Here is a 144,179-nt window from a genome sequence, read left to right as displayed (position 1 = left end):
CGTTGAGCATTGCATGCTTGATGGACGCACAGCACATGTATGTCTAATAAAAGAGCTTTTATAATGGTGTTTTTGAAGCATCGCTGAAGATCAAAAGCCATTGAAGCCTCTAGCGATGAAGGCCTTTTTACACACAGACACACGCTGAGCATCCATCACGTATACATAATTGATATATAAAGATTCAGGTACAAACAAATTCAGTTGATACTGGCACCAAAAAATCGACCTTGTTTTTTTTATCCCAGGGTTCCACGTTTTGGACCCCCACCTCAGCGATGAGCTTATGAAACTGGGTCGGGTCGGGATTAATCGTTGTGGTTCGGCTTCAGCCGACGCTCTTATACTCCGGGTACAGTTGTGTTTCTGAAAAAGATGGGGGTGGGGGCACATGTTAACATTTTAAGAACACGCCACATGGGTATGGGACAATTGTACATTAAGGCGAGAGATAGAAAAATAGGGCCGACGAATCCGGCGAGGATCTCTTGCGTCAGCATTCGCAATAATCAACGTGGAGATGCCCCCCAACCCCAATTAAGTGGCGGAACCGTCGGTCGGGTCGGGGTCGCACATCGACGTGAGTACCCAACAAAAAAAAAAAAAAAAAGTTAAAGTTGGAAAAAACTACCGCACCGACTCCGAGATTTGGAGCATTAATTCCCCAGACCCAAACCTTGCCGCCACGTGAGCTGTGCTGGACCTGCAGAACCCGTCACGGGCGATCGCCGGTCACCTGTCGGCGACCGACACCGAGCAAAACGAGCCGGTTAATAACCATATTTATTATTTACCTCTCTCCCGCAAAACGACGGGATGAGGTCCAAGTGCGTGCGTGGGAGTTGCCTCATCTATCTAACTCCTCTCTTCCCTCTTGAGCCTCCTCTTATTGTTTGTATCATTCGCTAACCGTGAAGTTAACACGGCACCGGAAAATAGAAGGGAACGCCTTCCTTTTTTCCTCGAGCGCGTTTTTTCTTTTACCGGAGGCCTCATAATTATGTGTATTCTCAATTTCTCATGGACGGTGGTTAAAAGTTAAGGTTCAAATCCGGAGGTTTTGGCGCTTCACAGGCAACCCATAACTGTGAAAGAAAGAAGGAAAAGCGGAATCTCTGGGCAGCACGTGAGCAGGTTGCCAGGACGCTTATTACGAGAGAGGTTGGGTGCGTAAGATGACGTGTCAACTTTGTACCAAAAGGTGTCTCAACGTGCAGAATGTGAAAGCCAGAGAGAGAAAGCGCTTGCCACGTCAGCCTTCGTTTTACATATTATAAATGATAGAGAGAGAGAGAGACTAATAAAAGAAAGACGAGCGATTTTCTTAAGCATGCATATGCCGATGCGGAGCATTGATGAATCCAGTCATTTTGGACTTTTTGAGGGTCCTTTACCGCCAACCTACTTCCGAAACGGTTGCCACATCACATGCCTCCTGTTACAAAGTCCCTTTCTTAAACAACTCCTCCCTCAGGGGTGGTCATCGGGCCCTGCCCGCCACGAACCAGGCTTCGGCTTATAAATTAGGCCCAAGATTGGTCCGACCCAGAATTTTGTCCCAGCCCGCCACTGAACCCAAGCTTGGTCCGAACATAGATTTTGGCCCAGCCCGGCCCCAACCGAAATTTTGGCCCGGCCCAGTTTGAATCAGTCCGCGACAGGCTGGCCTGCAGTCCGCTCGGCCCGTGTATATATATTATATGGGTAACTCAATACAAAGAAATTCGTCTCACTTATCATGTCCATTACACCTGGAAACTCTGTCACTGCCTGCTAAATCTTTTCATAGCCAAACTAAATCCATCATGCAAGGAAACTCTGCCTTGTTGATTTGATCAACTCTTTATGGTATCCATCATGTATGAAAACCTCTCCCTCTGATTCGAGTATTTATACCAATAAGAAGGGCGATGCGATTACGATAGGATCTATGGAGAGTGAATTGGTGTCTAATTAAGCCAAGTTGTTTTTTACAGCTCTGGACCGAAAGCAGATCCAGTGTTCTGGACAGAACACTCATATAAGTGTTCTGCACCCATTAAAGTGGGGTCCCATTGTACTGCCCCACCCCCCCCCTTCCTATAAGTGTTGGGACCCGAACACAGAACCAACCCTCGCCTCCTCCAGTCTCCTCTGCTCCGTAAAAGTATTGATAAGATTTCCTTATTAGCCAGATTCCTTCCTTAATATTCTCCGTGTACTTGTTAGCCCTTCGAGGCTCTCCTTGTACAGGTGGCAGCTTAATTATCAATGCGTGCGTGTTTTTCAAGGTTATATCCTTCGTCAACCTATAGATGCTTACTCACTCATTAGCTAATCAGAAACAAGAAACCCGCTCAATTTCCAGTTGAATCGCTACCATCCGAATCCTCACATCCTATTGGATGGTACGAGTAGAGCTTATTTACTGAAAAATTCCAATATCCAAAACCCAGTCGGTTACTTTTTTTTTTTTTTTTGGAAAGGCAAGCTGGGTTAGGTAGACTTCCCACCAGTTATACATCATACCATTGGGATTTGAAGTTACAACATCCCAACAGAAGGTGACGTGCACTACCAGCAGCTCCTACCAAACAAGCGGAGCCCCTGTTGGTGAGTCGGTCACTTTTCGATACAGAGAGAGATAGAAGTAGGTTACGTGGAAAGAGAAAGAACGAAAAAAATGAGTGTCTGGACGCGAAATGCAAAGGGTGCAACTCAAGGCAGTAGAGAGAGAGAGAGAACAATTTCTGGTTGTGCGGTCACTTTTTATTTCCTTCTTTGAGTTTCTACATGACTCATGATTTTCCAACCCCAAATTGTTACTCGCATGAGTTTACGTGAGAAAAACGTAGTAGATTTCCCTCTGACTGAACTGCCCTTTGACACCCTTTGGAGTAATCGATCGTCCCAATTCTATAGAGAGTTAATCCGAGGTATTTCTTTATTTTTGCAGGATATTCAGTGGGTCGGATTTGACCAAGGCCCGACCCACACCAAACCTATAGGGTCAAAGTTTGGTGATAAAGAAAGAAGTCCTATTAGAACCTGGATCTGACCCAAAGAGTTCAAGTAGTACATGAAGCCGGGTATAGTTTTTGAAATTTCATACCAGACTAACGTCTGACCCAAGTTCTGATTAAGATACACAACTTTTCAATGTGAAGAAATAAAAATTATTATTTTATCGGGTATGGTCTGCGTCTGATTCTTGCAATCCTCATAGGAACAGGGTCTGTTTTTTCTTATGGTGGTTCCTGTTGGACCTGGGTACAAATTAACCTGGTACCAGCACCTCAAAGTAAGATCCCGTGGACACCGCTCTAAAGCTTAAAGTGTCAAAGTTGGATAATGAGTGAGAAGATCATGATCCTATCGGCTGGGATCCAAACGCGACCACCAGTCAAGGCATTGATTTCGAGTGGTAATGCTCCCATGTGATTGGTCGTCATGGTATTGCTTATAACCGGATGTATATGCATGCATGGGAGAGGTCCGAATTGAATGGCGCATTTCATGTTAGGAACTGAAAGAGATTTGGAAAATTCATAAACTAGCTAGCCTGTCTTCAACATTTCCTATTTGTGGTTGTTTCTCCCACGAGCTGTGTGGGCACCCAAGATTTCATCCTCGGGAGTTGGGGCAAAAAATTAAGGACTGGTTTCCAATTTCATACATCGTTGATTTTCTTAGCATTTATTCTTTTAGTTGTATAAGGGAGGTTGAGTTGTTAACGCCAACGTAGTGGTGGATGGAATTTTGTTTTCCCTCGAATGGGAAATAACGGGGATCACACGCCTCGTAATTAACTTTAATGCGTCAGTTGGTCCACTAGAAATCCATGGAATCGCGGCAGAGCTGGTTGGACTTGGACCAACCAATGTGGACTTTGTACACACCGAAACAAAAAGCCCCACGCTAGCTAGCCCGGGTGTCTCTTTGTCAGGCACATTGTTTACCAAAAATCGGGTCAGGACATTTGGACTGATTCCCATAACCAGGGCAGAATTGAAGATGGACAAAATAAGTCTGCGCCCAACCTTTGACGTTTCGATGAGCAGTGAATCCAAAGCATGCAAACCTGTGAGCATTAGAAGGGGTGTTTTCGTCATTCCAAGAAGCGTAATGGTTTGTGACCCACCTTGGGTTGGATCGCTTTGGCCTTTTTTCTGGTTCCATCCTTTCACGCGCTTTGCCCCGCCAAAACCGGAGGTGGAACCCACCTTCCTTTCTCTTCATCCTCCTCCTCTCTTTCCCTTTTTGTTTTTCTTAATAAATAACAGCGTTAATAATAACAATACAAGGGGCAAGGGGCCAAGGGCTGCCTGAAGGTGCCTGGTAAAGAAAGAAGAAAAGTCTGTAAAAGGGTAGAGAGAGAGAGGAACGGTCATCGTCGTACTCGTAAGCCTTAATGTCAAAGACAGATAGGATGAACATGGACAGCTAGCAGCAGCACAAAAGGGGAGCGAGGGAGAGTTTTATTGGGTGTGTGTGGGCCTGTTGGGGGTGTGGTGAGGATTCACCAAACCATCGACCAGAGACAAACTGCCCTCCCCCACCTGTATATGTATATGCCTGTATAATACACTCACTCCCGTTTTCTTCCCTTTTTAGCTTTCATCAAATCTCTTTGCACCTCCTCAACCATCTCTCTCTCTCTCTCTCTCTCTCTCTCTCTCTCTGCTTGAGCTGAGCCCCCTTGGGAGGGGTATAAGAGTTATAGCGTCAGCTTCTTGCCCGTCTTTTCTCTCTTCGGGCTTCACCTCTGCTATTATCGATCCCGAGGTCCGCTAGGCAATCCTCATCCAACGGTAAAGATTGCTTCATTCTCGGTTGCGTTTTTCATGTGCTTCGAACTCCCCATCTTCATACTTCTTTCAAAAAAAACATATTCTTCTTTCTTCTCTTCTTTTTTAATTCCCCCTCTTCTCCAAGTGTTTGGAAGATGTTAAAGGTTAAACTCTCAAACATAGCAAGTTTTTTTTTTTCGTTATTGATTTTTCCTTACTTTTGACAATCCGCTCTGCTTTCAGATATTTCATTATCTGTTGGTTTGTCTATCGATGTGTTTGGGAGGATGAAATTCAAATAATTCTTACTGTTCATGAAGTGAGTTAACGCCACATTTTGGTTCAATTTTTTTTGTCATTCTCCACTTCGAATTGGCCAGTTGCTATGTCTTCCTCGATTTTCCTTTTTTCTTTTTCTTTTTAATTTAGAAGAAATTTGGAGTCTTTTTAAATGAAACGCCTGCTAAATAAAGGATTGAGGTGTTTGTAAGGGAAGAGTAGGTCTTTCCCCGTTTTTTTTTTTTCTGCTTTCCGCGTCTTAGTTTCTTCCTTGAAAAGGTTTGAAGGCCTAAAAAAGAAGGGGGGTAACACCAATTCAAGTCCTCTCTTCGTTTTCTTCTCAATTAATTTCCTTTGGCTTGCTTACAATTGCCGTGAGAGCTTAAGCTGAATCGCTAGCCCGGCATAACAAAGCCAAAAGCTTCCGCATGAGTCCGAAGTAGCGCAAATTTCGGTCAAATTTTCCGAAACTTGCCACTTTTGGTTGGGGGCCAAGGAAGGAAGGGAGGGAATCGGGTACATATCTGTGATGGCGGAAGAAAACCCGTTGTTACGCAACTCATTCAAAGGAGTGTGAATGCAAACGGCTGCCATTTGCTCGTAATTTCTCTGTTTCCATTTGCGACCTTCGATGATGAAAGAACACAGACCTGTCTATTTCTTCGTCTTTTTTCTTTTGATTTCTTCTGCTTGCGAGGAGCTCCCTACTTCTTAATTGTAACTCTTTTTCTCTCTCTCGTTATAACGATAAACATTTGGTTTTTGTACCCGCAGAATTGATGCAATTTTGGTGAAAAGATAGCAACGGAACCAAAGTCAGACAAGGTAGTGCTCTCTCACTCTCTCTCAGCATAACATTTATGTCCTCCAATTAATCTGTTCCTGATCACTGACCACATGGTTACTGAGAGTCAATGCCATTAACTTCCGTCGGTGCTCATTTCGAATGAGCAAAAATGGGCCGTACTGCTCATTTTGAAATACCTAGGGACACTGAAGGAAGTGGATTCCAATTCCACCCAATCTTCTCAAAGGCAAACACGCGCTTTCCCTCTCAGTTGAAGTAAGAAGTGGTCAATTCCTGGTCCCCAGTGTTTTAATTGTTGGTACTTGCGTTCCCTCTCAGACACAACGGGTGAATAAAACCGCCATTCACGGGAATTGCTTGACTCTTGAGGAGTACAATTACAAACTCCCCTTCATTTTTATTCCTAATGTCCAAAACCATGCTTTGTCGTCTTTTGGCGCAATTATGGACTTCACCTTTGTTCCTTCCTCTTCTGTTTCTCGCAGAAGAAAAATGCCAACGTTTCAAATCAAGTCGGCAGTCATGCTTTCTCTAGTGAAATAAATATGCCAATTGCCAAACCCAGGAACGTTATGATTTTGAAGCATTGCATTGCATTGCATGGCCCCCACTTGCACGACTTTCTGCCCTCTTTTTTTCAAATTTTTGCCTGAAAGAAATGGTCACCGACATGATGAATCATATTTAACTTTTCATGGTGAAAGAGGTGCTGCTGTGCACATGCATGTAGCTCCAAGTCAGGTTTTTTTGGGTCCCCAGTTTGGTTTGGACCGTTCACGGTAAGTGTTGGAGGGTAATCCAACACCACAGGGTGTACTTCATGGGCAAAGCCAATATGTGCATCAAGGTCCCTATAAAGACTCCAATCCAAGTCCAGGTGGGGGCTGTTGTGGGGTATATATATGTCCTTGGGGTTTAGGGTTTAATTTGTGGTTCCTCTGGCCGGGTTGTTTGATCCCATTTGTGGCACCACCCTAATTATGGCCGATAATTGCCAACGGTTACTACATGCTTGGAATTTTCCTATTCCTATTGCATGAGACGCTAGCATTAGGTTAAAACTATCCCACGTTTAGCTCTAGGAAAAATTGGGCAAGGACTTTTAATTTTTCTTATGGATTGCAAACCATGCAAAAGAGTGGTGATGGTTGCCTTTGAAGGCAAGATTTAGCTGTTGAGGCCAATTTCGTCACTGTCTTATGGCTCACTGTTTGAAAACCGGGGCGGCAAGGAAATTTTATTACTTAATAGGAAGAGTAACTAACCTGCTGTAGGCGAAATGAATGCCTTCACGTTTGCCTTTTTATCTTCGCCAATCCCCCCAATCAATGAGTGACGTGTGGACTATTGAGGGGTAGTCCTGTCTTGACCACATTATTACCGTCTGGGGTGGGGTGCACAGGCACAGCAGTGCCGTTCATCCAAGCCACGAACGGCATCCAACGATCATGGTATAACGCTTTGCTCTTACCATTATATTTTTTAATGCTCCACCTGCGTCAATCTAAAACTTGTGGTCGGCTCAGTGGTTCCGAGTGACCCCTGAGCTGAGCCCAACTCATCAAATGAAGGGGTGGCCTTGTCCCTGATACTGAACACAGAGTGACTGTGGGTGACCTACTGACCGACATTGGTGGGTGGTGGGGAGGCTACAGCCTCTCTCTCTCTCTCTCTCTGAATTTTCCAATCGGATTGCCAACCAGCACTTGACAACGGCAATGCTTCTCTCCTTTCTGCTTCGTCTCATTAAATTCTCTTGCCTTTCAAAGGAGCTATTGAAACCGAATGCCTTACCGCTCTTTAATATTCGTCTGAACTTAATTTCCTTGCCAATTTGTTGAACACACACGAACATTTTATGACCTTACCCCTTCTGGTACTCTGTTTGCGAGCTCAGATGGAAGAGATCGAAACCGAGTTGAGCGCGGATTTGTTCGATCACATCGACGATCTGCTCGACTTCCCCAACGAGGATATTGATTGCAAGACTGGAGATGGCATAGAGAGTTGGCCGAGCAACGACATGTTCGGCAGCGTTACTGACTGCACCTTCTCTGGGCACACCGGCGATTTCGGTCATCCTGGGGAGTTCTCTGTTCCTGTGAGTCTTCCCCTGAATCCCCAATTTTTTTTCGATTCGTACACAAGAAGCAAAGCCAATTGGCATAATTTTGTTGTTTGATCTCTTTCAACTCATTGTTTCTGTTATGTGTGAAGATGCAGTGCGAAGACATGGCGGAGCTGGAATGGTTGTCCAACTTTGTGGAGGACTCGTTCTCAGCGGGGAGCGCTGCTGCTGCTTACAACAGCAACCCCTTCAAGGACTCCCAGTTTCGCACCTCCAGCCCTGTTTCCGTCCTGGAAAGCAGCTCCTGCTCCAGCAAGACACTCAGCTTCAGCAGCAACGACGCCCTCCTCCTCTCCATCCCTGCCAGGGCCAGGAGCAAACGCCCCCGCCCCCCTGCCTTCTCTCCTCGCTTCACCACCACCAACAACAACAACAACATCCTGATCTCCCCGTCATCATCTGCGACCAATCCTTCCAGCGAGCTCTTCCAATTCCAGGTCGAGTTCGACTCCTTTGCCGAGTCGAAGCCTCCCAAGAAGGCGCCAAAGAGCAGCAAGACGGTGGATCAGTCGGGCGTCACGGTAAGAAAGTGTCTGCACTGCGGGATACAGAAGACACCGCAGTGGAGGATGGGACCGTTGGGTCCGAAGACGCTCTGCAATGCATGCGGCGTCCGCTACAAGTCCGGCAGACTCTTCCCGGAGTACCGGCCGGCGGCGAGCCCGACGTTCGTGGCATCGAAACACTCGAATTCACACAAGAAGGTGATGGAGATGAGGATAAAGAGGAGCGCGTCTGAGACCCGAGGGTTGGAGAAGCAGCAGCAGCAGCAGCTCGTGTTTAAGAGGAATGCGATGGTGGGATACATACATGTGAATGCAGAGGAGTGGTCGTGTTAGAGGCGTTGCTTAATTAGGGAGAGTTTAGTTGAAAGCAGAGAATTGATTTTTTTTACTTTCCCCCTCTCTTTACTTCTGGGCCTGGCTGGCTGTGCATCTTTCATTTTTGGTTTCTTATTTGTATAGTGAGGAAGGGCGGAACAAGGGAATTGTTAAAAACAACTGTAGCTCGTAGGTAGGAAGAAGACTTGAATGGAATGAGACAAGAGGAGCAAAACAACTGAGAGGGAGGAGAATTAGGACTCTTAAGGGAACATGGAGAGAAAGTAGGAAAACGAAATGTTTAGGTTGTTAGGAATTTGTCATATTGTATTCTTTCTGTATTTCATTTGATAATATCCATTCTGGCTTTGGCCTAGTGTTAGATGTCCAACTCTTTATGCTATGTTCTTTGATTTGTTTTTTTTTCTTATGATATATATCTTCATTTATAGCATTTTTCTGCGTGCTTTAGAACATTTCCATCCGATTATTTGGATGTTAAATTGTTGTTGTCTCGTTTCAACATTTTGGTTTACTCTTTAGAACGTTATCTATCTGTTCAACTGGGTGCTCGATGAAACGAGCATTTGCTTGCTTGGTGCCTTGCCGCATCACCTGTGATAGGGCCCGACTAGGATTTTCTACCGCCTTACAAATCTCCAGTGTTTACGGAGGCACAGAATTACAGTTTGATTATCGGCACACGTGATTGCTACTCGGCGCATGCAGGCGCCAGCAGATCCTGTGCTTCGCAAACACTGTGGACGTTACACACGCGAGTGCAGAGGCCTGAGCTTGCTGTAGCAAGCTAGAACAGGCGCGTGCCGATGCCTCCACACTGACTAGACCGCAACGCTTGCAGATGCTTTGGTCGATCTAACCGATCGCGTGATGAGGATCTTCAGCGTGCGCGCTCCTCAGTTATGCTTACTGCGTTGACACTTGATAGATCTGTGATCTGCAAAATTGAAACACGATCTAAAACTATTCTAACGATGAATTAATCTTCCGGTGTGAGTGCACTTAGCTTATTACGAAATTGCGCCTATTTTAGAGCTTAAAAGGCTCTAATGTTCGACGGAATCTTTAGCTCAGCAGTTGCACGCTTGCAGAGTACTTCAATGATCGCTCGGCTTTGCTGTAGCTGGATGCTGTCAAGTATCTGATACGGCAACAAGGAATGAGGTGGATGAATGTGTGAAGTGAATGACGATCCTTAGCTAGACGGTGAAGAAGTCTAGCAAGTCCTTTCCTCGATTGAGGCCATCTCCATAGCTGTATCCAAAACAAAACAAATGGCTGAATCCAAAATGACGGTATGCTTACAAATGAAAGAGACAAAGTATTTATAACTTATCCAGCTAATGGCGCCAAATGCAGTGGGCGGCCTATGCTTCAAAAGTCACTGTTGACATTCTTTTAAGCTTTGCTGAAACCACTAGTTCTCTCAATTTTGCACGTGGTGATTAGCTTGGACTAACTCAACTGTACGCTGCTGACACTTGCTGACCTGGCTGCTTAACCGTCCCATGAGCTAACTGACTTGTCCCTGCTCTATTGACTTTGGCACACTCACATAAGCCGCCATCCCCTGTCCAGCTGCCCTGCTTCTATGGTCTTCACACAGCTGCTATGAACTTTCATTCGCACTTGATCAATTCGCTGGCTGACTTCACTTGCCTGGCCAAGCTGATGCTTCTAGGACTTAATCTAGCCCCAAAACGCAAGTCTTTTTTGTTGTTTACAACCTGGTGTTATCATCACAAAATTTTACTTTTGCAAGTCAAACTAATCTTTGAAAAAGATTTTGAAAATAACTCACTTCTATTTTAAAATGCGAGAAAATTTCGTAGAATGAGACTCGCCTGTTGGTATAAGGTTCAACCGTTCTTGACATCATAACCAGGAGTAATCAAACCAATGATCAATCATGTGCTTTGCTTTAGTCAACTTGTCTAAATCGATGTTTTATTCCTAAATGCATAAAGAATCAGGCATGTACTATAACTTTGTAAAATTTTTGACTGAAAACATGATGTACGCTCAGAATATTTGAAATTTCCTTTAAAAAAGAGGATACTTTGAAAATCATGAATTGCATTGGGAAAGTACTTGTGAAGAAAAGAAAAATCAATTTCTGAAGATAGCCTAATGTTTTGAGAATCAATTTTGAAGAAAACTCAAATGACTCTGAGAAAGTTCTCTGAACTTGAATTCTGAAATTGAGAAGTATTGAAACTTTGGAGAATCATAAATTGAACTTAGAAAGATTGAAAATTTCTTAAAAAACCAAGGGTTTTGAGAAAAATTCAGGTGACTTTGAGAAAATTGATTTTTCTGAGAAAGGATTTTTGAATTGATCAAAAGAATGGGCGTGTGGCTCTATGAAACATTTTCATGATACAATCTAAACCTAGATGATGCATGGATGCAATTTGAGAAAATATTTTATGAAGAATTTGAGAAAAACCATTGATAAAAGAATTTATGTGCCTTATAGAATTTAGATAAAATAAATTCAACACATATTCCTGACTATGGCCATGAATATGTATTGAATATATCTTATCTGATTCTAAAAGGGAAAATTACTTAGAAAACTTTAAAAATATGCAATGGTTTTTTAAGATAGCCTAAGAGTGTAGGTCGTTTGTGGCTTAAAAGAAGATGAGAACTCTGGATATTATCTGTATTCTGACTATGACCACAAATACGAACTCAATCGAGTTTATTAACTTCTTAGAAGCGGGTGTACGTGCCATTCGTGTTGACCATTGTGAATTTGAATATGTATGAATCATCATTTATCACACAATCAACATTATTGAAAATAAACTATATGCAATGCAACCTTAATCTAAGCAGAAAATTAAATTCTTATTTCAATGTTTACATCAATAATTGAATTGAAATAAAGAAAAAGGAAGAAGAAATATAAACTCTTGAGTTTTTCTGCAAAATTAGCAAACTCATTAGTGGACAAATGTCAGCTTTTGGGGATTTATCCAACAACATTAGAAATTGAGGGATTTATCCGGATATAAGCTTTTTTCCATATTTTCTTGAAATAAATATAATAAAGAATGATGCATAATTGAATAAATAATAAAAATAAACAACATTAAATTTTGAAATTTTGAAAAAAATGACCAAATACCCTTGAAAATTGACCTTTATTGCAAAACAGAGTTAAAATCAGGGTTTCTCAGAAAATACTTTTGTAAAAAGCTTAATCCGAGGATCAAACAAATTCAAAACGATGCAAAATTGGGTGGAGGGCACCCTAATATGATTATGAATATGAAAAACTCTAAAAATATAATGTTTTTCATGAAAAATTCAGAATATTATAAGAAAAACAAATTTTGCCCATGTTTCGCTGTTTTCATGATTTAACCAAATAATGCATCAAATGAATTCCAAAATCTGTAAAAATCGACATGGATACTTCTAATAACCCTAAAATTAAAATGAAATTGAAAAAATATATTTTTGTCATTATTTTGATATGAAAATTGAATAAATAAAAAAATATGCGATTTTGCATGTGGGCATGTACTTATCATAGTGTTAGACCCTAATCGGGTATCAAAAAGTAATGAAAAATTATAAAATTTCACATAGAGAAACTAGACATTTGAACAAAAATAATCCTATTTACATATCAGAAAAATCATCTCCAGTTAAGGAGATATCGTTCCAGCAATATATGCTTGATTTCGACGAACCCATAACGATTTCAGAAAAGGCATTTCTAATTTCAATTTAATTAAAAATATCAAACAAAATTCAAAAATTATATAAATCATACTAGTAAAACTAGACATGCAACTGAATCCGTGGCTTTTTATGGATCAGAAAAAAGATCTTTGATTAGTGAGATACAATCTGCGTAAGTTGACCCAGAGCTTAAACGATGTATAACAAGCTCTAAGAAACAGATTCTGATTTTTGATAAAATAAAAATAGCAAACAATCATAGAAAATATGAAATTTTCACAGAATATACTAGACATTCTGACAAACACACATTTTTTTACGGATCATCGATCAGATCTTTTATGAAGGAGATATAACCTCGACAAACCATCTTTGATTCTGTATAGCGTTTTCACAGTGCAGGAATCAGAGTTCGGTTTCTGATTTTTTTAGTAGAGTTACAGAACTCAAAATAATCTGAATTGTTTATTGAAAGTCACTGACACACGCATGATTCAACCATAAAAAAATCAGATTTTATTGATAGAAAAATATATAAAAAATAACATCATTCTCGCATGGCCAGAATCAAGATACATATATTATCGATAAAACACATGAATAGCCCTAATTTAAACATGCAACATCATAAAAAAAAAAATGTGTAAACAGTGCATGGATCATGATTTAATATTTAAATAACTGAAATAAACATGATCATAGTGAAATAAATAAAAAATTAGGGATACACGGATGGAAATTTGATTTAGCCTTTGAAGGAGGGATTCGATCTATAGAGGGATCGAATCTCATCTTTCCTTTGGTATTTAACGTAATAATCACCTTACCAATAGATTCAATGGATAAAAATCATCCAAAACATCATATATGATCGATGGATCAAATTCTTGGCACCTTCACACGATTTCTTAAAGGAAAAGAACAAAAAAATCCAAGCAAGAGGAGCGATAATGGCTATTTTAATGAAATAAGTAATAAAAGAAAGAAGCAAAAAAAAATGGCAAAGGAACTCACCTTGGGAGGTGCTGCTGCAATGGAGGAGGAGAAGGTTTGGTTGAGGGAGAGAGAAAGCTAGAGAGAGGGTGAGAGAGAGTGCATGGGTCGAACCCCCCCTTTGGACCCCTTTTTATAGTTTTTGTAGAGAGCATTAATTAGAGAGAGTTCTAAATTAGAACTCTTAATTGATTAAGATAACTCTAATAGGGGGTGCGGGGTGATTTTTCTTGAGGTATTCTAACCTAACAAGACACTAACTACTAACCCTAATTGAGTCCTAGTTGAATTGAAATAATCTCAAATGTGGTGCCACCCCCTCTGGGCTCACATTTACTTTTTAAAACTTTTAATTAGAACTTAAAAATAAGGTTTAAAATACTAAAGCGAAAATGAACTTTTAAAAATTAATTTTGACTCTTTCAAAATTCTAACCTGAGTAAAACACTGACTAAATCTAAACTAACCGAAACACTTTCAAGTGTGGCGCACCCTAGTGTGAGCCCCACTTGTTTTTCAGAAAATGATTTTAAAAATAAAGGTTTTCAACAGAAGTTAAAAATGAAAGATGAGCTTGAAATTGAAAGTTTTAGATCAACTAGAGTCCTAAACGAGTTGAAACTCTCTCAAATGTGGTGCTGACTATGTCGGTCCCACATTTAAGTTTTTGAAAGGGTTAGAATAAATGTTAAAAAGAGTTTTTAAAACAAATGAAGATAAAGGCAAAGGATAAAATCGAGAAAATTAGAGTCCTAAACCAACTAAAACTCCGGACTAGAGTCCTAAACCGATTAAAACTCTGCAATTTTGGGTTTTGAAAGACAAACGAAGAGGTTTTGAAAGATCTTCTCAATAATTAGTAAAAATAAATAAAAAGACAAAATCAGGGTTAGAGTCCTAATCAACTGAAACTCTAAAATAGAGTCCTAAATCGACTGGAACTCTGAGAATTAGATCTGTTTTTGAAAAAAAAGTAAAATAAAAGTAAAAAAATAAAATCATAGTAGAGTTCTGAATCGACTGAAACTCTGGGGCAGAGTCCTAAAATTTTGAAACTCTAAAATAAAGTCCTAGAATTTTGAAATTTGATTTTTTGAAAGATAAATGAAGAAGTTTTTGAAAGATTTTCTAAAAAATAAAGTTAAGGTTAGAGTCCTAATCCAACTGAAACTTTGGAACAGAGACTTGATCCGACTAAAACTCTAAAATTTTGATTTCTTTTGAAAGATTTTGAAGGGTTCTCTTGAAAATAGATAAAAGTAAAAATGAAAGATAGAGTCCTAATCCGACTGAAACTCCGGAATAGAATCCTAGTCTGACTGAAACTCTAAACTTTTGGCTAAATTGAAAGAAATAGGAAAGGAGTAAGACTACCTCTGATTTAAAACCAATAAAATGAGAGTTTAAAAAGAGTTTAAAACGTAAAATGATAGAGTCCTAATCCGACTAAAACTCTGAAATAACTAAAATTTGAGAAATAAAAAAAAAGTGATCCAGAAGCAACACCACCTAGATGTGTCTCATCTGAAAATTGAGATCAGTTAAAAATTAAGTTTAAAATGAATCCAGATCGCTTTCTAAGGAAAAAATTTGAAATAAAGAAATATAAGATCCTGGGGATTGACAAATGACAAATATCGATCTAAAACCCAGGTTTTTAAAATTGATTTCGAAAGAAAAGTTTTAAAATCGAATCTAGATTGAAGATTTTGAAAACAAGAGTATTGGATCTCAAAAATGATATGCAATGCAATGAAATGATATGAAATGACATGCAATGACGTGCGATGACATGCAATGACGTGCGATGACATGCAATGATATGCAAAATGCCTCAGACCCATGACAGAGATGCAGGATTGAAAATTCTTGTCTGAGGATGAGAATTGATAACTGAAATTGAGCCAAAATAGAGATTGAATTTTGAAATATTTGAATTTGGGGCAAAATTCGGGCTCTGAATAGCCTTGGTTTATATGTCGACCAATTGGTTCCCTGAAGAATTTAGAGAGCGGGCCCCAGTGATAAGAGGAGAGGGTTTGTGAGCGAAGGTAAAAAATTTGGATTGTTTACAGATGCCCCTCTTTGCTACTAAGTCGGTTGAGAGCTGAACTTAGTGGTAAAGAAAAACACACCAAATTTGGGCTATAAAAATGCCTCAGTTAGAAGAATCTGACTGGGTATGAAAGAATTAATCCTAGAAAAATGTGGTGGATATGTAATGAAGAATGAAGAAGAAAATTCACCTTATTAGAATGAGGCTTACGCTTGACCCTTACCTGAACGGGAAGAAGATACCTCACGGAGGAGGCTAGAGTGGAATCCTCGAGAGAATAGATTGAGAAAACTATGAAAAAGACCTCATAAAATGAGGGGCTGCAACGAAGGCAATGAAAATGGGTTCCCTAAAAGCTTTGAAAGGGGAGTTGATCTTGGGCACCTCATGACTAAGACTAAATAGCTTTTGAAAAATGACCTCTTTGCGAAATATGGTTCAGGTTTAACCCTTATCTTGAAAGGAGAAAAAATACCTCATGGAAGAACGAGGTTGAGGCTTGACCCTTAACCTGAACGAAAAAATGATACCTCATGGAAGAACGAGGTTCAGATTTGACCCTTAACCTGAATGGGGAAAAAGAAATCCCCGAAAGAAGAAACCATGATGGAACCTTCAGGTTTCGCACCTTAAATCTGAGAGGGGTTTGCAAAAGTAGAAAATAGGGTTCCCTAAAGCTTTGAAAAGGGATTGATTTTGGGCGCCCCATTGCTGGGACTAAATAGCTTTTGAAATGACCTTTTGCTGAAAAACTATAAATGATGGCTTAGCCTCGAACCGAAAATAAAAAACAAATTGTCTATGGTGGGACAGTAGGGAACACAGAAAAGTGTGCGAATCTGAGAGCCCGAGCGCTCAGATTAAAAAAAGAAGAGAAGGATCTTGAAAACTCCTGTTATCAAGTCTTAAAGAGAGATAACAACAACCCCAGGATATGCCAAAATGGACATCGAGATCTTCGCTTCATGTCAAGATAGCTTGAAAATATTACTAATATGATAAAAATTATAGTTGATTTGCAAATGATTGAAATGTGAGCATGTTTGTTTGAAAGATATTCCCGCTTCTACCTAGAGTATTACCTCCAACTAGGCTAACTTCGCAGAATCCAGAATCAAAATTAAATTATTGTTGTTGAGTTTATTCAAGGAAGTTATCCATTTCATTGATATGAAAAGAAAGAAAATTTGTTCTTAGTATCATAATAGCAATTTATGAAAGGATACTGATAAAAGAATTTCACATGAATAAAGATAATTCTTGGCAGATTTGGCAGTTTGATATCTGGGGTTTACCCATGATGATTTTTTTGCACTCTTTTGAGATGTAGGGGTTGAGCTTTCTTGGGGTTTGGCAAGAATTTCATCAGATAAGCCTTCAACTCGGTGATGTTCTGATTTTCTCTGGAAGAACACGTCACATGCTCCTTCAACTTGGAGATGTTCTGAGTCTTCTTTGGTTGCAAGAATTATATTAATAAAATTGTCTATCTGATTGAAATCTCTTGATAATGTTTTACACTTTTTCGAGACATGAAAAGCAAGCTCTCTTGGGATTTAGCGAGAGTTTCATCACTTCAATCTTCAACTTTGGTGATGTTTTGATTTTCTCTGGAAGAACATGTCACATACTCCTTCAACTTGGAGATGATTTAAGTCTTCTTTAGTCCCAAGAATTAAATTGATAAAATTATCTCATTGGATTGAAAATCTCTTTATGATAACAGTGATCAAATATCTTTTAGGGATTGACGAAAGGTTCATCGCATCAGCCTTCAACTTGGCGATGATTTAAACTTTTCCTGGAAGGACACGTCACATGCTTCTTCAATTTGGAGATGATCCGAGTCTCCTTTGGCCCCGGGAGTCTAACTCGTTCATCGGTCTTCAACTTGATGATGATTGAGAGATCCCTTTTGCAGATAGTTAATTGTAGCTTGAATGATTGAATAAATATTGAGATTGAGTGATTCTTTTTAGCGTGCATAATATTTTCACTACCTTATTACCAGAAGAATAGTCTTTAAAAATGTGCCATAGCTATGATCAGTATCAACTCACTTATGACTTTTCAACATCATTGAATTTTCCTTTATCGGTCATATCGAGAATTTTTCTTCATCCTTTTGGTCGACCAACAAAAAAGCTTGAATTTTGAGTCTTTGTTCGCAAAAGCTTTATCCTTTTAAAAAGAACACTGAAGGTAATTTGAGGTAATTTTTTGTGCAATAAAGACTTTGAGATGAACAATTGTCTTTTATAACAAATTGGCAAAAAGTTCTTAAAATCCTTGGTAAAATAAATCACTTGACATTCGATTGACACAACCGTGGCTAAATTCTCCTCTCCTTTCCCCAAAGGAGAGACTCAGGCTTGACCCTTACCTGAACAGGTAATAAAAAATACTCCTCTCTTCTCCAAAGAGGAGGTGTTTGCAAAACAAACTTTCGAAGATAAATTAAGTTTTCGTTAAAACTCCCTAACTTTAGGCTTCTCTTATGGAAAGGTGGCCGATTGGATAAGATCAATGAATTGTCTTAGAGGAGCGAGTCCATCATACTCTCCTCGAAAAAGGGTCCTCGATGACGGGATGGCCTAACAAAAAATATTGGGGGGTCACAAGGAGAACGAGCTTCCGTCAAAGCTCTCCCTGGAAACAGGGTTTTTGTGTGACAATAAAAAATTATTTTGTAAATTGTTCATAAAGACATGAGTCCCTTCAAACTCTTCCTAAAAAGAGGTTCAACGAACAAAAAATAATTGCATGAGAAAGAAATGAGCTCCATCAAACTCTTCTTGGAAAAAGAGTCCCTCATAAAAAAATGATTGATAATTGATATTGAGCCAATTGGCAGACGAGTTCAACACGAAGGTCGAATCTTGAATGACCATGATTGGTAAAAGCGACCCATAGGTCAGAAAATGATTGACCAAAGTAACCTGAAGGTTTGATTGATTGTTTGAGTTAGGATCTTAATGAAAGACCAGATCATAAGGGATGTTTCAAAAGAAGATTCACATTGGTTCCATAGGAACAACATCCATTCCATAAGAACAACATCGGTTCTGTAAGAACAACATTGGTCCACTAGGAACAACATCGGTTCAACTAAGAATAACATAGGTTCACTAGGAACATCGGTTCACTTAAGAACAACGATCTTGAGAAAAGGAATTAGTACGAGGACTGGATTTTGAAAAGGTACCAGCACGAACACTAAATTTTGAAAAAGTGTCAGCACGAACACTGGATTTTGAAGAAGTAAGTCAGTGCTTTGAAGATATTTAAAGATTGTGATGGGAATTTTCAACTTCTCTTTCACGATTGATTATCATAAATGGCTGTCGGGGTCTCAGGATTTATCCCTTATCCTGAATGGGTATCGATTCGATGCAAAATGATGTAAATTGATGCAAATGGATGTTGATTGATGCAAATGCATGCCGACCAAAGCAAATTGATGTTGATTAATGCTGATGGATGTTGATCAATGTGAATCCATGTCGATCAAAGCAAATTTGTTGATTAATGCTGATGGATGTTGATCAATATGAATGCATGCCACTCAAAGCAAATTGATGTTGATTAATGCGGATGCATGCCGATCAGGTAAATAAATGATAATGCTTGATAAAAGACTTTGCTTGATAATGAAAAGATTTACTTGATCCTGCCTGCATACATGGTATTTGAAATAAAAGACAAGTTTTCATAACAAAAGATGCTCCAGTGTAGTCTGGGAAGAGAATATTAGATGAAAGAATAATTTATCATTGAAGAATACAAAAGATAGAACAAGTGTTCTAAGCATAGAATTTCTTCATATGTCGGGCATTGATAGGATCAGGTAATTCTACCATATATGCATTAATCAGATGATATAAATTACATGGTAATGCTTCCTTAACCACGTAGGGGCCTTCCCAATTTGGTGACCATTTTCCACGTGGGCAGTGCTTGAGATGAGTCGTTGATCTGAGGACCAGATCATTAACTCGAAATCTTCTTTCGATAACTAACTTGGCATATTGTTTGTCTATCCTCTAACGATAAGACTGAGTGTGCTCAGATGCCTTAAGTCTTCTCTCGTCTAGTAGATCAAGTTATATCAACCTCTGTAGCTGATACTGATCAAGTGGTAGCTCTAGAAGCGATGTGAACTTGAGAGTGAGCTTTTGAACATGAAGAGGTAGCACCACCTTGGTTCCATAAACGAGCTTTAAAGGAGTGACATTGGTTGGGGTTTGAATAGTGGTTCGATACAACCAAAGTGCATCATGGATTTTTTCGTGCCAATCACGACCCATTTCAACGGTTTTTTTCAGGATGCGAACCAAGATTTTATTGATGACCTCTGCCTGACCATTCCCTTGAGGATAATAGGGAGCAGAAAAATGATGATGAATCTTGAATCTTGAACAAAAGATATTTATTCTCTTGTTCTTGAAATGAGTGCCATTATCTGAAATGATATCATGTGGTATGCCAAAACGATAGAGGATATTCTTGTGGATGAATGAAACTACATGCTGGCCTTCCACTGTACGTAGAGTAACAACTTCCACCCATTTGGTAAAATATTTCATCGTGATAAGAAAATACTTGTGACCATTGGAGGCAGAAGGAGTAATTGGACCTACAACGTCGAAAGCCCACATAGAAAATGGCCATGGAGATACTATAAATTACAAATATGTAGTTGGCGCATGAATGAAAGGTGCATGCATCTGACATTGGACACACTTCTTCACAAAGCGATAGCAGTCTTATTGCATAGTTTTCCAATAGTATCCTGCTCGAATGATCTGCTTAACAAGAGTCTGATAACCGACATGGCTACCATAATTACCTTCATGCGCGAAGCAGTATTTGTTGACTGATCAACTTGAAAGTAGGATTTATTGACCGATCAGCTCGAAAGCAGGATTTGTTTGACCGACCAGCTCGAAAGCAGGATTTATTGACCGACCAGCTCGAAAGCAGGATTTGTTGACCGCCTAGCTCGAAAGCAGAATTTATCGACCGACCAGCTCGAAAGCAGAATTTGTTGACCGACCAGCTCGAAAGTAGGATTTTGTTTGAGAGATTTAAAAAATGATTGAGTTTGATGAAGTTATAACCCGAAGGCTGAAAATGACTAACATGGGTAGGATTGTAACCCGAAGGCTTGAAATTCATTTGACATTGATAAAGTTATAACCCGAAGGTTTGAACATGATAGACATTGGTAAAGTTGTAACTCGAAGGCAAGAAAATGACTGATATTGGTAAGATTGTAACTCGAAGGGTTTGACAAGATTGGCCGACCTGGAGGTCTGTTTGTAGAAATTTGGCATTAAGCATGAGATTGAACCATTATAGAGAACCACGTTACTTCTATGAATGCTCTCAGGATTATCCCCTATCTTGAACGGGAAACGAATTGAAAATTAAGGAGAATTGACAAAGAAAATGAATAGAAATTGATGAAAGATTGATAGAAATGGAGAAAATTGAGAAAGGGTTGATAAAAGTTCTGAATTTCAATAGGTCATCATAGTTAATTGTATGTGGCCTGGTTTTCAAGATTAAACCCTTATCCTGAATGGGGAGCTTAGGTTTATCCCTTAACCTGAAGGGGAAGTTATGAATTTGATGTAAATGGATGCAAATAAATGCAAATGTATGCAAATGAATACAAAATGATGTAAATGGATGCACATATGTGCAAAATGAGAGATTTGTTTGATCATGCTTACATACAGGACATTTTGAAGTAAAAACAAATTTTCAAAAAAAATGCCCTAGTGTAATAGGGGAAACAAATTTTGGATAAAAGGACGATAATTAACAAAGCAACTGACTTCTTGATTGATTAGAGAGACACCCTGAGAGGGGTCATTCCTTATAAGAGACGTTTTGTAGAGTAGAAGAACAAGCTTATGAGGAAAATTGATAATTTTATTAATGCATTGAAGGAAAATGACAAATCAAGGAAAGATAAATGAGATTGCATTATCCCTTCAAAATAATGAAAGCAAGATGAGAAATGAAAAAATGCTAGCATTGTCAGCTTCTTGAATGATTGAGGAAAAAGGTCAGTCAGGATGACTAGTCCTCCTTTTCATCAACGAGAAGATTCTTATCAATGCAGTCTTGAACGATATTCTTGAAGATGAAACAATGCTCGGTGTCGTGACCCATTGCTCGATGAAACTTGCAGAACTGATCTTTAAACATTTCCATGGTCACAGGAGGATCCGCTATCTTGAAGAGTTTGACCATCCCTTTGGCTATAATGTATTTCAGAACTTGCTCGAGCGGTTGTTCTAAGGGAGTAAATTCGCGGTCATATCCCCAACCGTCATGCTCTGGTCTCCCTTGGGGTTTTAATTCTAGTTGAATGCTCGCGGGAGGACTATCATTCTGCTTACTGATTCTGTCCTTTTGTCATGTATGATCATCTCTACTGGAATTTAGACTCTCTGATCCGTCGGTGTGGTTCTTTCTTTCACCCCTTTTGCTTTTGCCATTGTTGTTCCCGGGGGCATTCGCAGAGAATGTGAAGCATGACTTTTTCTTGGTATATGAATCGCTCTTTGAGAGTGTGAGGCTCTCATATACTCTATTCTCTATTCCCATCTCGAGTCATTCAGCTCGTTCTATCAATTCAATGAAAGATCGTGTCGAGGAAGTAGAGATCAGGCCTCTCAAAGGTTGGGAGAAATTATTCAAGATGACCGACAACGCATGCTCTTCCGATATCGGATCCTTCATTTGATTGCAAGTGGATCTTCATCTGTGAATGAAGTCTCTAGCATTTTCATCCTCTTTTTGCTTCAGATTATAGAGATGATTGGGGGTTGGTAGTGCCTCGGTATTGAACAAGAATCGCTCAATGAAAAGATTAACCAGCTTGTCAAATTCCTTCAACTCAATAGGATTGATGTGCTCTGAATACCATTTTGTGGTGGTGCCCTCAAGACTGTGAGGAAAACATCTAAACAAAGTGTGATTGTCTCTCTTGAATCTATTGCATTATGCAAAGAACATAGCCAAGTGAGCCTTGAGATTGCCAGTCCCATCAAATTTGACAAATTTATAGAGGAGATCTTCTAGGTTGTCATCCTCATCCAGACCATCGTAGAAATCCTCACTTGTGAAGACCTTCTTGCCTTTATCGCGAGCTTGCAGATCCTTGACCATTTTGACCACGTCTCTGAGTTGTGACTGGTCAGAGTCATTAGCAGACTGATCTTTTAGCTTATTGGCTGACCCCTGCCCCTGAGTCATCTTCTGAAAAGCTTGTTGAGCCTCGCACTCTTCGTCAGTATCACCTCCTGATTCTGCTTCATCAGATGTATCCTCATGTTGGATACGCTTCTTAGACATCTTCAGTTGTTTCTTCAATGTTCGGCCCTTGATCTTTTTCTTGGTAGGGATCTTGCCGGAATTGGCCTCTGCTTGCTCTGTCATCATCTTATTCATCATCTTTTGAAACATGGCATACATCTGAGGATCGACATCATCATTGGCTTGTTGATTTTGTTTTCTGTCAGATCGTGGCAAATCCCAATTTGCGTTACATCTGAGGATCGACATCATCTTCACTGCAACTAGTTGATATGCTCAACATTGTCATGAGCAAAATATCAATTTGCGTTAGCCAGCGCATACATTTACTACAATTTATTCAAGATGCATATAACAATGATTACCGATTAGTTAAGCAAGTCAAAGAAATGATTGAATGAATCATAATATCAAAGCAATAAAATAATAGCTTATAATTAGATAATAACAAAAAAAATCATATCTCACAAATCGACACTAGGAAACACATAATATCTTACAAATCAATATACGACAATTCAGCATAATATATTACAAATCGGTATATGACAATTCAGCATAATATCCTATAAATCGATATACGACAATTCAGCATAATATATTATAAATCGATATTAACAACCATTTATCATATCTCACAAATCGACACTACAAAACACATAATATCTTACAAATCGATATACAACAATTCAACATAATATATTACAAATCAATATTAACAAACAAAACAATATCTCACAAATCGACACTGGAAAACACATAACATCTTACAAATCGATATACGAAAATTCAACATAATATATTACAAATCAAGATTAACAACCAAAACAATATATCATAAATCGACACTAGAAAATACATAATATCATACAAATCGATATACGACAATTCAACATAATATATTACAAATCGATATTAACAAACAAAATAATATCTCACAAATCGACACTAGAAAATATATAATTGATATTCGACAATTCAGCATAATATATTACAAATCGATATTAACAAACAAAACAATATCACCAAATCGACACTATAGAACACATAATATCTTATAAATCGATATACGACAATTCAGCATAATATATTACAAATCGATATTAACAAATAAAACAATATCTCACACATCGACACTAGAAAACACATAATATCTTACAAATCGATATACGACAATTCAGCATAATATATTACAAATCGATATTAACAAACAAAACAATATCTCAAAAATCGATATACGTGTTACTACAACCGCGATTTGCGTTACATTGTATATGCTGAGTGAATGGATGATACCGGATGGGGTAGAGGTCCTTGCTCGCATCTGTAACCAAGCATTTTTGTCAACAAGTCTCAGCGTCTTACAAATATCTTCAAGTTTCCAACCATCAAAACAATAAAATCTACCTGCAATAACAAAACGCCTTAATGACACTCACGATGACATACGTTCTTCAACAATAGCATGATGACATGGAAAGGTACTCACCATGCTTTACTGGCACTTGTTGAAATGTTTGTGCGTCATTGCTTTTTTTCATACTGCCTAACAAAAATGAAGAAGAAGAGATGACTGTAAAAAGAGATGGTCGACAAATCTTTCTATGACGCCCACCAATGATTTAACCAGTCGTTCGATTTATAGTTATCTCGATGAGGTAGGAACGAACCCGAGAATGTTTTCTATTTAACACAAGGCAGGAACGAGAAAACGGCCATGTGTTGTAACACAAGCTAAAAACAAAGGCGAAACGTGCAAATTTATTTACGAGGAGCGAGAGGACATTTTTGTCCAACGCATATCTATCTTACAGGAGGATATTTTCGTCAAAAGTATATCTACTTTTTTTATATGTCATTTTATTATAAAAGTCATCGTGGGCAACATTGGCATATGAATTATCGTGGGTCCCAAGATATTCCTCCATACACGGGAACTTGAGAATTTGTGTTCCGGGGATAACCCAGTACACCCCTTCTTGCGGATGCAATCCGTAGTCAAGAGGGGAACAGAAGTAGAGAGATCTAAGATGTCCGAGCAATAAAGGGCATGGAGAGGGAGATTACCGCCGGGAGTGGGACGCAAGGGGGCATGATTACCCCTGTTGTTACGCGTAAATCCCGTGTTATGCTTTTTGGGGCTTTTCCTATCGCTAAAACCTAAACCTCATTTTTTTTTCGCTTCCCTCTCATTTTTCCGTTTGTTGACATCGATTAAGCTCAGTTCTTGCACCAGAGGGTGCCATGTACGGCAGACGGCTTGCCTGCGCTCCCCAGTTATCATCAAGTGGTACTAGCAGGATCCTTTTATCTTCATGGGATTCTCTTTTCTTCATTCAGAGGTTGTTCAAATCATCAGGAAGACGGCCCAAGAAGAAAATTTACCATAGGGAGAACGATCTCGACAGGGTCATGGAGCTCCAGAAGAAGCCGTCACTTATTATACATCTCAAGAACGTCATCCTCAGCCAAAAGAATCGATCCATCCTCCTCAGAGACCTGGAAAAGGAAGTGGGTATTGTCGAGAAATGGAATCTGATGTCTGCCATTGAGAGATATCCATCAATTTTTAAGGTTACCGGAGGAAATAGAAGACCCCACGTTCTACAACTCACGGATAAGGCGCTTTTGATCGCCGAACAGGAAGGAGATGTTATGGAAATGATGGAACCCATTACTGTCACCAGTCTCAGGAAGTTATTGATGATGTCCATGGATTGTAGAATTCCATTGGCGAAGATTGTTTTGATCCAATCCGAGTTGGGTTTGCCCAAAAACTTTATGGAGGATTTTATTCCAAAGTACCCAGACTTCTTCAGAGTACAGGAGTTCAAAGGTCAGGATTACCTTCAACTGGAGAGTTGGGATTCTTCATTAGCAGTCACAGCCCGCGAATCGAATTTGGTTTTGGACTTGGTTGATGGCAAAAAAGCCCAATTCACGAAAGACGGTAACTTTTCCGGTCCTTTTGCTTTCCGAATCAAATTTCCTGCTGGCTTTAGGCCTAATGTGAAATATCTCGAAGAGGTTCATAAATGGCAGAAATTGGCTTTTCCTTCTCCTTACTTGAACGCCAGGCAGATCGATCCGGCCAGTCCCCAAGCACGTAAACGGGCCGTTGCCGTGCTTCACGAGCTCTTAAGCTTGACCATGGAGAAGAGATTAACGTCCGCGCAACTGGATGTGTTTCATGCTGAATATCAACTGCCTTGTAGGTTGCTGCTCTGCTTGGTGAGGAATCATGGGATCTTTTATCTCACAAATAAGGGGGTTAGAAGCACCGTCATTCTCAAAGAAGCCTATGAATGTTCTTGCTTGATTGAGAAACCTCCTTTGGTTAGATTTAATGACAAATTCTTAGCTCTTGCCGGGAGGAGTGATCACTGTTTCAACAGCGGAATGCCTCCGACACGGACACTGCAAGTTGCATGACGTTATATGACTGCTATCTACATTGAGGTGTGCATACAACAGTTGGAGAGCAGATCCAATAGTTGGTCATAGGCAAAACACTTGAAAATACAAGCGTGATCTCTTTGCAAACCGAAGGTTTTCGCAAAATATGATTTTGAAGGACCTCCATTATCCTTTTTTTTCGTATCAAAAAACGAGCTCTTAAAATGGTTGGATGCACCACAAAAGAGGCACCGAATTCAACCTCTGTACATCACCATTTTCATTAATGAGTTTGAGATTTCAATATTTTGTTCATGTAGTTTTATCCAGTGACCAGTAATAGGGCAATGGAAGTGATTCTGATTTGAATGGCCTTGAGACCGTTGGTTTCTCCTACATTGGAGTTCCATGGACAGCTTCCTGCATGCGCGGTGCATCTTGTTGGTGGCATATTCTGCATTTTGTCCAAGTAAATACAAATGTAGGTTTGCTAAACAAATTATAAGGTTCTGCATTTCAAAGGAAACAATGATAAAAACAAGTGGACTATTAGGGGAGGACTCCTTGCAGGTGGTAGTATGGGCATCAAGGGCGTGAGCCTCTTGAAGACACAAGTATGTCTATCGTTTTTTTAATTCATTTTGACCCCAGGAAAACATATGACTAATGATAGATTTCCATAAAATCATGTTTGTTCGGCTGTTTTATACACAAGTATGTCTATCTTTTTTTTAATTCATTTTGACCCCAGGAAAACATATGACCAATGAAAGATTGCAATAAAATCATGTTTGTTCGGCTGTTTTCTGCCGTAGAGATGCAAGCCTCGCCTACTCGGCTTAGTTATTTGGAATAGCCTTGGATGGTGTCAGATGATGCCAGTGCATCCACGAAGGACCTCTTTTTCTCCTCTTTGCATCTATAATTCTATATGACTAAATAGGTAGACCTATAAGTATCTCAAGTTTTCATCTTTCCAGTCCCATGGCCTAGGGGACCTTACCCTTTGTTGCATGAATGTTGAAATGTTATCATCGTCGTCACCGTCCTTTTACTATCCATCAACTTCTTATTTCTTCTTCAACATCACCATGATCATATCTCATATTCTTACCCTATGGGCATGTTTGCATTGCAGGACAAACGCCGCACGGACAGGATATGTGTTTGTCCTGGACTCACCAGTCATACCCTTAGGGGTACGACTGGCATGTCCCATGCGGCAGTGTTGAAAGCACACTACGCAGGACACTGCATCCTGTCCTATGCGAGTTGTCTGCATGTATCAAACGTGAGACAGTGTCTGTCCCCACTCAGGTGTGTCCCGCATATCAAACGCACCCTATACGTGGTTCTACAATGACAATTTTGGACAACCCCGAAGCAACCCTCAGGTTTATGCATTTTTTCACTTGGTCCTGAGTTTGAGACGAGTTTGGTAAGTCTGAATGTACGGTTCAACATGAATGGATTGGTCAATTTGACGCCAAGATTCAATTAGTGGCCGTTTAGCATGGGATATAGCAAAGTGTGACTTGGTAAAGTTCCTCTAAGGTTGCTTTTGAATCCGGTTTGCTTATTTCAGATGAAGCTCGTGAAATCCTGAGTAGCGAGTGGAGATGAAAACGGCCTGAGCCAAGTTTAGATACATGATCGTGTACGAAAATTCCTAAACCTTTAAATTAGCCACCTACTATTAGCCTGCCAAATCTGCTACACTGTTCCCGAGTCTTCCTATGCATTTCGTTAGTGCTAGGTGCAGCAGCACTCGTGCTTCAAGAGCACCTTCCCTGACACGGGCAGGACGTTTTACCCATGGCGTGCTCATTCCCAACGATGCGGTTTATAATGATAATATTACCAACACACAGATTTTCCACGAGAAGATGGGTCATCCAGACACCTTTTTGTCCTCCAAAACCCACCCATGCATGTATCGGGTCTTAACGAGGTTGGGCTACAGCCATCAATATCCATGAAACAATTCCAGTTCGGATTGAAGCTCTGGCCTAATTGCATCCCTACCTAATTCTCATCGAGAAAACACGAATGAAGTTCCGTTGGCACTGCCTCAATCAAAACTTTATTTCAAAGGGGGCTCCGCTTGTCTGGTAGGAGCAGCTATACCCACACCTTCTGTTGGGACGTTGCAAGTTCGAATCCCAATGGTATCGTTGTATAACTGGTAAGGGTCTGCCTAACCCCAGCTTGCCTATAAAAAAACTCATTTCAAGTTGTACTTTTCTTTATTTTTTCCGTAATTTAGTTCTCCTTGCTATTAATCTGACGGTACAGGTCTTTAAACAAACAGGCACGCATCTGCTGAAGAAAAAGATCAAAGAAATAAAAGCAAGGGTGGAAACAAATTTCATACTGAAATTTGTCGTCCCTGCTTTTATGCATGGAAGGTTGAGAGAGAGAGATTATGTTATTATAGAAGATTAGCTCACAATATGTCCTCCGCAGAGCACATTGAGCAGCAAGCTGCCTCAATCCAGCTTAGTCCATGACTTTGTAAAATCAACCTGTAGAGAAAGATAAACTTTCAAAACTAGCACAACAATTTGAGTGGCAGAGCAGCGGCCTTGAAAGGTTAAACCAGATGACTCCAAAAATAAAGCGTAAGCAAACAACAACATTATCAGGGGCATCCCGACCATCTGAACGCACTCCAGGGCTCCCTTTTGTGGAATGTTTCACCTTCATCCTCGGAAAGCGATAGTTGCCTCTGCAGTGACAGAAACAACAAAAATTTTATACCTCAGGAATCAGGATACTTCCTCCTGAATGCGGCAATCCTGATCAACACGCCAGTAATTCATATCATTGAACTCCAAATCTCCAGTACCCTCACGGCCTTCCTCCTCCGGTGACAAAGGCAAGCCACGCTTAAGAGGCCCTGCTTCCCCTACAATCCCTTCTTTGAGAGCCTGAACCATTTCCTTCGCTGTTCCCCCAACTTCCACACCAACAAACTCAACATCATCCTCAAACAAAGACGGCACTGGTCTTTGGCTTGAGTTGCTACCAATCAGTCTCTCCTCACTTGAAAAAGATACATGCTTGGCACTGCTGCTGTTGCACAAGGCTTCCCTTGCTGGAATGGAGTTTGACTCCGGTTGTTCGGCTTCTAGTGAATCTAATGGAGGAATATTATAGTCTGAATTCCTATCAGACACACTTCCCTGAAAATCTGGTGTTTTCCGCCTGCCAACCCAATCCGGCAGTGACTCATCACCAAATAGATTCTTCTCCACCAATTCATTCTGGAAGAAGCTAACATTATCAGAAATAAACACTTTTTCCATATTTGAGGATAGTGACTTCACACAATTCAAGTTATTTGCATCTGCGGAACTATTTCCCGCAATTGCATTCCCAGTAGATCCAAAGGAGGAGGTTGCAGTATCATCTACGTCATCTTCTTCTCCCACAACCACCTCATCATCACTGCTACTGCTACCACCACTGTTTGCCAAACCCTCACCACCATTAAGATTAATGTCAAACATCCTTGATGGTGAAGTGCCAACAGATTCACTTGTAAGTCTATCTTCTTGGAAAGCAAACCAATTGGAATTTGTAAAAAGGCAATCACTGCAACAAGAAGACAGGATCAATTAGTAACAACTAAAATCAAGTGAGCAGATTGACCTCTCGTTTTCAGCATATCCCAAGAGATTACCTATCCGAACTCTTCCCAAACCTGCCTAGAGATGATATAACAACTTGGGCAGATTTATCATCAAAATACACATCCTGTTGACAACCACTGCATCAAGGAGAATATATTGATAATATCAGTGAAGACCAAGAGAACAAATTCATTTTCATTTGCACTACACCCTAAGAGATTACCTTTCCTGCTTGTCCCCAAGCCTGCTCAAGGATGACATAACAGCTTCAGCAGATTCATCATCAAAATATCCATCCTGTTGTTTCCAGAACCAATCTTGGTAAACAGGACCAAAAAAAAAGAAGAAAAATGAAACTACTTTTGAAGCACAATTCAGGACAAATATTAACAGTGCAAACCATCAGTATATATAAATAGCTCACACAAGATAGCAAAATATCCAGAAGTTTTCAAATCGGAAAGCTCAAAAGTGTGAAAAAATATGTGTGCAATATATAGCGTCATAAAATACCTCGTCATCCCGTTCAATTGACCCATGAACCTGTAACAAATTTAGGGCAATGGGCCATCAGTACAATAGCTAATGTCATGTAGCGCAATTAAGAGTATCTAACCGAAGCACTGTCTGATCTGAGATTGAGTTTACAGTTGCTTGGGAAGTATGTTTCAACTTCACATGAACTCAAGCAACTAAAGTCAGTAACTGGACACTGAGGAGCTGGACCCAACCCATATCATACCTGGGGAGCACAGTTCCACTAGGACCACTACCCATGGACTCAGACAGCTAAAGTCAGTGCCTGGATACTGTTGAACTGAATTCAACAAATCTCCTCAGACCATTATCAGGTCCGTGTGCAAGTAAATCAGATTATTTTACTCAGCAATAAAGATATGGTACCTCTTCAGGATCTTCACTCTCATATATGCCGTATCTAAAAGCCTGGCTCAGGTTGTTAGCTATGGCAGCTATATCAAAGTCTCTGTCACGGAGTTCATCATCATCACTATCTCTCGTTCGTTCCTGCAATGCAGTTGGACGGCTGCAATGCAGATTATAGTTAGAACGTATTTAGTTAAGGCAACATTATAAAAGCATCACAGAAACTCAGCTTAAAGCAGCAGATACATGCTTATAGAAGATAACGAATGGCCAAAATTTTAAAATTTAAACTAACAGCACATATCCCAAGAATTCCTCTTAACATTCCTGCTTCAAAAATGTGCAGCAGTATACCAGGTCAAACTAACTACAAAAACAAAAGCATCAGATAAAACTAACTGCTAAATATTGAAGTGAATTATTGATTGAATCTCATGCACCTTAGATCAAGCAATCTGCAATTAACAACCAATTGACAGAAGAAACAATTCCATAAAATTGCTTCCTAAAACTAAATCAAGCAATGATACAAATAACCTCATTGAATTTGCAGAAGTCAGAATAACAGGACTAATATGAAACAGAAAATGCATCAGATATTTTTCATCAAAACTATTAAGACTTAAAAAGATCATCGAGTAAAAATGTACAGGATTCTTGAATGCATGCTATGAGATGACCAAGTTCTATTTCAGCATTTGAAACAATTAGAAATGAGAAGAGCATCATGACAAGAGATTATTCTTCAGTGTAATTACCAAAGCCAAAAGCAGCAAACAAAAAGCTAAAAACATAGGGAACAACAATTTGCAGAAACATAATTCAACAGGCCAATGAAAACCAATTACCCCATGGTTAGGGGTGTAACTGGGTCAGTCAGCTCGGGCCTTATCAGACCTGATTCCAAATCAAGTCTAAAAGACCCAAACCCAACCAAATCTAATTCAGGTTTGGGTACGACTAGAAATTGTGGACCCACGTGGGCTAACGCGTTCAGGTATGTACCGAGTAGGATCTTTAATGGACTCGTTTTGATTCGGGTTGGATTTGGGTCTGGGTATGACAAAAAAAAGTAGACTCATATGGGTTAACGAGTTCGGGCATGATCGGTTCAGGTTTCAGCCCGGGTCTTGATTGTAATGAAACAAGCAGAAATACAAAAGAGATCCCAATAAGGATCAACACAAAAGTGCACAAGCACTAATTCACCAAGAGATAATACAAAGTGAGAACAATCTCAAAAACATAACACACACAATTAACCACTGTGAGCATACACAATAGCCACTATGGGCACACACAACACAATATAAAAAAATATAGAATTTCACTAAGAAATGCCTTAGAAAAGCATTGAGGATACAAGGGGTTTCATCCCCTATTTATTATACAAGAGTGAGGGAAGGGGGCAGCACAACTAGACATTGGGCTAGCCCCCAACGGTCATATTTATGACCGTTGGGAGCAGCCCCATGTCTATTTGGGCTGTCCCAACAGCCATAAAGTACAAAAAGAAAAAAGAAACATAAGCCTCTAATAGCTGACACCTATACATGGGTGAAATGACTGAAATACCCAGTTTACATAAAACAGAAAAACAGAAAATATATAATATGTACATAATTTAACATTGGATAGAAATGAATGGAGGAGAAGGATTCATGTGGAAGACCCATAATGATTTTCTTTGTTGGTTCATATCGCCGACCCCAATTGTTTTGGGATGAAGGCGTAGTTGTTGTTGTTGTTGTGTATAATTTAACATTGATATGATTGGTATTCTAGACCAAATTACCCTCTAATAAAAAATATGTAAATTAATGGAATCAACTATTCATTAAAAAGATTAGATGCTAACAAATGAGAAGTATATTAACTATTCTAAATAATGCCAAAATCTAAATAATAAAAAGAATATTTTCATATCAACCAATCATTTGAAGCAAGGTTGTATGTATCGTATCATTACATGTATCGGTTGGGCCCAAAGTAATATCGTATCGTATCGTAAATTTTTAATAAAAATTCCAAAAAAAAAATTAAAAAGAATAGCATAAATGATAAAAAAATTATCACATAAAACAATGATGAATTGCACAAAATACAATCATAAATTCACATATGAAGGCAACTACATAATTTAAATTAATAACAAACCATGCAACTGATAACTGACAATGTAAATAAAAGACACAACATAATTTAAATTGTAAACACAATTAAAACCTTACATTTAACCAATAAGAATTCATAATAACTAAAAACATTACATTTAACCAATGTCTTACATGTCAATATTCATCTCTAAAGTTCTAAAGTTCTAAACTATGAAGATCCTAAAACTAAACTATCTTCTGGAGCCTATTTGTCAAACATCAGGATAGTATTTCCTCAGTTCTGCATCCAACTACTGCTCAATGATCCTTTTATGTTGGGCTATTTTTTTTTGTGAGTCATCATCATCATCATCTTCAAAATCTGGAACCATGGTTAGAAGTACTTCATCTTGGCATTTTTGCAAAATTCTTCTTCGAATTTCTTATATTTCAACAATAACATCAGAACAAAAAGTTGTAGGGATAGATGGAGAATCACATAGACGTACATTTTGATATTGACCAACAATATGTTGCTTAAATCTATGCAACCAACCTCTAATAATAGCACCACAAAACAAACATCTCAAATTCAATGGTAACCCTAGTCGTGGTATATTATCAATTCTTTTGCAGTATTGCCACGTAGGATCATCTCTAATATGACATGAACGTGAAGACGGCATCGAAGGATCTAAAATAAAATAAAATCAATTAAAAAATACAATAAGCACCAAACACACATTTCCCCAAAAAGACTCAATAAGAAGCAAAGAATAGAGATTTTGTACCTACTTCCTTGAGTGAAAAATGGTGGAAATGCACTTTTGATAAAATCGTAAAAGCTCTCTCTTGCGCACAAATCGGCCCCCAAATCGATCTCGCAAAACTTAGGGTGCATAGTGTAAAACCCGCAATTTTTTGATACTTTACGAAAAATAATAGTAAATTAAGGCTAAAATATTATTCAAAATTAAGTTAAAAATTTAATTATAATTTAAGTATTAATTGGGATTCAGAATAAAGTTCGAGTTGAGAATTTAGTCTGAATCAGGGTTTTGATTTTTATCGGATCTAATCTGAGATTAACTTAACTGGATCTTAATTCGAGTTTTAACATTAGTTAGGATTTGAACTAAGTATATATTTTAATTTGAAGTCTTATTGAATTACGATTTCAGTTTCCAGAGTATATCGAAAATGGACTTTGATTTATGAATTTAAGGCAGATTTGGATTTGAATTTGGATGCAATACCCGAGATTTTCAAGGCTTTTTCTAAAATTCTTGGATTTTAATTTCAATTCCCAAGTTCTAACCAAGAAATTCACTAAAGGGTTTGTAGGATTTAGAAGAAATTAAAAATGTCGAAAAAAAACCCTACACGCCCCAGGGTCTCATCAAACCCATTGAGTTTCAAATTTTTTCAAAAATTATTTCTGAAGAATTTGAATTAACCCTTAAGAAATATTAAAAATAAATAATTTACATAAATGAAAGTTAAAAAAAAGATTTATAGATGAAATCTATTTACACTTAAGTTTAATTCAAATTTATTTAATGTCATTTCATTTAAATTCACATTTGAATTTGTTAAGATTTGAATTTGAATTTGATTGAGATTCAAAGTTAATTTAGGCTTAAATGACATTTAGAATTTAAGGTGAATTTGGAATTTTAAATCACATTTTTGGTAAAATTCAGATTTTTAAATTGAATTAAGAATTCAATATCAAACAAGAACCCGCCCAAGCGTGATATTCATTCTTGTTTTCCTCCTTGTTTCATTTGTTGATCTAATTTTGTATTGGCATCTTGCTATTCTTTAGGACCTACAACATATGACAAGCTAATATAGTTGCACGATAGGTTTGAGTGGTGGGCCCATGGTCAATTAGCTCATTTTGTTAACAGCTATGTAGTTCCTAGAATGACCCTCCATTGCAAAATTTAAATTCACACAAAGTTGTCATGGATGGTCCTGATTTGAACCTACATACATGGGGAAACAATCTCTCTCATTACCATTCACGTTGAAAGAGTTTCCATAATATATATATATATATATATATGAGGTTAGTGCATGATTTTGTCTAAATACAAAGCCGAATTCCTATTTGGAAACTTAAAAATCTTATGGATTTCATGAGGATCTCTATCACACGTTTTATGCCTTGTGTCATTGTAAGATTTGGTAAGGCCATCGGGCTCAACTTTTATTTTCTAGATGCCTTTTCTTTGACCTTGTATTATCTTTTACTAGGTAACTACCTAATCCCTCATTCATGAGTTCCTTCATTGATTTGGCAATTACCTCACTTGACTAAGCAAACTTAGTGTGATGTTTGACCTTACCAAGCATATCTTAAGGCTGACTAAATCGTGAGCTAAGCCAAGTATGCTAAGCAAAGCAGCCTCCTGTAGAGCTTAAACAGGAAAAAGCCATCTATATGATGGCTTGGTTCAGGAGCTTGTTTGGGGCTTGTACATCTGACCTAGCAAGCAAAATTAAATCTGGTTTAGAGCTTGTTATGCTTGACAAGCTGATTTCATACAGAGGGTGGTCAACTCGATTGAGCTCCTGTGAGCTCGTGCATTATGTGTATGCTATAGTTGGTATGCTTCTGATTATCCGAACAACTAGGATAAGTAGTTCAAGTATGCTGCTCTCACCAAACAGGAGGTTATGTGATTCTTTTACTTTTTTATTATTCGGATATTATAAAAAAAATCATTCACCTTACTCAACTCTTGTATAATGGGGCTCACGCTCAAAAAAAAAAGGGGGACTACACTGGTTCAGTGTTGCATACCAGAATTTGTTGGTTTGTAATCAAATATCGATGGTGGTATATATTAGAATATGGATCGGATATGGATCCAATAAAGGATCCATATCATCCATAGCCATTCACGTGTTTTATATTCTAACGTAATATGTATTACTAATACTGGGCACTTTCGTCCATGTAAAAGAATTGTAACCCTATTAAGTCTAATGATGGATTACCGCAGCCATTATGAAAAGAACACACAGAGGCTGCCTATTCCCAGAAAGCTCTATTCTTCCTCCTTACTCTTTCATGATTTTTTCAACCGAGCACGTCAATTCATCTGCAGTTTTATCATGGTATCAGAGCAGCGGAACTTCTGGGCATAAAAGGTCTTGCTCAGTGACGTAAAAAGTCGACTTCTTGCCATCAACAGGTCACGTTCTATTTTTTGTCTTTCAGTTTCCTTCTTCCTGTTTCCTTTCGACCTTTTCTTGTCTTCAACAGGTCGCGATCTGTCTCCTGTCGCCTTCTCCTTCTTCTATCTTCATCTGCTAAAGGTCCACTATTCATATCGCAGATCTGAAATGCATTCAGATCTGCTGTGTGTCTTCAACAGATCTGAAATAAAATTCAGATCAGTTGTCGTTCCCTTCTCTTCAGATCTGCTGCAGTTAAAAATCTGTCGTGACATCCTGTCTTCCTTTTAAACCCTAAAATAAATTTTATGTCTCTGCGTTTGTCCACATCTTCATATATTTCTGTTTTTCTTCTGATTGAGCCCTAAAATCAGCAACTACATCTCTGTTCTCCTTCACCAGCCGACTGGGTCGTGTAGGTTATCTTACATTTTCTTCTTTATTCTGGTCCTATACTCAATCTGAAATCAGTCTTCTTTATTCTGGTCCTATACTCAATCTGAAATCAGTCATGCTGAACTTGCTTCACTGATTCGATTTCAGATTTTTCTTCAAAGTCATTGTTCTTGTTTTTAATTCCTCTTAACTTCAAATATAAAATTTCCAAGGTCTGTAAATGGATACTTCTGCCAACTCTGGTCTTTCTTCCAATTTCCTGAGGCAGCTAGTCTCTGAAAAACTAAATACAAATAACTATCTGACTTGGAAAAGGCAGATTACTCATTTCATTCGAAGTCAAGATCTTTCAGGTCACTTAGATGGCTCAACTTCAGCGCCTCCAGAGTTTATCACACAAGAAGCAAAAGAGAAAAGAGGATTGCCAAACATCGTTCGCAACCCTACATTTGTTGCTTGGATGAAGCGCGATCAAGCCTTTGTCGCATACATCACTTCCACATTGTCACAAGAAGTATTAGTTTTTATTCCTGATGATTGCACAGCTAAAGTATTGTGAAAGACTCTAGCTCAGACCTGCTCTCAGATATCAGAGGCTAAGGTGTTATTTCTCAAGCGTGAATTCCAGCTTTTAAAAAAAGAGTCAATGACCATTATTGAATTTTTAAATCAAGTCAAAAGCATCACAGATCAATTAGCAATTGCCGGATATCCAGTGTCAGATAAAGAAAAAGTGCAGTAGACGTTGAGTGCCCTAGGGTCAGAGTATCATGTTCTTGTCACTTCTTTATTGTGCTTGCCTACGTTGCCCAGTTTTGAGGATTTACGTGCTAAACTGTTCCAGTACGAGATGCTTTGAAAAGCATGTCAGATGCTTCAGCAGGGCAATCATCTACGCATGATGTTTTTGCCACAGGCATAATTCCTGATCGTGCACAAGGAGATCTCACTTATAAAAGGGGGCATGGCAGAGGCAGAGGAGCACAAATCCAGGGTGGACGTGGGTTGCTACCTACGCCAAATTTCACTGTCGGCCTTTCAAAGAGTGTTCCCACATGCTACCAGTGCAACAAACGTGGTCACATCAAAGCTAACTGTTGGTTCAACCCCCAAAATCGTAACAGAATGCAAAACCATAAAAATGTTGCAATATCAGGAACTGTAGGTACCTTTTGGGTCAGTGATGATGCTAAGGATCTTCTCTTGTCTGCAATGGCCAACTTGAACTTGAAACAGAATCATGATGGAATATGGTATGTAGACTTTGGGGCAGCAGCTCATGTCACTGGCAATGCAGGTAAGTTCTCTACTTTGACCCCATATTTTGGTAAATCTAATATTGAAACTGGAGATGAGACTCAGCACCATATTTCGAACGTAGGCAATGTCCTCATTTCTTTGTTTGAGTCTTCATCTATTCCTTTATCTAATGTTGTCCATGCACCAAATATAAAGAAAAATATTATCTCTGTTTCTAAGCTTGTTGATTCTACGAATTCATCTGTGGAATTTACTCCTACTTCTGTCTTTGTTAAGGATCTTCAAACGAAGGAGACGTTCGCTAAAGGACAGTGACGTGAAAACATGTATATTTTCAATGAAGACCCAGTCTCCAGTGTCCTGAAGCCAAAGTCTGATCATGTCTCTAAAAGTGTTCTAAGTATATCCAAATGTAATAAGCCAGATCTTTGGTATTCCCGTCTTGGTCATTGTAGTCGAGTCTTTATTGAAAAATTAGTGTCCAATGGTTTTCTTTCAGAGTTTGTTTCACCTTAATTACTGAAGGACAAAATGTGTCCCAGTTGTCAGGTCTGCAAAAGTCATGTACTTCCTTTTCATCAAATAAATAAAAGAGCTTTCATGCCTTTTGAAATAATATGTTCTGATGTTTGGGGCCCAGACCCAAATCCTTCATCTTCTGGAAGCAAATACTATGTATCCTTTATTGACAGTTGCTCTCGCTTTACCTGGATATTCTTTATGAAACATAAATCATAAGTTTTTCTTATTTTCCGTCAATTTCATGCCTACGTTAAAACTCAATTCTCCCAAAATATTCAAATTCTCCAATGTGATGGAGGTGGTGAGTATTCCTCCAAAGAATTTTTAGATTTCCTCCAAGATAATGGGAGTTTCTTGCCCGTACACTCCACAACAAAATGGAATTGCCGAACGTAAACATAGATATATTGTGGAAAGTGCAATGAGCATGATGCATGGTTGTAACTTGCCTATTAATCTTTGGACAGAAGCCTTTCATACTGCTACTCATGTGATAAATCATCTTCCTATGCCTATTCTTGAAAATTACTCTCCCTATTATGTTCCCTTTGGTGTACATCCTGATTATGATGAGTTACGAGTTTTTGATGCACATGTTATGTACACATTGATAAATTCATGATAACTAAATTTCAGAAGAAAGCCTCTATATGTCAGTTTGTAGGTTATGCTGATGAACACAAGGGTTACAGGTGCTATGATCCCGCCAATAAGAAGATTAGAATCTCCAAAAATGTTGTTTTTGATGAAAATAGTTTTCTGGGAAATAAAGCAGACCACAATCGTAAACATATTGACGTTGTTGCTAATTGGTATGATCCATGGCTCAGTATTGAACTTATTTCACATGCTGCAGAACATACTACTTTGCCCCCTAAAAGCATACATGGTGAAACGGTTTCAGATGATGCATCACAAACAGAATGTCTGAGATACAAAGGTAATGTCTATACCAGGAGACCCAGAGAGCAAACAAATGTACCTGCTGAAGAACACGTGACATTGTCTAATAACAGAGAGGCACCAAGAAGATCAGGCAGGATAAGGCACCCTATTGAGAAATGAGGTAGTTATGATAACTTTGCTATGGATTTTCAGATTTTTCTATCCAAGATTGAAAAACACGAGGAACCACTTGATTTTTGTCAAGCTATTCAATCCAACAAATGGATTAAAGCGATGAATGAGGAAATCGAGGCACTTCATGAGTGTCAAACATGGGAGATAGTTGGTCGTCCTCCAAATAAAAAAATGTTGTTGGTTCAAAATGGGTATATAAGATTAAATATAAATCGGATGGTAGCATTGAACGGTACAAGGCACACCTTGTTGCCAAAGGTTTCACTCAAGCATACGATCAAGATTATGATGAGACATTCAACCCAGTGGTGAAAATGAGAACTATTCGCATTATACTTGGCCTGGCAATTGAACATGGGTGGACCCTTAGTCAGCTTGATGTTAAAAATGCATTCCTTCATGGGGATTTAAAAGAAGAGGTCTACATAGAGCAGCCTCAAGGTTATGCAGAGGGAGACCCAAAAGAATATGTATGCAAATTAACTAGAGCTTTGTATGGTTTGAAGCAAGCCTCCAGGTCATGGTTTGAAAGCTTCTCCTTAGAGATTCAGAACCACGGTTTTTTTCGTTCCCAACTAGATCATTCTCTGTTTATATATAGGGATGGTACTACTATGGTTTTCTTACTTATATATGTTGATGATATCGTGATCACTGTAATGCTCCAGACCACATTCAACGAATTAAAGTTTTATTAAGTATGCGGTTCAAAATGAAAGATCTTGGGAAACTGAGATATTTTCTTGGTGTAGAGGTGGACAAACAAGATGAAAAAATGTCATTAACTCAACACAAATACACTCTTTATCTTCTGGCTAAAGCAAGAATGATAGATTGCAAACCTCTGCCTACACCCCGTGTTGTCAACCAAAAGCTCAGTATTTGTGATGGTGAGTTATATCTTGATGCAAGCAAGTATCGCAGTTTAGTGGGCATGTTATAGTACCTTACTTTTACTAGACCAGACATTGTATATTCTGCTAATCAAGTATCTCAGTTCATGCATGAACCGAAGATTGGTCACATGGATGTCGTCAAACGCATTCTTCGTTATCTAAAAGGCACGGTGGGTGATGGACTCAGATATATACAATCTTCATGGGAAACACCAAAACATAACATATTGGCCTATAAAGATGCAGACTGGGCAAGGGATCTAAATGAGAGGAGGTCTGTTTCAGGATACTGTGTTTTTATTAGGAGAAATCTTGTCTCATGGTGTAGCAGAAAACAGAAGGCTGTGGCAAGATCTAGCACAGAGGCAGAGTATAGATCTATGGCAGCTACCACAGCAGAAGTGACCTGAATTAGGCATCTACTTACAGAGATGGGAGAGGATATCTCAAATTCGACACTTATGTGTGATAATAGAAGTACTATACAAATTGCATTCAATCCTATTCATCACAGTCCGACTAAGCACATTAAGATTGACCAACATTTCATCAGACAAAGAGATTGAACTGGTTTATGTGTCTTCAGAAGACCAAGTTGCTGATATGTTCACAAAAGGTCTCACAAGTCACCATTTCCGGTATCTGAAGAACAAGTTGCACATGGTTCACTCCCATGCACAACTTGAGGGAAGGTATTAGAATCTGGATCGAATATGGATCCAATAAAGGATCTATATCATCCATAGCCATTCACGTGTTTTATATTCTAACGTAATATGTATTACTAATACAGGGCACTTTCGTCTGTGTAAAAGAATTGTAACTCTCTTAAGTCTAATGATGGATTACCGCAGCCATTATGAAAAGAACACACAGGTTGCCGATTCCCAAAAAGCTCTATTCTTCCTCCTTACTCTTTCTTGATTTTTTCAAGAGAGCACGTCAATTCATCAGCAGTTTTATCAGTATATGCATGTTTTAAAGAGTTAAAGTTTAATATAAAAGTTGTTCTTTTTTTTCTAATTAAAAATAATGCATGTTTCAAGGCTGACATCTACCTTGATATTTTTTTTGTTGAAAACCTAGTGTCGTCAATCCTATATAGTTGAATCCTTGAACTCTAATGTATGTGGAACTATGGACGTGGTCTTGAAATCCCTTTTGAATTATAGTAAGTGCAAATAACATAAATAACCTACGTTAAATACCTTGTTATGCAAGCAAGAGTATTGACTTGTTGAAACCTTTTTAGTAAGTAGCCAAACAAAAGGGACGTCCCACTAACATGGACCCCCTTTTGCTTAGCTACAATACACTAATGTACATCATATGAATAACTATACTTAGGCCTAAACCTAAATCTAGCTAAGTAGGAAATAAAATATAATATATATATATATATATATTTTATTTATTTATTTATTTAATGAAATACAGGAACAAAAAAACAGAAAGGAAAGGACTTACCTCATGATATGGTAGCTCCATCAAGATTAGATCAAGGGCTGAGGTTAGCCTCAGCCCTTAAACTAATTCATAACATTATAAATATAGAGGAGGGGCTGACCCCCCCCCCCCCGCCTATTTGCCTCTTTTTAGTTTAGAGCTTCTTCTCCTTTCTCTCTCCCAAATCTCTTCTTTTTTTCTTCTCTCTCATTTCCCTACACCAAATCTATTGGTGTTTTCACCCTTGGATCTACAAGGGAGACCTTCACATGGTTGAAGGAGGCGTAAGGAGGCTACATCCGAGGTCGTGGTACGTGTGAATCGCTTGGTTCGTGCAAAAAGACCCACCGGCATACGTAGGAGCAATTTTTTCGACAAAAAAGGTGGATTTATACTTCTCTTGCGAAACAGAATTCGTATCACGAATTCCACTAATTTTTCATAAGAATAGATCCTAAACAAACCCTCCAATGTGTGTTTGGCTTAGGGCTATCGAAAGATGGAAAAAGAAGGCTTTTCCGATAGAAAACCCCTTTTAAAAACATGTTTTGCTCAAAAACTGGTTTCTTAGAAAATAAATCTACAAATTTTAAAAATACGCAAATTATGCTATGATTTTCTTGAAAGTAGGTTGTTGTAGACATTTTGTAAAAATTTGGTGAATTTCTATAGTCAAAATTTTGAGAAAAGAAGTATATCGGGTATTTTAGAAAAGAAATTGATAAATTTAGGAAAATCCATGAATTTCATAGTTAGATCCATGCTATTTTTAATTGTAGTTGGTAGATTATGTTTATGTACATACTCAGTGATTTTTGTAGATTTTTCTGAATTTTATTTGCATGTAAATTTCATGATTTATTTCATTAATTGTGTATTTTCTCGAATTAATTTCTGAGAAAATAATGCGTGTGAGACGGGTGTATTTTTTCGGCCAAACGGTTAAGGAAAAATATAATGTCTCAGTGATATTAGATTAGACTTGAATGTATAGTTTGATTGTAGTTTTTAATTAAATGATATAAAAAAATCGGGTGTACAGATTCGGGTGACCTGGTTTGGGCCCACCCGAATGGATAGACCCAGAATTACAGTTTTTTGGTCAGACATCCGACCAGTAAAACGCTCATAACTCTCTCGTCTGGAAGAATTTTGATGAGCGGTTTGTTGCATTAGAAATATAGCAAAATTTCTTACCTTCTGTGAAATTTTTAACCTTGTTTATGGTCTGAGCACAATTCTGCAACAGTTGAAACACAGTTTGACATGTCTGTAGTAAAACGTTTGTAACTCCCTCATACGGAGGAATTTTTATGAACGGTTTGCGCTTATGGAAAGCTGACAAAATTTTCTACAAACTTTAAAAGTTTCATCTCTGTTCACCGACTGTAAAATTTTCTATAAACTCTATCACAGTCGGACAGAGTTGAGAGTTTCACATTTTTGTAGTTGGTCTAAGGGTTTAACTCTGATTCATGCGTAGTTGTCTATGTTTCATGAAAATTTTCATATGAATTATATGCATAATGTATTTGCATATACATGTCTGACTTATACAGTGTAAGATGTGCCTACCTTATGTCATGAATGAAAATTGTAATAACTACACATGTTGCGAAAAAGGGAGCTAAGCGTTAATGAATGGACCGAAGGGTCCAACATGCAAAATGTGATGTTAAATCCCAAATGTTAGTTGTGGCTCTATATTTGAACATGTTATGATGATAATGATGATGTTCATAAGGATGATATTGATGTTACAATGATGTGGATGCATGCAAAACATGTTTCTTTATCGTATTATTCATGTACATGCATATGTGTTAGCCAAAGCATGAAATGTATGAAATTTTTATTTATGCATATGTACGTGTTTATATTTAAAATCATAAATGAATTAATGTTTCAATGCTTTGCAAGTGCATCCATTGCCCTATATGATGCCAAATCATTTTTATGGATTCTAAGCATGATTTCATGTAAAACATCAAGTAATCAAGTAAAACAATGCACCATCACAAGTAAAAGATACTTGCTGAGAGAGTGACAAGTAGTACAAAACTTTGTGGGAAGTAAGTTTCGAGCATGGAAAGTTGTTCCTTCCCTCCTACGATTTTATGAAAAAACCTCTACATTAGACTGCAACGTATAAGGCTAAGGTACTCATGAGGAAATCTGATGCATCGGGATTAAAGGTGTTGAGAATCTCTCTCGAATTATCGTCCCTCGCCCTGTCATTGGTGAAAGGTGTCTGGCCAGGTCAAAGCCACCCTTATGTATGAAAATACCTCTGCGCCATGGCCTTGATCCAGTTTTCAAGCTTGTGTCATACCAGCGGGACTAAGAACTAATAACTTGAAGATGTATGTGCATTAGTTAGGCATTGCATTCATCATTTAAGAAAACACTTAATCGAAGATAAAAAAATTTATGCATGCATTCGATGACTTCTGCATTTGGTAAGTTCATACATTTTATTTGTTCATGCATTGTATTTGATTTGAGTTAAAAATGAATAATGCATATTTGTTTAAATTTGCTAGTTTTCGTACTTGTTGCTTAAATTAAAATGCATGATTATCACTTAGATTTAAATTACTATGAAAAACTAGATGAAGTTCTTATTTCATATTTCTGTTTTACAAGTTTAGTATAATCTATCATACTGAAACAAGTTATGCTCGACCCCTCTGATTTTAAAAAATTTCAAGAAGTGAGTAAGCAACTTACATGAGAAGGCGAAAGGTTGCGATGGGGATGGAGCCTACATTTCCTTTGCCTTCACAAGAATTTTGGACTCTGATTTTATTTTAATTCAATTTAAAGACAATTGTAATTAATTTTGGATATTGTGGACATTTGATTTTATTTTATGCATGGTTAATTAGTTGTTAAATTCTGAATTCCGCGATTGTATTTTTGTAAGTGTTCATGTGAAGTAGCACGCCAAATTTCAGACCCGATGTATTTTTTCGTTGTTATTTGTTAAAAGATTTAAAAGCATTTCAAAAAAAATCATCATTTTTCGGGTTATAAAAGTTGGGGTGTTACACATAGGTTCCCTTTTAATGAACTCTAGAAATATGGAGAACTCGACCCTCAAGAGGCCTTTTAAATCCAAAATGAAAAAAATACAACTTTTGGCCTTTTTTAAGTGTGCCAACACGATATTACGATAGAGTACGATACACGGGTGTGCCGTACGATACACCCGATACGAATATGATACACACTCGTATCGTATCGCGATACGAGTGTGTATCGTATCACAAAATACAAAAGTAACTGTACATATTGTACGGTATCGTAGGATACGGTACAATACGTACAACCATGATTTGAAGTTGAAATAAAAAGGCATCAATGATATATCTTATTCAAAATGTATCATAAGTTTGGGTTCGATTCACATATAAAACGGGTTTGGGTACATAATTGATTTGGGTTTGGGTAAGTTCAAGTACGAAGCAGGTTTGGGTTCAGGTCATTTCAAGAATAAAATGGGTTCGGGTACGTCGTTTTGGTTATATGGAAAACCATTTGGACCGGGTCCAAATGGGTTCGGGTCTTCATTTGCAATACCCAAAACCCAACCCTATTCAATATGGGTAGGGGTGTCAATGAGTCAGGTTTACCCAGACTGGACCGGACTCGAACCAAACCTTATAAGGATGGTGATAAATAAGAAAACCCGGATCCAGACTAGAAGGTCTGATTAATACATGGACTCTGGTATAGTTTGTGAAATATTATACCAAACCCAGACCCGAACCGAGTTTCGATTAACACCCGCATTTTTTCAATGTAAAAATGATAAAAAAAAAATATGGTTTTACCGGGTATGGCCCAGGTCTGGTTCATGTAGTTCTTAGCGTATCCAGGAATGGTTTCTCTTATGGTGGGTCCGATTAGACCCGGGTCTGGTCCAGATATCATACCCCAAAATCGGGGCCAAGTCTGGTTCCACCTGGGTCCGAACCAAACCCGACCCGTTGACACCCTTAATTATGGGTCTATATTTTGAACCCAACCCAAACCCATGGGTCACTAAAATCAGGTTGGGTCTGGTATAATCAGATCAGGTCCGGTAGACCCAACCCAGTTACACCCCTACCTATGGTTACAACTTAGTGAAATGATAGGCAGCAATCATAGGTTATTCAGGAACCTCTTCAAGAAGTATAGTAGCAACTTAATTCATTAGCATGTGAAAAGAAAATAGTGTGCAGCAATAGAAAACCATAATCACATTGAATACCGAACAAGATTGTGCCAAACCATATTTTGTAAATAAGATAAGCTTACCCACAAGCCCATTGGTAGATATTTTCTACCCTACTACGCTTGACTAGGGTGTTCGTTTGCCATTCAACCCATTCACTGTTTCCCAGAGAATCCAAAGTAACAACAAAATTAATTGAAATGAAGTACAAAGTCATCTACAATGTGTTTCATTGCACAGGTGCCCGAACGCAATTTTGAATTATTTCATCAACAAATAAAAGCAAAAAAGGATCATCAAGCGACAGCAGCGTGTGAATAGCAACTATACTAGCTGAGGCACTTTAAGCATTAAAGAAGTTGACAGGAATGTTGGGTTCATCAGACACTATTCACACACACACACAGAAATGCCACCAAAAAAATATAAGTTTAAAGAATTGGCTTCATTATAGTTATAACTATAATTTTCTCCAAAAAAATTATAATTAGAACCCATCATTGCAAGCAGAGAGAGAATGAAAGGTTGGTTAAAGTTAATTATCAGTAAGTCTTCAAGGAGGAACATCAGCCTCTAAGGACACATTTGTCAGTGGGAAAATAAAAGAAAACATGAGTGGAAAAGAAAAAGATAAGTTTTTCCTATTATTCCAAATGAGAGAAATTTGCACATGAGAAAGTTTTTAAATATCTAAATTTTTCATATGACGAGCATGTCACATAAACAAAAGAGAATTTTTTATATGAGAACTTCTCATATGTAAGTTTTTCTTTTCATATGAGATTTGTTCTCACTTCCAAGCATGGCCTAAATCTATTTTGAATCAACAGGTTCAGGCACAGGAAAAGGAAGTCCATGGATTTTATTTGCCAGTTTCAGGTGTCCATTTATTCATTTAAGTATAGAAGTTAATAACCCTCATATAAAACATATGCAAAATAGAGTTAGCACATTAAACTAGAAGTACAAATCTAGGTGTGTATAAAAGAGGTGAAATTTGACAGAATTAACCAAAACTTAAGGAGTGTAAAAGAATAACAGTAACTAGCATCTAGTACCCAAATTGTTGTTTGTAGTCTAACATACTGAAGTGAAAAAGATGATAGTATCAAAACTTTTTCTTATCAACCTGTAAATACGACTGTATATGACTGTTGCTGTTGCCTAACTGAACAAGCTTATTAGCAATTCGTGTAATGTGTCCAATGTTTCCTATCCGTGGTGATGATCTTCCAACGGTAGTTGATGTTGGCTGTTTTGTCAAGGAAAATACAGATCAATTTATGACATATGAACCAATGGAGAAAATAACAAAGAGACATGATATGGCATGAAGACCCCTTAAGCAAACAAAATGACTATTACCTGATTTGAATCAGGGAAAAGAATTGGTTGCTTATCTGCAGCAAGAAGCTTTCTAACTAAATCGCATTGTTTGAAAAGATGATCAATCAACATACTATTTTTGCTCTCCAAGCATGATAAAATGATAGTCTCCACATGATGATGCAAAGAATTGTTGAAGGGATACCTGCATTCATAGTATGCATATATAAAAAGGTATAGCTGGAATATTGATTACTTGGATCATTTTCAATTTTGCAGCCATGACAGAACATACTCAAAAAAGAGACTTAAAATTCTCTCTATGGCACCCAAGTTAACTAACTCCTTTTCAGCAGCAGCATTACCCACCCTCAACAGTACTGCAATGAACTCCACAATCTGGAAAATCACAAATTCAAACACGATAAGAGAAGCAAACATGCATATTTGCACCATTTTAAGCAAACTTTGTAATCTTGAAAGGTTCATAGACTTGCAGTAGATACAAAAAGCAAATACCTACATATTCTAGAAAAGAGAGAGAGCAAGGGATCAACATAATTTTCAAAATTAGTAACACATTTTTTTATAAGAAAGAAACAGGAGTATATATTAACAAGAGATTTAAATAATACAATATGTTTAGAAAGAAACACTGATACTCACGGCATGTCTCCATGTTTATCCATTGAAATTTAGATCACCTCAGTATATCGATTTTGTTTTTCATTGAGTCCTAAGCCTCAAATTTAGAACAAATATACATGCATTCTTTTATGAGTACAGGAAAATTTATCTTAAAAGGCAGCTGAATTTCATGCAAGTAGCAGTGTAGCACCATCCACCAAAGATGAGAGAAGAAAAAGATCAAAGTTTGACATGGCAAAACAATCTTAATCATTATAGGTACACAGTGCCATTTAGAATCAAAATCAACCAATAGGACCTGGACCCATGATGTTGAAGATTAATAAGATTCACTACAGGGAAGGATGTTAAAACTTAAAACCCAGCAAAATACAGGCTAACCCAGTACTATTCAAGCTCATGCATAATGTAATGAAATGAACATCAAACACAAGAGAATGTCACCAAGGGCTACAAGCAATTGCAAATACACAAAAGACCACTATTGGTTCAAATACAATCTCATTAAGGAGATAAACACAAAATCACAAATCTCACAAGAGTCGCAATCTAAAGAATATAATTTTATAAGTCATACTTATGCTTGTGAAAAGCATAACAAAATACAAAGAGAAGGGCTCGAAGTCCTCTCTCCAGCCCATTCTAGAAGGGCTGGAAAAGAAGGGGGGGGGCATCACCCCCTATCCCCTCTATAAAAATGTCAAAAAAAAAGGGGGAAAGAAAAGAGAGAGAGGAAAAGAGAGAAAAAGAGAGAGAAAGAGAGAAGGGAAGAAGGGAAAGAAGGAGAAAGAAGAAGTGGAGATCCTCTTCCTCTCCAACCATCCGCCGTTTTTCCCAGTCCTTTGAAAGCTTCAAGAAAAGGTACGGGTGTTCTCTCTTGTCTCGAATGAGAAAAAAAAGCCTAAATAAGCTTTAGGCAATATTTTTGTAGGGAACCATGTATTTTATTTTGGTTTTACATCTTTTAATCCATCGAGGTAGGTAGGTCTAGAATATATGAAGTTTGATTTCATATGCTATTTCTGCATGTTTTTGTGTTTTTCCCAATATATATATATATATATATATATATATATATATATATATATATATATATATATATATATATATATATATATATATGTGTGTGTGTGTGTGTCCATGGACATGTTGGACAGATCTGTCCCATGTGTTTAGCAGACAGATCTGGACATCGCGATGATTGGCAGATCTGAGCCCCTGTCCATTCTATCCGTTCTGTATGTCCGAGACAGATCTGTTCGCTGGACAAGTGTGCATATCTTGACAGATGGACATGGGACTGTGGTTCTTGAAAACGAACCTGATCCATGAAAAAAGAAAAATGTATATTCAGTTAAAAAGAAAATTTTGGGATTTTTTGTGCTTTTTGGTCCGGGACAGGACGAACAGCTGTCCAGTCCCAGCCTGGACAGTCGTCTGTCTGCTACTGTCCAGATTGGGACTGGACTGCTGTTCAAGAAAAAAAAATTAAATACATATATATATGGCGAGATCCAGCCGATTCAGTCGGCTGGACTCAGCCGACTGGTCGGCTGGGGCTGGCATTCTGTAAAAAAAAATGGATATTGTTGGTTGGCTGGTAGCCCAGCCGAACTGGGTTCGGCTGGGCAGACGCAGGTCCTGCCAGGCCCAGCCAAATCAGCTGGGCAGGTGCAGACCTGCCAGGCCTAGGACTGCTATGAAAAAAAAATCACGAACATAGTGCAGGCTGAGTGCAGACTGATTTAAAATGATAAAATTGGGCAAGAAACTGGGCAAATGTTTATGATGATTGATATTAGCTAGATATGTTAATGTTTACCGCGGATGAATGTTCAATTTTTTACAAATTATACATATCCAGAATCATATATGTGATGTGCATATGATTATTATCATGCTCATGCTAATTTCAGAAATTTTAGCTTCATACATATGAATTAAATGCTTATACATGTGTATCATGCAGTCTTGCCTGTTGGTGCATGTCAAATTTTAGCATGACAAATATTCAGATTTGTGCACCATGAATGTGCTGATTTGAGTTCAATTAAAATTCAGTTTGGTGCACGTATTTTCAGACTTGCTCATAATGAATGTTTAGATTTCATGCATGTCAAAAGTCTAGTTTTCACATGTTTATGATTGATTGACTATGCATGATAAAAAATTCTAATGCAATGTTACTTACACATGCATCTTTTGGCATGTACAAATCTTGAACTTATGTGTTCTGCATATGTATATTCGCATGGTTGTTCGCATTAGAGCATGAAATGACTTCGCATGGTTGCTGACATTAGAGCATGAAATGACTCATGAAAAGAAACATTATGTATGATCATGTAAACACCTGCTTGTGAGATTTGTTATCCATGCACATTGTTGTCTAACATGTGTGAATGTGCATCTAAAAGCATGTCAAATGAATGCATAAGTGGCATCTTCATTATAGTTTTTGCATTGGATGCATCAGTGGTCAAAAGTGGAGCATCGTAGGCCGTGTGGGCCTTGGGCAGGTGTTGTTCCATGTTTAGTTTTGTTATTCATCGCAAAAATCAACTTAATATTTATTGAATTAATTACATTGTTTCTTATGTCGCGGGTTGTGGTCCCGTGATGAGTTTCGCATGTTGATTTGTTAAACGTATGATGTTGGTTTTGCATGTTAAATTACAAACTAAAGAAGAAGAAAAAAAGAGAACATTGTAATTCACGTTTTCTGGATGTCCCTTCTTTACTGTGAAAATCATGGAGTTGTGGTTTTGGGAAACCGTGAGGATATTAAAATTCCGTGTGCGTTGTTGTACCCCTGAACCCAACTACGTGGTTCATCACTCGGTCACGGTTTTAGAAAGATCCCGCACTTTGCCTGGGGGTTGTGTGTAGATACAATTGTTATTGGTATATCAAGAAAGCGACATTAGTGGATGTTGAGTTCTCTAATGTCCCGACATAAGATGTTGATTTCTAATGTTTCGATGGATGGTGTTAATTTCTGATATCGGTCGATGGCGAAGTGTAGAACCTAGTAAAAAAATATAAATTGTGTGTTAAGCTACAACTGGGAACCTAACTTGACCTCAAGAATTGCTTACTTGTTTTGAGTATCCACGAGCAATGGTAATAAAAAGAAGAACAAAAATTATGTGCATTTAATAAGGACATGTATAAAATAGAAAACTCTGATAAAAGATAATAATTTATTAATGCATGTGCATTGAAATCATGCATATTCTTGTTATGCATTAGATCATGCATATTTATTTGCTCTTTTACTCGTGTTAAATTAATGATGCATGATATTTACTCCCTAATACAAGATAAATGTTTCATATTGCTTAATAGTGATCATTATTGTTTAATAATTGTTTCTTCTTACTTAATAATCGTTCTCTATTGCATGAATGATTAATTGAATTATGAATTTGTTATGTTTACATTCTTATTTATGTTTTTTTTTACTTATTTGATTCATTAGAGAAACTCGTACAAATGATCTATGATTCATCCTGGCACCCTTATTTTTATATTTTTCATAACCTATGAGGCTTAGTGAAGGAACCTGCTATTACGAGGAGCTGCGAGGGCTACACGACTGCTTGACAGATTTACTTAGGAACAACATGACTCCATTTTTTAATTCATTTATATTCTTTTATATCTTGTTCTTGAACTCTATGCATTTAATTAATAAAGTTGGTTTGTTTTCGTTGATGGTAATGTAAGATCCCTTGTGGTTGTAGATTGGTTATGACTGTAAAGGTCCCGAGTCTCTGGGAATATTTTTGCAAATGTTTTAAAAAAAAAATCATCTTTTTAATGGGTATGAGTTGGGGTCGTTACAATCAGTCCAACGACTAGTTGGACTGCTTCCAACAGTCATTAAACAAAAAGACTATACAACTCCTACTAGACTGTATTTATTACAAGACCAAAATACACCTTTATATATATATATATATATATGTGTGTGTGTGTGTATCCATACATTATATTTTAACACATAAAATGAAAACAAAATAACCCCTCATTCAACAAATGCAGAACCACACCCCACAAAGTTAATAACAAAATAACCATACTGATCAACACAAATCATGATATTAAAAATATTTATATAAAAAAAGAGGCACTTACCATGAGTCGATGCTTCCCAAGAGGTGGGCATAGCTCACCGTATGTAGTAGGCAAGATATTCCCATCAGATGATACATCCAAAACTTTTAGCAAGCCACCTATACCACAAACAGGAAGAATCTACAAATTCAGTTTAGAACAGCATACATGCTAAAAACAACAAAATAGTGGTTGGTTGGGCTGGGTTTGGTAAATAAACTTTCAGCTAACAATTTAGTTCAGCTTGCAAGAGTAACTGCTAACCACACTAGATCATGGATGAGCTTGGAGATTCATGACAAAAAACAAAAGATTTTCTCAATATAATGTATACTACACAATTTGCAAGAAAATAGTCATGAAGAAACACATAGCCAAAGCAAAGACTGAAATGTGCAACAGTTATTTGTTTTCCTAGAGGATATCCAAACAATCTTTGTTTTTCCCAGCCAAACCATTATCATGACAAAACGTTTCAACCAAATGGTAAATTGATAGTAAATTAACCAATGTTCACATCCATCAATGAAACATGAGATGAAAATAAAGAAAACTTTGTGTGTGTGAGAGAGAGAGAGATGACACCTACACAAAATAATTAGAATTTTCTTATCTTTTTCATCATGAACCGCTACCAAAAACACCAATAAAGAACGTCTCAAATTTTACCAGATGTATCCCACATACAAGAGTATTAATTCCAGCCCAACCCTACCATAGAAAGTTGTTCCATTTGTGTCCAGGTAACACAGACTAGTATGTTAAGGGGGTGTTTGATTGCGGGGACGGCAATGTCTGCCATCTCCACAAGACATGGGGCCCACGCAACCCCACAAACGTGTGATGGGCAGGAGCACAGACATTGCATCCCGCGTGGGAGTGCCCCTTGCTAGACACTCTGATGGGAAAAAAAAAGGAAAAGACACCCCACCCCTTGACGACTTCACCCCCTCCTGCCCCCGACTGCACTCCACTAGGGGTGCACACGAGCCGGGCTCGAGTCGAGCTCAGGCTCAAAAAGCTCGGCTCGAATTGAGCCGAGCTTGAAAAGTTGTGTACAAACTCGGCTTGAATTTGAGCTCGAACCTGGCTTGGCTCAAGCCGCATTAACTTACATTTAAAAAAAAATCAATTGCATAGAGGGTGGGATTTGAACCCAAGACCGCACGCATACACGGTATACATGTTACCCACTTAGCTAAAAGGTTTTATGAAAACAAGTCAACAAAAATAATACATAACCTAAAATTAGTTGCCATATGACACAATTAGCCGAGCTTAATCAGGCTAATCGAGCTTAATCAAGCTTGAATGCCTGATCAAGCTCGGCTCGTTTACTTACACGGACGAGTCCGAGTCGGGTTTAAATGAGTCAAGCCTGAGCCAAGCTCGAGCTAGCTCAGCTCGATGTGTAGCTCTCTCTCTCTCTCTCTCTCTCTCTCTCTCTCTCTCTCTCTCTCTCTCTCTCTCTCTCTCTCTCTCTCTCTCTCTCTTGTGAAGCCTAAACAGATTTTAGGGTTAGGGTTGGGTAAACCCGAAATTATTTTAGGGGTACGCTTAGATTTAGGGGTTTTTGAATTTGAATTCTTATTTTTGAAATTTATTAAGTGAATTTATGCAAAATCTAATGTTTTTTCAGATATGCATAGATTTTAGGGGGGTTTCATTTTAATCTCTATTTTTGCAATTTATTGAGTGAATGAAGATAAATCTGAACTTTTTTTAAGGTATGCTTAGATGATAGGGTTCTTTATATTTAATCCTCATTTTTTAAATTTATTGAGTGAATGCATGCAAAATCCGAATTTCTTTGAGGTATGATTAGATTTTAGGGGTTTTTCATTTTAATCACTATTCTTGCAATTTATTGAGCGAATGATGCTAAATCTGATTTTTTTATGCTCAGATTTTGGGGGTTTTGTATTTTAACTTTGTAATTTATCGAGTGAATGATTTTAAATCTGAATTGTTTTGTATGTTTTATATTTTAAGGATTTTGTATTTTAATCTCTATTTTTGCAATTTATTTAGTGAATGATGTTAAATACAAATTTTTTTAGTATACTTTAGATTTTAGGAAATTTGTATTTTAATCCCTATTTCTGTAATTATTGAGTGAATGTATGCTAAATCCGATTTTTTTTTGGGGCAAGCTTAGATTTTAGGGGTTTTGTATTTTAATCCATATTTTTGCAATTTCTTGAGTGTATTTTAATCTTATTTTTGCAATTTATTGAGTGTACATGTTAAATCTAAATTTCTTTTTTTTATGCTTAGAATATGAATTTCTTTTTTTTAGCAAAATACACACATTTTAAACATTTGTGTTCAAGTTGTTTGCAATGATGAATCAAACGCGGGACACATGAACAGTAGAGTTCTAATGTGATCAATGCAAACGCTAGATAAGGACACCACGTGATTGTCCTTAATAGGGTCAAGACAAGACTGGACAAAACATGGTGTCCTCGTCCGACGTTGTCCATGAATCAAACGCCCTCTAATGTATATTACTTTTTGTTAATACCTAAAAGACAACAGAAACAAGCATCCATCACAGTGCACACCACCCATTCAAAACCACAACCATCCCCCACACAACAAAAAGAGTTGGCTTGACTTGTAAATGCAAATGCTTCATTTCAACCGCAAAACACTTTCATGTACATAGCTTGCCAGAGCTAGAATGACCAACACAAAAAAATGTGGCAATAGCTCATTCTGACCCTCCACCAATGGAACACTCTGATCCCCCACAATATATAATACCATCAAAGCTATTTCACTAGTGAGACATTCACCAGTAACATGACACAGAAGTTCTTCATAATGTAGGGCACCGTTTTCACAAGGTAGATCAATGAAAATTTTGCAGTGCTAACTATTCAAATATGAAGGTCAGCATACAAATGCAGCATTTAGCAGTGGCTGAAGTATAACAGCTTCAAAACAAATGGGAACTTTCATGTTCTTATTTTCTACAATCAAGTTCTCGATTCAAACAATGCTCATCAGATGTAAAAGAAGGAATTTGTACAAGATGAAATCTCCAAAACCACCAGAAAGTATTGAAGAATAACCAATAGTAGAAGAGTTCACTAACTTACCTAGTTTTGGCAGCATACCACTAACCGTCTCAGGATTAACAGTAAGTGGTTCAATTAAATGGTGGTTTCTCATAGAATAACTTAATGTAGTTGGAGCAGATTTTTTGGGGTCCAGCAAAGAAATACAGACAGATAATGAGTGTACAAGATTGGATTTTGAATTTGGATCTTCCAATGCATGATTTAGTAGACTTCCTGCAAAGCTGAAGATAAATGAAAAATATGAAATCATTTAGACACAAAGAACAGCTATATCATAAACATTCTTAGATAAATCTGGCACTTGCATGAAAAGTATAAATGAAATCCCATGAAAGAAGCAAAAAGTTACAGCAACCCATTGAAAAACATAAATGAAAACCCATGAGAGAACCAAAAGTTACAGCAACAGGATACCTAGGGCTAGATATTTTGGTTGCAAGTGCTGAAGAACCATTTCGAGCTATGGCACATAGAGTTTCAGCTGCATTGGCATGAACTTCAGGAGGATTCTGATTCATCCATGAATTCAATACACTAGTTACCAACGGTTTACAACAGAAAGAAAAGCTAACAATCTTGAAATATAAGTCCACATCATAGGCACATTCCAAGATAGTTAATATCACAAACTGCAGTGACATTGCAAAAGGACATTCTCACTTCAAGGAGACATACAAAATGAATTATGGACACTTTTCTCAAGAAAAAGTATGAACAAAATGGTGCAAGCAATACCATACTATTTTATTAATACTTACAGATGCGCTCAATTTATCCACGATCATTTCAAGCAAATTTGTATCAGCTAACCACAGCATCACATCCATGACATTATTATACATGTGATCATCAGCACCAACAAGTCGTATCAAAACCTGCTTAATAATATTCCTTAGTAAATTTGCAATTTAAGAAAAAACATGGAAATAAAACAAACAAAATTCTACTTGTAAAACAAACATTGTGTATATAATGGCAACTGGCAAGACATATCATGGAAATAACATTGCAAGTTAGTAGCAGCTTCATGCATAACATACAAGATGATGCTCCATTGAAGCAAAAGAGAGCAGGACTGACCTCCATGATGGATGTGATGCCTATCAAATCAACAAGCTGACCAAAAATTTCCTGATGTGACTGTATAAGAAATAAGACAAGAAACAATCAAGCATATGGAAAAGGGGGTCTTGAGACAAGTCTAAGAATGCAAAAACAAGAAAAAATAAGTCTAGTTACAAAAGGAATTTCCACAAAACTTTATTCAATGATACATATGGTCTAGGACACATCACCATTATTAACTTATTAAGCTTGTCCATAGTCCATACACAGGCATTTGGTTATCAGCATCTTGATTCCGCAATCATTCATATTCACAAGTACAACCTATATACTTCACAATTCGTCATAGTCCCATTCACTATTGTGGCATCGCCATCAAGGTCCTCAATACTCTCATTCTCTTCATAGTTCCTTCAAGTAAGTGGTCACGGTAGGACTCATGCTGGACCTAATTGTGCCAAGACCTTGGTCGAAATGTGAGTGTACATACCAGGTCCATGTCCAATCTAACCAGACCACGCTTATGCAGGATACAATCTGGACAGAGTGAATGAGACACCCAGATTAAGCAGGTAGAACTCTCTTTTTTTCATAAAAATGAAATTAAATAGGTCAGGTTCTTAACAGGATTTCAAGCAAGATCGAACTGGCTACTGCCAGGTCCAGCTCCAATTGACATATCAACCCTGAAGAACCATATTAATTTGCATATATACCAGCTCTCATGTATCCAAGTCTGATAATATCTAGTTGGATCAAGTAAATCCAACCTATCGATGTCCATAATGTGAACCCATGTCATAACCCTTATATAATGGTGTTATAAGTATCCATAATTCCATATAACATCCAAAGCATCTTAGTGACACCTAATTTTCGTTAACATCCAAATCTATTTGTTCCAGCCCTCCAGACATCCAAACATGTGGCATCTCAGCTAATGCAGCTTACCTTGTTGTTTCTCTGCTAGTAAGCATTCATCATTGCCATAAATTAGTACCGATACTATTTGGAACTTAAGTATTGCTTCCACCAAAGAGTCACCCACTTATCATGCAAAACATCAGTTGACTCCACTTTATCCATTTAACGAAAAGCCTACTAGTGATCTCCAAAGTTACATTAACATGGAGCCTTCCAATGGAGACTAAAATACTGATTTCCAAAGAAAATCTACTATTTTTAATAATAAAATAAAATAAAAGATACCCAGAGAATGTGCAAATGACATTTGCAGACCACATGCCGTTCAGAGCCACAACAGAAAGAAAATAATAAACCTAGCCAAGCTGGGGGGCAGCCCTCAATCTCTGTCACCTGGGTACGGGTGTGGGTACAGAGTGTACGACACGGCAATTTCAAAAAATGAGGGTACAGGAACACGGCTATATATATATATATATATATAATGAGGGTACAGGAACACAGCTATATATATATAGAGAGAGAGAGAGAGAGAGTCGTTTTTTAGCTTCGTTGACCAGGTTTGGATTTGTACAAACCTGGTTAACGAAACCAACTTGGTTTAACCAAGTTATAAAAGGGAAAGGGCATAGACCTCTCTCTCTCTCTCTCTCTCTCTCTCTCTCTCTCTCTCTCTCTCTCTCTCTCTCTCTCTCTCTCTCTCTCTTTGTTGCAGCGAGATGAAGAAGAAGAAGAGAGGGGGAAGACGAGAGAGAGGGAGACAGAAAGGGGTAAATCAAGAGAAGTGAATAGAGAGAGAGAGAAGGGGGAAGTCGAGACCAGAGGGAGAGAGAAGGGGAAGATGAGAGAGAGAGAGTCGAGGGTTTTGTGGTGGGGAGGGAGGATTGTAAATGTTTTCTGAGGTTCAGATCTGCGTTAAACCTGACCCGACCTGCGGCATACCTGCACTGCACTCGGTAACCCCCCCCCTATCGGCATGTGTCGACACAGGTACAGCAGCCGAAACATCATGTCGTGGTTACATAGCCCTTAATGGTATTCAAAACCAACAACCCATGAGAAAAGATATTGTGGTGCTATGCATTCACTCAACTGCACTTAGTGATGCAAGGTACACATCCCTATAGGCACCACAAGCCAAATTTGCTCGGTTGGGCTCCAGGTGCTGGGTCTATCACTAAGCCAGCCTTAAAACATAGAAGGTTCTCTTTTGCCAATTGAACTTGTAAAACAAGATCTAAGAGTCTCAAATGTAGCACAATGACCAAAAAAATCACAATTTACAATTAAAGTACGCCAATTATCTACAAGAATAAACCCAAGCTTTAATGTCATAAGAAAGAAAATTGGAAAAAGTCTATTTTATTTAACATGATATAAAATTGTTAGCTTTGAAACATCCAAACAAATCTACAAGGATTTTTTATGATCTTTCTAGGTCATCCATGAGGAGTGAATTCTTAGCATGAATTCATCAAATGGGATAAAGCAGCTCGATAAGAACCTTTATCCAAAGCTTGATATACAACCAGAAAGTCTTCTGAGCTCTGAGCATAGGTTTGATAGTAAACATTAAAACCCCAAACAATCACTTTAAAAGATAAAATACCATTTGAACTATAATCAACTTCACAAAAGTAGGAAATAATAATGAAGATTTTCATTGAAATACTTACATGGCCGTATCTTCTAAGGTAAGAATTTCATAAAGTTTATCAGCTAACAAAACTATATTCTGAAACCACAAAACTTCAGCTCTTCAATCATACAACTGTTAATGAAAACATATATATATATATATATATATATATATATCCTAAGGGCATTTTGGTCTTTTCACATGTACAAAATCATTCAGTGTATTTTTATCTTCTATTTTTTCCTTTTATTATTAGTGTAATTATTCTCAGCCTCAAGGGCTTATTGGGAATATCCCAATATAGTCGTTGGACCCTACCCAATGGCTACATTTCTAGCCGTTGGGTAGGTCCCAATGGCTCCTTCGAGCCTCCTCTTTGTGTATATATATGGGGTTAACCCCCAAACAATGTATGCTTCCTCTAAAGGATTGTTCCCTAATAAAATTGATTATTTTATGTGTGTTCTCAGACCATAAGTGGCTCATTCTTGTGTTGACCCATAAAAGGTATTTTTAAAGTGTTTTCTTGCCCCTAAGTGGCACACCAAAGCACATACTTCAGTTCGTGACATGGTATCAGAGCCATATCAAATCCTTGATGATATTCAACTTTTTCTCAAGCATATTTGAAGTGGTGTGAAGATCATGTCTTACCTCGAAAAGCATGCCTACCAACCTTCTTGAAGATTGGTCATCTCATGAATGCATAGACATTGGGGATTCAAAAAGAGTTGAAAGTTGGCTCAAGTATTTATTCTTCTTCCTCTCTCTTCTCTCTTGTTTTATATTCTTTGGTTCTATGGCCAACAAAGAAGTGGTGATGGTAGTCCCAATCAAATTTGATCGAGAGAACAACAATTTATGGGCTACCGCCATTAAAAGAATGCTTATTGGTAAAGGATTATACGAGTATGTTGATGGTTCCACAATTGAGCCACAACTCACTCTCACAAAATTCATTAAAGAAAATGATGAAACCATTAAGGAAGAAGCCCTCAAAGGAGAAGAAAAGGAAAAGGCTTTTATGGGTTATAAGAAAGCCTTGAAAGAATAGGAAATTGTCCATGCTAAGATACTTTCCCTATGTTAAAATGTAATGGTCTTTTTATATATATATTCATATATATAAAGAGAGATACATATACAGTATATATATGTATATGTATCTATCTTAGTATATATATAAATATATATTTCAAATCTGATAAGGGTATATCGGTCATTTCCCATATTTTACGCATATTCTCATTTGAGAATATGATTGTATTTTCTTTCCTTTTTTATTTCTTTTTTGTCTTTCTTTTTATTTTTTGTTTTATTCAATGTTGTACATGGGGGGCCCACAACATATACGTTGGAGCCCCCCTCCAACGGTTATATTTATAACCGTTGGAGGGACTCCAACGTATATGTTGGAGCCCCCCCCCTTCTCCAAGTGTATATATAGGGGTGATCCCCCTCTAGCCTTTTATGCTTTTGTAAACCCCCCTTTGGGATTCAATATATTGAAAGTCATATTTTTTTATGCCCTTGTGCATGTGTATCTGTGCCTTTGTGCACTTGTGAGAGTTCTCCTTGTGCCTTTGTGCACACTTCTTGTTTCTAAATTTGTGTTTGCACACAAATTCTCCATTTTTATAGAGATTTTCACACCCTATTTATGGGAAGTATGAACGAAGATACATGTGAAACTATTTTGGAATTTGAGATAGTCAATGAAGCATGGCTCTTTATTAAACAACCTTATACTCAATGTGATATTGCATTTAGATGGGAGCTTCAAAACAAGATACACAATTGTAAACAAGGTGACAAGAGTGTTAGAGAGTACTTTGGCCCTTTAAAGAAGTTGTGGGATCAAATGTCTAAGTTAGAGCCCGTTTGGGAAACTCCCAATGATGCTAAACTTAGAAAGAAACAAATAAATAACAAATAATTTTTTCAATTTATGAAAGGATTGCGACCCGAGTTTGAACAAAGGAGAAGTAATATCATTCATAGTAGAGAAGATGAGCTTCCTCTTATCCAAGAAGTTTTAGCACAAGTTTACATGGAAAAGACTAGATTAAGGTCTCAAAATAAAACAAGAGAAGCAAAAGACAATGTGTTGGCCGTTTCAAAACCAGGATCCAACACTCATACATACAAACCCCCACACTTTTATAAGAACAATAACTATGAGAAAAATAATGTGTATGAGAGAAAAGGAGATGGAGGTATTTTTTGTCATAATTTTGGAGATTGAGACAATAAATCGTATTGCCCGGAATTCAAGAACAAAGATGAAAAAAAAATGCTTCGGATGGTACTTCAAGTTGATCAAGACTTTTCAAGCAAATCAATTTCAAACATATCCCTTTAGGCACTGCAACCTCTTCTCAAAGGGCAATCCGTGACCGATGGTGCCCTCTATTCATATTCTCCTCCAGGTATGACTCCTTGGCTTTTAGACTCGGATGCCTCGTTTAATATGGCGTATGATGAATCTATACTTTCCAATTATAGTAATTCTACTAGTAAAAGAAATGTTTTTATTGTCGATGAAACCTCTCTTGATATCAGTAGAATTGAAAATTTTAACAAATATCCTAGTTTTAGTATTCATCAAATAAGATTTGTTCCAAAACTAAATTTAAATTTGCTTTCTTTTTCTCAAATCATTGATCATGGATTTAGAGTCCCCTTCACTTTTAACCAATGCTTAATACAGGATCTCCAGTCTGAGAAGCAGATTGGGGAAGGGCATAGAGAATAAGACTTGTATTATACAAATCAGTTGAAAATCTCTATCAAGACTTTTTGTCTTAATGTTCAAAAATTGGATAAAGTTTTGTAACATCAAAAACTAGGACATCCTATTATGTATAAATTATCCAATGTTCTTCGTCCGAGGATCTTTTGTAATGAACAAATCTCATGTATTGATTGTATTTTTTGCTAAAATGAAATCAATTTCATATCAAGAAAGGTTTTTCTCTGCTTCTAAAAGTGTCTTGAATTAGTCCACTATGATGTTTGGGGTCCTTCCCATTGTTGCCTTCAAAGGAGGATATATGTATATGTTATTTTTGTGGATGATTAATCCCGCTATACTTAGATATATTTTCTTAAACATAAATATGAAGTATTTGAGAATTTTAAAAAAAATTGTTAGTTAGTGACAAACCTTTTGAAAACCAATATATCTATTTTTCTTCATGATTCAAGGGGTGAATACATGTCTAATGACTTTCAATAATATCTAAGAGAAAATGAAATACTTTATCAAAGGTCATGTGCTAATACACCACAGCAAAATGGTTTGGCCGAAAGAAAGCATCGGCACATAATAAAAACCACTAGAACTCTTATCATATCTAAGAGTGTTCCCAAATATTTTTTTGCTGAAACAGCTCTTACTGCCATTTACCTTATAAATATGTTGCCCTCTTCAAAAATTCAAAAATTTTCACCATATGAAAAAACTTATAATGTCTCTCTTGATTATCCTAGACTACTGGCCTTTGGTTGTAGATGGTTTGTACTCACCATTAAGAATGATAAATTATCTCCTAAGGCCATCTTATATATATTCTTAGGATACGGAGAAAGCCAAAAAGGGTTTAGGTGTTATAATACTAAAAATAATAAGTTATATATTTCTAGAAATATCACATTTTTAGAGCAAGAAAATAGTTTTGACATTATCACACCAAAAGATGAAAATGAATAAAGTTTTTAGAAATATCCCTTGAAAACACCACAAAAAATGAAGACATTAATGAGATAACTTGCAATAAATATGAATCTAATGAATCCCAGGATCATCCAAATGTCATTCAATATCAAAGAAGTAAAGATAATGAATAACTCAGTGCCTTGAAAAAATATTCAAAAACACAAAAGAACAAGAAAACACAAGAATTAGGCACTCAGAGAGACAACGTAGAGTCCCAGATAGATTTTTGTCATATGATTCATTTGAACCTCATTATAGAGTTTGTTTGCCAAAAATTTATTCATACTTTGAACCTTCCACATATAATCAAGCAAAGGACTATCCTAAATGGCAAAATACTATGAATGAAGAAATTAAGGCCTTAGAGAAATCCCAAACTTGAGAATTATCTGACATACCAATCAACAAGAAAGCAATAGGATGTAGGTGAGTATGTAAAGTCAAAACTAAAAGTATGGATCTCTAGAAAGACACAAAGCTAGGTTAGTCGCCAAAAGATATGCTCAGAAATATGGAATTGACTATGATAAAACATTTGCTCCTGTAGCACGAATGACTAATGTTAAAATTCTCATAGTCATAGCTTTTGTTAAGAAGTGGCTAATTTAACAAATGAATGTTAAAAATATTTTTTTAAATGGTGATTTAAAAGAAGTATACATGGATCCACTCCCTGGATATAATATTCCTAAGGAAAGAGTTTTGCGCCTTAGAAAAGCTTTTTATGGTCTTAAACAAGCTCCAAGAACTTGGTATGATCTTTTTAGTTTTGTTATGCTTAAGCTTTGGATATACTTCCTGTTATACTAACACTGCTTTGTTTGTTAAGAACTTCGCTGCAATTATTGTTATTTTGTTACTTTATGTTGATGATATGATCATAACTGGAGTAGATCAAGTTAAATTTATTCTTAAGCAAAGATTTGAAACGACTGACCTTGGTTTTCTCATATTTTTCTTAGCGGTTGAGGTTGCATATTCCCCTAGAGGGTATTTGTTGTCTCAATCCAAGTTTGCAACTAAAATTATTGACATGTCTGAAATTATCGACGACAAAAGAGTAGATACTCCTGAAGTGATAAATGCAAAGATTAAAATTGATGATAGAGAACCTCTAGACGATCCTACTCCATATCGACAGATGATTGGAGCATTGACATACTTCACTATTACTAGACTAAATATAGCGCATGCAGTTCACATGGCCATTCAATTTCAGTACTCTCCTACCCAATGTTGTAAAAAGTGTTGAGGCGAAGCGAGAAGCTCCACCAAAAACTGAGGGGAGACGTAAGCCTCAAGGCGTAAAGCGTAAGCCTCAATTTTTTGTTTTGAAAACTTAAAAAAAATATAAAAAATATCTCAAATTATAAATAAATTTAAAAAATGCTTTATTGATAAAGCAACAACCAACAAGAAATAAAAAATCTCAAATAAATACCAAAAAATATAAGATTAACATGTAAAATTAACATTAATGCAACAACAATGATATAGTTGTACAACTGTGTTAAAATGTAAAACTGTACATATATGTATATATAATAATATTATATTATTATATATATATATATAAATACATTTTTAATTTCTTTCTTTTCTGTATTTTTTTTCCTTTATTTTTATTTTTTGTCTTTATGTCATCTAGTTCAGTTTGAACTAGAATGACTAGCAATAGAGCTGTTGGACTGACACAGTCCAACAGCTCTTAATAGAGCTGTTGGACTGTGCCCAACAGCTCTATTGAGTCCTCTTTCAACTGTGTATATAAAGGGGTGCAGCCCCTCTTGTATTTCACTCCAATGCTTCTTAAGCAATTGGTTTTTCATATCAATAAAGAATACATTTTTATTTTTATTTTGTTTCCAGTTATACCCTTTTTAAGGGTTATGCTTTAGTGTCATTCTTGACACTTGCTCTTGTTAATCAAAGCTCGTGTTTCGAAGATCCCCATTTCATTTCATGGTATCAGAGCCGCGGAAGTACTAAATCTTGAGGAAAAGCTGCCTCGGTTTCCGTGCCCGTTTGCAAAAGTGTTCGCCACTTGAAGAGAAGTGTTTTATCACTTCATTGGAGAAGATTTCACATCTTGTTGTATTGTTTTTTTTTTCTTTCTTTCTCATTTTCCTTCTTGTTTCTCTTCTATCCCTATTCTTTCTCTCCTTGTAATCGATGGATGACAATGATAAAGTCACCATCATGCCTATGAAACTAAGCGATACGAACTATGTAATATGGGCTTCAATCATGAAGCACCATATATGGGGAAAAGGCTTATGGGGGATTGTGGATGGTTCCGATTCGGAACCTAAGCTATCTCTTACTAAAAAGGAGGGAGATAAAGACGTCCCTCTATCGGAAGAAGAGAAAATCACGGCTATTGCCTCATACGAGAAGAAATGGAAAGAATGGAGAATATCTCATGCGAAGATAATGTCATGGCTTATCAATAGCGTTGACATTAAAAAATGCTCAAGTCTTGCCAAATTTGATCATGCCGATAAGGCATGGGAATACCTTAAGAATATGTATTCCCTTAAAGATATTGCACACGTGTGCAACCTCCAAGAAAAAGTTCGAATGATGACACAAGGAGACAAAACTATTCGTGAATATTACAATGGGTTGTCCGAACTTTGGGAAGAACTTTCCCTTTTAGAACCAAAGTGGCATTGTGCCGAAGACATCGAGCTTCGTCAGAAACAACTCGATGTTGAACATTTTTACCAGTTTATCACTGGATTAAGGCCGGAATTTGAAACCACTAAATCGGCCCTACTTCACCGGGGAAAAATTCCTTCTATTGTTGAAACTATTGAAGAGTTAACAATTGAAGAAAATCGTCTCCGGAAAGGTTCTTTAAAAATTGAAGATGATTCCGTTTTAGCCGTGTCTAGACCAGGGAATCATGTTCGATCATATAGGCCTCCTCACTTTAACCGACAAAATGGTGACTATGATAAGAAGAAAGTTATTTGTCATCACTGTCATGAACCGGGACACTACAGGCCACAATGTCCCAAACTTAAGGAGCTGAGAGAAAAAAGAGCTGCAATTGCTGGATCGGAGCCTAAAGATCAGGATGCACCAGTTTCCCTGGCCCAACTAATGGAGATCCTTCAGCCTCTCATCAAAGGTGCCTCTTCCTCATCTGAAGCTTCAACCGGCGCAGCAGCCTCATCTTTTTCTGATTTAGGTAAAATTTCTTGGCTTCTTGACTCTGGTGCATCTTTTCATATGACCCCAAATAATCAAAGTCTATCCAAATGTGTTAAAAATAAAACAAGTGTGTCAAAGGTCTTTACTGCTGATGGGACTTCTCTTGAAATAGAAGGAATAGGAGATTTTGAAAAAATTTATAAAACAAAAAATTTTTTTATTCCAGAAATTAGACATGTTCCCAAATTAAATTTAAATCTTTTATCTGTATCTCAAATTTCTGATTATGGGTGTAATATTTCTTTTTCTTCTCATGGTTGTTGGGTACAGGATCGCCAGTCAGGCAAGCTGATTGGGGAAGGCCATAGAGAAGGAGGACTCTATTACATGGATTTTTTGGAAATGCCGAAGAAAGCTTTTTGTTATAATATTCAAAAAATAGAGTTGGAACTGTGGCATAAGAGACTTGGTCACCCACATATAGCCAAAATCCAACATTTTCCAAATCTAGGGAAATTTTGTAACTCTGAATCATTTGATTGTAAAGATTGTATTCTCGGCAAAATGAAAAGATTACCATTTCAGAACAGAACCTTTTTCTCTTCAAGACCACTTGAATTAATACACTCGGATGTTTGGGGTCCTGCACCAGTAATTTCTAAAGGAGGATTTGTTTACTATGTTATTTTTGTCGATGATTTCTCCCGACATACGTGGATGTACTTTCTCAAACATAAGTCTGAAGTATTTTCATACTTTCAAACTTTTCATAATATGGTTAAAAACAAATTTCAAAATGATATTACTATTTTTCGCACAGATTCAGGGGGAGAGTTTTTATCCACAGATTTTCAAAATTATCTTAAATTGCATGGCATCACACATCAAAGATCTTGTCCTTATACACCTCAACAAAATGGACTGGCAGAACGAAAACATCGCCATATTATAGAAACCACTAGAACTTTATTAATAGCAAATCAAGTCCCTAAAGACTTTTGGGCAGAAGCTGCCTTAACTGCCACCTATCTCATTAATAGGATGCCATCTTCTTCGTTACAAAATATCACTCCCATTGAAAAACTTATGAACATTTCTCCAGACTACTCTAGATTAAGAATATTTGGGTGCAAATGTTTCATATTTACTGACAAAAATGATAAACTTTCCCCTCGTGCGATTCCCTGTGCCTTTTTAGGATATGCTGAAAACCAGAAAGGTTATAGATGTTTTGACTTCAAAAATAATAAACTATATGTGTCTAGAAATGTTTCCTTTCTTGAAAAGGAGAGCTTCTTTGATTTTAGAAAATTAAAAGACGTCACTGAGTACTCCTTTTTGCTAGATCTAACATCAACATCTGATGAATATGACCTTGACTGTAACTTTGATGATGATCAAAGAATTATTGATCTTAATGTTGAAAATGAAGAAGTTCATAGAGATACTAGTATTCAATATTCCAGGCGACAAGAGTCTAATACTCCATGTGCACTTGAGAAATATTCTAACATTCCAACTAGACAATCATCCCGGATCTCGAGGCCTCCAGAAAAGTTTGTATCATACGAGTCTTTCTCACCCACATATAGGGCAGTTATTGCATTAATTCACTCATATGAAGAACCATCCACATATTTTCAAGCAAAAAATGATATCAAATGGATAGAAGCCATGAAAGTTGAATTAGATGCACTTGAAAAGGCTTCTACATGGAATATTCAAGATCTTCCTCCAGGGAAGAAAACTATAGGATGTCGATGGATTTATAAAATTAAAACCAAGAGTGATGGTACTCTTGAAAGATATAAAGCCCGTTTAGTAGCCAAAGGTTATGCCCAAGAACATGGGATTGATTATGAAGAAACCTTTGCTCTGGTGGCTCGTATGACTACTGTCCGAACCTTAATTGCCTTAGCTTCTATCAAAAAATGGTCTATTTTTCAAATGGATGTCAAAAATGCTTTTTTAAATGGAAAGCTAGTTGAAGAAGTATATATGGAACCCCCTCCTGGTCTAAGTATTCCTAAGGGTAAAGTCCTTCGCTTAGAAAAAGCTCTTTATGGACTTAAACAAGCATCAAAAGCTTGGTATGATAGGTTTAGTCGTGTTATGATTGATATTGGTTTTCAATTCTGTTTAACTGACACTGCTTTGTTTATTAAGAATTCTGATGCAGGGATCATTGTGCTTCTTCTCTATGTGGATGATATGATCATCACCGGAAGCGATAAACAGGGAGTTGAAACAATCAAAACACTTCTTAAATCTCATTTTGAAATGACTGATTTGGGCTTGTTGAGATATTTTTTAGGCATTGAAGTTGCTTATTCTCCTAGAGGATATTTATTATCTCAGACTAAATTTGCTTTTGATATTGTTTTCAGGTCTGGTATTACTGATGATAAGAAAGTTGACACTCCAGAAGTTGTTAATGTTAAAATGAAGATTGATGATGGAGAACTTCTTGCAGACCCTACTCCTTACAGACAGCTTGTCGGGGCACTTTCCTATCTATCCATTACCAGACCAGATATAGCACATGCTGTTCATACAGCAAGTCAATTTCAACATGCTCCTACTTCTGTTCATATGGGAGCAGTCATGCGTATTATCAGATACATCAAGTCCTCTCTTTCACGAGGACTTTTCTTATCTTCCTCCTCTTGTCTTGATTTAATTGCATATACTGATGCTGATTGGGGAGGTGATCCCAATAACAGACACTCAACCACTGGCTTTTGTGTCTTTTTAGGGGAATCATTAATCTCGTGGAGGTGTAAAAAGCAGCAGAAGGTATCTCTCTCATCCACCGAAGCTGAATACAGAGCCATGGCAACCACGACCATGGAAGTAGTTTGGCTCCGACGACTGCTTGCTGACATGGGAGTTGAAGCAACAAAGGCTTCACAAATGTGTTGTGACAACAAAAGTGCGATCTACATTGCCAGTAACAGAACATTCCACGAACGCACCAAACACATCGAAATGGATTGTCACTACGTCAGAGAGGAATATCTACACGGGATAATTGATCTGCCATATGTCACTTCAGAATATCAGTTAGCAGACCTCTTTACAAAGCCTCTCGCTGCTCCCCGATTTCACTTTCTCTTAGACAAACTTTCGCTCATTGTACCGTAAGTTTGAGGGGGAGTGTTAAAATGTAAAATTGTACATATATGTATATATAATAATATTATATTATTATATATATATATATATAAATACATTTTTAATTTCTTTCTTTTCTGTATTTTTTTTCCTTTATTTTTATTTTTTGTCTTTATGTCATCTAGTTCAGTTTGAACTAGAATGACTGTTGCTAGTCAAGTCCTGTCCAGACTTGACTAGCAATAGAGCTGTTGGACTGACACAGTCCAACAGCTCTTAATAGAGCTGTTGGACTGTGCCCAACAGCTCTATTGAGCCCTCTTTCAACTGTGTATATAAAGGGGTGCAGCCCCTCTTGTATTTCACTCCAATGCTTCTTAAGCAATTGGTTTTTCATATCAATAAAGAATACATTTTTATTTTTATTTTGTTTCCAGTTATACCCTTTTTAAGGGTTATGCTTTAGTGTCATTCTTGACACTTGCTCTTGTTAATCAAAGCTCGTGTTTCGAAGATCCCCATTTCATTTCAAACTGGTAGGGGTCACCTTGTGTTGGGGTGTTGCAGGTTAGTGCACGTCACCTTGTGTTGGGGTGTTGCAGGTTAAAACCCAATGTTAGAGTTGTATAACTGGTAGGGGTCTGACTAACCCCAACTTGCCTTTAAAAAAAAAATGAAAAGAAATAGAGACGAGACGAGAGTACAAAGACAAAGAGTGTGAGACGAGAGAAAGAAGAAAGAGATAGACAAAGAGAGAGAGAGAGAGAGAGAGACGAAAGAGAGGGATGAGAGAGATACAGACAAAGAGAGACGAGCGAAAGAGGAGAGAGAGAGAAGTGTACCTTCTTCTTCTTCTTTGCCAGAGACGCAGGGAGACCAAGAGACGCAAGAGAGCAGGGAGGGAGACTTCGGGCTATTTAGCCCTAAAATTGAGTTAAATGGAGGCTTTGACCCCCATTTGACTCGATAAATGTGAGGTGCACGCCTCATGCTTGAGGCACGCCTCGCCCTGAAGCTCACACCTCATAGCATATGAGGCGTACGCCTCATGGCAAGTGTGCCTAAAGCTTGTACCTCAAGGCAAAAAGGCCCTCATCTTGAGGCGATACGTGTTTTTTGCGCCTTGAGGCGCGTTTTTAACAACATTGCTCATACCACTATGCACATGAGTGTTGTGATGCATATTATTAGATATTTGAAAATTTTTGCTTCTAAAGGGTTATTTTTATTTTCGTCTTCTCCTCTTAATTTAATTGCTTATTCTTACTCTGATTGAAGGGAGACTCAAATGACAAACGCTCAACTATTAGTTTCTGTGTTTTTGTAAGAGATTCTATGGTATCATAAAAATCTAAGAAGCAACAAAAGGTATCTCTATCCTACACAGAAACCTAATATCGAGCTATTGCAACTACTACGACTGAAATTGTTTGGTTGAGGTGTCTTCTCAAGGATATGGGAATAATCGTGACAGAGTCATCAAGACTATGCTGTGATAACAAGAGGGACATCTACATTGTTGGAAATCACACTTTTCATGAGCGCACTAAACATATTGAGATGTACTGTCATCATGTTCGCGAAGAATTTGTGAAGAAGACCATTTCATTGCCATACGTGACTTCACAATATTAGCTTGCAGATTTTTTTATAAAAGCCTTGCCTTCCCCAAGGTTTTACTTCTTGTTGGACAAACTTTCGGTAATGCCACTGTAAGTTTGAGAGGGAGTGTTAATAAAAATATATATGTAAATATATATGTTTACATATATATATATATATATATATATATATATATATATATATATATATATATATATTTCTATACATATATATCCTAGGGGCATGTTGGTCTTTTCACATGTACAAAAATCATTAAGTGTATTTGTATCTTCTATTTTTCCTTTTATTTTTTTATTGTTGTAATTATTCTCAGCCTCAAGAGCTTATTGGGAATATCCCAATATAGTCGTTGGACCCTACCCGATGACTACATTTTTGGCCATTGGGTAGGTCCCAACGGCTCCTTTGAGCCTCCGTGTGTATATATATATGGGGTTAACCCCCAAACAATGTATGCTTCCTCTAAGGGATTCTTCCCTAATAAAATTGATTATTTTATGTGCGTTCTCAGTCCATAAGTAGTTCATACTTGTGTTTTCCCATAAGAGGTTGTATTCTCAAAGTGTTCTCTTGCCCATAAGTGGCACACCAAAGCATATACTTCAGTTTGTGACAACATGTGGAGTGATCGTTTATATTCACACCATGCCCATGACAAATTTGCGACACTTGCACATTTATTAGCCATCAATACATGCATTCTTGTCATCCTTTTCTCTATCATGTACAAGATATCACCATATCATCGGTAACATCCTTCACTACCATAAAAGGATGCATGCAGTTAGCCCCACATTGAAAGCTATAAGCTAAGAGCATAAAGCATCATAGAGAAAAAAAATGAATAGCAAGAGGTGTCAACAAGAACTAAAAGGAATGCATCAGTCTTTAACCTGATCATCCTTATGGTGGCTCCTGACTTACATGACCCCCGGAACTCATATACCCTGCCTGAAGTAATTACCCTTATTAAGCACTTAGTGATGTCCTTTCATAATGCTCTTGCAGTAGGTCAGGAAGCCAATATCATTGGCATTTGGAAGCTAAAAAAAGCCCTAGGTGACAAACTAATATGCAATATGGGTTAATGAAATCATACAACCAACATGAAAAGTTACCTGAACATAATTCATGAGAGGAATTGTTTTCCGCATCATCAAGCATACAACAACCTGGAAAACCGTAGTATTTGCAATAAGCAATCCACCTGATTTTTCAAGCATCCATAAAGCCACCTCATGAACAATCAGCTATTCTACATATAAGAAAATCTCTTTAGTTCTGAAACTGATGGATGAAGTATCATTATACCTTGCTAAAGTATCCTGTCAGCAGTGTACTGTGCGAACAATTTGGTTGAAGAAAGGAGAAAAGCAAGTTCATCAACTGTAATGACAGAAAATTAGCTCCAATGCAATGATAATCACCTTGTGATCTACCCTATCAGGATTTCATCTGTGCAAGACAAAAATAAATAAATAAATCAAATACCTCATTATCCTCTACTAGTGTCTTCAATATAACATCAACTTCGCAAGTGAATATCTCGCATGCTATGAAAGGAAACCTGAATTTGAACAAAACAATAAACATAACAAAATGATAAATACATATACAAATGTATTCTTTCAAAGAAATCCACAAAATCGAGAGGAAAGGACCAACACAATGTCAATCAGTGTCCTACTTGAGCATGAAAATTCAGAGTCTTACTTGTAAGCTCGTTTCTTTTCAGCATCTTCTGGAGGGTCTTCCACAATGTATTGCAACATAAGCTCCACCTGAGCTCTATCTCGAAGACTAGTAGATTGCAGAGTCAAACATGAGTACAAATAGTGGAAATGGAAATATATTATTGCTTAAAGATGAGAGATACAAAACTATAAATATGTAGAAGCCAGCATCCTGGAAGATTTATTCTCAGCTCACACGAGATACTGTGTAACTCTGCAAGCCACAGCGGACTAACTAGTAAAAAATTTGCTCCACTCAATGTTGTGAAAAGCGTTGAGCCATAGCAAGGCGCTCCATCAAAACATGAAGCAAGACGTAAGCCTCGAGGCGTAAAGTGTAAGCGTCAAAAATATATTTTTAAAAACTTTAAAAGTATCTAAAAACACAAATAAATACAAGAAAAGCTTTATTGATGAAGCAACAATCAATAAGACATAGGAAATCTAAAGTTTTAACTTTTAAACAAATATCAAACTATTTTTTCAAGCACTAGAACACATGTAATAATGTATATCTAATTATCTATACTTACACGCACCAACAAAAAAAGTTAAACTTATTTTAGTTTCCATGATCTAATGACACAAACTAACAGTCACAAATTCACATAGACAAACTTTATATACAAAATTAGAAACATGCACATACACAATCTTTATAAAGAGAAGCATGGTCCTTAAAATTAGCATGCATGCATGAAATGACAAAAGCAAAAAATTACATTTCAACTTTTCTACTTATCATCAAAAAGTGGGTGTGCAGGTGGGTGGGTGGGCATGCATGCAAATATAATTATAAAAGTCGCCTGTATGTGTACTAATTCAGAACTCATGGAATGGTTAGAAAACATGGAACCTCCATGTTTTTCATTGTTATGGCACATCTTCATATAAGATAACCATTTCATGCCTTACACAATAGAGTAGTTTTGCACTTTTAATTTCTAAACAAGAACCTGGCATCACCTTGGCAACATTAGGCCAATTGACACCATCATGTAAGCCAGACACCTGAACTTTTGACAACCTTGAGATAAATCGGTGTCAGCTACAAATTCTGGAAATGGCCCAACTAGTTTTCAATGTTTAACTGCATGTTCTGTAAATCAGACCCTACAAACATGACATCTATAGTTTACGTAGTGAAAAACATGCATTAGATTAGAATTTGCATTTACACAGGTTTTTTACATCAATATCTTATACTCCATCAAATTCTACAATAAAAGCAGGGTTTTTTATAAAAATAATCTGATCCAAAAACATGACAACCTAAAACACCAATTAATTACAATCATCAAGGAGGAGGGAAGAAGAAGAAGAGGGGAAGAAGAACAGAGGAAGAAGAAAAGAAAAGGAGCAAGAAAAAAGAAAGTGGAGGAGGAAAGAAGAAAGAAGAGAAGAAGAAGAGATGAAGGAGAGAGAGAGAGAGAGTACATACCCAAGTGAGAGAGAGTGTGCCCATTCGCTACTCTCTTCTTCTTTAGAGAGAGAGAGAGACATCGCTGGTGGTGGCTGCCACCGATGGTGGCTGTCACTGCTGGTGGCTGTAGGCGATGGTGGGGAGGAAAGAGAGGGGTGGGAGGAGATGAAAGGGGAAATTACTAACGTTGGGCCTTCCCTTTTGTTTGCCTTTTTATTGATTTTGATCAAATGAGGGTTTTGACCTCATTTGACCATGGCAAATTGAGGCATGTAACTCACCCTGAGTCACACTCCTCGTGTATGAGGAGGCGCATGCCTCAACCATTGGGGGAATGGTGCATGCCTCAACCATTTTTGCGCCTTATGCTTGCGCTTCAAGGCAAAAAGCCCCTCGCCTTGGGGAGAGGCGTGCTTTCAATAACATTGGCTCCACTACTTCATACCAGAAAACAGTAGTTCTTAGCAAATAAAGACAATAACTACTACTTTATGCTACCAGAATATTCTATTTTTGTCTTTTCCATGTACTTTACTTTGAGCAAGGTGCAGGAAACTTGGCTACACCTATGTCCAATAGCCATACTTGTTACAACGCCCACCCTAGAGACTCAATATTGCATTGTTAACACCCATTTTTTCCTGTTAGGATTCTCTCTTTTAAAGACTAAAAGGAATGATTATCTTAATTCTAAATAATTTCAAACCATAAAGAAAACTATACAACCACCATCTAAAATAGACAAAATGAAAATAATATACAAACAGCAGGAAGGCTTAGCATTTCCTAAAGACAGATGACTATGTCACAAGGATACAGCTGTAGATACACGGATACAGCCATTTTATGAAGTTTCCAATATGACTCATGCACAAGAGGATGTAGAACGGGAGTCAAAATGGAGTATTTGTGTGACATAGGTGGACCGGCTCACAAGATCAAGTTGTGCAGAATAAATCACAAACCATTGTTATCCTCACAAATTTGACTTGCCAAAAGCAAAGGGCGGGAATTATGGGGTTGGGTTAGTAAATAGAATAACTAAAAGCCACTTGATCTTCACAGAAATGACATACACGTTACATTTTAAGAGGGTGAGATGCTAAAAAAAACTAGGGAAAACTACAATGACCCATTTTTAAGACCAAAAGGTTCCTTTTGACATTCACGTTTCATCCATCACATTGCAGAAATAATCAATCACCAACATTCTATCATTATATATACAAATGTGTACCGAACCACCATAGCTTTTCGTGGTACACATGATTTACATCTCCAAAAGCAAAAAAACTAACCTTTGTTTTGAGCCATTTTTTAAGCACATTTATCTTCATGAATCGTGAACAGTGATTTTTCACCACCTTGAAAATTGAATTTATTCTCTACTATATAGAAAGGAACAAAAAACTAGTTTGAAGTCCAAAAACATACAGGTGGCGACCTCTTATCCATTCGCAACCTACCCTTACCCTCTCTCTCTCTCTCTCTCTCTCTCTCTCTCTCTCTCTCTCTCTCTCTCTCTCTCTCTCTCTCTCCAATTTCTGTACTTTCTCGTGGTTACAAATGGTTTCTAAGAACAAGTTTCTTTATTACGTCACTCTTAATATCCGTAAACAGAACTTTTTAAGCAGCTATATGATTCTTCTTCCCCCTTTCTCTCATGTTTATTTTGGGTAATCATTTCTCATATAATGTCTTACCCTTGGAATTCTTTTTTAATGCAGGTTTTCAGTGGTAATTGAATCCATTGGGTTGGTATTTTATTTGACATGAAACAAAATGAACAGAAAGTTCAGTTTGAAGTTTTTATGAAGTTTCAAATGTTTTGTTAATAGAATAACTTATTTCATCACCCTTGTGTTTTTATGTAAGTTTTGGCTTTTTCAGAGAATTTTTTCCTTTTAATCTACACAACTATTCCTGTCTCTCTATATGCATATCACAGGCAGCATCCTTGTTATGTTGTTTACACCCTTTCGATATGTTTATATATTTGTATTTAATACTGATAGGGATTTTAGTTTTCCTTTATAGTAGGTTCAACTTTACAAATTTAGAAATTCCTAGAATGACTTTGTGATTTTAGGATATCTATATGCATACGCCTATATTAGTAAAGATATTGAATCCTAAAAATGCGGGATCATTTACTATACTTTTTGACATAAAAGGGAGCTAATTTTTAGTTTTCCTAAGACAACCTGAGATGGCATATGTTCAAAATAAATGAATCTGCTTACTGCCGCATTTCTTATAAACAACCTCTTATAATGGTTTCTTAAGGCAACCCATATTGACATAAATTAAAGAAATAAAAAAAAAGTTTGGACATCAATTGGATTTGGATTTGGATTTGGATTTGGATTTGGATTTGGATTTTGAAAAGTACTTCACCAAACCCATATATGGTCCAATAGAATGTAGTGATGAACTGGGAGAAAGTTGACTACTGGTTTAACACATGTACCCTGCATCCCGAGAATGTTCAGAGATATATGGGACGAATTTTATCATACCTAACCTCACTAGGATAGATGTTATTAGGACTTCCTATCCTTAATTAAAGCGTTCATTATTAGCTCCAGGTTATGGAAATGGGTCAGCATGGGTCTAGCCATGTTGTGACTTGACAATTATCCAATTTAAAAAAAAAGTTGGTCCTCTTTTGGATCTGTACCTACCTTGGATCTCATTATAGAATCCTGGGTACCTGTAATACCAAATCCAATGAAAATGACTAGGAACTATTATTTTTTTATGGAAAACGTAAATGGATTTCATTTCATCCAATCCAAACCCAGATCCATGGTTTTTCTTTACCTGATTATGGGACCAACTCCAATGAGGCTCAACCATATGTATCTTGAATTTGACCTAGACACAGGCATAAACTACCCATCTTGAAAATGCAGGATGGGTTCAGTTCAAACCATAGCCACATATGTCATTCTTGGCAATTTCTCGACGATGAAATATCCCGGGAGACTTTGAAAATTTTGATTTTATGGGAAAATTCTCGGGAAAATATTGCCTACTAAAAAATATTATAAATAAATATACAATATAAATTAATATAAATATTTATGATTGGGTTATAAGGTTTTTTATTATTATCAAAACATAGTAATCTCTCGTTGAGGAGGAAAGAGGTACCAGTGCTTTTGTTTTGTAAAGTTTAGCATAGTTTACAATGTGTTTGGAAAAGATAATGGTTTACAATGTGAAGGGACAAAAAATAGTCCCATATCAAAGAAGGGGAAAGACCTCCCCTCCTACATCTATTTAAGGGGGCCCTTCCCTCTCCCTTTGCTGCATTAAAAAAAGGCAGCTATTCACATGGGTAGAGTCCATGTGAGCAGCTTTTTTATTAATTTTTAAGTGAGGCTTTCATGCCCTTGCTTTAAATAAAGTTTTCTTTCTTTGCATTAAATAATAGTTTTTTCTTTTCTTGCCATTTTAGTTGTTTTAGTTGTTAGTTGTGTTAAATACGCGAAAAAACTCGCGATATTCAAAGTGAGCAAGATTTTGAAAATCTCGCAAAATTATCGGGAAAAGCACGCTTGGTGATTATATCATGAGATTTTCAAAATCTCGGCACTATTTGTGACTGGTTCAAACCCAAAGTTGAAATTGCCACTCCTTTTGCATCCTTAATCATGTGCATGACTTGTACACACACACGAACACACGGTAAAGTTTTGGTACTAATGAAGGTACAAAACTATTGAACTTGAAATGATAGGTGCAAGCTGTACTGAATATCTGTTACTAATGAATGTACAGAACTATTGAGCTTGAAATCATAGGTTCATCCTGTATTGATTCAATCTGACCACATAGATGTGTTCAACATGGTTTGCTTGCTAAAGATGAAACCTTGGGTTGTGTTTTTTGGACGTAAGAAGATATTGAGTCATGAAATTTGGCACATTGTGGGCCATTGATCTTTGAAACCCTTGATAAACCTACTCACATGTCATGATCACAATATTCAAAACTTATTTCCAGCTAAAAAAACATGCATATCATATTTGTAGGGTCTGATCTACAAAAAATTTACAAAATATATATGAAAAAAGGTGATTTCTACTCAATAGTTTTTTACCTTCATTAATACCAAACATTTACCGATACATATATTATTTATTTATGTATTCATTCATTTATTCATTTATTTATTTATTTATACAGACCACTTTGATTCAAATCCAAATCCAAGACCCAACATCCCAAGATAATCTGAAGTTCTGAACTTGCTATCAGGATGGAGCAATATTGAAATTTTTTTGAAATGTATTTTTGAAACATGATTTTTTTGTTTCATTTCAAAAGTAATCTTTTAAACTGAGTTTTGCTAACTATGGGTCTTACCATGGTTGGATCTTTATTACATTTAGTATTGTCTTTATTGAAGTTTATTGTGAAGATTTTCTAAGGGAGTATAGAATGGATATGTCCCAATTTGACCCACTTACATTGTCCAACCATGAAAAAATTTGTGGTTGGTTGTAAACTCTATTTAAGCTCTACATGATACGGATCATCTGATATGATTACAATCCTACCTCTCTATTTGAGACCATCCTTTGTACTTTTCTGGTTTGAGCCAAAATTTTAAACCCCTTATGATTTGGATTTCATTTAGTGAGTATGAATCTCGTAAAAAAACGGAGATAATCCTAATCTATGTTAGTTTAATTAAATTAGAATCTATAATTGACATAAAACAGATGCAATTTTCTCCCTCATACCTCCATAGTTGGGATGTTTCTCCCATATCTGTTTCAGAGGTTGGCATTACGAACTAGTATATAAATTGTTTGGATTAGCAGCATGCTCAGAACCCATAAATGTGACGTTATGCACACACAAAGGGTAAGTTGAGTGATTGAGTGAAAAAATATTTTCCATGGTAGGGTTAAAGATATTACAAATTGATGAGCCGACTATTCAAAGCTTTGCATTCTTGAATTATTTCTTCCTCATCAAAAAGCTCTTCCAATGTGTAGTTTTCTTTGTCTAAAATAGATTCAACCTGGAAATTAAACAAAATGATGCAAGGAAAGGTATCAGAACCACAAAAAGGAATCTTATAAGCATTAATTAAATTACTTGATGCAGTTGAAAAAGGAAACGTGAATAGCCACAGAGCATGGCCAGCCACAGAAGCAAAGCGAACAGATGACGTAGCACTGAAAATAGCTGATCAAGATACGAACCACGATAATGAGGTCCACAAACCAATAACCAATAAAAGTAGCAGACGTTATTTCGGGTGTGCACAACACCCACTTGACTGTCAATCGTAAGAGACAACCCAAAAAAGGAAAAAAAATCCGTTTGTATATCCATCACCTTTTATATGCTGACCAGTCATAATGCATGAAAAAAAAATTAAAAGATTAAAGTGTTTCAAGCGTGTCCAGCTTAAGCGACCCAAATGTGGCTGATTGTATCAGCCCTTCAAACCATGAAACGAGTAAATACTTACTATAGCTAAAAATTAGCACACTTGGAGATTGTACATAGCAACGATAATCGAAACCCACTAAATGCCTCTGCCATAAATGTGAAACCCGTGCATCACTAGAATACATAGTTCAGGCATGCGCGCTCTTCTCGCATATACATCTAAGTAGAAGCCTTTCCATGGACCACAACAACAACCATTACAGCACGGGGTGCTTGAATTTGTTACATATAGATTTAGATCAAGAAATAAGATAAACTAAAAAGACATGAAAGCACAAACAATCACCGCTACTTTTACCACTCGGCGAAGTGGTATGCAAAAGCTTCCAATTCCCCGGCATACGCTACCGTTAATGAGCAGAACAGCATAAACGACACCGACAGAATCAAGCGACCCTAATCTCGATGGCAAAAAAAGCAGAAACCAAACCTCAAAAAGTAAACAGAAAGAACAAAAGAGGCGGAGCTTACAGGAGATGCTGTGGAGAGGCCGGTCATGCGCCAAAACATCTTGGCAGGATGGAAGGTGTGTCAGAGAAAAAGGTTAAGGATCTGCTTGCCCTAGGCGAGAGAGAGAGAGAGAGAGACGAGCAGGAGGAGGGGAGTGTGGGAAGGGAGCCCCTAGAAGTGATATCCGCTCTTGAGCAGGAAAGGGATGGCGGGCTACAGTACATACAGTGAAGGGAGGTGGTGGGGGGCTGGAATCTTGGTGATGAATGATTATAGCGGGATCGGAGGCTGAACTACCAGAAGAAGAGAAAAGGATCTGCTTATCACGAATCACGGGCCCTCCGAACCAAACCCTTGAAACAGGCGACACGGATGGGGATGGATGGATGGACGGCTCAGACATGCGCAGGGACTAACAAAAAACATGCTTTTGTGTTGTTTTTAAGGCTTCGAAGAGAGGAAATACGTCCACTTCCCACTATATTAGCAGCAAGGGAATGAATCTATATCCTCCGATCCTAACTCGATGGATGGCCCCAATCTCGGCGTATAACCGCACCGTGGTAGGGGTGATCAACGGGTGGGGTAGTCGGACAAGCCAAGCGAACCCCACCCACCCTGTTCCAGGTTTTGGTCATAGTTTTAGCCTTTCAGGAACTGGCCCATTAAAAACCGAATCTAGACCCATGAAAGAAAGGGGGCAAGTGTAAAAGCAGTAAATAATAAATCGACACACACGTTGTTACAGGCATAGAATTTTTTGGAAACCCCTGATCTGCCTGACCAGTCAGTCTAATAGCCAAAGGCCGTGCATCAATATTTTTTCATGTGTCGAATCATTTCATTGGTCTTACGCACCACTGTGCATAGTTGTCTAACGAAAGTTGATCAAGCGCATCTCCAAATGTGTATTATATTTGATCCATGTCACTTACGTGTATAATCGTCTCATAATGGCTAGCACCTCCAAACAACGCACGGATGTCTTAGCTTTGCGTGTCATAGAGTGTATCGTGACCTCAATAACACATCTCGGTATAAACTCGTCACCAAAAGAACTGGACCTTTTGACCCCAGTTCGAAGACTAGTTGATGATTGCATGTCATAGCGAAGAGCACCACCCGAACTCGTTCGTTGGCCCTTACGCATTCACTCGTCTAACCCTGAGTCACCATACTCGATTGGAACCACCTAAGATGATCCTTGGGAAAATTAGCTCTAACCCACATGCACCCCCATACGTCCAAACACTATGCGTGGAAAACTCATACAAGTCAAGAGGTTATTAACCAGATTCTCAAAGGTAACATCCTTTAATCCGCTAACACTACTTAACTAAACAATGCTCTACATTTGTGCCACCACACACCGTCGCACCAATAATGATATTGTTGTTTATCGCATGTATGCTACCACCACACATCACAGATAAAGCCAATGCATACCACATGTTCGTACACTTGATGCATTTTTCATTCAGTACAGTGACGCATTGCACATGCCTCATTCTTAATGCTCAGTCCAGGACAGTCTCCATCGCCCAAATCATTGTTGTCATCGACAATGTTGGTGCAGGTAAAAACACAAGCTTTACTAATATGTCAGGTTTCCTTTACACTTATATTTGATCTTATTTTATTTATCTTACTCAACTTGTTATGGTTTTCATTCACCATTGCCACAACCTTTAATACATCAAGTCATATTTCTCAATGCGCATTAAATCACATAGACAACGATCTTTCGCTACATCAATATCTAATATTTTTTACTCGTGGGACCCTAGTATAGTCTCATACACAAGTGGGTCATCCTCGCCTGCACAACAAACTTATCATCTTCTCGCTCATGGTTGAGGTGTCTTTCAATCATAACAAGGGCAATTTTAAGCTCTTTGTGGTCCTCACAAAGAAGAGTGATCACCAACGATATCGCAAGGATACCAATTCTCTTAAAGCACCAATTTGTGATTTTTCGATTGTCTAAACTAGTCCTCAAGTGAGGGATGTGATCATGCATACATATTCACATTTTATTCATCTTTATTTATGCATTATTCAGTTAAAAATTGCTTTAAAAACTCATTTTTATCGTTAGTTTTGAGAAACCGCATTTAAATAAAAATTATCAGAAAATCACGTATTTCAAAGCTTGCCCTGCATTTTTCAATGTTTTATTTAGTTTAAGAAGTTTTAATTAGAGCTTTAATTAGTTTAGAATAGTTTAAGTAGGAGTTTTCATTGGTTTAAGAAGTTTTATTTTATGAAACATATTTTTCAAAAGACCTCTTTTTTGAAATTACTGAAAATTATTTAGACTTGTTTTAAAATATGTGTTTTAACCTAATATGTCATTATAAATAGTTATGCCAAGAAGGAGGAGACGTTTTTTCCAGCATTGAAAAACACCCCCCTCCCCCTTTCCTCCTCTCTCTTCTCTTTCTCTCTCTTCTCATTTTTTTTATTTCTTTATCTACCTCTTTTCCTCTTTCTTCTTCTTCATCTTTTTCTTCTTGCTTCGAACTCCTTTCATCGTCGACAACTTCTTCTTCTCCGTCGGGGAGGTGTGCATAGCTGGGATCAACCATCTTCTTCTCAACCCATATATCGGAGGTGATCCGTGACAGGTTGTTTCTTCTCCCTCTTTTTCGTCATAGTTTTTTATTTACATTTCATAAATCATAAAATCACATTATCTACATATTTATATTAGGTTAATTCATATCTTGCATCTTAAAAAAATACATATTTTGTTTTGATAGTTAATCATTTTCTTGAATAGTTAATTAATAAGTGTTTTGTTGTTTTAAAATAAACATAGTTTTGATAATTGAATGTTAGTTCTGGATATAGCTATTTAGTTTAGATTCATGTTATTTGGTTGCAGTTCATGAATTTTTTTTCCTTCAACTGTTTGTTTTACATGATCGTCAATTAGTGCATAGGAGTCAATTTTTTTTAAGTATTGTTTCTTGGTAAACCGTTTGGATTTGGTTTGCAGCCGTGTTCAACCATAGTTTAATGTTAGTGTAATTCAGTTGGGCAGTTCTAACGAGTTTTGACTTTGATTTGTCATGTAAGGTAGTTAGTTGTCAATAGTCGATGTTTTTTTTTGTAACTTGCATTTTCCTTGAGAATAGGTTAGAGTAGCCATTTGATTATTTTTCTTTGTTGAGTATTGTTGTAGCTTTATATTCATTTAATTCAATTAAGTAAAGTAGGTATGTCATCCATGTTAGCCTATTTAATATTGTCAGTTTAGATAGAAAAAAAGAAGAGAGAGAATAGCAACAGTTGATTGATTTTTAGTTAATTTATTATTTTGTTTAGTGTTTAGTTAAATATTTAGCGTAAGTTAGTTTTGTTTTATTCTTTACGTCCAACTTTATTTAATTTTGAAAATTCGTATAACCTTATTAGATTCATTTAATTTGTTAGTTTTGATCTCCTATTAGTTTGTTAAACATTAGTTTTGATTAGTTAGATAGTTTGTTTTACTATTTTGTCTTTTAATATTAGGTTATTAGTTAGTTCATAGTTTACCATTAATGGCCTATCTATCAGAGTTTTTGTATCTTCTCATCCTCTATTTTGACTAGAGTCAACGGTTCGAATAGGTACGCCAGGTGTTAGCTAATTGAAGACCCATTCTACATGCTTTGGTTTTTCAACCAACTCGAGCATCTTGCCTGTGAAAGCGAATCATCACCATTTATGTGATCTCAACATTGTGTTATTTGCACGCATCGAAGTTGTCACAACCTCATCATTGCAAGTATCGTAACACCAGTGTGACGTACTTGTCTAAAAGTATGACTGTACTTTTATGAAAGTATGACTATGATGAAAGGAGAACATTGAATATGTTACAATTCATTTGGTTCAATCTTGACATGCATAGCTCTTTGAGCATTTGGCCTATAGAGGCGAACATCATTATCTTTATTTATTTCAACAGAGTGCTTATTGCACAACTCGAGGTGCTCAAAAACCTCTCATACTACTCATTGTAGTGAACATACCGTACTTGTCAAAAAAGGTCCAGCGATGACAGTAGGTCATGGTTTCTTGAAGAATAACCTCACACAGTGTTTCGTATGACTTGAAAACAGTAATATACTTGACATGCTCAATCACTACGAAACAATAAATCTCAAACAAGTCTTGGGATCACCGGGGATCCAATCATTCCTTCTGAGTAACCGACTCGGGGTATAATTAGTTGCATCTAGCAACACACAAATAGAACACAAGCTAGAACTAATACTAGCAAATCTAAGCACATGCAGTACGATGACAAAAAGAAGCAAGTAAAGGAAATTAACAACATGAATTAACTATAAAACTAAATAAGCATGCAAAATATGTTAGTTACAGGAAGCATATAATTTTAGGGATATAAGGACAAGTAAAACAATAATTCATGAATCATATAAGTATCATCTGTCATTATCTAAATTTTATAAATCTTTATTTAATTCATCCAAAGCCCTCATGCGACTTTCTCCTACCTCAAGAGGTTGTGACGCTGCGTGCGGCTACGAGTGTAAGTGATGTAGGGTTCGAGTTGCGGGGCACGAGTGAGATCCATAGCGTAAATCTACAAAAGTGTGAAAACTTAGAAAGCTATAGCCACACTAAAGAACAAAAAGAGACAAGGGTACGACCCCTGCCCGCCACTCTACTGGTAACCCTAAGAAGGGGGCAGTGGTAGGGCATAAAAAACAGTAGGGGGCCGAAAGCAACAGGGGACCTAGCATTTACTAATCTGCAGGGAAGACAAAAGACTGCAGGGAAGACAGAAGGCTGCAGGGGCTAAGACCCCTGCCGACCTTATGTTATCACAAACAGAGGCTTGGTCCCTGTCGACCTGCCAAAAAGGCAGAAAAATGGTAGGGCTCGACCCCTACCGACCTATTGCATGAAAGAAGGTGGAAGAGGTATCACCCCTATCTGTCGACCGATCAAGGGCAACCAGGGGAGTGTCGACCCCCCCTGTCTGGCAACAAGAAAAGAGCAGGGGGCGTTGACCCCCTGTTTGTCGATCGAAAAAGGAGATAGGGGGCATCACCCCCCTACTCGACAGGAAAAATAAAAAAACAGGGGGGTACTGACCCCCTGTCTGATGCCCAGAACAAAGGGATACAGGTGTCGCCCCCCTGACAGGGGATCAAAACAAGGACATGGGGCGATAACCCCCTATCGGACGGAAGGACCAAGGGATAGAGAGTGTTGACCTTCTTTCCGATGATCGAAACAAGGGCAGGGGCATCGCCCCCTGTCAGACAGAAAGAAGAACAGAAGAAGACAAAAGAAGATGAAGAAGAAGGAGAGGAAGGAGGGTGGAAGGCGCAATAGGGGCCGTCGGCCTTCTGCCGACCTTCTGACAAACGCAGGGGGGAGAGGAGAAGCGCGATAGGGGGGCCATCAGCCTCTTGTTGGCCTCACGACGAGCGCAGAATAAAGGGAGAGAAGGGGAAGGCATGGCACGGGGCCGTCGGCCTCTTGTCGACCCTTTGACAACAAGAGGAAGAAGAAGAGGAAAAGGAGGGCCTACCTAGAAGGGGGCTGGCGTCGTGCGAGGTCGTCGCTGATGTTGGGCGATCGTTGAGGTACGCCGAATAGGAGGAAGCTAGGGAGAGGCGAGCATACCCATGGGGGCCGGCGTCGTCGGCGCCATCGCGCGCAGAGAGCTAGAGGAGGGGTGGTGGAAGAGGATATGTTTGTGCATGCTTATTTCATAGTTGCACAACTGTACAATCATCTGATATTGATATCAACACTTCCTGTGATACCGTGAAAGTAATCTATGCAACTAAGGATTGATCTCACTTCATCCATGTTGTAAATTCAGGGTTTGAAACATAGTTAACTGATGCAACTCCTTTGTCATCATTCGTTTCTTATTAAAAAAATTGTGGGACTTGAATCGATCCATCCCGATGCCCTAACAGATTGAAAGAAACAATTTGTCTCCTCCACGTCAGAAAATTGGTATGGTTAAGCTTTTCGGAGACAAGCTGACTCAAAATTTTTGAAGAAAGTCTAGCATAGGTAGAGAAATCCATTGATTTAAGAAATGATGTGAATTAGTGTCAAGCCAGGACTGATTCAATCAAGTACTAATGTGCAGAAACCAAAATCAGATGCAGTCAAGAGCAAGAAAAGGTAAAAATAATTTCATGCAAACGTTTTTTTTTTTTAAATAGGCACTTTTTCAACCACAATCAGATTCCTGCGATCAGGCCTGTTGACACAGAAAAAATTGCTGCGAATATATACTTTGACTGAATATGCGTGAATATGATGAAAAAGATATAATAGATACTTCAACTATAAAGGAATGTCGACACAAAGAAATATTTCAGAACAGTCGACAGATCAAATAAAATGAAATCTGGTTTAATACCATAATAAAGGAGATTTGCAGTTTTAGATTTTCAAAAAACAAGAAAAACACTGATTTTGACGTGAATTAATTTGGATTTAAGACAAAAATGCTTGACGTCAAAGAGATATATATGCTATTTTGGAAAAGAAACGAGAAAAGAAGATTAACAACGAGAAAGGGGAGAAAAGGAAAGTTTAGAAGAAAAATTATATTGAATGAAGAAAGGAAGGAGATCACATCTCTATGGGCATACCTTTTGAAAGAAATTCACAGCCTTGCTCATGATACCATGAAAATATTATAAATACCAGATATTTAAGAGCCACCGCAATCACGTTTCAGCAAGAAATAGAGAGGAAGAGAGAGGGAGATGCACATTGAAATACATACAAATTGCAATCACTAACAACTAGCGTCTTGCTATTAAAAGTTTGACCCAAACTTGTTCTGTTATTATTATCATATCAACACATTGATTTTAAAACTAGGGTTAATATAATATTGATCACTTTCTTGATTGTGTGTGTGTTCGTGCATATATAGACTGCCAAGTACACATTTGTTGGACCCGTTTGACACGCCCGGCTATTTATGCACATACTTCATTTGGGTCAAATTCTCCTTGCCTTTTTGGTTCTCTTTTCATCATATAAGTATTCAAATTCCCTTGTACAAGCTGATCTTTTTGTGCTCTAATCAATCTGTTATGGCAACATGACATATCAAATATGTATAGAATGTGATATACGTCAACAGTCGTGCTCAAACATGGCTTTGATCTTTTACAGTTTTGCTATTCAAACAATAGTTCAGATGGCCATAGCAAAGGGAGTGTCTTCTTGGATAAAAGCTTGTTGGTTCTTTGAGTCATTCCTCATTAAGATGAGTTTCACTGCAAGTGTTCTCAGAATTCTCAGAGTGATAAATGTTTAAGCAGTGTCACTGGAATGTGGCAAATAGAGCATCCCTAATGGAAGCTCAAAAATACAAACTTTGGTCAGATCCGTAGCATGCTTGAATATTCTGTTTTGCCGAGTGATTTAGAACGTTTGTGATCTGTTGAAGGGACCATCGTCGGGCACTGTTGAAGGGTTATTTTATCAACTCAAAATTAGTTGGATACGAAATTCATTTTTAGAAAGGAAACGAAATATCCAAACGTAGATTCTAGGGTTGGGAGGAGGATTGCTACAATATATACTCCTGGTTCGTAGCACTTCCTCACTCGTTCATAGCATCTAATTTCTCGGGGGTTGGATGGGGAAATCTTTAAGACTTGTTTTCGGTTGCCCTATACACAAAAGGTGTGCAAAGAAAAAGTGGGGACTATCCTGGATCGTGTGTACCAATCATATAACTCAGGCACTGGATTGTGACAACCAGTGAACTCTATCTATGACGCAGAGCCTTAGAAGGGAGGCAACAAATGAGTCAGTGATGACTTGAGAGAAACTTGTAAGATCGCCTTCTGTTATCAAAGGAGGTGACCAATTCAGCCGAATAATGCCTGGTCGGGTGCGTGGGATGGGATTGATTTGGGGATCATCATCCCAATCATCTACTAATTTTCCACTGCTTCCCACTTGGCGCCTGAAACCTTCTGATTGTTCTTGGCAAGTGTTGAAATGTTCTCGCGGGCCAGTGATTATGTCCTAGTCCTACCGCAAATGAAGGTACCTTTTGCGCGTACGCAAGAGAGAGAGAGAGAGAGAGAGAGAGAGAGAGAGAGAGAGAGAGAGCAGCACTTGGGCGTATTCATTTGTTGTGGCCCACGCCCACCCCCCACAAGCAAACACAAACAGCGGCGCTCAACATCCATGTCAACCCGTTCATACGGTTCACCGTAGCGGCGGTCCAGGGTGTGTTTTTGATTGGTTTAAGACATCATGTTTGTTTTCGGTTTCTTGGTGAGCAGCAGGACGAGCATTTAATAATTTATAATCCTAGCAACACTCCCTTCAAACAGGCAAAAGACGCAGGCGATTGAGTTTCAAAAATTTATTTCGCAGCCTCTTTGTCCATTTTCATATGATAATTATGTACCGTTCGATCTATGAACCTCTTTTCTATTTTATTTTCTCTAAATCTGAGGAAAAAGAGAAAACGGTGAAACAGACCACCACAAATTTCCGTTGTCGCAAAATTCCCCTCTTCCGCTGCTTCAAAGTTGGAGCTGCTTCAAACTCTCCATCGCTGCTACCTGTGTCTGCTGGTCAATGGTGACAACTTCTTTATCCTGCTCTGGTTTGGCTGCCTTCACCGATGCTGGTGCTGTTGTTGGACCTGGCATTGGTGTCGGCACTGCTGCTGCTGGAGCGGCAAAAACTGGTACCACAGTCCGTATCTGGACTTGTGCAGCTACCATTTGAGGGGGGCGACACATTGGTGGTGGCGGTAATGGCATTGCAGAGAAAACGGGGACTGCTGTCCTGATCGTTACCGGAGGTGCCATGGAACGCAAACCATGATATGGGCCCCTATAGTGTTGGATCGGCATATATGGCAACTGTGGAGTTGGGTACCTGACCTGCCTGCTACCATGGGAGGGAGGTGGCACCAAGAGTGTTGGCGATGCCAAAGGCTTCGGCAGTTGTCTGGTGTCACTTGCATTGGGTGCTCTGTTTCTTGGGCCAGGTTTTGATCGAATGAGGGGTAGGATCTTTGATTCTGCTGGTACTGTGGGGAACCGCTGTTCTGGAGTTGTGGGCCTTCTTGGTATTGTTGGCATACTGCGGGATGGCAATGCCATCTCCTTGAGGCGATAATTCAACAGAGCTCTAGCAATGGTGATCTGCTCCTGTTCATCGTTGTTTTCGGCCTCGGTCGAGCTTGCTGCTGCTTGTTTTGCCACTGAATAGGAGAGGAAAATTTGTAAATCAGAAAAAAATATTGTCCGGCCAAACCCGGGCAACTTGCTGCTCATACAAAGTTCCATTAGCCAAGTTTCCCCAAATCGATCATGACGACTTGTGAAACGATGGGAAATCCTGACCGACCTACACGAGGACGTGTGATCGAACGATAGTCTGAGTCTTTGCTCGTCAATTGAGTTTATAGCCAGCTAGCTCTCGTGTGATCATAGGTCGATGGCTGACTTAATCCAGGCCTCCGAAATAGAGTTCGAATCATAAGACAACGTCCAAAGGAGTCACAACAGAAGATTTGTGTCATCGGACAATCCCTTGGACCAAAGTCTGGTTGGATTCGCTCAAGTACATTACATCCGAGTGGCCTCGAGTCGAAGCAGTGCACCCAGTTCTCTGGGCTCCTAGAATCATTGACGTGCTTGGCAAATGGCAAATGGCAATTGGTACCAAAATTAGAAATGTGGGGGGAATGCTTCATGCCATTACTTAGTACCACAAAACATAAGGAAGCGGATTCTGATAAACTGCGTTTGTTTGCGTCAAAATGTTTGTATCTAGAAAGACCCTATTCTGAAAAAAGTAGGCCATGAGCAACGGACGGAAAAAGGAAAGGAGGGTGGCGATGAACATACATTGCTTAAGGGACGACCAGGCAGCCATTGCCGAGTTCTTCTCTGCCTGTTTCTTGTTCTTGGCTGGCTCGCCCGTGAATGAGATCCCCGCCAATTCCACCGTGCAAGTGAACACCGGCAGATGACCGAGGCCGGAACGGACGGTCGTATACACCGGAAGTGCAGCCGCGGCTCTCTGAGCGATCTCTTGCAGCAAGTTCTTGTAAACGCCAGTCTCATCCTGTCAGAACCCCCCCCCCCCCCCCAAAAAAAAAAAAAAGAGGAAATAAGTGAAAGGGAAAAAAAAATCCTCTGCTTAAATCCTCCCGTGTGAAGTGAAACCATGGTGGTTATCATGTAGAAGAAAGAAACCCGTGAAAGAAGAACATACAATCGTCATCTTATTTATCCTTTGATCCAATGGAGACACATACATTAAAAACAAAGACAGATTGACGAGATGATGGTTAGAAGACGATCTATATTCACGATTCAAATGAATTAGAAGACTCATATTTCTACCAATGAAAATTTGGGTACTTATGGATTGAGTTGAGGATACTGTCGATGCTACTACAAACGAAAAAGATAACAAATAATAAGTCTTATTGACTAAAACAAAACCCAAATGCCACCAAACCATAATGCAAACAATTACAAAAGAGACTCGAGAAATCCCAAAATAATCAGGTATCACTTTTCTTTTGGCTTGTGCTAGCCATTATGCAATATCAGAGATATATATCAGCAAAAGTCCCCCCCACCCAAAAGAAAACCGGCAAAGCACATTTGGGTAATTTCCAACAACAAAGACAATGTATAGTTCCATGCTCCATTTCACCAAGAGAAACAGGCACCTCCAGAGAGATCAGAATACTGGAAAACCCCCATCAAAATCAAAATCTTCCCCTCCATTTTCACTACCAGAGATTACTCAAAAAAAAAAAAATCAAGAATAAGGAAAGGATTAACATTGAGTAAAACCTTGGAAGAAACCCTCAATAAAACCCTACGAAAAAAAAAACGGAGTATCGGGAACCGCGGCTTACCAGAATCCTTGCAGCCAGAGCTTGAGAAGGGCCTCTGTTGGAGAGGGTGTTGAGCGCCACCTCCGCAGCCGCATGCTTTGCCTGCCTCAGCGTCGTGCAATAGTTGGGGCCTTCGAATACCTCGCCATTGAAATTAACGCTGGACTTGAACCTGGGGGCATGATCCGGCCCCTCCCTTATACAGGTGTAGGAGGGTAGGTTGAAACAGCTCCTCTGAGCTAACTCCTGCAGTTGGTTCTTGTACATCTCTCTCCGATTGAAAAAAAAAACCCTGAAAACCGGCCTCTCACCGCTCGATCTGATGATTGGAGAAACACCAAAAAATGCAGCAAACGGAGATCGGCTCTCCAGGCTTCAACTCAACCGTCGGGATCGCCGGTTTTTCCGCCAGTTACCATGTGGGTCCGGGTGTTGGACGGTTTTCCGGCGACGCACAAGCCAGGAGAGGGTGGGACAGTGGTCCGGTGGGCTAGACGGGGAAGAGGTGAAGTCTCCGAAGCAGGGCCGAGGAAACACCGACTCCCTCTCTCCTCGGCTACCTCCGTCCTCGTTTCTAGTGGCGCCGCTTTCTTAATTTTTTGTTCCCCTTTTTCTTCTCCAAACTTTATTTTTATTCAATTGAAAGCTGGTCAACCATAAGCTTTATCTGCATGCATCCATACATTATGACCACAATCTTACGGTAGATTTTATGTTTGCTTTTCCCCTCTTTTTGTTTTTCTTCCTTGTTTGTTTGTCTTGTTGAAGAAATTTATATTTTATTGATAAATTTCTTCTTACGGTTTACTTTGAATATTTTTAAAAGTTAACGCCGCACTTATTTTTTTAATATGAATAAAAAAAATACTGGAATAGTATAACTCGAGTCAAACGCCTTCCTTTTCCCATGAATTTTTCCCTTACGATAAGAAAATTTTCCTCGCCTTTTCCTTTTTTTTTTCCTTGAACTATCTTCGTGTGAAAAGTTTTATCTTTTGTTTACATAAAAAAACAGATTTTTGACCCAAGGGGTCTGGCATAGTGGGATGGGGCCTAGACCGTTTGAAGGGCAGTCTAGGTTCAAATCCCATGGGCGTCACCCCTCTTAAGCCGAAGCTGACAAGGACAGAGACCGTAAATACGGGAGGCTGAGCCAGCATGGTTGGAGTGATTTCTCCTTTTAAAAACAAAAACAAAAACGGATTTTTCTTTAAATGCTGCAAAGACTTCATATATATATTTTTATTCCCTTCCCCCAACGATTCATCCCTTATAATTAAAAATAGTTCCTCTTCTACTCAGGGCTCATAGGTGATCACAAGTGCTAACTCAAGCCAGAGCATGCCCAGTGGCTGAACCAGCGGGTCCAATGAGCTTGATAGAACCGCCGGATTAGTAGAGTCCGGATAACGTACTTGAACTCATCATAACCATAATGACAGATATTGCGGGATTTAGTAAATATCATGAAAAAAGGTGTAGGTGTGATATTTCGGGAAAAATCTACAAAATCACAATTTCTTGAAAAATACATTTGTTATATTCTTTAAATAAAACTATCATATGATTATATTAGCAAAACTTCACTTTCATATATGTTTTTATCAGCAAACTCTCGGAGAAACATTTATTGATTTTAATTGTTTTGTATACTTAATTTTTTAGAATATTGGCACAAAAAAATAAACATGTTGTAATTTTGCTAATAATTTTAGCCTTCAAAATGAAGTTTTTTAAATATCTTTTGAAGAATTTTATTGCCAAAAAATTGTTGTTATAAACGTTTATATCTATCTACTCGACCCAAGCACAACAATTATTCACTTCAATATCCTTTTTTTTAATAGAAGAGTTAGGGATAACAATGTGGGATTCGATCCCCAAATCCCTCCGTTATGATAGTATCACCTAACTATCCAATTAACTCGTTTGACCCTTTTGCATCTATATTTCTCGTTCCCTGGTCAAAGGGTTGGTTGGATGCGGGATCTAAGCCACTACCTTAAGATTAGATGAGAAGGCATGTGTTTCCAATTGGAAGGAAAAAGAACTTCAAATATATTGAATTAGGCACGAGACATTGCACATAGAGGTGTACATCGGGTCAGGCACCTGACTCGAATTGAGCTAGGACAGCTCAAGGCCCCATGAGTGTTTTACCTAACTCGACCCAATTAATAAACGGGGCTGAGTTTTGGGTAGGGGCAAGATGACATCTCAATGGGCCAGGTCCGTCCCTATGTCTACCTCTAGTTGCTCAACCAATTAATCATGTATTCAACAAAAGAAGGAACTAGTCAGTACCTAAATAAACCCAGCTCGCTATTCCTCACACATCCTAAATGTCAACAACGCTTATGTTTTGTACCAACGCCTAAGAAGAGTGATCTGGTAATTTTATTTTTCATTCAATCTTTAGCTTAACCGACGTGCAAATTTTCAAGGACAAGAAAGAAATGCTGTGCCTATATACGAGTGATGAGCATGTCCTTTCAAGTTCATTCTTACAAATTTCGTGCTGCTGAAAACTGAAACTCCCGGGAGGGGTGCAAGTCGTCCTGATAGCACAGTTGCTAATGACATTTAGCATCCAAAAACAGGACTATAGAGACTCGTCACTGTCAGTGTATATTTAATGAAAGCATATTACACACCAGAGACAATGGCCAGAGTGCCGTTACAGAGTGCGAGTTTGGGCTGCCGGGATAAGATGAAAACCATGGAGGACATTCTCAATGTTGAAAAAAGGAATGGTACACTACAGTCTACAGCATGCCTGCCTGACGAGCTGTTGACAGAGGCGGTTTGCACTCAAAAGAAGAAAAGAAACAAAACAATGTGCAAATATGCCCCCTCCCCTTAACCACTTTGCTTGAGTGGAGGGGGGGAATTCTTATCCAAAAAACTTGAGTCAAAATCAGAGAGGCAGGCACAGCCCAATTGTGATAAATAGTCAGCGCGACTGCTCCCCAGTCCCCATATATAGAAGCTACAAAATATGGCACAGTGAACAAGGACCAGCTCTTTGTCACATTCTCGAAAACTTAATGAGGGTTGCCACAAAATTCAAAGCTTTTGTATGCAACAATAATGTCTAGAGAACAGTCAGTGGTCATTATTATGGACTATGAAAATATCATGGTTTCAGTGGTATTGATTTTCTGTGCTTTCAGTCTCTTGGTGGTGGATGAAATACATATATGTATATTATGGGATGGAACTTTTAACATGTTATCGAACACTGCATGCCCATTTAAACATGCATGGGATGCTACGAGCAAATAATGCACATGCTGGCTGCGTCAACTTTCCAGCACCAAGTTGCGCCTTCTTTTGCTTTGCAGCAACTATACGACAAACCCCACTAACTTCCAGGTGCATCAAGTATTACATTATATACTATGCTCATATATTACCAAGGCAGGCGTTGACAATCTATTTATTGCGGTTGATGCAGCAGGTGTGGGAAGATACTCTAAATCTGCTTTGTGTGTACTAGCGATGGTTCGTCGTTGGCCGTTCCCCTTTAATGCTTCGACCAAAATTAGCAGTTAGCCCGATACCTTAAGGAGAGAAGTGTTTGTTTGAATTGTTACCAGGCGAATGCAGTTTTTAGTGAAACTTTATCAACACTGGATGTTAACACAAAATGGGACGTGTTTCACTTAAACTTATTCAAGCTCATCTCAAAGGGTTGCGCCAAAGCAGAATGGCGCAAAAGATTGAAAGTAAAAATCCGAGGATTCCCACCATGGTTAATAACCGTAACACTCTTCTGTTGCCCAGATTATTTCTTCATCACGAGTTGGAAAAGTTTCCATACGCACTTGTTTAGAATTTTGCGCATCCACTGTGATGTTGCAAGTTTGTGTGTGAACGCTTGTCTGCCAGGAGCTGTTAGTGCATGCCACCTTGTGTTTGGGATGTCCAGGGGCGGCTCCGGAGAAGTTGAGGCCCTAGGCATATTTCATTGGAGGGCCCATATTTCTCCATGTTTTTTTTTTCATTGGAGGCCCTCAGCACGTGAAATATAAGCATTATTATTTTTTTGCCAGCGACCTTGGGGATGTTGCAAGTTCGAATCCTAATGGTCTGCCTAACCCCAACTTTTTGTCAAAATAAAAAAAGTTTGTGTGAAAATGATAGAATTGTGGGGATTCAATTCTCAATGGTAAGACTGGCACAAGGCGTGTTAGGTCAACCACTTTCTTTAAGGTAGTTTTCGTCCCCACAATAGTGCAAGGAGTTTGGACATCGATGAGCCTCGAATTTGATAAGATATCAAGATGTTTAAGCACAATCTCTCTACTATAGATAAGATACAATATTTCCAACAACCCAATGCAAAAAATAGAATTGAAAAATACGAAGAAATGAGAGAGTTAGAGTGAAAACAATAAATTGAGTTTTGAACCAAAATCCAACCCAACTCAAAGACAAGGCCAAGGCCTATACATAGTCATAGGCAAAGTCAAATGCAATTGAGAGGCCCCGAAAGGCCTTACCCTCTAAGCTAAGTCAAACATAGCCTATATAAACAAAAAAAATACTCGCTTTTTAATATATGACTAAATTTTAGCTTGTCAAATAATTTGATGCAAGTCAAAAAACCATTTTAGCTAAGATTTGAAATCATACTTATGAAATGGGGCATATGAAGAAGCCAACAAAGCCAACAAGAGAGTATCACACTAAAAGGCAAAATAAAAGATGGAGCTACGTCAAGTGGCAAACCCTTTGCCTACAAAGTTTTTTTCTTTGGTCACAATTACAATCCCAGATTCATTAACAATTGACAGTAGAATTATAGAGATTAAGTTCTTATGAGCTTCTAGAGCATAGTGGACATTCTCAAGTGTTAGAACTTTCTCTACGGTTAACTTAATTTTCACACTTCTTTTTTCTAGCACTTTAATTGAGAAAGAGTTTTTCATAAAGAGATTCCATCCCTCCTCCACTACTTCGCACGACTTGAACAAGTTCCTATCGTCTGTCACAAGAACAATGCTTTCAGTATCCAGGTACCAGTCTTTATTCGCAGCCACCACATGAAGGTTTCAGAGATTACAACAATAAACTTCTCATCTGACTCGTTTGGCTTGGGACTAGTTCTCTTCCGTTATCATCATTCTCTAGCAAAATAACCCAACTTGACTCGATATTTACAAACAACTTCAAATCAAATTTCAAAACAATGCACAAAGATTTTAAATATTATTTTAAAACTAATTTTAACAACATTCTTCCTTAGTTTCAAAGTAATTGAAATATGAAATTAAAAGTTCATCGAGAAGTAATATAAATAATTGAAGCTACCTTATGGATTTGAACCTTCATTTAACGTAAATACATAAAAGTTCATCAAGGTGTTAGAGTTAAATTAAATCTTGAACTCAGGACCATTAATTGATGAACCAGATATATTACACACATACTATTTCAAATGCTCATGTAGGTATTTGTTAAACTCAACACTTTATGATCTTGTGCTTACCCCCATGTAGTAGATGCTCTAGGAATTGCTTAAGTCCCATAGAAAGTAGGAGTGTCAACGGGCATGATTTACCTGGACCCGACCGGAACCAAATCCTACAGTGTTCGACTATGGTGATAAATAAGATGACTAGATTAAGATCCGAATCCAAACAAGCAAGTCCAATTAATACATGGTCTCAAGTATAGTTTATGAAATTTTATACTAGACCCCAACCCAACACGAGTTTCGATTAAGACCCACAAAATTTTAATGTAAAAATGATAAATATGGTTTTATCGGGTATGGTCTGGGTTTGGTTCATGTAGTTCTTATCATGTCTGGGTATGGTTTTTCTTATAGTGGACCTGATTAAACCCAATTTTGAACCTGATACCGTACCTGAAAATCTGGTTCTACCTGGGTCCAAATCAAACATGACCTATTGACACCCCTAATAGAAAGTGGTCCCACTTCTATATCTACATAAGTAATTCCATCAAAAGAATCTTGTAACTAAAATTCTTCAACCTTATAGGTATATGAACTTATTAAGAGATTAAATCTCATTATATTAATCATTACAAACACATGAAACACTTACTTCCATAGATGAGGCTAAGAGTTCTTAATAATTTTTTAAGAAATTCTCTTTAATTTTTTAATATTAAGTGCTATTAATTTCTTAATCACTCAATAATGTCTTTGCCCCTTTGAACCTAGGTCTTAGGATCTCCAAGGTTTTTCATTATTGATTATTTACATTATTATAAGTTTTAGTCTCATCCTTCTAGAAGTTTGAAATATTATATTTATTATAAGGCCTCCTGTGAATGGGTCAGCAAAATTTTGGCCATATTTAACATAATGTATACTAATTACTAATCTATTGAGTAATTCTTTTATATAGTTATATCTAAGATCAACATATCTTGATTTTCCACCACAATCCTCACTTGCTGCCTTTAATATCATCGTCTAACAATCACAATACATGCACATTATAGATAGTTGTTTTTTAATTGAATGAAATATCCATTCATAAGTTTCTAAGTCATTCAACTTACTTACATGTTGCTGCCAAAGAAATAAAGTTCGCCTCTATGGTGAAATGCAAAATACATGTTCACTTTTTAGACCACCATGCAACAACACCTTCACCAATAGTGAAAACAAATTCACTAGTGACTTTAGATTCATTAATATCCTTAACCCAACTTGAATCAATAAATCCTTTAAACATAGTTAGATATTTACTAAAATGAATTTTATAATCTAGTGTTATTCTTAGATATTTAAAAGTTCTAGATATTGCATTCTAATGCACATCTTTTGGGTTATGAGTAAATCTACATAACTTACATATAATACATGCAATATCAGGTCTAGTACAATTCATAGCATACATAAGATAGCATATTCTAATTAAAACACATCTACCTTTATTAGGCTCTAGTTTAACATTAGTGTCATAAGGAGAAGTCACATATTTGCAATTATAATGTTTATATTTTTTAAAAATCTTTTATATATAATGAGATTGCGATAACACAAATCCACTACTAATCTTAACCAATTTAATTCACATAATCATATCCTCAACACCCATGTTTTTCATGTCAAAATTAGAATACAAAAAATTCTTTGTATTTTCAATATGCTCTATGCTATATCATATATCAACATGTTATCCATATAAAGACAAATGATAATACCATCACCATCATGTATCTTAATGTAAACATATTTATCAACATCATTAATTATAAAATTATTATCAAGTAAAACTCTATCAAATTTCTCATGCCATTGCTTAGGAGCTTGTTTAAGTTTATACACTTTATATTCTTGTCCTTTAAGTATAAACCCATAGGGTTCATCTAATTCACTATTTAAAAAAGCTATTTTGACATTCATTTAATAAATTTTCAAATGATACACCGAAGCAAGAGCAATTAACAATCTAATTATTATAATGTGGGTAACCGGTGCATGTGTCAAAAAAGACTATTCATTCTTTTTGTTCGTGTAACCTTTTGCAATCAATCTTGCTTTAAACCTTTCATTAGTTTCATCCGATCTCATTTCTTCTTAAAAATTTATTTATAACTTATAGATTTAGTATTGAAAGGTAAATCAACTAATTTTCATGTATTATTATGAATAATAGATTTTATTTCATCATTAAAAACTTATTTCCAAAAGTATGCATCATGTGATGAAATAACTTTTTGATAAATTGTAAAGTCATCTTCAAATAAATATGTGAAGAAATCAAGTTTAAATTTGTCTCAACCCTGGGTCTCTTACTTTTCCTAGGTTTCACATGTACTTCATTAGTTATATTTGTGTTATGTGAAGTAAAAGCATCATCTTTTATAAAAAAAATTAAATCAGCATTATTATTAATGCTTAGTACATTATTCATTCTAGTCTTGAATGACATGATATTCTTAAAGAATTCTACATGTCTCCTAGATTCTACATATGGTTCATTGATTATATTTGTGTTATGTGAAATATAAACATCATCATTATACTTACATTATCCATTATAGTCTTGAAAGACATTTTAATTAGCTTACACGACCTTTCAAAATGTAAATGAATATGCTAAGAAAGAACTTGATGAGCCTTGAATTTGACAAGGTATCATGATGCTTAAACACTTTCTCTCTACTACAGATATAAGAGATTATTTCCAGCAATCTAATGAAAAAAAATTTGAAAAATATAAAGAAATGATAAAGCTAGAGTGAAAACAAGAAGCTAAGGGTTGTTTGTCCATGGAGGAGACCTTTTATAATAGAATATGGGCAAACCTGTCAACAATCAATGATATTCAGGATATTTTGAATGATCTCAAGAATCAACCCATTCAAATGGTCAACTTGTTCAACAAATCATGCCAGTTTCCTCCATGTAACTCTTATGAAGAATCACGACCCTTTGGTTCCATTTGACATCCAATGGTCATGACAATCCATAAAAAAAATCTTGGACAAAAAAAGTAGAGTTTTGGACTTAAATTCAATCCAACCCAATGTTAAAGCCAAGACGAGGACCTGAACTTTGGCATAGACAAATGCAATTGACAAGCCCCTAGCAGGCGTTACCCTTAATGTCAAACCTAATTATATAAGTTCAAAAGAATTCTCGACTCTTCAATACAGGACTAAACTTTTAGTTTGTTAAATAATTTGATGTAAGTTCAGAAAACCATTTTAGAGTTTTGAAATCATACGTATGAAATGGGTATCACTTTAAAACACTAAACAGAAGATGCAGCTATAATTTTTTTTTGAATATTTACTAACTTCAAATCAAATTTCAAAACAATCTACACATATTTTAAATATTATTTTGAAACTATTTTTTAAACATTGTGCATATAACAAAGCAACGTGCCCAAGTGCAGTTTCTTAGTTGGGTTGTAAACGAAAAAAAAAAATTGCGAACTAACTACTCATATGGCTCAAGCGTACAAAATAGCAGCCTACCCAACCAAATGGGTAATTACAAACGTGACAAGATCCAACGATCAGCAATGTCACAATGGCCAATCACTTGGCAACATTGCATGCCCCCCCACAACACCTAATATGGGCCTCACTTAATCAACGCCATATGATTGGTGTTATGAGATTGGTCACGTCCGTCTGGATCGACCCAACTTGTTGCAAACTGCACATGAGAAGGCAAAACTTCCGACCAGCAGGTCCATGACCTAGCGGGTTAACCTAACCTGACCCATGTCGCTACAAAGTCAGGTGTGGATTCTGAAATTTGTTCATTTTACTTTGGATCCGTATTTAGGTGGTCTCGATATGGGATCAACCTGAAACTTTTTTTTGTTTTTTTGAAAGGCAAGCTGGGGTTAGGCAGACCCCTACCAGTTATACAACTATACCATTGGGTTTTGAACCTGCAGCATCCCAACACAAGGTGACGTGCACTAGCTGCTCCTACCAGACAAGCCAAGGCCCCGTTGTTGACAAACCTGAAACTTAATAGAGGTCAAGTGATGATTTGTTTTTTACCTAATTATTATGAAATGTTTTCTTAAACATAAACATTGTAAAATAAATTACAATAAAATTGAGATTTTGTGCTTCTTTCTTATAAAACAATATGACCGAAGGCCAGGCAGATTAGACAACTGGACAAAACCTTTAAGCCTTGACCCGAAGGCCAGGCAGATTAGACAACTGGACAAAACCTTTAAGCCTTGACCCGATCGACTTGCTTCGGTTGGGTATGAATGTTCGAAAAACCTGATCAGACCTTGCATACGTACGCCTAACCAGAGTGTCACAAACTTAGAAGTGAAGGCCCCCGTGACGTAGCTTTGGGCAATCACAAACACCGAAGGCAGACCTTTTGAGCGCATAAGCAACGCACAACACACATGCACGAGCGGAAACAAGAGTACGCATATGCACAAACACAAAGAGAGCAAAAAGACAAGGATGCAAAAAGCTTCTTTATAGATGCTTGAAAGCAAAGTACATCAAGAGAGGAAGAGAGGGTCCAAATACACGGGGTTCTTAAGTCGTAAGGCCTTGTGGGGCACTCTAGAGTGCCAAAGAGGTATATACATCAGAGCAAAAAGGTGAAAAACATGGCATTTCAGAACAGGCTCCCCCGCCTAAGTTGGCACCGTCCTCGACGCCAATTGTTCATGGTAGCCCTCTACAAGTCGTCGATGCTGAAACATGCTGTTGACCTTCTCCCAGGTGGCTTCACATTCTGGCAATCCCTTCCACTGCACTAAGTACTTTTTGACTTCCCCTAGATAGTTGTTGGAATGGTTGAGGATGACATCTGACTCTCTGCCTGGTACACTGACTGTTGAAGAAGCCCGCTGCGGAATCGAAGCACGTCAAGGCATGCTCCTTTGAGGATCTCCTTCATCTTCGTGGAACGACTTCAGGTTGCATATGTGGAATACCGAATGCACTTGAAAGTTTGCTGGCAAGTCCAACCGATACGCCAAGTTTTCCATACGTTTGATAATGGTGAAGGGAGCATCATATTTGCGAATAAGGCCTCGGTGGTGGCCCCGAAAGATAGTTGTGCGGTCAGGAAAGAGCTTGGCCAACGCTTTGTCTCCAACACAAAATTCTGCTGGACGACGCTTCTCATCTGCCCATTCCTTCATGCGTTTGGTTGCCTTGTTTAGATATGTTTTCGCCAACTCTGTCTGATCTTGCCATTTCCTAACAAACTGATATGCATAAGGTGCTTTGCCACGCCCTTGCGTAGCAAGGGAGTGCGGAGTCTGTGGCTGCTGTCCAGTTGCAACTTCAAATGGACTATGGCCGGATGACTCACTCTTTTAAAGGTTGTAGCAAAATTGAGCCGCATCAAGTAAATCAACCCAATCCCTTTAGTTGGCACTGACAAAGTGCCACAGGTATTCTTCTAGCATGCTATTTATTCTCTCTGTCTGTCCGTCGGTTTGGGGATGGAAACTTGTGCTGAAATGCAAGTTCGTCCCCATTAAGCGAAACACTTATCGCCAAAACTTGTCAGTAAAGCGTGCATCACGATCACTGACGATGCTCTCTGGAATTCCCCAATGCTTGATTACGTTCCGCATGAATAACTTTCTAGTATCTGCAGCTGAGCATGTGGCAGGGGCAAGCACAAAGACAATATACTTCGAGAACCTACCCACAACCACATAAATCGAACTGCAACCTTGTGCTTTTGGCAAGCTCACAATGAAGTCCATGGTTATGCACTCCCACAGACGACTTGACATAGGTAGGGGCTCTAGTAGTCTACTGGGTCTCTGATTGATGTGCTTGTCTTGTTGGCAAATCAAGCAAGTCCGCACATAAGCATCTACGTCATCGCGTATCTGCGACCAGTAGAATGCACGTTCCAACAATGCCAAGGTCCTCTGTTGCCCTAGGTGACCCGCTCAAGTAGTATCGTGGCACTCATGCATCAAGCACCTCCTCAAGGTATCTTGTCGCGGAATATATAGACGATCGCCTGCAGTGCGGAGCAAACCATCCTCTAGCCAGAATCTTCGCGTCTTTCCTTCCTTCAACAATGCGATCAATTTTTGAGCCATTGGGTCACTTTTTGAAGCACTTGTTCAAGAAGATCACTTGTCGGTTGGCTCACATTGCCGTCCCAGGTGAACAAAGCTGCAAGTTTCGCCTTTCGACTCAAGGCGTCAGCCATAACATTGGTCCTGCCGGGCTTATACTCGAGGACCATATCAAATTCTGCCAAGAAATCCTGTCAATGCGCTTGCCTTGAACATAGCTTCTTCGGAGTTTGGAAGTAGCTTGTCACAATGTTGTCAGTGCGCACAATGAACTGTAACCCCAAAATATAGTGTCTTCATGTGCGGAGATAATCCACGACCACCAACATCTCGCGCTCGTGCACAGTGTATCGACGTTCATTGTCGTTCAACTTTCGGCTTTCAAATACGATAGGATGTTCTTCTTGGAGCAATACCCCACCAATAGCAAAGTTAGACGCATCGATCTGCAATTCAAACGGTTGTCGACAGTCAGACAACTTCAGCACTGACTCCTCTGTCAAGGCATGCTTCAACCCATCAAAAGCCTTTTAGCAGGCATCATACCATAGCCATGGTCTGTCTTTCTTCAACAGATCTGTGAACCCAGCCGCAATCTAAGAGTATCCCTTGATGAAGCGTCGGTAATAATTTGCAAGCCCCAAGAAAGAGCACAACTCAAGATCCTTAGAGGGCGGCTCCTGATGATGCGTTAATTACTCATAAACATAATATATTTTTATTGCATAAACGCATCATTTATAGGTTTATAACCCTCACTTAGATGCATTTATGTGTCATTGAGCTACGGTTCGAATTTTGTTCAAATCGAACTTAAAACGAGAAAGATATTGCATTTTTAGTGAAACAGGTCGAACCTCGAAGCAAATTGGGTCAAGAATGGATCCAATTGGCCCATTTGGGCCTTGGATCTGGGTCAAAACGTCCCAATCCAACCCACTCAAACCCCATTTATGATTTTTATAAAATATTTGCTAAATGATCCCTACAAAGAGGCGCCTAGCCTTTATTTTTATTTTAATCCTCTTTCTGGAATTTCTAGAAAGAGGGGTTCTTTGTATAAAAATGAAGAGACGCCCTAAGGAAGGCCTCTTTGCCTTGGATTCTGTGCCCTAAGAACCCGACTCTTGCTCCTCCCTCTCCTCTCCTATCCACCCTTACACCCCCCTTCTTCTTCATCCTTTAGGGCTTGCTGAAATTTCAACCTCCATTGGAGCCGCCACCCTCCTTTCCTTCATTTCCCTTATTTTCCAGAACTTCCTTTCTTCTCCCCTTGCTGGAACTAAGAATCCATGGTGTGTTTTGCAGGTAGAAACAACAATGAAGTGCAACAACCATGGACAGAGTGTTGTCTGCCCCTCCATGGTTAGCCGGTCCTTTTCCCCATCCGACTCTCTATCCCTTCGCAACCGGTTCTTCTTCACCTCGGAGCACCACCACCTGCGGCTCCTAGCAACATGCAACAAAGTGATGTTAGACAACACCAATGAGGGTCCCTTTAGGCACAAATTTGAGGCAAATTCCGCTCACCCCCTACCTCCTCACTCGTCCGATGGCCTCACGAGGTTCATTTTCCTTTTCCCCTTTCTTTTAGCACAAAACCCAAACGTGCGGGTGATTTTCTATTTTGTTTTAGTGTTTGCATTTTTTTTTGTTCTGTTTTCTGGGTTGCTGTGTGGCTGATAACCTTAGTGTAGGTGTGTGTGTGCTTAGACCAACACCTTAGGAAATGTGTAGTATTTAATTTCTGTATGTGTTTTTAGTTTTGGAATATTCAATTGTCGATTTTTCCTTGTTGTGCATAAACCAGCTAGATTGAGTCTAGCCGGCTGCAATGCTCTGTTTTAGGAATTGATTCCAATGTGTAATTAGAATTAGGTTGTGGTATGAGTTTTAGTGCTTTACATTAATCAATTGTTGTGTTCTTTGATCTTTTGTTTTTAGATTTGTGTACTTAGCAAAATCAGGTAGAGTGGTTCTACCCGATTCTTGCATTTTGGTGCTTTGTAAATAGATAGCATAGGTATGCTCAATTTTTGAGTTTTCAGCATCAGCAGTAGATTCAATTCAAGATTTGATTTCTGTATAGTAGTTGCAGTTAGTCGAATACTTTTTTTTTTTAGAAAAATATTGCAGCTATACTGCCTAAATTTGGGTAGAAGCCTCCACCCGATTTGGGCATTTGGCAAAGATTGACATAGACTATTAATTGCTGTGAGTTTACATTTTTAGCAGTGATTTTCAGTAGTTTTATTTGTTCATTGATGCATGGATTTGGTATTACTTTAGGTGATTTGATGAATGAGTTATATTAATTAGTTTGGTTATTGTATTTCACGCAAATAGTGTAGGTAGTCAATTTAGATTCCATTTTCTTAGTATAATTAGTTGTATTTTTTGTTAGTTAGTTAGAAGTAGGTTGTGAATGACTGTAATTGTGTATGTTTTGAGCAACACTGCTTTCTTGGGATTAGCACAAATGAATAGTGGATTGAATTCAAATCCAGAATATTACATGGACTTACACTCATTGTTTTAAGTGTTATTTTTTTTAGTTTTCCGATATTATTGTTCTAGTCTATTCAATAGAGTGTTTACTGTTTGCAAACCAAAATTCAGCTTGTTTTGAGTTGATTTGGTTTGCCTTTTAAGCATTTTACAAAATTAGGTTTTGTGCAATTTTAGATTTCGGGACAAACGATTCTAGAACTTTTCTACAAACTTGAAACGCTTGCATCCGGAGTATCCATATGAGTTTTTCAATTCCGTAAAGTCTGTCAGACTCCTGAATCTGTCAAAAAGAGAACAAAAGAAAAATCTTTTAAATAAGATTTTGTTTGCTCCTTCAAACTCCCTGTTTGCGAAAACCTATCAGAATCCATTTTGCACTACAACAAGGGTAAAATAGTCATTTATTTACTTAGTTGATTTTCAATAGTTTTTTATGTTTTCTAGCATGTAGTTAATGTACTAACAATAGTTAAACTAGTTAGAATTAATATGATTAGTTAGTCTAGTTGATTTTTTATTTTCTTTTATTTCTAGTTAATTGTAATTTAGTTTAATAATTAGTTCAGAATTAGGGTTAGTCTAATTTTTAGAATTACTTCTGGAAGTGTTACTAACTTTTGATTTTCTTTTGTTTAGGTTGATAAGTTAGAAACATATCAACAAATGTATTTGGAATGCGAGTGCAGATGCACGTGTGACGAAAAGACAAAATTACCCCTGGCGATCTGGAAAGGACTTAGCAATCTATTTCAGTTCATTTTCTTTTTTAGTTTGTAAATTAATTAGGCTTGTACTGTTAACTTAGTTGCAAACATTTATGATATTAATGAATTGAAGTTTTAGATTTAATTGTGAATGTACCCCGTTCCCTGAGGATTTGACCCATACTCGCCACATTCGTGGAAAGTCGGTTTTTATTACTTGATTAATGATTTTCCAAAACGCTTTCAATGATAAAATAATGTTTTAAAAATACCATTGCAAAAATTCGATAAGCTCCCATGCTTGAATAGCTTCAATCTTCTTATGGTCCATTTTGAGAGTGCCTCCTCCCACAATATGCCCCAAAAAATAGACTTTCTTCTGGTCGAATAGGCACTTCTCTCGCTTGACATATAACTTGTGGTCCTTAAGAGTCTGAAACACAATCTGAAGGTGCTGAACATGCTGCTCCATTGAGTCGCTATACACCACTATGTCATCCAAGTACACGATGACAAACTTGTCAAGGTGCGAGTAGAAGATCTTACTCATTAGGGTCGAAAAGGTAGCAAACGCGTTCGTCAAGTTAAAGGGTATGACAAGGAATTCAAACGCCCCATATCGCGTTACAAAGGTAGTTTTTGGCTCATCCCCTTCTGCAACTATGACTTGCCAGTAGTCAGATATCAAATCCAACTTAGAGAAGACCTTTGCCTTTCCAAGTTGATCAAACAAGTCTGCGATCAAAGGAAGCGGGTACTTGTTCTTCACCGTCATTTTGTTCAGTGCCTTATAGTCGACACACAACCTCTTCGACCCATCATGCTTTGCTTGAAACAACATGGGCGCTCCAAAGGGAGCTTTGGATGGTTGGATGATCCCCGCTTCGAGCATATCATCTAGTTGTTTGTGTAATTCCTGTATCTCAAGAATTGCCATGCGATAAGGAGCCATTGCGGGTGGCCGTGCACCCGGTACTAATTCAATCTGATGATCTACCTCACATCTCGAAGGTAGCTTCTTCGGCATCTCGACAGACATAACATCGCCAAACTCCTTCAATATTGGCGCTAAGGCCTCTGGGACATCCACAGCTTCTTCTGCCTCGTCTATAGCACAGATTATGACAAGAAAAATCTCATCACCGCTTTTCATGCCTCTCTTCAACTGGAGCGCAAACACCAAGCGCTCACAGGGCTTGTCTGCCATCACAGTAACCATGCAGGGCTGACTCTCACTCTCGAAGTTGACAACGTTGAGGTGGGGAATCGGCACTGCCTTGTTGCTTCTCAAAAATTCCATCCCAAGGATGACTTTAAAATCATCCATAGGTGCAACTGATAATGTGATCCTTCCTGACCAGTTATGGATCCACATTGGTACATCACGAGCGACGCCGTAGATGGCCTTAGCCTCCGAATTAACCGCTTTCAAGCGACCTTCTTTTTATTCCCACTGTAATCCCAACCATTCTGCTTCTTTACATGAGATAAAGTTGTGAATAACACCAGTGTCTACCAATGCCTTGGTAAGTCTTTCGTTGAGCAGAAGTTTCAAGTACATCAACTCTTTGCATATTGTCGATTCCGCAACAATTATGACCTTTACTGTGTTCATTATCTACATTGCGCCAACTGTTGGCGCCTCTGCAGGTTGATCCCTTTCCTCACCTTAAACAACATTCACAGCTCGGGGTGTGCGGTTATCTCCATTTCCTTGACCGCGGTTTCTATTGGGACAAGTATCTTGCCAATGATCCCCATGGCAGATGCGATAGGCACGACGACGATAATTGCCGCCTTGAAAGTTATTCCAATTTTGGTTATTGTTTTGGCCATCTTGTCGGCTATGATTTTGTTGGTTTCCCCAACCAACATTTTTTCCTTGGTCGTTCCTTCGGTTGTCCCTTCAATTGTTGCAATCATTTCCCTACTGTCTGCCTTGAAATGCAGGGTCATTCCTATCAAGCTCGACAAGTTTCTCTGCAACCACAAGTGCCTCAGCTAGCATTGGAGGGTCATGCCTAATGAGTTCTTGGTTTGCTCATCCTTGCAACCCGTTGCCAAAGTAGAACAATCGATCCTGATCATCCATTCTCTCCACTTTCAGCATTATCGAAGAGAATGCCTTGACATAGTCATGCACTGACCCTGTCTGTTTCAATGCCAGCAACCTTTTGTGGGTCATTTTCTCTTGATTTTTGAGTAGAAAGTAGTCTCACATTTCCTTCTGAAGGTCCTCCCATGAAACTATAACAACTAATACCCATCAAACATCACCCAAGCGACGTCTCCACCAGAGGGTCGCTTCATTCGCAAAGTACATTGTTGCGGTCCGTAGCCTATCTGCATCATCCTCTATCCTCGCAGCTTCTAAAAGTTGGTCCATCTCGTAGATAAAATTTTTGAGATCCTTTGAGTCCCACATGCCTTTATACTTTGCGGGCTCAGGTAGCCTGTAACGTGGTCTATCCACGTATGTCGCAACACAGCCAACCAGAGCAATTCTCAACTGCCACTCCAATTGTTCATTTTTTCGTCGAACAACATCCAATTCGGCAGCCAAGATGTTGAATCGACCCAACATATCATCAAATCTGGTGGAAAAGTCTTCCACTGAGTAGTTAAGTTTAGTGGCAAGACTTTCCACCGAGTCTTCCACTCCATCTACTGTTGTCTTGATCTCTGCATTGAAATCATTAAAAGCAACATGAGTTTCATTAACCAACTTCTCCATGTTGGTCACTGACCCAGTCAGCTCCGCATGCAAAAAGCTTCTTTATAGATACTTGAAAGCAAAGTCCATCAAGAGGGGAAGAGAGGGTCCGAATACACAGGGTTCTTAGGCCGTAAGGCATTGTAGGGCACTCTAGAGTGCCAAAGAGGTATATACATCGGAGCAAAAAGGTGAAAAACATGGCGGTCCAGAACACAGAGCATGGTTTTTTATATTGGCTATTGTGAATGTTGCAGGCAACCTTGTAGGCACGTTTGAGCATGCGAATGTAAAGAGGGCATTCCATCTTCAGAAGCGGCATGGGCATGTTGTCTGCGCAGGCATGCACTATTGTTGGTGTTGCGAGTGTTGTGGGGTGGCCTCATAGTCACAAGTGAGACATGCGAGAGAAGAGGGCACTTGGTGTTCGTGGGTGATTGGTGTGCTTGGTTTGGGATGGATGTACAATGTCTAGTGTTGCTAGTATTGCAATAAGGCCTGGTAGACATAACCTGTCGTGGGGTGTTGAGTGTATTTGGCATTCAAGTAGGTAGCATATCCCCATAGAATGGGATGTACCTGCATTGTTATGTGTTGCTCTGAAACAGGCAAGGGTAGTGTGAAACACTATTGAGTAAAAAATGTATTAGGTGTACTAGCGAGTGGTATAGGTTGGACTATCAGTGATGTGCGCAGAGCCATACCTGTGTTTTATGGGGCCTGAGGCAGAGGGAAAAAATGGGCCCCCTATTAACAGTAGGAGTTCAGGGGCAGTGCCTCTGAATTTTTTTTAAAGAATCAAAATAACAATAAAATTTGCATTCACATTAAACAAATATAATATTCCAAATATTTATATTATATTAAATAAAAATGTATAAAATATTTATATAAACTACCTAAACAATGGGCCCCTAAAATTTTTTTGGGCCCAGGGGCCCAAGCCTCATTGGCCTCTTTACAGGTCCGACTCTGGATGTGCGGTGGTAGCATAACATGCGATAAACAATGATAGTGATGTTGATGTGATGGTGCATGACAACATAGATGTGTGCTGGTCTGCATTATGTTGGGTCGATAGATTGGAGGATGCCTATGGAGATTTGGTTAAATACCTCTCAACTTGGCATACGAGTATCCTACTCATAGCGTTTGGTACACACAAAGCAGAGTGTGAGTTAGGGTTAATTTCCTTAGGAATCACACTAGGTGGTTCCAACTATGCATGGTAGCATGAGACCGAGCAAGTGAATGCCTTGGCGTCAATGAGTGATTTGGGTAGTGTTGCTTACTAAGACATGTATTTATCAACTGGCCACACAGTTAGGGGTCGTCAACAACCTTTTATTGTAGTGAAACAAGTATTCTAAGTGACACTTTTCAGAGGATGCATCGCAACCTAAGTGGCACTATGTTGCTATTGGATTTGTTTGTTGGTTTGTAGGGGCGTAAACATTGCCCCCTCTTCGAAACTTAAATGACAACTACTTATGCACATTCACGAAGAGCACTGAGGGTGCTGCATATGGGAAAGTACGTGGGTTCATCGAATGGGTTAAGTCATTGTGAACAGGGTGATGCATAGGGACAAGGACCATCTAGGCAGTTTCACATGGAATGATGTGCTGGACCAATGGTCATTAGGCTGACTAGGTTGGGTTCACATGACACTGCATGGGCTCGCAAAAAGTTAGCCCATGACAATTGGTATCACAACGATACGATCATACAACATTGCTGATGGTTGAGCAACACACTACAGGCTCTTGTGAGGTGAGTTGTGTGGGTGTGTTGGTGAAGCTTGCAGTGAAGCTGTGTGAGGTCGTTTTGGTTCAGTGTGGGTATAAGAATGGTGATGCTTTTGATGGTATTGCTGATAGTTGGATGAGTGTTCCAGAGGCAAGCATGGTATGGGACATGCTGTGCATGATGGGGAACCAGTGATAGTCTGCAACATGGGAATCTGATAAGCTATTTTTGACCTGAGCAAAAGAGACCCTTTGTTTTAGCTAAGCTTGTGAATCAATGTGCAAGTGGTTTCATGCTTTGGGGGTACTTGTCACCACACATTGGCTGTAGACATGCTGTTGGGATGCAGGTGTTTTGTGCATCAGTGTTGGGGGAGTTGTAGGGACAATCAACTCTTATATGTTAAGGGCTCACACTTGCGTGATGCACTGAAGTGTCTCGAGGCAGAGGTAGCCTGTGTTGGAGTTCAATGTATTGTCACTCTTGAGGTGTTTGAAGGACCTCAGGTGATGACATACAATCATATCTTTGCGAGTGTTGGTTGGGATGGTCTCAGATTCTCCTTGGCAGCAGAAGGTAGCATTGTGGAACTCGATAACAGAACAAAGTTTTCAGATGGTTTCTTTCCCTCGTCGAGGCATGGGTAGCCATGAGAATTTGGAGGGACAACTTAATCCATGGGTGGACGTGGAACCCAAGTAAGACTCATGCCCTTTAGACAAAAAGGGCATAATTGATGTAGACCTAGTAGGAGGAGGCTTGATATGGGTTGAAGGCTCGAGCATCCGAGCTGGATTATGAGTTTAAGGATGTCACACATTGGGAAAACCAAAGCGAGACTAAGGGAATTTGGCGAAAGATATGAGACCCTTCTTCCACATAGTTCAAACTTCAATGGGGCGTCGAAGAATTAGGTAAGAGAGAGTGTTGCAGACTAGCTATGTAGCACAATCGAGCGTGCACACTGTATGGGACATAGCGACGTTTGGGCACTCACATGCATAGTATAAGATGTGTTTGTGGCATATATGTGTTTCATAGTTGGGGAAGCAACAAAAGGTAGTTGAGTGCACCATAAAAGCAAAGTAGGAAAGTCTTTTGATCACTATAGCATGAGGTGTGCATTGGATCAACTGCAGTAGGGTTGGACAATGACATGAGTGCATGGGTGTTGAGAGTCTAGTAAGGCAAATGAGCTGCAACATGTGACAATATGCAGGGTTAGTGGACAATGAATCCATTGCGGATAGAGTACCCCCTTATCTCAGTTTTTTTTTATAAAACACGTTAGAGTAAGTGATAAATGCCAGTTTTGTTAAAAAAAAAGGCTCTAGGTTTGAGGTTTGTTAGCTGTAGAGGGTTGCATAAGTGTGGCGAATTGTTGTCGAAGTGGCTTAAGGTGCATCGTGGTCTGGGACAGGGTGTGTCAAGAGTTGTGATGGCAAGTGAGAAGCCAGGAGAGTATCTCATGAGAATGGAAGTCCAGGTACTGGGGGGATCAACACTAGATGGCATGCCGAGCGGGCATGAGGCATGCCCAAGGGTAGGGGTCTTTGAAGCATTGAGGATGGTTGTACATTTTGGAAAGAAAATTATTCTTCTGAAGAAGCAACTTGCGAAAGAGGTAACTTGACGGAAAGTGTGCAAGAAGATGCAACATGCTATGTTGAGGGCAGAAGGGCTGCTTCAGTTAGGGACTCATACTAATAAGGAGCTTGGTGGAGTTCTCTAGGGCAGGAGGGCTGTTGTGTTGAGAGCAGCATGAAGCAAATTCTTCAATTATCACCCATGGTTGAGGACAACAAAAAACAAATAATGGCAATTGCTTTCACACATTTATGAAGAGCACCAAGGCTGTTGCACATGGGATAGTGTGCAGGGTCATCAAATGGGTTAAGTCACTATACACAGGGTGGTAGGTGGGGTTGATGCAATTACATATGAGGTGATGTGTGAGGCCAATGACCATTAGGCTGAGTAGTTTGGGTTCACCTGGGGCCACACAAGCCCATGAAAAAATATCCCATGACAGTGAATATATTTGGACACTAGTGTTCTCGACCCAAGACAAGAGTATATTTTTAATAGGGCACTGACATTGTCTCAGGCCGATCTTTCGGAATGGGGCATGTGTAGTGCAGAGCTCTACTGAGTGAAAAATGCATCGAGTGTAAAAATACGCGATATGTGTTCACTTGATCGGTAACGTGCAGTGGTAGCACAACATGCGATAGACATCAGTATCATCGTTAACGCATCACTGTGTGGCAGCACAGACGTGGAGCATTGTTCTGTTAAGCAATGCCAGTGGATCAAAGGATATTTCCTTTAGAGATTTAATTAAGAACCTTTCAGCTTGCAAGAATCCCATACGTAGCGGTTGGATGCATGGGGGTTAGGGCTGATTCCCTCAGAGATCACATTAGGTGATTCCAACCGAGTATGGTGACTCAAGGCAAGGCAAGTGAATGCCTAGGCATCAACAAATGAGTCTGGGTGGTGCTCTTCGCTATGATATTCAATCATCAACTGGTCTTCGGACTGACGGCCACAATGTCTTGTTCCTTTAGTGGCAAGGTTTTGTTGTGTTGTGCGCATGGAGCTGCAATACGCTTCATGACACGCAAGACTAAGGCAAAGTTTGTGCCTCTTTCAAAAGTGATAGATGGTATGCGACGACTATGCATTAAGTGACGTGGACTACATGAAATACGCATTTGGAAATGCGCTTTATCAGCTTCCGCTACGCAGCTGTGCACATGGTGGTCTGCAAGGCCAATGAAAATGATTCAACATATGAAAATGTATTGGTACGCGGCCTTTGGCCGTTAGGCTGGCCAGCTTGACGTGTTGCGGGTTTGCGCTGCATTCTATGCTCGTGATAGAGCGATAAAAAGGCTTTCAGCGACAGAGAAGGATCATCGCGCCGCACTGACTTATTAAAAAAAGTAAGCCCATGACAAATTGACATCAGAGCAGAAAGATTCACGAAGACCTTGTTCTTCATTATGTGCGATACTGTAGAGGATAATGATGGTTTATCTTAGTTACACAATTTTTTGCAACTGAAGTGTGGTTGACCAAGCACAGAAGCAAGATATTGGCAGGATGATATGAGACATCTTGTCGATGACAAGCAAAAGTGTAAAGTTTCTGTTAAGTTGGCTAAGGGAACGTAGATAAGCCAACAAATTTTATCAGTTGTGCGTTAGGCTCACAGGTAGAGTGTGACGTTTGCCTTGTGTATGAAGAGAATACACGTTGGATTCAGTTGAATGGATTTGCACATTTAGGAGACTCAATTAAACTTTTAGATACTCTCCCAAGATTGTGGGTTAGCGGAGTGCCCACGTTGAGCAAAATGCTCGTTGTTTTGGTCCCTTGAGTTGACAGATCCTCAATGGATTGTGTGTGTAGAAAAAGTTATTGTTCGTGGCTCGTTGGTTTCTGCGAAAATATTTTATTGACTCTAAGAAAGAGTTATAACATGCTGGCTTCAGAAGAAGAGTTCCAACGTTAGGCCAAAGGTGCCCATGTGAGGATGAGTGCCTAGGAAGATGCTTTAAAGGACCACTTTGGGGTGATACGAAAGAAGACATCCCCCACTTGAGGACTAGTTTGGACCATTATAAAACTGCAAGTTGGTGCTTAAGGGAGTTGATATCCCTGCGACACGCATTGGTGGTCGTCTTTCTCTGTGAGGACCACAAAGGGCTTGGACTTGCCCTTGCTGGAGTTGGAAGGCACCCCAACCATGAGCATGAAGATGACAAGTTTGTCGTGTGGGCGAGGATGACCCGTTTGTGTTTGAGAGTGCACTGGAATTTTTACAAATTTTGAAAAATTTGGGGTGTTCATAGGGTCTCACGAGCAAAGAATGCTCGATGTTGATAATGTAGAAGATTGTTGTCTAAGTGATCAGAGATGCATTAAGAAATGCGACTTGACGTGTTAAAAATTGCAGCGATGGTGAATGTAATCCAAAACAAGTTAAGCATGCTGAAGAAAAAGATTAAACCAAAGATAAGTATAAAGAGAAATTGACATATTAGTGAAAACTGTGTTCTTACCTGCACCAACATTGTCAAGGACGACAATGGTTTTGGATGGGGGAGAATGTTTCGGGCCGATCTTTCAGAATGAAGCATGTGCAATGCAGAGCTCTACTGAGTGAAAAATGCATCAAGTGTAGGAATGCGCGGTATGCGTTCGCTTGATCGGTGATGTGCAGTGGTAGCATGACATGTTATAGGCATCGTTATAGTCGTTAGTGCATCACTGTGTGGCGGTACAGACATTGAGCGTTGTTCAGTTAAGTAGTGCCAGCGGATCATAGGATGTTGTCTTTAAAGATTTGATTAAGGACCTTTCGGCTTGCAAAAGTCTCACACGTAGCGGTTGGATGCACGGGGGTATGTGTAGGTTAGGGCTAATTCTCTTAGGGATCACATTAGGTGATTCTAATCGAGTATGGTGACTCAGGGTTAGGCGAGTGAATGCCTAGGCTCCAGCGAATGAGTCTGGGTGGTGCTCTTTTCTATGGTGTTCAATCATCAACTAGTCTTCGGACTAGGGGCCGCAAGGTCTTGTTCCTTCAGTGGCAAGGTTTTGCTAAGTTGTGCGTATGGAGCTGCAATACGCTTTATGTCAGGCAAGACTAAGAAAAAGTTTGTGCCTCTTTCGAAAGTGATAGCTGATATGAGACGACTATGCACACTAAGCGCCATGGACTACATAGAATGCACATTTGAAAATGTGCTTTATCAGCTTCCGCTAGGCAGCTGCACACGAGGTGATGCGTAGGGCCAATGAAAATGATTTAGTACATGAAAATGTGTCGATACACGGCCATTGGTCGTTAGGCTGGCCAGCTTAGCGCATTGCGGGTTTGCGATGCATTCTATGCCAGTGACAAAGCTCTAAAAAGGCTTGCGGTGATAGGGAAGGACCGTCACACTGCACTGACTTATTAAAAAAATAAGCCCGTGACAAACATGGACATCCTAAAATGGTTTTGTGGTCCTTTTCTTTTGGTGGTCTTTCATATCTATCAATGATTTAACCACTTAGCATGGTATCGAAGAGAGTCACGAGATCAAGTGAGCTGTGGCTCGATTGGGTGATGATTGACTAATATTGCAATGGGGCATGTGTCCCTTTAAAAATTCTATTTGTTCACTTGTTAGCGAAAGGGACGTTTTCCATCAAGAATTGGTCGGTCACCGGGCTGATCATATAACATCATGGTAAGGAATTGGATCGAGACGATTAGAATTAAATACCCAGGGATCTTGATTATGTGAAGCATATGGACAAGCACATGAAGACTCTAGAAAGGCTGGAACGTCCCATGATGGAAATTATCTCAAATAATCATGGAAGTGATATGGATTTACTAGAATCATCTATTCCTAAACTATTTTCCTACTATCATGGGTTTCCTAAACTATTTTCCTACAGTCAAAGGAAATATTTGCATGCATCCTGTTTTAACAGATGTATACTCCATGAGAACATACATAAAAATTAAAATGGTTCAAGCTCTCACGGTGGATAAGTGAGAAGCTGAGTTGTTTGTTTGTTTTTCCCCCTCGCCGTAACATTTTTTTTTTCTTTTTGCTTCGTGCAAACAAAGCATTAACTCGTCGCTATTCACTTACAGGACATGACTTTTCAGATGTCCGCTAATGTCAATGTTCACTAGCTAGGCTTGACTTGACTTGAAGTGGATGTCTTGGATTAACCCAAGCATCAAGGTACGAGCTTGTAACTACATCCAATATATGCTTGCCTAAAAGACAAAAAGAAAAAAAAAAAAACGTTTTGGTTGAAACCAAGGTGGTGGTTCAGCTAGGTGACAAAACATGTTGGTACCTCAAATACAAAAACAACTTATGAGTGATTGGACTTGATGGCGTTGTATCAACAATTATGCCTCCCGGAGATCAGTGATGAGGGTTACGAGAATCTTAGTTTGGAGTCTAGGTAATTCGGGCCAAGTGGGCAAGACACACATTTGCGAGTAACCTAAATTTAGGAGACCCAAAGCTTGTGCTGGTGGTGCTAGCAGAGATGCACTTTGGTTTGCATACTGGTGTTGTTAAAAACACGTCTTAAGGCACAAAAAACGTGTCTCGCCTTAAGAGGCCTTTTTTGCCTTGAGACACATGCAAATAGCGGACTCAAAGTGAGGTGCACACCTCATTCAACACAGGTCAAATGGGGGTCAAAGCCCCATTTGACCAAAATTTAGGGTTGAGCCCGACTCACTCTCCCTCTCTCTCGAGCTCGACTCTTCCTCTTCTCTCTTGCCTGTCAACTCCCTCTCTCTTTGCTGCCTTACCCTCTCGTCTCTCCCTCTTCTTTCTCGCTTCTCGTCTCTCCACTATGTCTGCATCTTGCCCCTCTCTCTTTCTCACTCTCTCTCTTTTCTCTTGCTTGTCGTCTCTCCCTGTCTCTTGGGTCTTTTCTTTAAGAAGAACTTGAGCTCTATTCTCTCTCTGCCGACAAGTGATTTTTTTCTGTATTGATGATTTTTTTGTAATTATATCATTTTTTTCTGTATTGATGATTTTTTTCAATGTTGTTGCTGTCTATTGCAATCTGAATCATGCTTTTTTCTGTATTGATAATTTTTTGGTAATTATATCATTTTTCTGTATTGATGATTTTTTTCAATGTTGTTGCGGCTGTTTATTGCAATATGAATCATGTTTTTTTTTTTATATTGAGGATTTTTTTTTGTAATTATATCATTTATTTCTGTATTGATGATCTTTTTTCAATGTTGCTGTCTATCTAGAAGGGCAGATGGGCGATGCAATCTAAATCATGCTTTTTTTTCTGTATTGATGATTTTTTTCAATGTTGTTGCTGCTGTCTATCTACAAAAGCAGATGGGCCTTAGATGCGATTTGAATAATTCTTTTTATCTGTATTGATGATTTTTATTTTGAATCTTGTAATTTTATCAAAAAAGACAAAGCAAAAAACCCAAAACAAGCTATTTGTTTATTTTCTATTTCTTATTGGTTGTTGCTTCATCAATACAGCATTTCTTTTATTTATTTGTATTTATAGATATTTTTAAAGGTTTTTTAGTTTTTTTTTAAAAATTTGAGGCTTATGCTTTACGCCTCACTTTAGTTTTTTGTGGAGTACTATGCTACGCCTCAACGCTTTTCACAACATTGTTGCAGACTAATTCAATGTAAGAGACACAATTAACCTGGTTTTGACTTTCTAGCCATTTTGACCGCACCCTACTTTTAGCTTAAACTCGCAACCTAGTTTAGTTTAATTCAACATAAGTGGTTGCCTTGATTCAGTATTTGGTAGCTTGGCAATCACATGCGATTAAGTGAATTTAGATAAAGATGACTTGAGGCGGACTACAAAAACCATTGCAAAAATCCATATTCAGAGACTAATTCCAAATGTTTTTTACAGGCATTTAAGGGCAGTAAAAAAATACTTTTTTAGATTCATTCACTCATTTTCTTTAGAAAAAGATTTTTCACTATAAAAAAACTAGAAATAAGGAGAAACATGAGTAAACTTTACGAGTTTACTCTGCCCATAAATAATATGTAGATGGTCTGCCTAATCCTAGGTTTATAAAAAAAAATAATATATAAATGGAAAAGTTTGGAGATCCAAAACAGGCCCACTCTTCCTTAAACTTTTGAATTCTAAAACGTGGATAGGAGATCGCTCAAAACTCGTCATAAGTTTCCTGGTAAAGTTGGCAGCTCACAACCTTTTTACTTTGACTTCCAAAACTAAATCTACCTACTTCGATAAAGACATATCATTTATGATGTTCTCCTCTGACCTAGTTTGTACAGTTGTGTCTAGAGTCTGTTTTGCTTTGGTTGAGTCTTGATGCAAAGTGTTGAGTCACTTGTAACTTTCTATGGGCCACCCTTGCACTTTGGTTCAGGTTGATCAATACCCTTAAGGATTAGCCCATAGATTTGAACTGTAATGAGCCTGCAGGCAAAATTGTAAATGAATGCAAATGCGTTGAGCTTTCTTTTGTTCACCTTCGTTGTGATTACTTTTAAGTGATTGTAATTTATCTCCTTTCTTCTTTCGTTCTCTTGCACTCAGAGTTATCTAAGCTTCCGCAAGCGGCAAGTGAGCGTCTGAAAGACTTGTGGCGGTAAAGAAGGACCGTCATGCAACACTGAACTATTGAAGAAATAGGCTCATGACAAGTGGTATCAGAACCCGTTCTTGAGTTGGGGAAGGGACTCTAGAGTTGGTGTCGAGAGATACACCGAGAGACTGCGATTTGTGAGCAAGACATCATGGTGCCCCATTACAACTTGCATAGCACCAAAGGTAAGGCATTTGCCGAAGCCGAGAAGATGGGTTGACCTCAGAGCCATGAGCAGATCCGAGACTGTCAATAGACTGGTGGCAGATGTGACTTTGCATGAGAAAGCGATTTCATGCGTAGTTGAGTTATTTAGAGGACTGAACAACGTGATGATAAGCCTGTGAGAGCAGGTGAACTTACTGATGGGACATGTTACTTCGCAGACTATCATGGTGACCATCTTGCAGACTGAAGTAGGGGAGCTTCAGTTGAAGAACCACACTCTGCAACGAACAATGACCCTAAACGACGAAAATAACGATAGGCCATCAAAGATAGATGTACTGAGGTCAGCGAAGTTCAATAGTTCAAGAGATAGCAAGGACATAGAGAACTTTCTGTTTTAGGTGAAAGACTACTTGGACATTCAGAATGTATTGGCCAAGGACCTTATGGTGAAGACAATAACAACTCTACTTGATGAAGATGCTATAGCTTAGTGGAGAAGAAAACATAGCAACATAAAAAGAGGGCAATGTATAATTGATACCTTTGAAGCCTTCAAAATTGAGCTATAAAACTACTTTATGCCGATGAATGTACAACGTCAAGCTTATCGAATGATGTTGAACTATTGAACTAGTGAAAAGACAAAAATACCCCTACAATCTGAAGAAGGTTGTATCAACCTAGTTTAAGATTTGTTTTAGTCAATTTTTAATTTGTTCTAAGTGTGTAACTTAATTATAGATGTTTTGAATTTATTGTAAACAATTACAATATTAATAAATTGAAATTGTTAGATTTAAATTGAATATCATCATGTTCCCTGAGGATTCGACCCATACTTGCCATGAAAGTGGAAAATTGGTTTTTATATTTTTGGTTGACGATTTTTCAAAACTTTATTTGAAAAAAATTATTTTAAAAATACAACTGCAAAAACATCAATCACCTACCAAAGAATGTTTTTGTCTAAATATTCAAAAATTGGAAACAAAATTATGGTACAAAAGACTTGGCCATCCTCATATGTCTAAAATCCAATACTTTCAAAGTTTGGGAAAATTTTATAATCCTAAAAATTTTGCTTGTAAAGATTGCATTTTTGGTAAAATGAAAAGATTATCTTTTTTTAGTAGAACCCGTCTCTACAAAACCTCTTGAGTTAATACATTCGGATGTTTAGAGACCCGCATCAGTTATCTCTAAAGGCGGCTATGCATATTATGTCATCTTTGTTGATGATTTTTCTAGACACACTTGAATTTATTTTCTTAAATATAAATCCGAAGCTTTTTCTCACTTTTAGATATTTCACAAGATGGTTACAAACAAATTTTAGAGTAATATCTTCATCTTTCACACCGATTCAGGGGGAGAATTTATGTCTAGAGAATTTAAAAACTATCTTAGTTTATATGGCATTACTCATCAACGATCATGCCTACACACCCCTCAACAAAATGGTCTTACAAAATGCAAGCATCATCACATTATGGAAACCACTCAGAATTTGCTAATTGCAAGTCAAGTTCCAAAAGGGTTTTGGGCTGAAGCAACTCTAACTGCCACATATCTCATCAATAGAATGCCATCTTCTTCTTTAAAAAATATATCTCCAATTGAAAAACTTTATGATTTAGCACCAGACTACTCTAGATTGAGAGTTTTCGGTTGCAAGTGTTTTGTATTTACAAACAAATATGATAAATTCTACCCTTGTGCTATCCCATGTGCCTTTTTAGGATATGCTGAAAATAAAAAAGGCTACCGATGCTATGATCTTCAAAATGATAAATTATATCTATAAAAAAATGTGTCTTTTTTGGAAAAAGAAAGTTTTTTTGAAAGTGAAAAATCTAAGGATATTACTGAATATTGTTTTTTAATTGATTTAACTTCAAAATTTGATAAAGAGGATTTTGAATGTAACTTTGACAATGATCAAAACCCTATTATGTTTGAAACTGATAGCAAAGAACAAACCAGTAGGGTTGTTGGTCTGCAATATTCAAGACGAAGAGTTGGAGAGCAACCCGCTCCATTTGCATTAGAAATGTTTTATGAAGTTCTCCCTCGAAGGTCTTATAGAATTTCTAGACCTCCAAACAAATTTATTTCTTATGACTCTTTTTCACCCTCATATAGGGCAACCCTTGCATTAATCCAATCCCATGTTCAACCTTCTTCTTATTCTGAAGCAAAAAATCATGAAGAATGAGTTGAAGCCATGAAAACATAATTGGATGTATTAGAAAAGGCCAACACTTAGTCCATTCAAGACCTTCCTCTTAGAAAGAAACCTATAGGCTGTAGATGGGTCTATAAAGTCAAAACCAAAAGCGATGGGACCCTGAAAAGATATAAGTCACGACTCGTAACCAAAGGTTATGCTCAAGAGTATGAAATTGACTACGAAGAAACCTTTGCCCCTATGACCCGTATGACCACAATTAGAACTTTAATTGCTTTGACTTCTATAAAAAAATGGCCTATATTTTAAATGGATGTCAAAAATGCTTTCTTAAATGAGAGTCTTGTTGAAGAAGTCTACATGGACGCTCCGCCTGACATTTTTATCCCCAAGGGCAAAACTCTTCGTCTTGATAAGGCTCTTTATGGTCTCAAACAGGCACCAAAAGCCTGGTATGGCATATTTAGTCATGTTATGATTGATATTGAATTTCATTCTTGCTTGACTGACACTGCCTTATTTATTAAGAAATCGGATGCAGATATCATCATTCTTCTTCTTTATGTGGGTGATATGATAATTACTGGAGACGACAAATAGGGAGTTGCCAATATCAAAATTCTTCTTAAAACTCATTTTGAAATGTCTGACTTAGGATTATTGAGATATTTTTTAGGAATTAAAGTTGCTCATTCCCCTCGTGGGTATTTTATGTCTCAATCTAAATTCGCATTTGATATTGTTTACAGGTTTAGCATTACAGACGATAAGTTGATGATCCTACTCTGTTCAGACACCTTGTTGGAGCACTTTCCTATCTCTCCATCACTCGGTCGGACATTATACATGTTATACACACAACTAGTCAGTTTCAGCATGCTCACACTTCTGTTCACATGTGAGCAATTTTACGTATTATTAGATATTTAAAGAGTTCTCTTTTACGAGGACTCTTCTTGTATGCTTCATTATCATTAGATTTAATTGCTTATATTGATGCTGACTGGAGAGGTGATCCTAATAATAGGCACTCAACCACTGGTTTTTGTGTATTTTTAGGTGAATCTCTAATATCGTGGAGGTGGAAGAAGCAGCAGAAGGTTTCTCTATCCTCAATTGAAGCTAAATATAGAGCCATGACAACCACCACAATGAAAGTCGTATGGCTCAGGCGATTGCTTGCTGATATGGGAGCTGCAATAACACAAACTTCACGAATGTGTTGTGACAACAAGAGTGCAATCTACATTACAAGCAACCAGCCGTTCTATGAATGTACCAAACATATTGAGATGAATTGTCACTATGTTAGAGAAGAGTACTTGCATGAAACCATTGATCTGCCATATGTTACGTCAGAATACCAGTTAGTAGACTTCTCCACTAAACCTCTTGCGGCTCCCCGATTTCACTTCCTCTTACACAAACTTTCGCTCATTGTACCATAAGTTTGAGAGGGAGTGAGTGTTAAAATGTACATATATATAATAATACTATTATTATTATATATTTTTGTATATAATATTTTTTGTTTTCCTTTATTTTTTTCCTTTTGTTTTATTATCTAGTTCGATTAGAACTAGATAATAGAATTTGGTCAAGTTCCGGTTGAAACTTGACCAAACTTTTAGTCGTTGAAACTAGTCCAACGGATAGAATTCTAGCCGTTGGACTAATCCAACGACTAGAAGGGAGAGCTCCTTATGAGCTCTCCCTCTTGCTCTTGTATAAATAGGGGTGCAGCCCCTTATGTAAAATACTTCTCCTAAATGCTTTTTAAGCATTTCATTTTATGAATAAATTCCTTTCATTATTGTCTTTTTTCCATATTTACCTTTTTGTGGGTTTTGCTTAGTGTCTTTTAGACACTTCCCTTGCACGATTCTAGTGCTTTCTTGGAAGAGCACCATTTCATTACAAAAATAACACTCACAAATGGGCACAAATGCACAAAGGCATAAGAAGAATATATTATTGAGAGGGAGAGAGAGCTTTACAAAAAGCTTAAATGCACAGGGGGATTTATCTCCTATTTATAAACAAGAGAAGGGGGCTGGCCGGCTGTTGGACCAGCTCCAACGGCTGGTCAATCCCATGGTCAACCCTAAAAAAAAAAAAAAAAAAGAAAATACAAAAAGAAAAAATCAAAAAAAGGAAAAGTACAAAATGTAGTCTATATATATATACACATATATATAGTTAAATATATATGTATTTACACAAAATCTATAATAATTTTAACAATAACAATATGGGTATGCTGGTTATTTTGAAGTAACCATGTTACATAGAGGGTGCTGAAGCCCCAAAACCTTTCAGATATCTGTAGAACCTATTTCACATGGACTCTTCAGAGCAGGGGCGGCATGCAACATGGCTGGGTGCAGGTCAATAAGTGTGGGGAACATATCTGACCATTTTGGATGCAATCAGATCTAACCAATTCCGAAGTTGTCAAGTTAAAAAAAGAAAAAAAACCATTAAAAACTGAAAAAAAAACTTATAATGTATAGTTACATGTAGCGGAACCCTCTACCCTTCCCATCTGCACCTGCACCTGCACTGATATAGTGTAGAACCTTTCATCTCCAGTTCCACTGTCATCATTGTTGTTGCTGTTGTTGCTGTTGTTGCTGTTGTTGGGGTTTTCATATTTAATTTCTTTATTTTGTGATTTTTTTTAAGCAACACTTCCAGAGACTGACTATTCCTATTATCAGAGATGCTATTGTATCTTGGATTAAGAAGAAAACGGGGTCTTCCGTTCACAACATTACCAGTATTGAAGATGCTCAAAATGTGCTAAGTGCTGACAGTGTATTGGTTCTGGCCTTCCTTGATTCTTTAGTGGTACTTTCTTGCTTAACTTTTCCCCTCTTCAATATATAAATTTTCTTGTTGTTTTATTAGCATGCCTTCTATTGGTATGATTATTCAGGTTTGACCTTAATTTTGGTTTATTGGTAGACATTCTCTTGTTATGAACTTCAAATGTCACCTTGTAATTTTTACTAGTAATTTTGGCTAATATATTTGTGCCACTGTTCAATTTATTCTGAAATTAGGGGCCTGAGAATGTGGAGCTTTCTGCTGTCTCAAGACTGGAAGATGGGGTAGCCTTTTATCAGACTGCGAGTGAGGATGTTGCCAAGCTTTTTCATATTGATCCAAAGGCAAAGCGTCCTTCACTAGTCGTGCTGAAGAAGGAAGCTGAAAAAATAAGTCATTTTGGTTAGTGACTCCACTTCCTCCGTCCACAAATTTTAGATCTTATAATATTCAAGTTTTTGAATAGCATCTTAGTTTGTGAACCTTTCTTTTGTTAGATGGAGAGTCTAGTAAATCTGCAATAGCTGACTTTGTGCTTGCCAACAAGCTTCCTTTGATGACCACCTTTACCAAGGAATCTGCACCTTCTCTTTTTGATAATCCAATAAAGAAACAGGTATTCACTCTTGCTGGACCTTTCTACATTTTGTCTTCTTTTTGGTTGCTGTAGTTACATGTGGACATTATTTTTCTGTCACATTCTTTAATCATTTAGATACAACTCTTCTTTTTTCCTTTTTTTTCCAGATTTTGATCTTTATACATTCGAAGGATCATGAAACATTCATGCCAATCTTCCAGGATGCTGCAAAGCTTTTCAAGGGAAAGGTAATTGTGTTGATTTTTGCCATGTTGAATGCTTTACCTTTGATTGTGGTTCATCATTCAACATCCTAATAATGACTTCGCTTGGCTTCTTTTGACATCTTGCATCTCATGTGTCTCTTCCCTTTTTCAACATTCCTCTTGTTTACTGCATCTTCTCTTTGTCCATCTGGATATGGACAATGAAGATGTTGGAAAATCAGTTTCGGAATACTTTGGTGTGACGGGAGAAGGTCCAACAGTAAGTCACTTCCCCTTGTTTCCATCATCTGTTACTTGGTAGCTTGATTACAGATAGCTGTTACACATTTGTCTATGTAGGTTCTGGCATACTCAGGAAATGATGATGCCACAAAATACAAGCTTGACGGTGAAGTGAATTTCAGTGCTCTTAAGGTTGGTTAAATTCTTTTTTTCTCTCTCATAAAACAGTGATTTGACTGGGGAGTTGGGATTTTTAACCTGACTTAGGTGATGTGTGGGAAGAAGGGCATTGTCTTATTCTTGAAGAGTCTTGACTCAAAAGGACAACCTTGAATCTGCAAAGGGCTCTTTTAGTCCATGAGGAAAAAAATTTCTTGAATCCACAAAGGGCTCTTTTAGTCCATGAGGAAAAAAATTTCTTGAATCCACAAGGGAAAATAAACGTGTAGGATAATTCAGTTACATCTTATAAAAAACTTTGTATAGCCTCTTTTATAATTTAAAAGTCCTTAAAAAAAACTTGTCTACAGCTATTGTTATTTTGATAAAGAATCTATCTAATCGAAGTGAATCTTATCCAAAATATGAAGCAAAACTTATTAAAGTAGTAAATTAGCAATAGAACGATACCCTTTTCTTAATTGGTATGGTGCTCTTCTGATTGGCTTGAGCCTAGTCATTTAAACTTTTTCTTGACGTGAAATGAGTAACTGCCCACTGATGTGGAGCAATCAGATAACAATGACTGGCATGTCTGAGCATTTTCCATGGCTTCAGAGTCTGGTAAGGGTGTATATCGGTTTAATAAAATGCAACATCAAAGTGAATTCAGAATTTCAGATTCTATGTTGAGGCCAGCTTGAATGATGTCTGGAAGGGTTCATCAGGCACGAGAACTCGTGCTGCTTTAAGTTTTGATATATACATAGTTGCCACTTATGATCATTGGGTATATGGACATATTCCTTTTCTTGCCTAGATTTTGCAAGATTCATGGAAAATGAAATTATACAGGGAAATTGCCTTGCAAAGATACTTTATAGTATTGGTGACTAACATATGTGTGTGCACACGTGCACACTTGTGTTTCTGTGTGTGTACATGCATCCTATCCACTGTCACCTATATCGGCGATATTTTGAAAATATCGTGAGAAATACCAATATTTTAAGGTAGCCGATATTAAAGGTAATACCTCACAATTCTTGGTAGTTCTTGTTCTTGCCATACCATCCTCGATAATTGTTCTGATTTTGGTTTCGATTATCTTGTCGATTCTTTCCTTGGGCATTCTGTTTGTCATTCTGATTATCATTCTATTTCTTGTCCCTCAAAGTTATCTTCTTTAGTTGTCTTTCCTTGAACTCAAGTTTTTGCTGAAATTCTGAAAGTACTTTTGTCGCTGCTATGGCGCTAGCAATATCCTAAGGCTTTTTCTTCTGCAGCTTTTGCTCCGCACAAGGTTGTAGTCCCATCATGAAATGAAGGAGACGATTTGTCTCTCCCATGTTTGTAATCTCCAACATAATGGCTAAATAGGTCTTGACATAGTCATGGATCGACCTAGTTTGTTTTAGACCCGTTATCTTATTATACGCCAGATAATTGGCATTCATTAGAAAAAAATGACTTCTCAACTCTCTTTTTAAGTAATCCCATGTATCAATGGTGCAAAGTCTTTTTTCTATGTCACTGTGTCTTCTTCTCCACCATACAATGCCATCATCAACCAACCGCATTGTGGTGGCTTGAATCTTAATCACTTCATCCTTGATATGACTTGGTTCGAGGAGTTCCTCCATCTTCCACAGGAATTTTTTACTTCCTTGGAGTCATGAGCACTAGTGAACTTCTTGGGATCCGAAACCTTTAGATGGGTGGTCGACGTCTCGACTGCACTATTACCATCAATTGTTGGCCAACGTTTCAGAGCTAAGATTCTACGGTCTAAAGCTTGGTTCTTTTGTTTCATACTTAACCATTGATCTCTCATAGTATCAAACTCGTCAATGATAGAGTCTACTCTATCTTCAAGCAACACAACCCTTCCTTGGAGGTCTTCATTTACAGTATTGAGCTCGTCATCGAGCTTTCAATAGCTAAGAGAGGCTTCAAACATGATAGCCTTCATCTCCTGCATATTTTGTAGGAGTCTTTCCACCATTCTTTTCAACTTGGTGGATTATGTCGAAGGAGCTTTCCAGACTTCTTTAACGACAGACGTCTCAATCCCCTTTCCTTTCTTACTCTTTGGCTTCGATGGTATCACCACACCAGAATCTCCATAAGCCATGATCAACGTTTGTCGCTTGATCGAGCGAAACTTGACAGATTTTACCTTGCCTAGGGTAAAATAAGCTCCGATACTACTTGTCGAGTTAAACTTCAAAGGCTCGTGTAGCATTGGGCAAACCTTGGTCCAATAAGTCTTAGCGAATTTCAAAAGCAACAAGTGGAGGCAGTATTGCATGCAAACATACAATTAAAAAGAGACAACAATCACATAGAGCAGAGAGAGTAAAGTGAAAAAGAGAAAGGAGCGTTCAACAACAATCAGTCATTGAATGCGAGAAATATACAATAATGTCAAGCACCACATTCTCATTAAGAGAAATGCAAAAGTACAAGTAATTAAATCTATACAAAGGGTTACAAGGCAAATAGGCCCTTGTGAGCCACACATGGCTTTCGGTAGTCTATTACAAGGCAACTCTGTGCAGAAAAAGAACGATCCAAAAAGCCTATCAAGCTCCCCCTCCGCATGAGATAGGAAGACGCGGAGAAAAATACAGTGACACCACAACCACCCTGCCTTATGTGTGTGCCTGTGTGTGGTGGGGGGGTTGGGGTGATCCATGGATACGGCCATATATGATATGATATGATTGCGAGTGGACCCGTCAAGCCGGGCAAGGCCAGAAGACAAAATATCGTGACATTTTTTGGGAAAAACTCTTTTTTTCTTAAAGTTTGCATTTCCTATTTTTTGTTTCTTTTATGTTTTAAAACCTTGAAAACATGTTTTTTATATTTTTGGAAGAAAACTAATGCAAAACTTATTATTTTTTTAGTTTTTTTGTTATTTATATTTTTTTCAAATTTTAAACTCCGGAGATATTCCCAAGATTTATCAACTTTTGAAAATCTCTCCCAGAAATGCCCTCACCAAGAAATTACCTTTAACAATATAGGTGACTATGATCCTAGCATATGTGTCTCTGTTTGTGCAATGCACACACATGAAGTTGTTCCTTACATTTATGTCTTTTTCTTTTTCAGGCATTTGGCCTGGATTTTTTAGAAGACAAACTTAAGCCATTCTACAAGTCGAAACCAATTCCAGAGAATGTAAGCTTTCCTCCTCTTCAGTTATTCTGTGGCTTCTCATAAACTTCTTCAACTGTCTTATCAATTTTGGATGCCCTCAGAATGGAGATGTGAAAATTGTTGTTGGCATCAATTTTGATGAAATTGTGCTGGATGAGTCGAAGGATATTCTTCTTAAGGTATGGAATGCCGGTCTTGTGCTGAAAGGGGAGGACAATTCTTAGATGTTCCATTTACTTATCTTTTTCTTAAAATTTTTTATACTTGACGTAGATCTATGCACCATGGTGTGGCCACTGCCAAGCGCTTGAGCCAACTTACAACAAACTGGCAAAACATCTGCGTGGTATTGATTCTCTTGTTATAGCCAAAATGGATGGAACTGCAAATGAACACCCCAGAGCCAAGGTCATTCATTTTCCTTAGATGTTGCTTACTTGCCTGATGCGTGTGAATAGAATTGAATAAAACGGAAAAGCGGAGCTCCACAACTCAAGTTGGAGATCATGGGATTCATTCTGCACTGCTTGTTGTGTGTTTGTGTTTAAACTGTTTTAGAACATGCAAAGGAAACTAACAACTGGTTCTAATTTGCAGCCTGATGGATATCCCACGCTTCTTTTCTTCCCTGCAGGCAATAAGAGTTTTGACCCGGTGAGTGAAATCACACCTCCTCTAACTTTTAAATGTATTACCTTTAGTGATCGAGAATAAAAGCTCAAAATGCTGCCATAAAAGGAGGTGAATTAACCAAAAGATGAAAGGTGATTTGGGAAAAAAAAATGTGATAAAGTTTCCATGTTGGCAGATAGTTATTGAGGCTTATTTCCTGAAGACGTTTTTCATAAAATCGTTCTCGCAGCTTGACACAACAATGTGTGGTTTGGAACAGATTGTTGTGGAGTCAGAACGAACAGTGGTGGCATTTTACAGGTTTCTTAAGAAGCACGCGTCAATCCCTTTTAAACAGCAAAGGCCAATAACAAAAGTGAGATCTGATACACCTGGCACCCACACTACCACAAAGGACATTAGTGAGGATTTAAAGGACGAATTGTGTTGCTGTTAAAGTTTTGTAGAGTTCTCCAAATTTATGAATAGGAAAGTTACTTTTTACACAAGTGGAGACGAGAACCAAACAGGGAGATAGTGTGCAGTTTTCCCCTCTGAACTGTGGCTTGGCACATCCTTAAAGTGACGAAAGCTAAGAGGCCTCAGAATATTTTTTTTTGCTGCACTTCTGGATTAATCACCATAGCTCTCTCTCTTCCTGCTATTTTCCTACTCTTGTTTGGTATCAGTACCTTTGTCTTGTTTGGCTGATGTTAATCACACAAATGTTTTCTATTAAGGCGTGTTCTCATTCCTATTCATGAAGCGAGCAGCACGTATGTGCTTGACTGCGCACAAGCACACACACGCTTAGTGGAATGCTTTGTGTTAGCTAAGGTAATTATGCATTCACCTTGTCAGTGAATAGTAATTTTCTAGATCATCTCTGTTTAGCTTTACAAATAATTTTCCTCTATAAACACTAAGCTGGCTATAGTCTTCTATATCTCTATTTGATGCTTTTTTTTTTAAAGATCTTTATTTTACTGAAAGCCATTGTAACAGAAATTATTGATCTACACGAGATTTTATCTCAGGTCATATGGATTAGAAACTTTATTATAGGTCTTGAGATTATAGATTTTATTAAGAGACTACTAAAAATCTTTTGTGATAATGAAGTTGTGTCTTTCTTGAATAACAACAAGAGTCCAATTGTTAAAGAAAAGATTTAGAATCATCTAATATGTATTGATACAATCGGTACAAATCAAATAACTGTAGATCCTCTTACTAAAAGGTTAGAACCAGAATTATATTATCAACATGTAAAGTTGATGAGTTTGTTTAGTTTCTTCTAATATATGACAATACATTATGGTTATATATGATCATATTTGTAAAACTAAATTAATTTTTTATGACTTTGTGTATTATTGATCTTGCATAAGGGATCTCTCATTTGGATAGAGAGAATAACAAAATAAAACATTAAAGGACCAATAAAATAGGTTAAAGATTGACATATTCATAAATATAATCGTAACATGCTAAAGCACTGAAAATGAATTATATTGTAGTGCATGAAAATATGACATTTAATAAAGAAATGTTCATCTCCATGACTCATATGATTCATTCTTGTGATATCGGATAACATGTTAACTCACGTAAAAATTGAATCGAGATAACAGTAAAACCTTAATAAAGTGTTTTTTCATATCAATGGGTAAGTGAGAGAATGTTGAAATATGAATCATATCCAACCTGATGTGACCCAGTTTAACATGGATACATCATGGGGTAACATGACTCATGGGAGTTACAAGCCAGTTATTGCAATTGCCCATGCAGGGTAACCATTGATTATGGTAACCTCTCACTACAAGCTTTTCTCAAAATGCTACAGAACAAACAATAACACATGTGATTGTTTTTTACTCTCTAGAGTTCGAGGGTCCTGCTCTCCTCTTGACTTAAGGCTTGGGCTCATCGAGGGCGTCGATAGGTTAAGGAGAATGCCAAACACCCGCATCAATGCTCCCTTCGCCCACTTTCGTTCATGACAGCTATCGGTATGTGTTTTTTGGCTTTTTACATTTTGGTTCTGTTTTAAGAATGCCAACACATGGTAGTTTGACCAAGTTTTTTACCAAATACATTAATGGCTTTCATCCCAGGTATAGGTTTACAAACATAGTCATGGTCATGTAAACCATGCTTTTGGTAGATGAATCTATCACAAAGTCTTAAGAGGATCAGATCACTTCCAAATGATGAACTTTGTTGTGTGATTCAAGTCGATCTGAATCCAAACCAAACTAACTCATGGAAAGTAGGACTCAATATCGGTTCAGCCAGATCTGATGAGTTTGCAACACTGGATGATGGTACGAGAGTCAATTTGTGAAATTTATTGTTCTCAATATACATTATTGAAGTAACCATCCATCAAGCTGGATCCAATCAATGGTTGGATCTATTCTAAAATAAAAATATTTTCTTTGACTTACAACATAATGTATGTTGGGACAGGATCGAACCATATAGGATCTAAGTCGACCTGGCCCATACTTAAAACATGACCTAATGAAGGTCAGATATGAACCTGAACTCAAGAGGTTATGAAACTCTAATTCTTTTTTTTACTTTAGTATCGTGGATATTGCCATTTGTACATGAACTCTTCCGATTTCAATTTGGTAATAGACTTGATAGGCTCATGCATGCTAAAAACAAGTCGTGCAAACTCAAGCACAAGCCCTCTTCAAAGGAAGGAAGCTTGCGTATCAACGGAGTAAATTTATCAAAGTACATAAGCAAAAACAAGTCTTTAAACAGGAAAGATCTTTATATATATATATATATATATATATATATATATATATATATATATATATAGAGAGAGAGAGAGAGAGAGAGAGAGAGAGAGAGAGAGATGTCAATGACCTTAATGCTTGGTACCAATGTTGTCAGTATCGGCCTGTATCAGCCGATACACGTATCCTGAATTGGCTATTTTTTAATACATATAATGCTTAAAATTAATATTTTAATATTATTTTGATGGTTTTAACACGTAACATTTTGATTGACACAAAATATTTTTAAATTATTTTTTAGCCAATTTAGAACGATTCACTTGAGAATCAGTATAGGCAGATTCACCTGAATTGTTGGCCGAACGCCGATACCAATACTGACAACATTTCTTCCTACCAAGGTTGCCAAAAATGAAAACGGAAACCAGAAAAGATGAAAAACAAAAAAAGAGGCTTTTCTGGTGCATGTGAAATGAGAAACAAGAAACGATTTGAAAAATGAACTGGGAAACACATGGAAAACTTTTCACAAAAAGAAATATAATAAAATTAATAAGAGAAAACAATAAAAGATATGCATCCTACTAAAAAGGAAACACATGAGAAAAGGTTTTTCATAGCGTGGAAAATGCATTTCTCATGGTGTGAGAAATGTGTTTCCCAATGCATGAAAAACACATTTTCATGATTTTTTTGGTGTTAACCAAACGTTTTGGAAACGCAGAGTTTTTGGGTTTCCCGATAAATGCGTCTCCTACTCTTGTAGCGTTTGGGGGTAAACCTGCTTCGTACAGGTGGACGTGGAAAAGGAGGAGATGCCACAATTTCTATCTTAACAACAAAAAAGGGGGAGGGAATTTCACCGTCACGGTTAATACTAAAAATCAGGGATGATGTCAGATGCATTTGTTAAAGAGGCAGGCGGCGTGAATAATGGAGTGGGTATCAAGTGTCACCGACGCCCTTTACCTCTCCTTCTAATTGCCAAGATTTGCGGCTCATTGTCTCATCTTCAGCTTCCTAACCGCGTCATGGCCAATATGAACTGGCTGAAACCTTTGTTCAACGGATTCCCTCTCTCTTTTTTTTTTTTTGTTTAAATTTGTTTTTTAAAGAGGGGAAATGAGATCGGGTTTTATTTTCCAGTGAAAAAGGAGATGAGTTTTGAAATCAACGAGGATAGTTTGGTAATTTCTGGAGGCTGCAGTTCTAAGCTACAGACGAAGTCCGGAAGAGGAGAAAGATATATAAAAAGAAAAATAAAGAGTGCGTGTCAGGTACACCGTTCATCGGCCTCTCAAACACATGGTTTTAGGATTAATTTCAGCCATTTATTCTTTTAGGATCATCTAGAGAGCATCAAAGGGGAACCCATCTAAGGTAAGAGCCGATGCTGTTTTAGAGACCGTTCATCCATACGGTGGCAGACCTGATACTCCCTCAAAAAGAGTGTATGCGTAGCAGCAAAGTAGCCAACCCTAACTGGGTGTTGCACTTGCCACACACAGAGTGAGGACGGTGGCTAACCAGCTATCATATTTCGCTGTTTGGGTGAATCGTAGATAGGTGACGAATCAGCCATCACGGCCGGTGTGGGCAGGGAAAGTTCCCAAAATCTCTCTCTCTCTTGTGTCGGTAGAGTGGAGGTTGCTTGTTTCTCTTCACGTCTCTTTCAAAATCAGAGATCCCATCCTCATCCTTGGATCTAGGGAGGGTTTTCTAACCCCCACATCATCAGTTCATCATCCTCGCCTTTCCGACCTCAGCACTTCCGTAATAAATAGACTTGTGTGTGTGTTCCATTGCCCTCCATGGCCAGGGTCTTTCTGCTGTCTCTCCTCTTATTCGCCATCTTGTCGATCTGTGAAGCACAGATTGCACCAGAAGCTTTCCCAGTTCCCCCGCCGCAGAGCGGAGAAGATGCTCCCGCTCCTTCCCCTTTCTTCCCAAGGTTGGAGCCTCCACCGCCGCACTTGGCTCCCGCCTCCGCACCATCACCCAACGTCCACAACGTCAAGTCCCCTCCGGCTCCACCTCCCTCCGACGAGGCCCCTTCGCCATCACCGGAGGGCGCCTCCAGAAACAGCCAACAGAGCGTAGTCAGCGACGGAGGGGTTTCCGACCAGAAAACTTCAGATGGTGATGGGGGACGGAAAGCAGGTCGGGTGGCTGGAACCGTGATCGGAGTGCTCATCGGTGCCGCCGTCCTCACTCTGGTGGTCGTCCTCTACAGGAAGCGCCGGGAAAACATCCGACGGTCGCAGTACGGCTTCGCTGCGAGGCGGGAAATGCTCTGATTGTGCACTTAATGTTTTGATTCTTGACGACGTTTGATTGTTTCCATTCTTTTTATGGTATGGTTCCGATCTTCCCCCCCTTTTTCCTGGTTTCTTTTATAATTTCGTTTTCTTATTTCCGCGTTGTAGAAAAGGAAGAATTTCTAGTGGCAATTGAATGATCCGTAATTCTTTGATATCTCCTTATTTGCAAGCCAAAATCAAAGATGAAAGAAGCGCAGTTTCTCCCTCTTTTTCTTTCTTACGTGTGGGGGGATTTATAATTTTTCGTTTGGTTTGAGCAGTCTGTTGTTGTGGCGTTTGCGATGTACTCGGTCCGATCACTGGATCTCCTCTCGTTTTTCTTGAGAGGGTGCCAGCTGACGACGACCGGAACGTGAGCCTTGGAGCTTGGAGAGAGAGACCTAACTCTCCAGTAAAGTTAGGGCTTGTTTGGAATCTCGGGGCTGGGATGGGCGTTTATGCATTTTGTGGTCCCGAGGTAAAATCTTGGTTGTCCTGTTTGGAATCTCAGGGCTGGAATGGGCGCTTATGCATTTGGGATGGGAGGTGGTAGCTGCAAAATCCAGGATTTGGCAGCTTCCACTTCTTCAAATGCATAAACGCCCATCCCAGCTACATTCACCCTGAGTAGCCCGCGTGCGTCCGTTCCGTTCCGTGTGAAATCACGGGCATCGGCATGATGGGCAATCGAACGGTTTGCGTTTTTGTTTGCGCGGGGATCTCAGATTGTGCCTTGTGGGGAGCCTCAACTTTTGGATCCTGTATTTATGTATTCCTAATTTTTTATTAGGATAATTTTATACAAGTAACCGGCATGTTAGCAGTTAAAACCGGAAGTCATATTTTGAAATTGAAAGCGACGAGGAGTGGTGATTGTGCAACGGCACGGTTGCAAACACCGTAAGCACATGGGAGTGCGACCCCTTTGCTGTGCCGGCACAACTTCCTGTGTGTGTATCATCTTTGAGTCTTCAATTATGGGGTCAAGTGTCGCTGGTGGTACAGCTGGCTGGTTTGTGGGCAAAAAATGCCAAACCAGTTGGCTGCGCCTTTGCCCGTGGTGGGTTCCATCTCTCTCTCTCTCTCCTCGGTTGGATATGCACCATTTGTCAGCATAGTTACGCATATGCCTTCCGGATTTTCAACGCCACTTGCCGGTAAGGCCTCCCCGGGATCCGGACTGATCGCCTCGGATTTTATATGTATTTTGTGTCTATTTTTTGGCTTATGTGTTCTTTGTCTTGTTTGTCGGTTTCAACGGCTGTTGAACCTGTCTTAATGTTGATATCTTTGATTCGGCTCTCTCTTTCTCCTGGGTTGGATATGCACCATTTGTTATCGGAGGAATGATTAGGGCACAGGTTGTGTCAATGAAGTTGAGGGATTTAATTTTGGATATTGTTATGCAAACCCGGAACAATCAATCACCCATGACTTCTTGCTTGTTGGTCCTGATTACTTTCTAGGCTTGGGGGTTGGGACTTGACCCCCATTCATTGCTTTGAATGATGTGCATCTCTCTAACATCTATGGGCATGGGATAATTAAAGATCCTTTGAAATGCCAGCTTAGGATGTGTTTGATTTCCCTCACCGATCTATCTATAGGTTAAGGTTGGAATTTTGGTGTGGGTTCAACTTTAGATATGACCGTGCAAACAAAGGATCTCAATTAAATCTCAGATATCTAAACAACATAAATTTACATGCAGATCGAAAAAACAAAAACAAAAAGGAATTTTAGATCAGATCTCAGATCCCAAGTGTTTGAATGCTGCACGTATCTTTAGGCTGACGGGGGAATCTGTGGGGGTATATAAAAGATAAATCTCAAATCCCTGGGGATATGAGAGGTTTGGTGTTTGTTTGCTTGCGTTTTTTTTCTGTGGGCGCCATGCCATATTCATTGATATACAAGGCGTTTAAATGCGCCCTAAACGTTCCGTCTCGTCAATAGGGTAGTTATTTTAAGAGTTTTGGCAAGAAAAACAAGGAGCACCTGACACCATTTTCCATTTTCTCTTGCATCAAATCAAATCAGATCAGATCTTTGGTATTTGCCTTAACAGGCGGAACTAACAATGGGCAAGTCTGACTGGATTCAGCAGCATTACCCAGGGTTGATCCTTGACAAAGCTAAGAACGGTCTGCTCCTTCTGGTTCACTTATGATTCTTGGCCAAGTATTTGAATTTGACCAAGCATAACTTGGTCGAATCCTGGTTTGATCGAATCTGAGGACTTTTGATTGGTTGATGGATAGAATTTTGGAAAAAGTTATCGTGGTTTGGGGGCAGATGCTCTTGACCGGACCCACTGCTGCTGTTGCAGTCCATGTTGGGATGGAAGAAAAATTGCCGATCGAACATGCGGTGGGTTTTAGCTAGCTAGCTAGCCCGTGAAGCCCACATGGACATTGTAGGGTTGCTTGGTTGATCACGAGGCTCGGTCTCAGCGTCATTCACAGGGAGGACGAGTGAAAGCGGAGCACTTCTTCTCAGCACCCCGCTGGGACGTCCAGTTGCAGTCCATGTTGCGGGGTTTGTAAGAGGTTTGGGGGCCTCAAGTCAAGTGTGCAGTTGGCCTTGCCCGGCTTGACGGGTCCACTCGCAATCATATCATATCATATATGGCTGTATCCATGGATCACCCCAACCCCCCCACCACACACAGGCACACACATAAGGCAGGGTGGTTGTGGTGTCACTGTATTTTTCTCCGCGTCTTCCTATCTCATGCGGAGGGGGAGCTTGATAGGCTTTTTGGATCGTGCTTTTAATGCACAGAGTTGCCTTGTAATAGACTACCGAAAGCCATGTGTGGCTCACAAGGGCCTATTTGCCTTGTAACCCTTTGTATAGATTTAATTACTTGTACTTTTGCATTTCTCTTAATGAGAATGTGGTGATTGACATTACTGTATATTTCTCCCATTCAATGACTGATTGTTGTTGAACGTTCCTTTCTCTTTTTCACTTTACTCTCTCTGCTCTATGTGATTGCTGTCTCTTTTTAATTGTATGTTTGCATGCAATACTGCCTCCACTTGTTGCTTTTGAAATTCGCTAAGACTTATTGGACCAAGGTTTGCCCAACGCTACACGAGCCTTTGAAGTTTAACTCGTGACAAGTAGTATCAGAGCTTATTTTACCCTAGGCAAGGTAAAATCTGTCAAGTTTCGCTCGATCAAGCGACAATCGTTGATCATGGCTTATGGAGATTCTGGTGTGGTGATACCATCGAAGCCAAAGAGTAAAAAAGGAAAGGGGATTGAGACATCTGTCGTTGAAGAAGTCTGGAAAGCTCCTTCGACATAATCCACCAAGTTGAAAAGAATGGTGGAAAGACTCCTACAAAATATGCAGGAGATGAAGGCTATCATGTTTGAAGCCTCTCTTAGCTATTGAAAGCTCGATGACGAGCTCAATACTGTAAATGAAGACCTCCAAGGAAGGGTTGTGTTGCTTGAAGATAGAGTAGACTCGATCATTGATGAGTTTGATACTATGAGAGATCAATGGTTAAGTATGAAACAAAAGAACCAAGCTTTAGACCGTAGAATCTTAGCTCTGAAACGTTGGCCAACAATCGATGGTAATAGTGCAGTCGAGACGTCGACCACCCATCTAAAGGTTTCAGAGCCCAAGAAGTTCACTAGTGCTCATGACTCCAAGGAAGTAGAAAATTTCTTGTGGAAGATGGAGGAACTCCTCAAACCAAGTCATATCAAGGATGAAGTGATTAAGATTCAAGCCGCCACAATGCGGTTGGTTGATGATGCCATTGTATGGTGGAGAAGAAGACACAGTGACATAGAAAAAAGACTTTGCACCATTGATACATGGGATTACTTAAAAAGAGAGTTGAGAAGTCATTTTCTTCTAATGAATGCCAATTATCTGGCGTATAATAAGATAACGGGTCTGAAACAAACTAGGTCGATCCATGACTATGTCAAGACCTATTTAGCCATTATGTTGGAGATTACAAACATGGGAGAGACAAATCGTCTCCTTCATTTCATGATGGGACTACAACCTTGTGCGGAGCAAAAGCTGCAGAAGAAAAAGCCTTAGGATATTGCTAGCGCCATAGCAGTGACAGAAGTACTTTCAGAATTTCAGCAAAAACTTGAGTTCAAGGAAAGACAACTAAAGAAGATAACTTTGAGGGACAGGAAATAGAATGATAATCAGAATGACAAACAAAATGCTCAAGGAAAGAATCATCAAGATAATCGAAACCAAAATCAGAACAATTATCGAGGATGGTATGGCAAGAACAAGAACTACCAAGAAAATAAGAGGAATGATGATAGGATTGTGAATGCAACTCAGACAGAAGATCCACCAGAGGATCAACCAAGGATGGGCGCCCTACAAAGAGTATAGACACTCAAGGAATCAAGTGTTGGAATGCCTTCATCTAACAAGGCACTCATGTATGTGGGTGTCATCATAAACGATGTGACCACTCAGGCTATGGTCGATTCAGGTGACACCCACATCTTCATCTCCCAAGAAGAGGCAAAGCGGTTGGGCTTAAAGTCCACAAAGAAGGTAAGCCGCATGAAAACGATAAACTCTGAAGTGAAGGCAATCCCCAGCGAGGCAAATAATGTGACTCTCAAGATGGGAGATCGGTTGGGCAAGACCAATTTCTCAGTAGCCCTACTCGACAATTTTAAAGTAATCCTTGGTATAGAGTTATTGCGGGCAAACAAAGCCTCTATCACGCCCCACTTGAATGTGGTGTCTATAATGGATGAGTGGTGCCCTTGTATAGTCTCTGCTCGTCCTATTGGCACTTCGCAGATATGGATGATCTTCACGATTCAGTTAAAGAAGGACATCTAGCAAGGTGATGAGACCTTCCTCGTGGCCCTCTGTGAAGCAGAACCTATGAAGGAAGCATACACCCTCGTCTGGACTGGTCTTTGTGTTGGAAGAATTTAAGGAAGTAATGCCTCCTGAGCTCCTGAAAAGATTGCCTCATAGAAAGGAGGTAAATCATGAGATTGAACTACTATTGGGCGCAAAGCTCCCTGCTATGACCCCATACCGCATGGATTTTCCAGAGTTAAAAGAGCTACCAAGACATTTAGATGACATGCTGGCCTTCGACATCTTTTGCCTCTCAAAAACACCGTTTTTGGTGCACCCATGCTTTTTCAGAAAAAACATGACAGGTTCCAATGACTGTGCATGAACTACCAGGCATTGAACAAGGTGATGATCAATAACAAGTATCCTCTGATCTGTTTGATCAATTGACAAACACCCGAGTGTTTTCAAAGTTAGACTTGTGATCAGGGTATTGGCAGGTCAGGATCATAGAAGGAGATGAACTCAAGACTATGTGTCATAAGATATGGAGCATATGAGTTCATGGGTTTGTCGTTTGATCTGATGAACGCCCCTGCAACCTCCTTGACCCTCATGAATAAAATCTTCTACCTATATCTGGACTAGTTTGTACTCGTCTACTTGGTCGACATCGTTGTCTACAACAAGAATCTAGAAGATCACTTTCAAGCACATCCAGTCTTCCACATCATCAACCTCAAGTCGTTTCACGCCGATGAAGAAGACAACAACTGCAACCAGCTGAAATGAGAAACAACACCTCTCCGCACAACTGACACCAAAAAAGTAGAGTATATCATGAATCATCTATGCAATAATCAAGGACATATCAAAGAGTATCTAGTCAAGTTGGAAGGATTGGCAAAAGAAGATGCCAGTTGGGAGAAAGCGAAGAACCTCTACCAGTTTTTCTCAGTAGTGGACGAGTATGAAGCATGGGCTCTGTCACCGAGGACATCAACAACTTCGATGGGGGAGAACGTTAGGCTCAAATTTTTTTGCATAGAGTTTTTCCTTGTAATAGTCTACCGAAATCCCAATGTGGCTCATAAGGGGCTATCTGCCTTGTAACCATTTGTATAGATTTAAATACCTATACTTTTTCATTTCCCTTAATGAGAATGTGGTTCTTGGCACTATTGTATACTTTCCATGTTCAATGAATTGATTGTTGTTGAACGTTCCTCTCCCACTCTCTGTTTTTCTCCTTTCTCTCTACATTTTTTGCTCTATGTGATTGTTACTTCTTTGTAATTATGTGTTTGCATGCAATATTGCCTGTGCACTTGTCGATTTTGAAAAGATTTGTTGCGCTCATTTTTGGAACTCCCTAAGGCTTCTTGGGTCTAGGTTCACCCAACTCTATACGGGCCTTTAAAGTTTAGCTTGTGATAGTATGACACACAACTTGTCTTTTTCCTTGTAATAGCCTACTGAAATCCCAATGTGGCTCATAAGGGGCTATCTGCCTTGTAACCATTTGTATAGATTTAAATACCTATACTTTTTCATTTCCCTTAATGAGAATGTGGTTCTTGGCACTATTGTATACTTTCCATGTTCAATGAATTGATTGTTGTTGAACGTTTCTCTCCCACTCTCTATTTTTCTCCTTTCTCTCTACATTTTTTGCTCCATGTGATTGTTACTTCTTTGTAATTATGTGTTTGCATGCAATATTGCCTGTGCACTTGTCGATTTTGAAAAGATTTGTTGTGCTCATTTTTGGAACTCCCTAAGGCTTCTTGGGTCTAGGTTCACCCAACTCTATACGGGCCTTTAAAGTTTAGCTTGTGATAGTATGACACACAACTTGTCTTAGGTGAGAATCTACGTAAGACTGGCAAAAGCATATTTGAATATGTGCATATCCTATGCATGCATAGCACAATAAAATATTTGAAGCGACAAAGTCAAATGGGTTGATAGAGCAGGGTGATGCCAAAGTCTTTAGTGTACAAGCATTCAAGCCAATGAGGGGTGGGTGAGTCACCTTCTCGTGACAAGCACACGACAAATTGAGGGTCGTAGAGCTAGCTATGAGTCTAAATAAGCATCACAAATATTGGAGTGAGCATCAAGTTCTTGAGACACAACAAACAAGGGGCATATTGATTTTTTAAACTTACAGGCCCCATGAAGCACAACGCGCGCCCCACAAGTAACCTCCCACTAGATACAGAAGACCTTTCACCCCCAGCCTAAGCCAGTTGCCAGTATAATGTAGTGAAACTCCCTAGCCAAGAGGAATCATTGTTGATCAACATGCACTTGTCGAGACCCTCACATGGGTGTGAGTTTGGGTGGCAAGGCGGGCGATAAGAACAATCCTTACACATGCTTGAGATGCTCATGGGGAATTTGCATACTCGTGAGCACCCCTGTGCACTTTAATGTGCTACTCACGAGATATAAGGGTTGCCCGTTCAGGACTGTATGGTGGTTCACTAATGCAAGTAAAAGGGAATGTCTCCTATATAGTTGTTATGAGTGCTGGTGTTATCATGCAAAATTTTACTTTTGCAAGTCAACTGAACTTTCAAAAAAGTTTTAGAAAACTTGCCTTTGTTTTAAAAAATATAGAAAAAACTTGAGAAATTGGGACTTGCCTATCGGTACGAGGTTCAACCATTCCTGGCGCCTTAACCAGAGGTAATCGAACAAAGGATTGAACATTATGCCTTGTTTTATTCAAATGTGTAAGAGATTATTCTAAATCCTAGAATGCAGAAAGAAGCAAACATACATATGATATGATTTGGAAAAGAGGTTTATTGAAAACATGATGCATGCCCGAAATTGTTGAAAACACTTTAAAAGAAGAATATTTTAAGATATTCTGAAATCGTTTTTCTAAAAGGATCAACTGACTGGGCGTGTGGCCTTATGGGCCTATGCATAATGCAACCTAAGTCTAAATGATGCAAGGGTGTAGTTTATCAAAATTTTCTTTAGAAAGATTTGAGAAAAATCATTGATAAATCCCCTTGTTTTATAAAATTCTTTTGATAAAAGGGGTTTTTGTGCCTTATAGAATTCAGATGAAATAAATTCGTCACATATTCATGACTATAGCCACAAATATGTTTTGAATATATCTCATTTAAATCCTAAGAAGAGGATTTTGAAAAATATCTTGAAAGATTTAAAAGTATGCAATGATTTTAGAAAAAAACCTAAGTACTTAGGCTTTTATAACTTAAAAGAGATTAATAAACTTGAATTTCATTCGTATTCTGACTATGACCACAAATACGAATTCCACTAAGTTTATTAAATTTTTTAAAAAAGGTGCATGTGACATTTATGTTTCACTATTATAGAATTTGAAAAGTGCATATGCATGACAAACCATAGCAATTAATATTAAGAAAATAAACTATATGCTTATGCAATCCTAAACTATGCAAAAAAGTTTATTTTTGGTGTTTGATTACAATTTACATTGAATAATTGAATAATAAAATATAAAAAGAAAAGAGAAAAGTAAAGAAAATAAAATCTTAAGCTTTTCTACAAAATCAACAAACATGTTAATAGAAATATGTAGGCTTTTTGGGATTTATCCAACAATATTTGAAAATTGAGGGATATTATTCAGAAATAAGACATTTTCCCATGCATTCATAAAATAAAGATTCTAAATAAAATAAATAAAAATATATGATTTAATAAACTATAAAACTAAACTGATTATAAAATAAGAAATTCAGAATTCAAGGCAAAAAAACCAAAATATCCCTGAAAATTGATATTAATTATAAAACAATGTTAAAAGTAAGGGTTTTTAGAAAACGATTTTGAAATATGCCTAATCCGAAGACCAAACAAATTCAAATTGATGCCAAATCGGGTGGAGAGCACCCCAACATGATCAATAAGATGATCAAAATATAAAAATATAAAAATATAAAAATATAAAAATATAAAAATATAAAAATATAAAAATATAAAAATATAAAAATATAAAAACTATTTATGAAAAAGATAAAATAAACAAGAAAATATCGAATTTGTCTGTATTTCTGCAGAACAAGGCTCTGCAAGAAACTGGTTCTTGGAAAACAACAAGATAAAATATCAAATGACCTATAAAAATTCTGAAAATCAACATGAACACTCTTGACAACCCTAAAAATAGCATACAATAAAAAAATAAAATTAATGAATATGTTGAAAATAGATATTAAATTAAAAAGTGGAAACATGCTGCATAACAGGGTATTCTGTACCTATCACGATTTTGGGCTGAGATAAAATAGCAAATAGAGATAAAAATTTATAATATTTTCTAGGGATAAACTAGATATAATAATGAAGATATCCCTTTTTATGGATCCAAAAAATCATCTCCGATTAGGAAGATATGACTCTAGTAAGATGATCCTGATTCTAGATAGCGCCTGACGATGCCGGGAAATAGGTTCTGGTTTTGGGTTAAAATAAAATAGTAAACCACCATAAAAAATCACCAAATTTAACCAAAATGGAGAAGCCACTTTTTACAGATTTGAAAAATCATCTCTGGTTAGAGAGATATGATTCCAGCAAGTTGACCTAGATTCTGCACAACGTTTTGATAGTGCAAAAAATAGGTTTCGGTTCTTGATTTTAAAAATTGGTCAACAGATGCCCAAAAATCATAAAATATTTTCAGATTCACGTAAGCATATGAATATATCTCATAAAAATTTTATCTCAAAATGATAAAAGTAAGCACATAAAATAATGATGCTAATGCGAGGCCAGAATCAAGATTTAAGCATGACTGTCTACCATGCATAAAAGAAAGAAAAGAAAAGATGAATGCATAATCTTGATGCTGTATGGATGAAAATAATGCAGACCTAGATCTATGATTGTTATCATCACAAAATCCCCCCCCCCCTCCCTCTCTGCGAGAGTAAGAGAAACGATTCTGCGAGTCAAACTCGAGCAAAGTTTTGAAAATTAGTTTTGAAATTTACTCTCCTCCGTTTTAAAAATTTGTGGGAAAATTTCGTGGAATGGGATCCGCCTGTCGGTACAAGGTTCAGCCATTCCTGACGCCTTTACTAGGGGTAATTGAACCAAGGATCAAATGTGCATTTTGACTAAGTTAAATTCTTTAAATTATGCTCTATTTTCTTAGAATGCACAGAGAATCAGGCATGTGCTATGGAATTTTGAAAAATAATGCAAGTTTGAGAAAATATAATGTTTGCTTGAAAAATTAAAATGCATTTGGAAAATGACTGGAAAAGTACTTGAAAATTGAATTCCTGGGAAAATCATTGAATTCCATTGGAAATAGGAAATTGAATTGGAAAATGAATTCTCATGAAAACTTGGACTTTGGGAAAATTGATTTTGAGACTTGGATTGCTTTTCTGAGGAAATGGATTTCTAAAATGAATTTAAGAATTCTGAGAAAATCAGGAAGTTCATTGGAAAATGATTTTTGAAATGAAAAATGGATTCTCAGAAAAATGGGAAATCTGAGAAAATCGATTTTTGAGATTGGAATTAAGGATTCTGAGAAAATCAATTTTTGAAATAATTTAAGGAACTTTGGAAAAATCGATTTTGGGATTTGAAAATGAAATTGGGAATGTGAAAATCTTGGAAAATCAGGGTTTGAACTTGGGAAATATTTTGAAATCTCATTTGAAAATTCAGAGTTCTGGGAAAATCAAATCCTAAGAAAGACTTAGAAATTTTTGAGAAAACTGATTTTTTTGAAATAGAATTGGAAAATGAATTTGAAAATAATGCAAATTGAATGAATGAATAAATTTGAAAGATATTTCATTGAGGAATTGAGAAATCCTTTTGAAATTTTGAGAAATGAAGTACATTTTTGAAGTTAGCCTAAGAGTATAGGCTGAATGTGGCTAATATGAAGTTCATAAATCTAGGTTTCATTAGTATTCTGACTATGGCCAAAAATACAAATTCCACCAAGTTTATAAACTCCATAAGAGCTTGTGCACGTACTATTCGTGTCAACCATAGTGATTTTGGAAAATGTGCATGAATGATGCATCAGATATCAGAATTTGCAGAAATTAAACTATATGCAATGCAGTTCTATTCTAAGCAGAAATGTAAATTCTTATTCCAAATTATTACATCTTTACATTGAATAAAAATAAAAGAATAAAGCTAAGTCTTCTTCTTGGATGTTCCTGCAAAACTAGAAAACAATGTTAGCATAGAAATATAGGTTTTTTTGAATTTATCCGAAAATATTAGAAATTATCGGATATTATTCAGAAAAACCCAAATTCATACCTCATTTGATATAAACATGAGAAATAATGAATAAATTTTGAAAATAAACTTGGAAATTCGAAATTAGGGTCAAAATGACCAAAATGCTCCTGATAACCTTGAAACCAGGGTTTTCTAA

At 38.2% G+C, this 144,179-nt stretch overlaps 5 protein-coding genes across 8 annotated transcripts; 3 read left to right on the top strand and 2 right to left on the bottom strand.

Annotated features, from left to right (window-relative positions):
• The first annotated feature begins 4,574 nt into the window (after nt 1-4,574).
• LOC149817442 (GATA transcription factor 4-like) lies at nt 4,575-9,196 on the top strand. 4 transcript variants are annotated; one of them, XM_089984871.1, is made up of 4 exons: nt 4,575-4,790; nt 5,823-5,873; nt 7,754-7,957; nt 8,074-9,196. In XM_089984871.1, exons 3-4 carry the CDS (start codon nt 7,754-7,756, stop codon nt 8,821-8,823), a joined length of 954 nt encoding a protein of 317 aa, XP_089840997.1. In that variant the 5' UTR covers nt 4,575-4,790; nt 5,823-5,873; the 3' UTR covers nt 8,824-9,196. The 4 variants fall into 4 exon arrangements, with proteins under 4 accessions (XP_089840997.1, XP_089841000.1, XP_089840999.1 ...); XM_089984874.1 differs by having other exon boundaries at nt 4,576-4,790; nt 8,080-9,196; XM_089984873.1 differs by lacking the exon at nt 4,575-4,790 and adding an exon at nt 5,066-5,088.
• Nucleotides 9,197-24,916: 15,720 nt separating this feature from the next.
• On the top strand, nt 24,917-26,617 carry LOC149817441 (Ubiquitin carboxyl-terminal hydrolase family protein). Its single transcript, XM_089985427.1, has one exon. The coding sequence runs from the start codon at nt 25,151-25,153 to the stop codon at nt 26,336-26,338; it is 1,188 nt and encodes a 395-aa protein (XP_089841553.1). The 5' UTR covers nt 24,917-25,150; the 3' UTR covers nt 26,339-26,617.
• Nucleotides 26,618-28,695: 2,078 nt separating this feature from the next.
• Nucleotides 28,696-79,761, bottom strand: LOC149817440 (uncharacterized). Its single transcript, XM_089984483.1, has 19 exons — nt 79,456-79,761; nt 78,444-78,547; nt 72,067-72,153; nt 71,845-71,920; nt 71,665-71,739; nt 71,472-71,525; nt 56,192-56,251; nt 55,870-55,986; nt 55,526-55,620; nt 55,130-55,332; nt 52,044-52,141; nt 47,551-47,654; nt 47,295-47,460; nt 47,059-47,181; nt 30,841-30,963; nt 30,451-30,480; nt 30,161-30,234; nt 29,988-30,074; nt 28,696-29,899 (listed from the first exon to the last, which is right to left on the bottom strand). Exons 1-19 carry the CDS (start codon nt 79,492-79,494, stop codon nt 29,071-29,073), a joined length of 2,544 nt encoding a protein of 847 aa, XP_089840609.1. The 5' UTR covers nt 79,495-79,761; the 3' UTR covers nt 28,696-29,070.
• An 8,045-nt stretch (nt 79,762-87,806) lies between these two features.
• Nucleotides 87,807-90,911, bottom strand: DRB2 (dsRNA-binding protein 2). Its single transcript, XM_089985044.1, has 3 exons — nt 90,353-90,911; nt 89,325-89,544; nt 87,807-88,675 (listed from the first exon to the last, which is right to left on the bottom strand). The coding sequence occupies exons 1-3, from the start codon at nt 90,596-90,598 to the stop codon at nt 87,987-87,989; spliced, it is 1,155 nt and encodes a 384-aa protein (XP_089841170.1). The 5' UTR covers nt 90,599-90,911; the 3' UTR covers nt 87,807-87,986.
• Nucleotides 90,912-107,996: 17,085 nt separating this feature from the next.
• On the top strand, nt 107,997-128,319 carry LOC149817438 (protein disulfide isomerase-like 1-4). The gene is made up of 16 exons (XM_089985367.1): nt 107,997-108,021; nt 108,066-108,137; nt 109,559-109,704; nt 109,911-110,051; nt 110,936-111,169; nt 122,751-122,915; nt 123,131-123,296; nt 123,392-123,510; nt 123,642-123,722; nt 123,874-123,960; nt 124,041-124,115; nt 127,203-127,271; nt 127,352-127,429; nt 127,524-127,658; nt 127,848-127,904; nt 128,143-128,319. Exons 1-16 carry the CDS (start codon nt 107,997-107,999, stop codon nt 128,317-128,319), a joined length of 1,827 nt encoding a protein of 608 aa, XP_089841493.1.
• The last annotated feature ends 15,860 nt before the right edge of the window (nt 128,320-144,179 follow it).

The sequence above is a fragment of the Nuphar pumila genome, chromosome 13 (genome assembly GCF_984573655.1).
Source record: "Nuphar pumila chromosome 13, dmNupPumi1.hap1.1, whole genome shotgun sequence".
NCBI classification, from domain to species: domain Eukaryota; kingdom Viridiplantae; phylum Streptophyta; class Magnoliopsida; order Nymphaeales; family Nymphaeaceae; genus Nuphar; species Nuphar pumila.
This window is presented reverse-complemented; position numbering and strand designations above follow the sequence as displayed.

Bases quoted from the DNA above. Each gene is read 5' to 3' on its own strand.
- LOC149817441 (XM_089985427.1), top strand. From the start codon at position 25,151: ATGTACGGCAGACGGCTTGCCTGCGCTCCCCAGTTATCATCAAGTGGT.
- LOC149817438 (XM_089985367.1), top strand. From the start codon at position 107,997: ATGGCGGTCCAGAACACAGAGCATG. The intron at 122,916-123,130 runs GTACTTTCTTGC...TTCTGAAATTAG, and splicing joins CCTTCCTTGATTCTTTAGTG to GGGCCTGAGAATGTGGAGCT. The intron at 127,905-128,142 runs GTGAGTGAAATC...GGTTTGGAACAG, and splicing joins GCAATAAGAGTTTTGACCCG to ATTGTTGTGGAGTCAGAACG.
- LOC149817440 (XM_089984483.1), bottom strand. From the start codon at position 79,494: ATGTTTTGGCGCATGACCGGCCTCTCCACAGCATCTCCT. The intron at 30,481-30,840 runs GTACCATATCTT...AATTTGTTACAG, and splicing joins AGAGTGAAGATCCTGAAGAG to GTTCATGGGTCAATTGAACG. The intron at 29,900-29,987 runs GTAATCTCTTGG...TTCTTGTTGCAG, and splicing joins TTTGGGAAGAGTTCGGATAG to TGATTGCCTTTTTACAAATT.
- LOC149817442 (XM_089984871.1), top strand. From the start codon at position 7,754: ATGGAAGAGATCGAAACCGAGTTGAGCGCGGATTTGTTCGATCACATC. The intron at 7,958-8,073 runs GTGAGTCTTCCC...TTATGTGTGAAG, and splicing joins CTGGGGAGTTCTCTGTTCCT to ATGCAGTGCGAAGACATGGC.
- DRB2 (XM_089985044.1), bottom strand. From the start codon at position 90,598: ATGTACAAGAACCAACTGCAGGAGTTAGCTCAGAGGAGCTGTTTCAAC. The intron at 89,545-90,352 runs GTAAGCCGCGGT...GGGTTCTGACAG, and splicing joins CTCTGGCTGCAAGGATTCTG to GATGAGACTGGCGTTTACAA. The intron at 88,676-89,324 runs GTATGTTCATCG...TCTCCTATTCAG, and splicing joins CTGGTCGTCCCTTAAGCAAT to TGGCAAAACAAGCAGCAGCA.